This window comes from Streptopelia decaocto (genome assembly GCF_964273445.1).
Source record: "Streptopelia decaocto genome assembly, chromosome: 7".
Taxonomy (NCBI): Eukaryota; Metazoa; Chordata; class Aves; order Columbiformes; family Columbidae; genus Streptopelia; species Streptopelia decaocto.
In genome coordinates, this window is record NC_138661.1 from 11,928,894 (window position 1) to 12,054,326 (window position 125,433).

General features: G+C 41.8%; 5 protein-coding genes and 1 pseudogene across 15 annotated transcripts; 4 read left to right on the forward strand and 2 right to left on the reverse strand.

The window, feature by feature from the left end:
- Positions 1-13,722: 13,722 nt before the first annotated feature.
- Positions 13,723-15,818, forward strand: ANKRD9 (ankyrin repeat domain 9). The gene is made up of 2 exons (XM_082057889.1): positions 13,723-13,836; positions 14,301-15,818. The coding sequence occupies exon 2, from the start codon at positions 14,370-14,372 to the stop codon at positions 15,246-15,248; it is 879 nt and encodes a 292-aa protein (XP_081914015.1). The 5' UTR covers positions 13,723-13,836; positions 14,301-14,369; the 3' UTR covers positions 15,249-15,818.
- Positions 15,819-31,913: 16,095 nt separating this feature from the next.
- On the reverse strand, positions 31,914-77,015 carry TECPR2 (tectonin beta-propeller repeat containing 2). Of its 7 annotated transcripts, XM_082057981.1 has the most exons (21): positions 76,883-77,001; positions 73,467-73,578; positions 72,079-72,363; positions 71,840-71,968; positions 71,351-71,482; positions 70,251-70,408; positions 68,824-69,136; positions 67,907-68,039; positions 66,174-66,644; positions 64,526-65,520; positions 62,904-63,087; positions 60,712-60,885; positions 58,320-58,500; positions 56,689-56,830; positions 55,114-55,354; positions 54,247-54,336; positions 53,175-53,408; positions 49,368-49,516; positions 35,985-36,126; positions 34,586-34,735; positions 31,916-34,322 (listed from the first exon to the last, which is right to left on the reverse strand). In XM_082057981.1, the coding sequence occupies exons 3-21, from the start codon at positions 72,310-72,312 to the stop codon at positions 34,165-34,167; spliced, it is 4,410 nt and encodes a 1,469-aa protein (XP_081914107.1). In that variant the 5' UTR covers positions 72,313-72,363; positions 73,467-73,578; positions 76,883-77,001; the 3' UTR covers positions 31,916-34,164. The 7 variants fall into 7 exon arrangements, with proteins under 7 accessions (XP_081914109.1, XP_081914107.1, XP_081914112.1 ...); XM_082057983.1 differs by lacking the exon at positions 73,467-73,578 and having other exon boundaries at positions 31,914-34,322; positions 55,114-55,321; positions 76,883-76,991; XM_082057986.1 differs by lacking the exon at positions 73,467-73,578 and having other exon boundaries at positions 76,883-77,015.
- On the forward strand, positions 76,933-83,942 carry CINP (cyclin dependent kinase 2 interacting protein). 2 transcript variants are annotated; one of them, XM_082057988.1, is made up of 5 exons: positions 76,933-77,053; positions 78,420-78,588; positions 79,944-80,070; positions 81,632-81,761; positions 83,617-83,942. In XM_082057988.1, exons 1-5 carry the CDS (start codon positions 77,047-77,049, stop codon positions 83,817-83,819), a joined length of 636 nt encoding a protein of 211 aa, XP_081914114.1. In that variant the 5' UTR covers positions 76,933-77,046; the 3' UTR covers positions 83,820-83,942. The 2 variants fall into 2 exon arrangements, with proteins under 2 accessions (XP_081914114.1, XP_081914115.1); XM_082057989.1 differs by lacking the exon at positions 76,933-77,053 and adding an exon at positions 77,657-77,809.
- Positions 83,943-86,851: 2,909 nt separating this feature from the next.
- Positions 86,852-100,263, reverse strand: ZNF839 (zinc finger protein 839). Of its 3 annotated transcripts, none has more exons than XM_082058258.1 (8): positions 98,944-100,262; positions 97,119-98,042; positions 94,768-95,019; positions 93,900-93,992; positions 93,401-93,553; positions 91,625-91,765; positions 90,487-90,625; positions 86,852-88,737 (listed from the first exon to the last, which is right to left on the reverse strand). In XM_082058258.1, the coding sequence occupies exons 1-8, from the start codon at positions 99,661-99,663 to the stop codon at positions 87,749-87,751; spliced, it is 3,411 nt and encodes a 1,136-aa protein (XP_081914384.1). In that variant the 5' UTR covers positions 99,664-100,262; the 3' UTR covers positions 86,852-87,748. The 3 variants fall into 3 exon arrangements, with proteins under 3 accessions (XP_081914384.1, XP_081914383.1, XP_081914385.1); XM_082058257.1 differs by having other exon boundaries at positions 97,119-98,045; positions 98,944-100,261; XM_082058259.1 differs by lacking the exon at positions 93,401-93,553 and having other exon boundaries at positions 97,119-98,045; positions 98,944-100,263.
- Positions 100,264-101,720: 1,457 nt separating this feature from the next.
- Positions 101,721-118,841, forward strand: LOC309442003 (MAPK/MAK/MRK overlapping kinase-like). The gene is made up of 9 exons (XM_082057400.1): positions 101,721-101,833; positions 106,336-106,450; positions 108,209-108,298; positions 109,907-109,977; positions 113,617-113,695; positions 114,133-114,181; positions 115,096-115,274; positions 117,967-118,068; positions 118,490-118,841. The coding sequence occupies exons 1-9, from the start codon at positions 101,827-101,829 to the stop codon at positions 118,698-118,700; spliced, it is 903 nt and encodes a 300-aa protein (XP_081913526.1). The 5' UTR covers positions 101,721-101,826; the 3' UTR covers positions 118,701-118,841.
- Positions 118,743-120,864, forward strand: LOC309442004 (MAPK/MAK/MRK overlapping kinase-like; annotated as a pseudogene). The gene is made up of 2 exons (XR_014186704.1): positions 118,743-119,027; positions 120,097-120,864. The product of XR_014186704.1 is annotated as an MAPK/MAK/MRK overlapping kinase-like (transcript).
- The last annotated feature ends 4,569 nt before the right edge of the window (positions 120,865-125,433 follow it).

Consider the following 125,433-nt stretch of genomic DNA (forward strand, 5'->3'; position numbering starts at 1 on the left):
CTTCTCCCAGCTTACTGAGGATAATGACCCATCCTCCCATATCAGAATGACTACTTCTTAACTTGGTAATAAAACTGAAATTATGAAAATTAAAGAATCAAGCAAATGATTTAGCATGGTGGGGAAAGAAGGCTCCAGGAACACTTTGGAGGGTGAAGAGCAGGGCTGGGCACCATAGGACGTGACGGGACAAGGACAGACTCCCAGCAGGAGTTGGGGCTGTGCTGCAAAGTTGAGCAGAAGCATCATTCCTCTTTGAAATGTGGCACCAGCTGGGTATGTACAAGCACCCTTTATCTGGAGAGCTTGGTGGCACAGAGCAGCCCTGGCAGATGTGGCAACAGGGGCACTAGCTCCCAGGAATACTTTTTTGAGGAATTGCTCGAAGAAGGGATGAGCTGTTCCGCAGGACAGGGCTGCCAGCTGGGATAACCATGGTGCTTGTCTTGTGCTGAGGATTCCAGCCATCCTCTTGCTTCCAGCTCATCCTGAGCTGAGAGAAGTTATTATACTCACTGCACCTCCCAGCTCAGAACTCACACATCCACTAGTCAGTGACACCTTACTCTTTTGGGGTTTTTTTTGGCCTTTATTTGCAGAGCTTCATATCTTGGTCATGGGCTCCATCTCCAGGAGTGGCTGCTTTGGGCAGGGCTGAGGGGAAGTGGGCACACAGCCTTGCAGTGCTCCCCCCACCTGAGCCCGTCCCCCCCAAAAAAGCTGGGGGAACAGCCCATTTCCAGGTCCCCCACACTTGCCAACAGCCGCTTTTTGTGAGCTGCACAGATGCAGTGGGAGAGAGAATGTTGGTCAAATTCTGACAGACTTTGTGCTAATTCACCAAACAGCATTTTAGACCATACATGGACCCTTCATCGAGTGGGAGAGACAGCAGCAAACACGATGTTTAATTATGGGAAAGAAAAAACAAAGTCTTTTACCCTGCATTTGGCATCCTCCCAACACACAGAGTTAATTGTTAGGAGGGTATATTAGGAGGCAATGAAGGAGAAGATTGAAAACCCTGATTACACCAACGTCCTGAAAATGCTGAATTTATTGAATTTCACATGAGAAAGCACAGTCTGTGCCATGCTGAGGGCTGTGCCAGCAGCCAGCTAAGAGCCCAGGGGGTCTGTATGTCCATGTTAGTGGGGGACAAAGTGTCCCAACTGATTCATGAGCCCCTGCCAATTGCTGGCCAAGCTCTGTCGCATCCCTAAAATGGAGCAGGTCAAGACACTGAAGTAGATGGCCCTGAAGCACGGGCAGACCTCAGTGTAGGTGATGCACAAGGCCAGCACATTGTTCAGGAGCTCCATTTTCTTTGGAAAAGGATCTAACCAGGTAAAGCTGGAAAAGATGTTTCAGCTGTGACCTCTGTGTAATATATTCGGCGACAGTTGCCTAAATTTGGCAAGAACCTGCAGCAACATTAAGCCCAAACCACTTGGGGAAATGCTGGCACAGATGCCCACGAGAACATGAGAGCTGCAGCGCTGGAGGAGGGGGCACCACAAGGTCAGAGAATCTACAGAAATCTTCCCTAAAAAACCCTCGTCACCTCCACTAGCTTCATACTTGTGCTGTGGTGTAGCTTTAGCATCCTCAGCACATTTCCCCACGAACTTGCCCAGTTTTCCCTTGAAAACCACCTAAACTTTCAGCCCCTTTTTTTTTCTCAGGTCAGGTCATAGGTGAGGGGCAAATCTGCAGCTTAGGCTGACCTGTGGATTTAGTCGTTATACCACAGTCCTTGGCCTAACACCTCTCCCAGTCAGGTGCCAGGAAGAAGAAAAGTGCCAATAATTGCCAATTCCTTCATAAGGTTAACAACCCCACCTGTGCTTGCTGAAGTTGGTAGGATTGACTCTGGATTTTTGAGGAGCACGCTGCTTTTTTATGCCTTTAAACAAATAATAATAATACAATCTACACTGAGAAATGAAATCCAGGTCGTGTTATACCTGCAGTAGCTTTAGATGTACTGCAGGGGGTAACCTTCGGCTGCTGATACACTTGCTGCTGCAGCAAGGCAAGTGGAACCAACCAGCCGTGGTGGAAAATCCACCATGAGCCCTGGGGATTTATACCGTGGTCCCAATTTAATTACAGCAAGCTTCTGCTTTTCCTAGTTTTAAATAGTTTAGGAAAATGAACCCTAAAAATAAAAAAAATAAAAAAATAAAAAAAAAAAAATAAAAAAAAAAAAGACAGAATCTGACATTTGGGTAGCTACAATTATTATTTTTATTTTCTCAGATCACATGATTTTTGTGCCTGACCGATGTCACTGGAGATACCCAATAGAACACCTGAACCTGCCTCACAGAGCAAGGCCATCACTGCAGAGGGAGAGCTCCAACAGAAAATCTTGTTTTTCTAGCTTCTAATGAAATACAGTGAACCAGAGGGAACCTAACAGGCCCATGTAACAGAGATGGGCTCTTCACACCAGTGCTCAAGGAGGGATCCCAGTTCAGAGACTGCTTGGCTCATGCTGAGCTTTGAAGAAACCCCAGCAGCCCTAATGGGGGTTAAGCTAATTCTCGAGCCAGAGGTGACACGACTCCACTTCTCACTGTTTCTATAATACTTGGCCCTCTTTGTGGGATTTTTTTTTTTTCTGGTGAAGTTGTTTTCCCCTTTAAGCCCTGCAAACATTTTCTTCCGAGGAGCTCTTCAAGGAAGGGGCTGGCTGATCATTTGCAAGAGTGCTGTTCCCCGGGGCTGTTTCCAGTGCTGCTCGGCAGGGCTCCAGGAGACCTGGCAGTAACTCACCCCCAAGCCCTGCATGCCCCCCGTCACATCGGATTTTCAAGAAACATGTCAGCGTGGAACCGCGTGCCAGGCACTTGATGCCCTGCTCGGGTAGGCTGGAGGAATGTCTGAGCCCACACCTACGGGCAGGTCACACAAGTGGAAATGAGGGTTACGAAAAAGTCAAAGCCAGAGAGCAGTGAAACACAGGCAGACAGGTTCCTCCTTTTCCAAGGACTGATTTGAAATGTTTGCCTTTGGTCTGCAGCAACAACCATTCTTCAGATCCCTGTTGTCCTACCAATGCAAGGGTCCTCTGAGAAACCCAGGGAGACCTCTGGATGTAAGGGAAGAAGGAAAGGCCTCAAGCCAGCATGGGCTTACCAGCAGAAAAGCAATGAGACAAACCCAGGTCTCACTGCAAAAGAAAAGGGGAAAATATATATTTTTTTAATTAAAAAAATCTCAGAAATAGCCATCTCAACTGTAACACTTTAAAAATGAAAGTCAAAACAAAGATTTAAAGACCGTCCTGCACAAGAAGCACATTTTCTTGTACAACAAGTAGAGGGTAGTTTCAGTTCAGCAGCAGCTGAGCTGCTGCACAATGAAACTCACTGATGAATGAGCTACTTTAAAAGCAACCTAGCTTTGTCCTCTTGGTGGCTCAGCCTCTCCAGTGTCTCCAAAACGTTGGTTTGTACATGGGAAATTACTAACAGACCTTGCAGAAACAAAGGCAGTTGAGGCTCCAGCTTTGGGAAGTCACTGGGGCAGGGGAAGCCCCATGAGAGCCGGGGCTGGAAGGCGGCCGAGCAGCATGGATGCAGCTCCATCCTCACCACTGCAGGTGACCTGAGGAGCTCAGCTCCTGGCATCTGGTTCAGGCCACCAGAGCCCTGAGAGCAGGCTTGAATGTTGTATCCTGCTGCTCTGAACTCACCTCACTGCTTCCCCCACCACCATCCTTACACTCCTCCAAAAAATAACCCAGCCCTCAGACACCTGGTCTTTGAGAGTACAAACCAAGCACCAGAGAACCAGTCTCCCCCAGATGACAAAAAGCTGGAAGCAGCAGTACCAAGAGGTTTGTCTTGCCTTTAAATCTCCACAGGCTGTCAACTCTGAAACTTACTGATGGTGCTAAAACAGCAGCCATGGTTGGCTTGCTGGCAGGTACCACTGCAGCGGGCCTGTGCCGCCATCCCATGCTGCTTCCACAGAGCCCCAGCCCCTCGGATTGACCATCCTGCTCATCCCAAACACGTGCCGTGGCACAGCCACTGCTGCACGCCAGAGACTGGAAACCTGGAAGTCACCTCTGATGTAGGACAAAGTACAGCCCACAAAGCACAACCTTATCATATTCACCAGGAACAGCCTGGACGCTGGGAACAACAGACCAGAACCTTCAGGGAGCCCACAGATGCCAGCAGAAACTTAAGCTCCTTTTACTCTATACAAGCAAGCAAAGACCTTGAACTCTTATCAGGCACTTATTACCAGGACAAAAGAGAAAGGTGCTTGAACCCTGGCCAAAATGTTTCTCTTTCTGCTCCACAGAACACATGAATTGGAAGAGCAGCCTGTGCCCAGGAGTACTCATGCCTCAGGGACAGCAGCAAGATTTCCAGAATAAACAGATATGAAATCTTGTGTTTCCTGTAGTCTCAACTCAATTGAAAGGATAAGGGCTCTCAAATACTGACACCATTTAAAAAACAACAACAACAAAAACAACAGAAAAACCACACCACACAAAACACCACTGACCAAACAGCATTACCTCTCCTGAGCACAGGCATTACTGCAAGACCTACATCCCTCCATCACACTCTATTGATAGAATAGCCCAGACCCACTTTCCTCAGTAGTTTAAGCTGCAACACCTGGCTGCAAACTGGGGCACAGGCACTTCTTATTGTGCCATCATTGGTTTGGGGGCAGAAGAGTGGGGTGAAAGACTGGTAGCAACACAACAGAGATGTGGTGGGGGTAAAATGAGTACTTTGTCTGTCTCCTGCAACACTTCTTGACATGAGCTATAAAGCTCTGGAAAGTTTCATTATTCATACACGTTTCCAGCCCCTGGAGCTGTAACTCACCATGCATAGACCTTTCCTGCTGCTTGTGTCACCTGCCCTTCCTACTGGATTCAGTAAAAATTCCCATTTTATTGAACTGAAATTCTCACCCACTTTGTCAGGCACTTCAGGAGATGCTGCTGTACCCAGCCCCGGGTGAGCTGCCAAACAGCAGCACCCCCAAGAGCCCATCAAACAAGCCCTGTCTGTGATGAGCCGTGCTGGGGTGTGCGGGGTACGCGGACAGGCTGCATGGCAGGCACAGACACCACCCCTGCCCAGCCTCTGTGCCACACCGTGCTCCACAGCCCCAACAGCAACGGGCTTCGGGACACTGTCTGAGGGAGCCCAAGACTTTGTTCAAGTGCACTTCACACCTTTCTGCAATAAAAAAAAACAACCCTGCATGGTCCGAACATGCTCTTCAGACCCGAGCAGACCCGCTGCCGAGAGGAAAGGCAATGGTGAGCCAGTCCCAGCATCCAAGCAGGGCTACAGCGGAGATCCAGGGAGCAGAGCTGAGGGGGAGCAGAGCCGAGAGGGAGCAGAGCCGAGGGGGAGCAGCCCCTCAGGACCCCGCGCTCACCCTGTGCGGCTCAGGTGGTGGCAGGGAGCCAGCCGACCTTTCTGACGTGCTTAGCACCTGGGCTTGGGTGTTCATCAGCCTCACTATTTATACCAGACTCGCTATTTATACCTGGCTTGTTTTTGTCACACGTCTTGTCTTCCTGTTGTCTTACGTCATCTTCTCAGCCCTTTTTAATTTCTATTTTCTGAGCTGGAGGCATCACAAAATACTGGCAACACCTTGGAAACATCAGCGGTCTCATTTCCCTCAATTGCATGTGCAGGAGCAGAAGGAATTCCTGGTAAGGGGAGCTGCACCCTCAGCCACTTATTATGCCATTAAGACACACTAATGGACACATCTGATCTGGCAGTTACAATGATTTCAGTGGCAAAAGCAACACTTCCAAATGGAGAATTGCATAAAACAATGCTGGTGCCAAATCCTGCAGGTAAAATCTATTGCTGTGATGATTTTAGGTGCCTTTACACGCACAAAATGATCCCATTGCTTCTACATAGAGGATAGCTACTGAGCTACTGAGCTACTGAGCTACTGAGCTACTGAGTTAGAAAAAAGAAAAGGAAACTCAAAAACCCTACTGTGAACTTGCTACGGTCTAACCTCCTGATTGTATTTGGATTGGAAAATTTTATTAGAAAATAATTACAGAGAAACCAGAAATATTACAGAGGCCTCATCACCAGACCCAGGAGGATTTCTTGGCAGCAGAGCAACTTCAGGCAGTGCTGGAGGACTTCTGAGTATTTTTTTACAAAACGAAAGGGAAAGACAGATTCTTTCTAAACACCACTTTGCAGCAAAAAGGCTTTTGACTGACAACCCAACCTTTTTCAGGAAAAAAACCCCACAGGTTTCCTATCGGGATGTATGTGACATGAACATGTGGCTGTTGAGGCGGCAGTTGCCTTTGGAGTTCACCGCTGTAATGCAGCCGCTTCCCACCGATGGCAGCTGGTGACGGAGCTGCCTTCTTTCCTCATCCCTCTTTGGTATTTCAACAGACCCAGCGGCAGCCAAGAGCAGAGAGAATGAACAAACGGGAATAAAAATAAGTCCTCAAAACCTTATTTTTAATTTTTTAAATCTTTTTGCTTGGCTTTATATCTGTCACGTTTTACGATTCAAATGGCAGAGGATTTTATACCACAAAACCAATTCGGATACAGCCCTTGAGTAGGATTACACTAAATGTACTTGCTTCTAAAGACAAGTGAGGTGGCTGCTTTGCTTTTTCTTAGATAGGAGGAGTTCACCCTGCAATGAGTTACACGCTCAGAACAGATTCACTCTGAACAGTGGGGTCTGAACAGCTGCAGGCGCCACCAAAATTAAATACACTCTCATCACAGGTGAACTGAAATAGCTCAGGCCCAATGATCAAATCGGTAATTTCTGAGTCGCAGAGCCCTGCTCACATCCCAGCTATAAATGCCTTGGGGGAAAAAAAAAATGATGGTTAGGGTAACAGTCCCTGCAGCAACCAGAGCATCTCCACGGTGATGCTGCTGCAGCAGGAAGATTTCTCTCTGCCTTGCTCCAAAGAGGCTCCATCCCCCAAATCTCGTCTAGAGACAGGTATCTACACAGCCCTGACAAGTACAGCCTGCTCAGAAACCAGGAGCTTGTGAACTTACGGCTCATGCTATGTACCTGCGCATTCTGTGGCTTTATGCAGAGCCATTTCAGCATCGCAGGCAGTGGCCCCTGGAATTAGGGTGCTGCTGCAGTCCTGGGGCCCCGGAGCCCAGAGAACCACAAGTTTCATTCAAGCCCAATATAGCACATTATAAATAGAGGATCCTGCTTGTTTTGGAACCAGCAAATAGCGAGTGGCAGGTTCTGCTGCCACAAATAGCCCGGGGAGCTGGTAAGGTCAGGCACATGTTAGCTGGTTTGAGAAGTGCTGGGGTTAAAATGACACCACTTGAGAGCAAGGATGTGCCCCCCACCCTGGCCAGAAGCTGGGGTGGACAAGCCTGGGTGCCGATCATCAGCAGAGTCAGCCTCTGCCTTAGCAAAGCCTTTATCCTCCTTAGCTGCAGGAAAATGGAGCTTTCATCCGATGCCTTCCTCAAGTCTGTTAAGTCAGCAGACTTTAATAATCACATATACTCTTTCAAAGACAAACAGATGCTCTGGTAACGATTATAGGCATGTTCATGACACACAGTGCAAAAAGCAGACACCTCATTGGTTCATTACCTATAGCTCCATTCTTAGGGAGCAACAAATTCACGCTGAAATGAATCAGGCACCTGTTCAAATCAATTCCCAATGGAGAAGGCATCTCATTCTCTAACTGTACAATACCACATCATTTTTCTAAGCTTTGAATATTACTGTTTTGTTTTTTTTCAGGTGCAGAGAGAGAAATGTACATGGTACAACTGCTCTTTCCAGAATTGGAGCACCAAATGCCAACTGAAATCCCAACTGGATATTGCATGACAACAGAGACAAGATGTGCTGTGCACATTTGGGGCAAGGGAGGCAAAGGTTTGACCACCCCGAGCCCTTGGGGTGTGCTCTGCCAAGGCCAGGTTGCTATATCATTATGATAAGGGTAATCCTGTTAGGCAAACACATCAAACAAATAGTCGTTCCTGATTGCCGACCTTGTCTAGGCAAATCTAACCCAGGGTTAAAAATGTGCTGACTGCACAGTCCTGTGGCACAGCACACTAGGGCTGAGCGGGGGATACACAGGGGTCTCCTGTGCCCCAGGACCCTGGTGCAGCCCTCTCCGAGGCTCAGGCTAGTGCCTAAAAGCATTTAAAAATTGCAACAGAGTAAGTTCCCTCTCTTTCCCCTTCACTTCTTGTGCAGAAGAGGACAGATGACTCTTATGTCAGGCTGTTTTGCTTCTATAATTATGTCCTGCCTTAGGCTCACAATGTTCAGCTCAGATGCAATCCAGTCTGGTCGTATTAATACATCTGGGATAATATTTTTAACAACCAACATCAAGCTGAAGGCCAAAATCATCCGCAGGCGCCAGGAGCTCTCTGACCCCTCTCATCCGCTTGCTTATGCAACAGAAAGGATCCCCAAAAGGTACCTTTTCCCTTTTCGTCTTTTAAGGGACAAGTACACTTTTCAGCTTCCCCCTGTAACATACTGGATCAAATCTAATTTCTGCTGCAGCTCTGGGAGTTTCCCTAGGTTTCCAAAAGGATGAATGTGGCTCATTTATTAGAGGTGCCAAAATCAAGGTTTGATGAAAGGTGGCCTGCAAACTGAGCCAAAATAAAGAGGACGCTGCTGATAGCCTGTGACTATCCTTGAGGGCTTGTGAGATAGCAACAGCTGAAGGACCTTATCACCTTTCTGTCTACCTCACTTCTGCCAGAACACTTTGTCAAGGAACCAGAATAAAAACTAAGTTTTAAAGACTGGGTTATCCCACCAGTGGACACTGACAACCTCAACAAATTCACGACTCCAGCTGAGTCATTTATTCAGCCTCCCATCAGCTGGGACTGATGTTTGACAGTGGTCAACCTTCATGCTACGTACTTCCTCAAGAGCCAGCAGAGAGATGTCCTTTCTAAAACAAAGTGTTTCAGAGCTTCATTTGGTCTCCCAAGAGACATTTGGGATGCAGATTTTTGGAAAGGTGTCATATTCGCTCAGCAGCAGCCAGGAAACAAGAGAAACAAGAGAAGGCTTGTTCGCTTTGCTGTTTCCAAAGCAGATTTTCTTTCATGCTGTGGGTCAGGATGGAGCTGACCCTATAACGCAGCAGAGAAAGCAAACCAGCCAGGGTTATGGGTAGGTCAGGCTGAGTGTGAAGTGATGACACACACAAAGTCAGGCAAGCAGGGAGTGCCTATAACACAGAAGAAGACTGAGGATGAAGAAGAGGTGGGTGCTGAGCCAGACAGTGTGGGTGCAAGCGGTGAGAACAGCTTCAAGGCCACAACTCCTTCCCTGGACAGAGCGATGTTGTCTGATGGTTTCAGCAAGGGAGCCAGGAGCAATGCCCCAGCCCAGATCACCACTGATTCACTGCAGCATCATCAGCGGTCTTGTTTCTCGAGTGGAAATATTTTCCCACTTCCCAGGAAAACTTGTGTGTCTCTTTTCCAAAGGGATTTGAGGTTCTGAAATGAAAGGACATGGTGATTTGTAACAGCCACTTGCGAGTATACCCCCATAAAAAACAGGCACACAAAAGGCATGTCCACGATGGACATGATAGACTCAGAGGTGGGTATAGGAGGAAGATACTTTTCTCTCCACATCTGATATACAACACGCATCCATAGTGAGTTGTCCTCATCACCATGCAGGGAGGACATGTGCCCTCCTCCTTCTTGGGGAGGGACAGGACAGTCCCCAGGCAGCTTTCCTCGGCTGCCCTCCCATCCCTGCTCCTGCTGCAGCCAAGGGCCCTGCTGCCTCCGTCCAGGCTGAGTGCTCTGGAGACGACAGAAACAAAGGGTGAGCTCCTCAGGCAGGGAACCAGCAGCAGCAGAGAAAATGAAACAGAAAGGTTTCTGGCGAAAATGTTTATCTAAGGCTTCCATGAGGTGTCAGCAACAGCTATTATTCATCACAGCTGAACAGAGGTACCTGGAACTGCCATCCGCCCCTTCACCTAGCCTGTTCTTACGAAAGAAGAAAGTGTCCCATCTAGAGACTACCAGCAGCTCTGCCTTCTTCTCTCCACAGGCCAGCACCCTATGACAAGCCTGTGTCCCCTGTCTAACACAGCAGAGCAGAGGGGTCCCCATGCAAGGCCAGGACCCTAAGGACCAAATTGATACACTTGTGTATTATCTCTGACCTAAAGAGCTCACCAGCTAAACCAGGATGTTTGAAATGGTGTTAGTGCACCCACCCTGCAGACAGGATGCTGGGGGCACAGTGAGACTAAACTGGAGGTCAATGACATACCTTCGGTGGGAGAGGGTCACACAGTGTGTATATTCTATCCCAGTGCCTCTGCTGCAAACCCCTAACTCTCCTCACTCACTACTTTCTCTCTAAATATGTTTAATTTTAGCTAAACGGGACATTAGGCGTTTCTATCTGACTTGTTTATGAAGACCCCAGAGTCAGAGGCTTGAAGCAAAGCAGCAGCTCTGCTGCTCCAGCCCACCATGGGTCTGGGGCTGTTGTCCGAACTCTGCTGACCTTTGGTCCCAAGCCTGCTTTTGAGAGAGGAGACTGGTAAATATTCAGAGTCAAACCCGTGCACAAAATCCTCACAAGGACTGGGGTGAACCCCATTTCTTTCAGCTCTTTTCATAAATGAGTGATGCACTATTTGCTCATCTTTTATCTCACAGTCAAAACCAGCGCTAAACATTAACTGTGTTCAGTTTGCTCACTGATACTGCCTATTTTCATATTGCTTTTAATTACACCCACAATCATGGCTATTAAGTCAATAGGATCCTGCCCTCAATTTAATGTAAAGATCAGGAAACAATTGACATCTGCTATAAGAAACAGCAGAGCTTTTCCTTTCGTCTCGTTATATGGCTGGGTTTCAGTAGTGTTAAGTGGCTTTTAGTTGGTCACTGGGTGGAGAAACCAAAGGATCAACATCCCGGAGGAGGGGGAAGAAAAAAATAGCTCTGAGAGGACACGTCACATTACTTAGATATGATCGCACTGATGGAGTAATCTTCACCATGTGCCAAGGAACCTGTGATAAGCCTTCTCATAGTCAGATCAGTAATAAGATCACTTACTTAACTCAAAGTGATTAAAACCAGGCTGGACTGCAAACAAACAAGTCATGTCTGTGGGTCTGTGCATAAAATATATACCATCACAAAAATAAAACTTTTTTGAGATATTGTGTTTTGTCACTATTGCTGGACATGCTATAAGCAATTCTGGGGGCAAATGCAGTGCAGCCCGCAAACATACTGCCTTTCTACAGGCAGGCTCCTGCTTTGTATGTGACAAATACCTTTTGCAAACAGGGGCCCGCTTCAGGGTTACTCATCTATTGGTTGTGAGGCCACAAGGACTCAGCACGCTGGTTTTAAGCCAGTGCTGGGGCTCGAAGCATACGCTGGTTGTAGCTGGTCCCCCCACCTCCATAGGAGAGCTTGGCCTGAGAAAAACAGTCCTGCTTCCACACCAAAGATATTAATTTTCTACACAAAAGCCAATTTGGCTTTGCAACTATGCTAATCCCCTGCCTTCAGGCCCAAACACCACTTGGCTTACCCTCACCCAGGCATGTGTGGAAGATGAGTAGAAAGGGCTGGGCAACCTGGCTTGTCACCACGCTGGACATCCAACTCCATGACGGTGTCCCGGTGACGACAAGGAAAGGATTGGGGATTCACGGTCGGGCAGGGCTGTCTCCTGGAGAGGCAGCAGGCAGAGGCGCGGTGGGTACCGCTGCCAGCAGTGGCGGGCGGCGAGGCACAGGCAGGTGGGGCCGCGCCGAACACAAAGGAAGGGTTACAGAATTATCTATTTTAAAACCATTTCTTTTGATCCTGCACTTTGGTACAAATTATCCCGTGCCTGCAGTAATAGGATGCAACTGAAAGACGAGTGCTCCAGCAATAGCAGGGAGAGGCGGAAGTGGCTGCCTTTAATGAGTTTTCATCTGGAATCGGACACGAGCGATGAAAGAGGATTTTCTGTGCTGTGGCTGACATCTGAGACGCCAAGAGCTGCGGTGGATCCGCGGGGATCCTCAGATGATGAATCGCTCTGACAAACACTGGATGTAATTCTCTCCCACAAAGCAGTTCAGCGCATGTTAGCCTGATTTCTCTTCCCTGGGACATGGTCACCGAGAGTTTCTGAGTGTGACAGTGCTGTTCAGTGTCCTGACCGGCTCACCCCCCCACCTGCATCTCCTCACATGGACCCCTGGGTTCTGGTGTGAGCGTCGCATGGTAGGGAAGAAGTCACAGAGCAAACAGAGCACAGTTTAAGCATTATTTCCCTAGCTGAATGGCAGCTCAGAAGAGGCGCAACAAAGCCAGCAGTTGTTCCTCGCTAGCTTTGTTCTCATCAGGGTCAAGGGAGCACTACCAGGGTGCTGTGAGCCCCTTCCCTACTGCTCCCAGCAGCTTCCTAGCGGGCTGCAAGGAAGCGGGATGTTTCAGCAGACACGTGACGGTCCCCCCTGGTGTACAAGCACACAGGTTGTGCTGGGACACATGGAAAGCGTCACTTATTCCAGGAGCAATCCGCAGTAGCTGCACTCCTGATGCTGGCTGGGAAGGCTGGAGATCCCTGAGGACAGAGAAACCAGAGCCATCGGCCATGAACATGACAGTGACCGGCATCGCTCCCCTGCAGTCTGATCACACCCTCCTGATCGAGAGGGTGATGGCTGCAAGCAAGGGAGGCCAAACGTGGTGCAAAAGAGAGAAAAGCTCTGAACTCACTTGGAGGGGGTAACGACGAAGCTGATCCCATGATTTGCTGTCCCTAAGGAGGCCTTATGAGTGAGATCACAGTAACAACAGCACTTGCATTCACCGTGCGTTACTAGCACATGGCTGTTACCTGTGCACAGGGTAAAGTCCCTGGTGCAGGCCTACCAGCTCATCCCCCGCCACGACTATCTCCTTGCTCTTGCATAGCCAAAATCTGACAGGCAACTGTCAGCTGGAAGAGCTGCAAATGTCACTGTCCGGGAGAGAAGCAAGAGCCAGGAGCTGTGCAGCCAGCACGTGTGCGCACACATGCAGGAGCCCACAGCCGCTGCCAGAGCCCCCGCGGGGAGGGGGCCCTGCCCGCCCGGGACCCGTGTGCCTGGGGCACTGAGGGTCTGCAGCCTCCTGCGCCCAGGAACCCGAGTGTCCCAAAGCCCCAGTCACCATCCCCAGGACCACACTGACTCAGGACCCTATGTCCCTGGGACCCTGTGCTCTCTGCACCCCATGCCCCCAGGACCCCATGTGCCCCTGACCCCCTGTGCCCTAGACCCCATACCCCCAGGACCCATCCCCCTCTGTCGCCAATATCCCTAGACCCCATACCCCCAGGACCCATCCCCCTGTGTGGCCAATATCCCCTGGATCCCATGCACCCGGGACCCCACACTCCCGGGACCCCAGACCCCCAGGACCCCACACCCGGTACCCACGGGCTCCCTGCCCCGGGCCCCCGCCAGGCCCCGCCCGCCCCGCCGGGACCCGGAGCCGGCAGCCAAGTTTCTTGGAACTTTGCCTCCCGTGACGCACACGATGGTGCAGGGCCCCGTCCTCTCGGCGCAGCCAATGGGCGCCCGGGGGAGCCGGGGCGGCGGCCAATCGGCGGCGGCTGGACAGTTCCCCGGTCCTGACCGACCTTCACCGCCCGGGCCGGGGGGTGGGGATAAAAGGGCCCGGCGGCGGCGCGCGCTCCCGCTCCCGCCTCCACTGCGGCTGCGGCGGCTACGGGCAGCGGCACCGCGGGGACGGCGGAGAGGTGAGCGCCGGGCGGCCGGCGGGGCGGGAGCGAGCCGGGAGCGGGGCAGGTCCCGCGCACCGGGAGGGGCGGGTTGCCGTGCAGCGGAGGGGAGGGGTTACCAGGCACCGGGTTCCCCTGCACCGGGACACGGACGTCCTGTGCACTGAGTGGAGGCCGTTCCCCTGTACCAGGTTCTCTTGTACCGGCGATATGGGCGTCCTGTTCACCGAGGGGAGGCGGGTCCCGTGCACCGAGTTCCCGTGCACTGGGGGGAAGGGGTTCCCGTGCACCGCGGGGAGGCGGTTCCCGTGCACCGCGGGGAGGGAGCTGCAGCGCACCGGGCTATGGGTGTCCCCTGCACCGGGGCTGTTGTCTGGCGCAGCGGGGCCGTCGCGGCTCGCTCACTCTCCCCGCACCGGCGGCGGGTGCAGCCCGGGGGAGCCCCGGCCGCACGGCACTGACCGCCCTTCCCACTCCCGCAGGTCCGGACCCCATGCGGCCTTTGCGCGCCGGGGTGGGAGGCAGCCCCCGGAGGAGCCCGCCCGCCCGCCATGCCCTGGAGCGTCCGCTGGGTCGGCGGCCGCGGCGCCCAGTCCCAAAAGCACTGCAAGAAATCCTCCTTCGCCTTCTACCAGGCGGTGAGGGACCTGCTGCCCGTCTGGTTCCTGGAGGACATGCGGACCATGGAGGTCTTCCACTGGGAGGACGGGGGCAAGGTGAGCGTGTACTCGCCCTCGGAGGCCCTGCTCTACGCGCTGGTGCACGACCACCAGCCCTACGCCCGGCACCTGCTCACTAAGTTCCCCCAGAGCGCCCTGGCTGTGCCCAGCCAAAGCTTCAGCTGCTGCCAGTCCTCAGCCCCACACCTGGCCATGGCCGTCCGCTACAACCGGGTCCGCATCCTCTTCCGAATCCTCAAGGCCATCCAAGCCTTCCCGCCCAGTGACAGAGCTGGCCACCTGGACCGCCGGGGCTGTAGCCGCGTGGAGGGTGGCAAGACAGCCTTGCACGTGGCCTGCGAGCTGGTGCGACCCGAGTGCTTGCTCCTGCTGCTCGGGCACGGCGCATCGCCCTGCTTGCAGGACAGTGCGGGGAACACCCCCTTAGACACCTTGCTGCAGCAGATCGCCCACACGCCGGCAGCAAACATGCGTGCCAAGCTCCTCTGCCTCGACTGCCTCTTCTTCTTCGTGCCTCAGGACCTCCAGTTCACAATGAAACAGCAACTGTTGGACAACCGGCAGCGGTGGCAGGACCTCCTGGGGGAGAACAGGCTCCAGTGCCTGCTGGGCTTAGCTCCCCCATCGCTGTTTGTCGGAGCCATGCGTGTCTTGATCAGGACCATTTCACCTGAGCATTTCCCAGAGGCTTTGGACAATTTGCCTCTGCCTCATTTTCTAAAGCCTTTGGACTTGAAACTGGAGAGCTAGAGGGGTGGCATGAGAGCCTCCTGCTCACCTGACAGAAATAGACTTGTGCTAAAAATGTATCTGTATATGAAGCTGCTAATGCAGCAGCCAAGTATCTGTTTTAATTAGGACTGTATTTTTTAAAAGAATTGTATCTGGCACTTTACAATATATTTTATTTAAAGATCCTTGCAGTGAGGTGAGGTCTGCACTGCATTTTATAAAGTCATGTACGAATGAGGGTACGTAGGAGAATATATTTGTAAATACATCTAAATAAAACAGTGGCAGATGTGATCAAAATACAAATCAAGTGACTGAAAACTCTGAAGTGGCATGTGCCTTGAAACAGTGTGGATGGGGAGGGAGAGTCTCTCTTCGTTAGGATTTCCCTGTTACATAAGCCTCACGGTGCTGGAACAGGATGACTCCTTTTTTACAGCTCTCCTAATACATCTTGGCAGGGATGCGGGTTTTTTTTAAAGGCACAGATGAAAACTTCCTCATCTTATACACAAGACCAAAGAGAAGCCAGATACAATTAAAACTTCCCTAAATAAGGCTGGCAGGGAGGCACAGCTGAATAAAATACATTTTTAAAATGTACATAAATAACAGTTGGTTTGTTTGCAAAGTTCTCTCTGTTCCTCTGGGAGAGTCAAGGTGTCAGGCAGGAGCAGAAGGATGCACATCCCCCTGGCCAGAGATGATCCTGCCCAGGCAGCAGGCAGGGATGGACCCGGCCGCCCCCCCGATGGGAGGAGGGTGGCACAGAGCATGACCAGCCTCCTTGTGCCTGCCCTCTGCTCTGCCCAGGGGGATTGATGGAGGTGTGGCAATGGCCCAGGACCCTAGAGCAGCTTTTGTTGCTTGATGCTGGCTGCTCCACTGCCAATTCCCAGCTGAATGTGATGGCTCAGGTTCAGTTGAGAGAGCTGTGCCAGTCTTGGTGTCCAATCTTGGTACCAGAGGAGTAGCTTACATCATAGAATCACAGAATGTCCTGAGTTGGAAGGGACCCACAAGGATCATTGAGTCCAACTCCTGTCCCTGCATATGACAACCCCACAGTTCACACCGTGTGTCTGAGGGCATTGTCCAGTGTCTCCTTGAACACTGTCGGGCTTGGGGCTGTGACACCTCCCTGGGGAGCCTGTTCCAGTGCTCCACCACCCTCTGGGTGAAAAACCTTTTCCTCAAGTCCAAATTAAACCTCCCCTGGCACATCTTCCTGCCATTCCCTCGGGTTCTGTCGTTGGTCAGAGAAGAGATGAGTGCCTACCCTTCCTCCTCCCCTTGTGATGAAGCTGTAGACCACAATGAGGTCTCCCCTCAGTCTCCTCCAGGCTGAACAGCCAGACTTCCCCCAGATATCCCTTCGGAGATGTTCCAAGGTACACAAAACATCTTCACGTCCGCCCCAGCTCAAAAAGCCCTTCGGGGGCAGTGTCCTGCTTTCAACACTTGTGTTTAGACACTTCAAAGTCCTGAGCAAAGGGTACAGCTTCAGCAATTTGCTCTGCAACCTTTACTCTACAGCATTCTGAGCGGTCACGCTGCCAATTTCCCTGTAAAACCGGCACTGCCCCTGTCTGCTCCGCAGGGCGAGAGCTGCACCAGCTCAGCCAGCATCGCCACCGCAGAAACGGCCACAGCGCTGTAGCTTTGCCTCTGTTGTTACACACTGTCAGTGAACCTGTAGGGTTTGGTTTCAGTGCTCAACTGCATAGCCAGGGAGCTATTTGCTACTTGATCTATTTCAGCACTGTTGTTCTCTTTGGGGTCACCAAGGAACCGATGTGTTCAGAGAGAGGCGGCCACATTCAAGGCACACATTTCTTTATTCATGAATTAATTTTGGTTAGGAAAAAAACCCCCACAGAATGCAGCACTATAAGCTGTTCATGCTTCAGCAGAACAGAGTGGTATTTCATCTAAAATAATCTCCGTACTGCATGCACAATAGAAGATAAGCCATACTTCTGAAATTCAAGATGCAACAGAAAGAAGATTGCTATTCTTAGACTGATGGCACCAAGAATGTTTCCTAGAAGATGAAATGTTCCTTTTTCCTCAAGAAACCAAGCTGATACGTGCTTAAAATAATTACCATGGGAAATTCAGATCCCTTGCTAGAAAGCATAGAACAACTAACTGTTCTCTTCAGCTACCTTGTTGATAATAAATTACAGAAATCCAAAGAACTAATCCCTCACTTAGATGCTTAATTAGAAAAAGAATTAAAAATCTGTGTTGCTACATTCTAAGAGTACATTTTCCCCATTGATTCTGTAATAATGGTGTGGAACCATCTTCCAAAACAGACAACAAGTAAAGCAGTCAGGTCCAACTTGCACATGGAAAAGTGTCTTGAGGTGAAGGAAGAGGCAGAGCTGGTGGTGGGAGGAAAGTTTGCTCAGCCTTGCTGACAGAGACATAATGATATTCAGCAGTGGAGAGCTGGTCAGTTGAACTGAGTGCTGGAAGATGCTCCAGCTCCCAAGCTGTGAGGCTAATTACGCATTGGAACAACATGACAGGCTGGGCAGGACATCCTACACTTTACAATGAGCCTGTTAACAAAACAAGAATTCAAGGCCAGAGCTGCCCCTGTGATTCTTCCCTTCTTCTCTGGTAATTCACTGTAGCAAACAGAAAGGGTCCCCTCAATGTGTTGTGATGGGTCCAAATTCAGGTAACTGCTGTGCCTCTCTTGGTACCCTGGGACAGAAATCAAGCCTATTGCTGAGCACATGCTGGGATCACCCTGCTGAAGGTCACTGACAAACCTCACTACGTGTGGCTTGTTGATGTGTCTGGGATGCTTCATCTGGAGAGGCTGAGAAGAACTGCGGGCAAACTACACAGATCACTCACCCAACTGGGTCCAGGCTTGTTTTTCAAACAGTGTCACAGCTTGGAAAAACACTGGGGCTTCTCGGCTTTGGAAACAGAAGTCCTTTGTTTATAGACCAAGCAATCGTGGCATCAGCTCTCCTCAGACTGATGTGCCAGCATGTCTCTCTGTCCTCTGCCACCTTTGGAGCACAGTGGAGCACAAGCTCCACAGCATTCTCCGTCTCTTGGCGAAGGCTGCCAGCAAAAATGCCAGTTAGTGCCAGTTGAAACACCATTGCCAAGCTTAATAAAGCAAACATGGACAGTCATCATGTCTCTGCAGAAGAGGACTGCGAGTGCTAGCCAGGGAGCCGGCCACAAAGGTGTGGGAAAGAAGATTCACCAAGTCCTGACCCCATGAGGGCACAGGGGTAAGGATATATACTTAAAAGCTTCTGTCTTACCTGCACACAGGTTAATCTAGACACACAAGGCAAATTACTCATCTGTAGGAAATACTTTCAAAAGCACGTAAGGCAGCATTCCTGAAAAGCTTAGTTACAGCCAGCTTTTCTAAAAAACTACTTCCTATCATGAAACAGTGATGAAATAAATGTTTCCCATGTGTATCTCAAGCACTTTCAAAACAAAGTATTCATATACTACCCACCTTTTAGTACAAAGTGCGTTTATTTGCAGGTAAAAAAGGCCTGAAACACTTTCATTTGGAAAGCAAGGGGAGAGATGAAGTACTGGGTTACTTGTATTTTTGACTCTCTGCAAATGACTCCTCACTGCAGCTCCCTTAAATGTTTCAGGAATTACAAAGTTCAGCCTGTCTAGAGTCTGCTGAACAAGCTGAAGTTTATTGTAAATTTGAGTAACTCATTTAAAAGATGCATTTGGGATCTTTAAGGCTTACTTTACCCACAATATTAAGTAGTTCAAGAATTTAAATTGATGTGAACACAAAATTAAGTGGTTTAAATAGTCTAAAAAATCCTTTACTGTAACATTTGCCTCAGTCCTGCTCTCTGACTTAGTGTCCTGGCATAAAAGCTGCATCCTTGTTCTTACCCTGGTCACAGCCTGGTCTGAGCATCGCCAGAGGTGAGCATCTTAAATTTAGCAGAAGATGCAGGTATTAATTACACTTGAAAAATCACTCCCTTCGCAAAGATGTATAGATATGGAATATCAAGCCTAACATCAGTTTAACACTCGGCATCACACAAAGAACGTTTGCTGCAAACAGGTAAAGGTTTCATACAGCTTCAGCGGGAAAGGAAAAGGGCTGTTAACGAACAGGCTCCTCTGTGCCAACAAGTCTTGCAAACTGAACCAAACAGGGAAGCATTAAGTAAAGGCGAAAAAGAAGCAGGAAACTGCCAAGAGCAAGACCTGCTGGGAGAGGAGGCCTTGGCTACAGGTATGGCTGCAATTATAGACTGGATTGAAAACCAAGTTGAAAATATCAAGGACAAAGATCCAGCACAGAGGCATGGAAAGACAGAGATTAGAAATGGGCCAGGGTGCCAGGTTTGTTTCCTAATCTTTATTTGCCCTGTGTCTGGTGTTCAAATCATTTGGGTTTCTGACTTGCAATATAACAAATCTATTGAATCAGCACATCATTGTGCATTGCATCACCTCATCTTCAGATCAATGCTCCCAACTGGACAAACAAAGCACCCATGCCATGCACTTAATATTAAAACAGTACTGTAAATCTGTGCAAACCAACTTTTATAACACCTGTGTTAATGACAGGTGATCACTGGTTGCTGTCAGCAGCTGTCTGAGGTGAGTTCACCATTAATCCCCAGCCTGGCTTCAGTGGTCTCTCCTTCACCTACAATGTGTGAAAAAGAAACTCTGCCTATTACTTGCTCAGACCACATCAAACTGTCCTCTGTTATCACACACAAGAATCACATCTATGGTGTCGCAAGGCTGCTGCTTGCACTGATTTACTCCTCCTCACATGTGTAGCACAAGAATGGAAGGTGCAGAACTCTCTTGCAAAACATAACTCATCAGTCATAGCAGAAAACAGAAACACAGTTTGCAAAAACATCAGAGTGCCCTCACTGCTGCTAAAAGAAATGGATCCAAGTGCAGCTGGGATAAAAAGGTTCTCCCTACTTGCTCTGATGACCTCTGAAAGGAACGGTATCTCTTCGCTCAGTGTTTTAGTTGATAAATGGAAAGACTACGTGAATCAACCAAGCAAATCTTTAGATGCCTCAAAAGATGAGAAACACTTCACATTTAGGAATTTCTGCTAAAGTCAGAAGAGTCTAGTCATCTGGTCTAAATTGTGTATGACACAGGTCAGCAATTCACATGTTGGGCCTATCACAGCTGACTGATTTGCAGCATGTGCTTTAAGTCCAGCCTTATTTTATAGTTTTTTGAACACTGGAGCATCCAAGGCTCTCTGACGAACTTTTAGCCGAGCCAAGCAAAGGTCCCATCAGATCAGCTCAGTCTCTCACCTATCCTTAAACCACAAAACATCCCCGGTCGCCAGCCCTGCCTCCTTCTTCTGTAGGAAAAATTAATCACTTGCTAATGCAAACACGAGAATTGACCGGAATGGGTCAGAGTCAGCAAGAAGAGAAGCAGAGACCCACTTCAGAGAAGCAGGCAAGGCAGAAAGGGGCTTTGATCTGTCCCATGCTTAGACTTCAGCTCTGCAAGCAAGCTTTCAGTAAGAGGCTGAGCCAGTAAGACAGGGCCCTGGGTGAGCTCCAGTCACACCAGGCCTTGTAAGGTTAAATTCCCTGTACTGTGAGTCTAATGGGAAATACAGGGCAAATCAACTCTTCTCCTTCAGGAAATCATATTAGGCCCCAAAGTTCAATTCCCAAATTCAGGCCTAATGCATCCCACTTTTTGAGCCATGGCAAGACGCCTGTATGCCTGGGATATGAGGCTCACGGTCTCCCCTTCCCTGCCCTCCCCACCTATGGCAAACAGGAGGCTCCATGGATCTCAACAGGGAGGCGACCGAGGCGCCAGGGCCAGCCAAGCCCTTCCCTTAGGCTCCTCTGTGGAAAGCAATGGAAGGAGGCCAAGGGAAGAGAGAGGCTTCCAGGCAGAAAGCCCTTGGCTGCATGCCTCAGCCAGGACAGGGAGCAGCTTCCAGCTCCCAGGAGGACAGACAGCATCGTCCCTGCCCTCATCCTCCCGCCCGCACTCCCCGCTGCCTGGCTCCTCAATTCCTGCCCCCTTCGCTGCCTGCGCTTCAGCTCCTCTCCCACAGCCTCATGGTTTTTGGGGGCAAATGCCTGTCCTTCCACCTGCCGGCCACACACCCGTGATCAGGCAGCGTCCGCAGACCCTGACTCTGTTGAGAAGACTGGGAAGTCCCATCTTCTCCCTCAGCTAACAAAGCTCCCCTGCCCAAAATTGTCCCTCTGCTCCTTTGTTCCAGCCCTGGTGGTAATAACCATTTGGATGCAAGGGTGGTTTTTTGGCATCATGCTCTTAATATTTAGGCTTCATTTTACAATCATTAGGGTTCTTTTTAATGGTGCAAGTAAATTATAGTAAACACATTATCCTACATCACATTCATATTTTTAATGTGGTGTCATTTCCCTGACAATGTTCAAGGCAGCATTTTACAGCAAAGTCTAAAAGGATAAGTAATTTCTAACTCACAGTAAGAGAGAGAATGAAGTCCCTTGAGGAGCTGAGTTTTTGAACATCCTTTCCTCCAAAACCATCTGCTAGTGCTCTCCCGCTCTCTCCCACTCCTGCAATAAGGAAAGCTATTGATGGTTAGTGACTCAAAGCGACAAGACAGAAGGATGCAGACTCTCAAACTGACTTCAGTCCTTTGCTAGTGACATGTACAGACAGGGCAATGGTCACCACCAGGCTGGACTGAAGTCCTCAACTAGTACTGGAGGTGAACTGAGTGACTGCTTGTCCACCACTTCTGTGAGGAGAGGGACATGCTGCGTCTTTCACTGCTGGGACATGGGACCTTAAGGGCCACAGAGCTGAGGAAAACTACTGAGAGCACTGTAGGGTCACGGCCATCTGACGAAGAGCCATCACAGAGCTCTCGGCACTAACAAGGGGAAACACGTGCCAGCAGTAAGAGCGTGGCACTCCCTCAGGTTTGCCTCCTCCTTCAGATGTCCAAGGTCTGACTCAGCTTTGCTGCCACCTCATCTTCCCTGCCAGGAGCAGCGCAAGGGCTGTGGTTAGACCGAGAACGCCCTGGCAGAAAAACACCCTCTGAGACAGCCCTGAGGTGAGAGCTGCCGAGAGGCAGACCAGGTGAGTCACTCACTGAGTCACTCACTCACTGGGCAGAATATTCTGCAAGATAAAACCAGGCTGTTTCCTTCAAAGAAATGCCAGCTGCACAACCAAGGCATTGTATGTATCACCCAAGTCGCCTTCACTATTCAGTGGTGGTGGAGCTCTGTACAATGTGCTGGCCAGAGATGCCCAGTTCACATTCAGGAACATCATCCCAACCTTCTTGATAGATCAGTGACCTATCACCCCATGAGCCAGGCCATGGTACCAAACTCTACGTGAAAGACTCAAGGTGTATCTCCTAATAACCCTTTCCCCAGCCAGTCTGATCTCTCAGGAGACTATGGCTTCTCCTGAGGGTCATCACCCTGGACTGGGTGTGCAGTAGGAGACACTCTATCCTCCATTCCTTCTCTGAGGAATAAAGCCCTTACCCTCAGCACAGCCTGTCCTGAGACTCCTGTCTGCCACTGGCCCCTTCCAGCACTGCCTACACCACTGTTCTTCAGGTGCAGAGGGAGCACCACCAGCATGGTGATGGGCAAAGAGCACAGCCCCCATCCGAGCTACCCTTCACTGCTGAAGAGACTTGGTAAGTCCTGGCTCCCCAGTGAGATCAGACCCCTGGGGAAGCACAGAGTAGGAGGGACCTGGGGAGGACAGCACAGCCAGGCAGACAGTGGGGCCAAGCACCAGAACATTTGTATTGTGAAAGCTGTGAGAATTTGAGGTCCTAATTCTTTGATACCACATGGTATCAGCTATGCTTACATACGTGCTTAGACATGTCTGTGGTACTGACGCACTGCCCACATGATGAACAGCAAATCACATCTTCTTCCCTTACCAGTTTAGAGTGACACAGAGCAGTTGCAATTCCAGCTTTCTGAGCTGGAGCTTTTTCTCAAGTGGTATCAGCAAATATTCTTATCACCAGAGGTCTCTGGCTCAGTATTGCCCTGCAGTGGCCACAGCAGTGGCCTTTAACTCCAAGTCGCACAGGCACTCACTCAACACAAGCCAGCTAGCAGCAGACCTTGTCTTACAAAGGTCCACACTGCACCTGCAAACAGCATTTGTGCTTGTACAAGCCAGGGCAAATCAGGGAAATGTTCCTCTCTGCTGCACAGCTAAGCTCACCAGGGCCAAAACCAGAACCTGCTCAAACCGCAGGACTGATGTGTTCCCATCCTCTTTCCACTTTTGCTGAAATGATGGCAGGGAAAAAAAGAGGGGGGACCAAATTGCCTCGCTGCCCCTGATAGTGAGGGAGTAGTTTTCCAGGCTAGAGCCAGGCAGAAGAGGGCAGGAGTAACACAGAGCTTGGCTCTGCCCACCACCAACTCAGAAGGAAAAGCTCTGCTTAGCAAATGCTTTGCCTTTTTGAGGGTGCTAAGCAGCACTGAGCACTCACTTTGGGAGGTGACAATTCCCAGCTGGTAGTCTGGATTTGCATCTATTCACCTTTTTGGCATATGCAGTTCATGCATGGAGAAGTGGCACTGTACTGTACCAAGCCACGAATACCGAGCTGGGAGGGTATTCGGAAGTCTTTTGTTCCAGAATCAAAAGAAGCCTTTCCTGCCTCCTGCTTGTGATTTGATGCTTTAGAAACTGGTTGCTCAGATACCAAACAAATCTTGTGTAGACTCCCTGCTAAAACAAAAGCACAGAAATTTATGCAAGCAAATCCCTGCTCTGGACTGGGACCTTATCAGGCCCTATTCACTAATTAGGCTACACTGAAGCTTTACGCAGATCTAAACCTGACACTGATGCAGCTGACTCTGTAGGAGACACCCTTCCTAATGGGACACATACCCAAACATGCTATTTTAATGGAATGTTGACCACAAGTGGCCTTGATGATCCAGGCATTAAATACAGTGTGGCAGAAAGATATGTGTCCTACCCCTCTCTATGGGTTGGTGTCTGTGAAGAAAAAAGCCAATTTGGCTACGCGAGCCGATGGCTTTCAGCTCAGTTGGCAAAAGGGCTGCGTGCACTGTGAGGGCAAGTCTTGAGCTCAGAGCCTACAGAGAACCTCTATTCATTGTGGTATCAAAACATGAAACTCTAGCACAATGATCATGGTATTATTGCCCACCTTTCTAGTTCCCCCACCTCTGCAATGGGAAAACTTAACTCTTCATTGGTTTGTTGCTCACTTTTCTATTACTGTAAGGTGTACTTGCTCTGACCATCATGGTACTCTCAAGCCCACACCCTCACTGTAAAACTCCAAGCTTGATACCCAGCTGAACTTGTGGTTAGCGAGGGTCATCCCACCCTGCTCACCACTCAGGTTTAATCCTTTCCTAGCAACATTTGGAAACTACTCCTGAGCACAGCAAGTCTGTCAGCAGCAAACCTTCATCTCCTTCTTATTGCCTGCCCTCCTTCCTCATCTGCCTACAGGTGCAGACAAGCCAGCTGCTCATCATCTCTTTGGAAAGTGCTGTTACTACAAGAAAACATGGAGAAATGCATGACATGGCTGGTGTTGTTGAAAAACTGAAAGGTTAAAAAAAGGGTTAGTCCACACAGATCAGACCTGTTGAAGACAAAGGCTGACACTAAATGTGAACATCCACTTGTAAAGAGAGAACTTCTGAGAAGAAAGATTATTGAAACCAGCACCTAGAGTTTGACAAAAATGGATTTACTACACAAGTCTAACAATTTTTTTTAATAAATCTGCCATATGGTTGTAATGTCAAATCATCAGTGGTCAAATGAATCCCTCTCATCTTACCCGCCTGATGTACTGATTCTGAAAACCAAACCAAGCAAGCCCCTCTTATGTTACATCTGTTACAGGTGATGTTACATGTATTAGTAGCCAGCTGGTTGCTTTTGTGCTTCCTCTACAATAAAGAGCTCTGTTCTCACATGGGCCACCAATAGGCCCCGAATGTTCTCACAATAAACCAAAATAGCTGTAGGACTGATTTGCAGAAATGCTGAGTGTTCACAGCACCAAATGACATTAATTGAAGATGCACGTGTTCTGCACCTTCAAAAGCCCTGACCTTCTGCTAATGCCGTTCAGATCTACCATAGAGAACACAAAAGGAGGTAAGAGTACTCGAAGTGAGAACAAGGTGATACCACCTACATAAAAGAATCATGCAAAGCAACAAAACATTAAATGGTTCTGATAGATGTTCTCATCCTTTATGTCATTACAGGGATCGTTCCCTTTGTCTAGTCTTAAATGCTTCATAGAAGCATTTATGCCACCACCTCCTGACAACTGCACAACCTGATTCCCATCCTGTGGAAATGCTTCCTCCTATTAAGCCTGATTCTCCTTTCCTCATTCTTCTTTCATAGGTCAGAATTATTCTCTTCAGCATTCCCTGAAACCATCATGTTACCTCTGCTCACCCTACCAACCATGGATTAAAGCAGGTATTCTTTAAAGACTCTTCGGCTTTTATTCCTGCCCCTCTCCCCAAGTCATTATCTCTGCTCAGTTCATTATTAATACTGGTTTTCTCAGAACTTATTTTCTGAAATTCAGGCGCTTCCAGCTGTTTGTAGTAACCTAGATGTGAACACATCAATACCAGAGCTGTACTACGCAAAACGAAAGAGCTTCACACCAAACCAGGACAAAACCTACAAGTATTACAGAAAACCTGCTCCGCAGGTCCCCCTGTGACTTGAGTACATTTCAAAAACATACACTCCTGTTTCCCAACCAATGGCACAGAGTGGCTTCCAACGACACTCCTTACTTATCTGGACCACAGCAGAAACACTGGGATAAAGAAACAAAACAAAAAAACCGGTTCCTTCCCTAATTGTCATCCACGTAAAAACTTTATGAGTCACTGCTAAGGAAGAAAGACACTCAGTATGTGGCTATCACTTCATACAAAGTAGATGCATTTATTTTGCAAAATCACTTGCCTGGGATGGCTTCCAAAAACATCCTTTACTTGGCTGAACAGAAGCAGAGTTGCCTCTGGAGATGTCATATGGCAAAGCCTTAGATCCTACTAACAGTATTCCTGAAACCATATCCAGATCCATTGTAGTGAAAGCTCTGACATGGATTTATATAGGAGTAAATATGAAAGACAAGCGTTCCATATTCCCTACTTGCCTGGCTGTATTTTCACAAAATAATTTTTAAAAAATAATAATTTATTTATTTTTCTAGTCACTGTGGTGTTGTTATAACTGTTACCGGTATTTCTTCGGCTTAACATGACAACTGAATTCAGATATTGTAAATCCACCATCAGGAAGACAGCTAAATATAAGCCAAGAGATTAATGATTCCGATGCTAATAAACATAAATAAACTCATTTTCAATAGTTGTCAGATTATTCTTTTTGGGAAAGCAAGAATATGTACACATCACTGCAGCAGCATTTCTGGAACAGTGATTCTCAAGCCATGGTCCATCATACACTGACAAGCGAACCACGTATGGTTTACAGAAATGTAGAACTTCTGCAGTGCTTTTTATAAGAAGTTTGATGGAAAAACTGCAGGAACATCTGCAAGGAAGTTTCAGTGGTGACCCAGGCCAACCCACTCAAGAATTTGGGGAACAACTATTTTAAATTTACCCACTCCACACAAGTTGGTACTTGTAAAACTAACAGAGATCAACAATGAAAGATGAGAATCTTGAATGCAGAAACCAAATAGGATAATGATATGCAAATGATCTGAGAACACAGAGACAGGTCTAATTGTTTGGTCTGTTAGACACTGGATTTCAAAAATACCCAGCTCAAGCTGAAAGTCACTGTGACCCATTTCTATCCTCAAAAAACTGCAGGTGGCACATATAACAAGAGCTGTGATGCTCCACACAACACTAGCTTTTTAAATGAAAAACTGCATGAAATTTGATGAAATTCAGCATGAAGAGAACATGAAGGAAGTTTCAATTGTCACGATTAATCAAGTATGTAATTTATGTCTGTGTTACGCTGACATATTCCACCTTGGCTGGCTTTAGGAACTGTGAGCAGAGAACCCTAGACCTAAAGCAAGAATCTTTAGAGAGAAACCTAAGAAATCCACAAAAGATTATTATTATCCACCATGGAAGCTGGCAAAACTCACACATGTAGACCATGAGCCTGCCTGTGCTGCCCAGAACAAATGTGCTATGGGAGACACTGAAGTCCAGCCCTTAGCAGGTCAGTCCCGCAGAGCCAATATTCTTCTCCAGGACCCTGAGCCTGACACTAACACAGATGCCAGCCTGCTCCTAAAACTGGCTTTGAGAAATCACTGGACGTATGATTGCGAAACTTAGGGATTGAATGAAGCATGGCCTTTTAAGTGAAAGCTGAGCCCACCTTGCTCAGTAGCTTTGAAACTCATCTGGCAACACATGCCATCTCTTGCCCATTAAAAAACAAAAAAAAGACCCACACACAACCAACCATCTGTCACCTTCCGTCTTGAAAGTGATCTACTAAAATCAGGTTTTAGAAGTTGCCATATTGCAAACAGTGAGCAATGGTGAAAAACATGCTACAAAGGACTACGGACAAGGTCAAAGGTAATGCAAAAACCTGCTGGCTTTAATAACATACCAAAGCTTCAGTAGAAGGAGCTGCTTCGCTACCTCCCTGGACCTCAACTGCTGTCCTACAGCAATGAGAAGTGGTAAGATGGGGAAGAAGGAAAGAAGGAGGTAAAACACTGGCCTGGGTTGCCCAGGGAGGCAGTTGATGCCCCATCTCGGGAAACATTCAAGGCCAGACTGGATGGGGCTCTGGGCAACCTGATCTGGTTGGAGATGTCCTTGCTCATTGCAGGGGGGTGGACTAGATGACCTTTGAAGGTCCCTTCCAACCCAAACTATTCTATGATTAGATCTATGATTCTATGATAAGGTGACATACAAAACCCTCAGAGTTGTCTCTACACAGTCCTGTGTTTTCCTACCAGGAACGCTCCATACGGGCACCATGTAAGTACATAGCTGTGTAAGGAAGGGCAGGAGAGGAACCCTCCACTAAGGAGCAGTACGCAAGGAAGTCAGCAGGCCTTAAAAGCAACACGATTCAGCTCTCCACTGTATCTGTTCGTAGTACAAACACTTATTTCAGATTGTGTTGTTTTAAATATACAGCCCATGCTGACAGTATCTTAAGTAACCAGCTAATTAAACCTGAAGCCCAATAGATCTCCTATACAAATGCTATGGAATCAGTGTTGGTATTCAACAAGGTCAGCATTATTATTACAGTAATTATGAAGTGAATTAACAGTGCTAAACCTCTTATTTCAAAGTGTTACACTGATCATTTATGATGTTCTCCTTAATTTAAAAGGGCTGACTTCCACCACAGCACCGCAGAATGAAGTGCAGATCCACTTGGCGTGTTTGTTATTCCCAATTCGGAGCGCTGGGTGCGGCTCTCGGAGGGAACAGACTCGAGCCCATCTGCTGAGGCAGGGAACGGATTTAGTGAGACCAGCGTGGGAGCTGAGCAAGTAAAATCTCAGTCATCCTAGCAATTACCCTACTTACTCTGCACTTCCCACGATCAGCTGTCTGTTCCCTGTAACAACCGCGGATTGTGGGGTTTCTTGCTGGCAGTTGCATTTTTCCCCCTGCAGCTCAAGCAAATTCATTCTTTGCTGTACACCCCCCGCCCCGCGGCGGGCACGTGTGCCAGCCCGGCTGCTGGGGGCTCCCCTGGAACTTTCCTCACTGCCTTTTATATTTTGCTGGAAGAGGTCTAATTAGCTTGATCTTTCACCTGACCCAGGGGAGCTTTGCTAAATTCATCCAGCCCATGATTTGGCAAAATCCAGCTGTATAACAACTTCAGCAACTGTCTACTGAGTGTTCTTATTTCATGCTTTAACAGACGTAACATCTACACCACTTCTCCACTTTATGTACAAGGCACCTAAGCACACTCCTAACAGAGAGCTCCAGGCAAAGCTGACTACACCGATGAGGCTACAGGTCCACCGAATACAAATAGAGAGCGCAGCCGACTTGTGCAGATTCACGATGGTTTAGTACAGGACACCAGCACAATTCTGTACATGTCTTTAGTTGTATTTTCTCTGGATATGACACTCAAAACACAAGGGTTGTAAATGCAAGTCTTCTTTATCTGCTGTGAGTCTCAGCTGAGGTTATGAGAAAGGTGTATTAAAAAGGAATAATAAGTCACTGGTTTCTTCTACATTGGACAGAAACAGTGAATAATGTTTGAAAGATCAACTCACAATGACAGCTCCACTCAGTGCTATGCACTTGGGCACTATTCAGTGCCTCTATTAGAGAATCACAGGCTATAAAAATCAGTATATTTTAGTCATTCCTGAGGGCCAAGACAGAAAGGACATTTTTCAGTTTTGAGGTTTTAGCATTTTTTTGGTATTTTATTATCATTGTATTAGCTTCTAGAAAACAGAAATCAAAGTGTTTATATATGTATATATAAAAGGTCCACATTCCATCAGAACAAAGTTTATCAAACACAGCTTTACTTTTTCTACAGCGTTTCTTTTCCCTCACTATCATCAAGCAGGATTTGAACTTTATAGCAAATATAACAACTTTGATAGACCTATTCAAAGAGATTTTGAGTTAGATAAACTCCAAGACCAAAGGACTCAGCATGGTAATTCCACCTAGATTCCAGTATCATACCAGCCACACGACTATCTACATTTCCTGCACTGAACCCCAAACCTCACCTCCTATCCTGATTTCAAGTGACAAGAAATCCAGCTATTTATGTAATAAACCTAGAGAGCATCATTCAGCAGTTATTCTAAGGAGATCATTTCATTTATCCAGATATTTTAATCTCTATCAGTGGAGCTCTGGCTGTAATAATTCGCAAAAGATAATGACTGCAATTCAACTTTCACTTTCCAGCAATTAAAAACTAGTCCTCTATGTTACAAGTTCTGTTCTGCTGATGTAAGAGTGGTTATTTTTAACTACAATAACCCAGTATCAAACAAATCAGGGTGATCGACTTTGGCAAGGGATAAATCACCTTTCTTTGCTGGCTCCTTGGCACCATAACACAATTTCCAACGTGCAACTTTCACTTTCAGAAAGACTATAAGAGGAATACAGTCTGCATCTCACGTTTCACAGCTAGAAATCTCAATCCAGATCTTCTCTCTCTACTCCTGATGGTAGGGAATGGGATGTGGACAGGGCTGGTTAAAATAAAAAACGAAGACCAGAGATTTTTCTCCGCAGGAATGAGGAGATTCCCACATCTTCATATGTGATTTATGCTTTTCTAATTGCTAATTAACAAGGCAAAGCCATAGGCATAAGGGCACTTGAACTTCAAGCCTCTACACTCAGCATTTACTGAAAAGTTGCCTCAAGGTTGTTCCCTGAAATCTATCCAGAGCTCTAGCGGAAACAACTACCAACAGCTCCCTCATTAAAAGGAGTTTTAAGAGAGAAGCACAAAGATAAGCCAGAATGCCATGCTAGTCTGAAATAGCCCACGAGTGCTGCCAAGACACTTGACAGGCCTCACCTATTGAGAAGTAGAGAAATTACGAGGTTCAGACCTTCTGATGTTCATGTGTGCACGGGGAAGAGGAGGAGATTCTTGTCTATCACATCAAAGACACTCTGTACAGGTACAAAGAGTTTGGAATAAATGTGACTGTTTGCACCTCTATAAAGCTATGCTTAGACAATGACAGAAGTCCATAATTAAGTGTTCCTCGTTATAATTTTCTTAGCAGTTACAGTGTTTCCTAACAACACTTCTACTATCTTACTTCAGCAACTAATCTATTTTCTTTGACAACTGTTAGTGAAAGATTTTCTTTGTACCACTTAACATGATCCTATTCCTTTTTATTGCTGCAAGACAATGAAAAACAAGAGTTACTTATGTATCTAAGACGGCTGTTCCAACTCATCAGTCTCCTGAAGTTCCTTAAGCTGTGACACAGGGGTTTCTCTGCGGAACAGCACCCGGCGGGGGCTGGAAGGAGACTCCCAGACTCCCAGTTCCCTGCGGGGGTATGGCAGAAACAGCCAAACCCGTCTGTCAAGCTAAAAGCTATGATAACTAGCCAAGGATGCTGTCCCCTGAATCTGAGCAGGTTTCCTATGGCTGGAAGTGGGTTTAAGAGTCAGAAGCACCATTAATCATTGCTATGTATTCCTGTGTGAAGTTACCCAGGGCGTAAATCAGTTTTCCCCTCTGGAAAATGACACCAAGGTGCTCTCCCGAAGCCCCAGCTCCAGTTAAAGGCCAGAAACACGGAAACTCTTCCCGTGAGCTCCGGTATTTTAAAATGCAAAGAAGGGTGCAGTTACAGCATGGGGTACAATCACTTGTTTTCTGCTTGAACATTTTCTAGCTGTGACCGCACATGTACATTCTTCACTGAAAGCGAAGACATTTATCACGCAAGTGCAATCTTTGCTTAGCATGCAAAGCAAGAAACATGTTTACTTCTATTACAGCAAGACTGACTCAATACAGAGGCAATAAGCTTAATATTCAAATATGAGAAGTGTTTAGTTGTCTTTGCTTGGAAGATGACCATTTTGCTGCTTTGACACATCTGTCACCATTTTTAAAAATACATGAAATAGACTTTACAACATGCAGGTCCTTACACTGTCATTACCATATTGTCTGGCGTAACAGTAGGGGAGGGGTTTCATAAGCACGTCTGTCTTGCACATCAAGGCAATTTCCAGACACAGAGAACTCTCTCGTGAATCATACAACAGATGAGTCTTACCACAGCAATTTATTTCTTGAAAATCTAGTTTATTGCACTTGTCTCAAAGCACAAACAAAACCAAAAACCTAAATACAGAAATAAAAGTAAAAAACCCATCCTAATTTCATGAAAACTACCCTAAAAAGTAGTCTGATAAGAGCTCTTGACACCAATTTAGTATTAACGACCATAGCAAGGTACAGTATTATACAGTAAACAAACAATTAGCAAGCTCAAGCCATTACTAAGATGACTTTGAAAAATGTAAGACAAAGGAGTCACTATTAAATAATGCCATTGTACTTGAGCGTCTGGTGCTTGGCAGGACACAGAGAAGTAACTCATGTCCCTTCTCCAAAGTGACTGACTCAGGAGCTGCCACAAGATACTTTAAAGCTGAATTTCAGCTTCTTTGGGGTCCTCAAGATACCAAGCTATGCTTGCATAAAACACACTGGGTTACTTCACAAGCTCATTCTGTTACAATCCACTGCCAGACAGGCTAAAAAAATCCCCTGGGGTAATCTCCATATACAGATGAGATCACAATGAAGCAAACATATCATCTGTAAAAGGGAAACAAATCTGTCCTCCCTGTAAGACTGAAAGATCAGACTGAGAACCGACAGCCAGTATCACAAGCGCTACGAAAAAAAGTGACATAACTTGGTTCTCTCCCCATGGATTCACATTCTCACCTTGCACCATGTTTGTTCCAAGTTTAGTGCAGTACACGCATGAATTATTCTGAAAGAGAACAGAGGTTAAAAAAGAAAACACATCCTCTTCCATATGTATTAAATTCTCAGAACAGAAACATCCCCACTTTTCAAACTCTTGGCCTTTTCTGAAGCTGGCTCTTTTACAGTATTGGTTAGTAGCTGCTTAAAACAATCTGATGATTTATAAGCCTAGAACAAACACAAAATAACTCCTCCGCCTCCATGGTGAACTCAAGTCTACAGTTATATTGCTTAAAAAGATGAGGTATCTTTAAAGAAGATTTAAAGAAAAATAAACTGCAATGATTAACTTAGCTTACTTCTCAGTTCATCACATACCTCTGCTGCAACATCTGCTAAGTATAAGACACTTCAAAATGTAGCTAACATAGCTAAAATCAGAATATTGTTAAGTATTTTCTCACAATATCACAACTTTTAGTGGGATATATAGGTAATTCTATCAATTACCATTTTTTTGTTTTAATACATCTAAGTTTGGTGCTCAAAACAATTTGAGTCCAAACATTAAAGCACTGGCTGGAGGCACAAATACAGCACAACAGGAATTATGAAAGCTGCCTTGTACATTCCTGCTTTGTACTAAAAACCCAACATGCAACTTCCTCCTCTTCCGAAGTGGGAACTACCACCCAAATCTGTCAGCTTCCTGATGGCTGTGTGACATGGGCAAAATTCCCCGATATAAGGTGTAATCCAAACTTCTCCCTTGTGAATGAAGCCAAATTATGAACCTAAATTTCTCAAAAATGAAGGTTAGTAGAGCCTTGCAGATATTTATATGGAAATGGATCAAACTAAGTTCATTTCAACACCAATGCTGTGTAATCATGATTTTATGAGATCTAAGAAATACTTTGCCATATTTTCTTCCATGCTGCAAGGGAAAACAATTCTAAATATACGTACAATAGTCAGCATTCCCATCAGTTTGGAGTTCCAAGTACAAGAAGAAATTGAGAAATGTTTAATGTTTCTGCTGTAGAGAAATATTTAATGCGACAGAAATCCTTCTCAAAATAAGTACACGTGTATTAGTGTGCATGCTGTTGTGAAATAGTCACTTTCATTGCTAGTAAGATTAACTTAAGAGTTATATTTCCAAAGGAGCTTCTACAGTAGTACGGTATAACAACTGGAGTATGCCACACCTAAAGAGTCTCCCAAGAGATAATGAAACAAACATCAGAACTCACAGCTGGGGGCTATTTAACAGCTCAGTTTTTCAATACAAAAGTGCCAGTGTCACAGGTCCAGTATAAGTGGCTTTTAGATCCAACATTCTGTACATACATTACAGAAATTCTGTCCTTCTGTTTTTTTCACTGCTTCCCAAGCTTGAGAGACTTCATATCACTTCCCATTCATCTTCAAAATCATCAGGGTGAAGCAGAACAGAAGTGTCATTATTTTTTTGCAAACTATGGGAATGGCTAAAGGTCTTAGTGAGGCGCTGGAGAAGGGATCCTGAAGTACTGATCGCCCACAGTTCATCTAGAGGGGTCACTGCAAAGCATAAATTAACCATCTTTTAATTAAGGTAGCAGGTTCTGGTTATAAACATTAAATAAATAATATTTGGATCTATTTTCCTAATTACACGCAGAGAAGGTTTTTACTAAGGCAATAAAAGCACCCTTGGTGAAACTCTCACAGTCAAAGCACTTAGAGTATGCAGCTCCCCCTGCATGAGGGCAGCTCAAGCACCACCAGGCAGACATCCAAGAAGGCATCACAACGTTTTGGACCCTCGTGTAGAACCAACTTGCCTGTTAAACGCAAGACATTCCCAGGAATCTTCTTCCAGTAGTCTCCTGCTGGATTCTTGTCAGTAATGCCATAGCGACGAGCTACATCTCCATTTGGGCAGCGTGCCCAAACCGTTCTTGTACTTATAGCCAGCTGACAAGCTTGCAAACCTAAAGGTAGTCGGACATGAAGAGAGAATAACCACAGGCTTTCTTATGTACTAAATACACTGGCAGAAAAGTTTATTAAGATGGCAAGATTATAACAGTTTTTATATATACATTAATACTAGAGAAGAGCTCTCGATTATAAAAGGCACAAAGAAATACCTATTTTGCCAGGAGGCTTTCTAAGAAAGGACTGGCAAGAAGACAATTTAGGACTACATACTTCCTTACACTGACTTTGAGTTGAACAGTGTAGATACTGTTCACGTCCGAGCGCCTGGCCACGTGTGAGCCGAACACAGAAAGTAGGCCACTCGCAGCACATGAAGCACTGCTGAACAAAAAAGCTTTTTAATTGCAGCTGTTGTATTCACTGCATCTCCTGACCATAAGGGTATCACACTGTGGATACGTTTTTATTATGTGGCCACAGCCACAAGCAACAACCAATCAGAGTATCTTCCAGACATGTTTTTGGAACCTCTGCTGTATTTTACTACCACAAGGGGAATAATCCAACAGTTATGACTTTAGTTTGTCTAAAAATGGTTAACGTTAGAGATGCTGTAAACCTTTTGTTTCTCCCTCTTCACAAGAAAGCAACTACTCCACAACCAAGGGCCATGCGTTCATGCAGTGAAAAATCTTTAAAAAGCAGACAGCATTAATACACAGCTATTTAAAAATAAACAGCTAAAATTCAGTTCTATTCACAGGCAAGGCAAAAATGAAATTAACTAATCTAGAATGCACCTAGCACACAGGATGAACAGAAATACGTGCAGAATAGCACTAGGTTTTTGTTAGCCACATCTAGATAGGAACTCCACGTTGTATCATATTTAAATACAAGACTTCCCACAGCACAGTGGTCTCCTGTTGCTTAGGAATACTGCTTTAGTTCTAACTGAAATGGAACAGTACAATTTGCTAATTCAGTGGCAGCAGCCTGAAATAACACACAATGGAAATTCATTAAAAAAAATATCAAATTTCTCTTCAGTTAACCACTCCGTGTTTTTAAGCAAAACCAAGGTCATCTTTAAAAGACAACCCTTATCAAATACTTTATTATGTTCCTATAAATAAGCACACTTGATTGCTATGGAAAATTGGATTTAAGCATTGCTATGCAATTTAGAAAGCAACGCAGGGGAAAAAAAAAAAAAACAACACGCCACACAAAACCAAAAAACCACGCAACACTGAGAAAATGGCAGAAAGAACCAGGAGTTAATGCATTGATTTTTACCTGGTACGTGTTCCCAGTCAGTGCCCACAGGCATTTCATCTGTAATTCCAACTCGTACGTGGACATTCCATTTGCTGTCAATTGCCCACAACATCTGATCATTTGGACTTGAATGAATGCTGACCAAGTTGATTCCTACTGGCTATAAAAATTAAGCAGTTTTTAACATTTGTAGTGCTGCACCTTTGTACTATTGTATCACTTGTTCTTCACAAAAGTACAAAAGAGAAGTAAAATACTTAGCAGATATTAAAAACAGGAAGAAATTTAATTGACATTTTATTTGCAAATGTATAAAATTACCCATTTTCCAAAAAGCCAATCCCTTCCTAAATGGAAAAAAAAACATGAATGAAAGTTGATCAAAGTTACTGATAAAGGTACTCATGTTTAATGTCAGCATCCAAGTCTAATATTATTAGTATTTGCTTTACCACTGTTATTCCAATCAGGTACAGTTTCAATTGCAAGTTGAAGAGGGAACTCCTCCACTGAAATGCACAAGGTGCAATACTTTCCTCTTGCCTTCCCTGAAGTTTTCCTAATATAACTAAATCTGCGCTTTATTTTTAAACATATACAAGCAGTGTGTTTTCACGGTTTGGGTGTCACCCCTTTGCCATGAAATGGTGATCTGCCTTCTCCCTGTGCTCCGTTCTACAGGAACACGACGGTGGAACTCGGGACAGATGTCCCTGTGGTACTGGAGCAGCCACACTGCAGGAGAGCATCTCCAGCACCGGCTGTGGGCAAACGCACGGCAAACACACTTCCCAGTCCAGATCAGTCCTTACTCTGTCTGCTTCTGTGGAGATCTGCCTTAAGTACTGTTCAAAATCTGTGTTACGGACCACAGCATTTTACGGGCATTATAAAGATAGTGATTTTGTAGCAAAATGCATCAGTCGACAGGTTTAGTGAAAGCAAACATCCTGCAAAGCGTGTACTTTAAATAAAGCACAGATAAGAACAACAATTTTTTTTTCCTCCACATCAGCCTTATAAGGTCACTGTAGAAGACAGTAAATGTCCTGGGCACAGACTGAAGCAAAGGACGTTCCAACTGAATACGAGGAAAACCTTCTGTATTTGAAGGTGCCAGAGCACTGGACCAGGCTGCCCAGAGAGGCTGCGGAGTCTCCTCTGGAGACATTCAAAACCCACCTGGACACCTTCCTGTGCAATCTGCTCTGGTGAACCTGCTTTAGCAGCTGGGTTGGACAACATGATCTCCAGAGGACCCTTCCAACCCCAACCACTCTGTGATTCTGTGAAATATGTCATCGACTCACAAAGCAGCACTGCACTTCTTGCTTTAGCCTCATAGGCATGAGCTGAATTTCTAGAGTGATAAATACAAGAGCAAGCAGCTCTTTACATGTATAAGACCAGGAATACAGAAGCATAACTTGCATGTGTATATAAGCACACAACCCAGCCCCACATGGGCCTTCTGTGTACATAACAGCTACCTGCTTTGTTTTCACTTTTAAAATTCCGGTTCAAACAACCATCTGACCTGCTATAACCAAGTTCAACTTGCATCACCAAATCAGCCCTGTCTATTCAGGCTGCAAGGCCTTTGACAGACTATCTTCTCATGCTTGTGCTCTCAGTAGGTACTTGCCCTCTGTTGGAAGCCTGAGGCTGGTAGAGGCCTGACGACGTGTTTATCTCTGGTCACGGTAAATTCACAGTGGCTGCAGTTTGAACACTTAGAGTAAGACACTGTGTTGACTACATAGAATATAGAACTGTCTATTTTCTAATTGGTATTCTGCCATACTGCAAGTAAACCTAGCTATTGTATAGCAAAACAAAATAAAGAAACCAAAAAACAACCAACAAAAAAAAATCCCAAAAAAAATCAACAAAAAAAATATCCAAAACCAATCAACAAAAACCCCCCGATCCACAACAAAAATAAACCACCCCAAAACCTCACACAACTCTCCTCTCTGGTCTTGCTGCCTCTTCAGTGTATTTATCCTCACTCCTGGTCCTGTTCCTGTTTCTCCTCTCCTTTTTTCTTTGCTTCTTTCTATGGCTACTTTGGCTCTGGCTCCTTCCGACTCCACGCCACTGTCAGGGGGTGTTCCCGGCTACTGTGCTGCTTCCAGCTTCATCTCATCCCTCTCCATGCCTCTGCTCTTGTAGTCCCATGTTTTCAAGTAAGGGAGCTGTGCATTTAATAGCTTGTGCAGATTGAATTACTGCACATAATCAAGTAACGAGAGATCTTTGCCTTTTATTTCCTTCTCCCCGCAGTGTTCTTCTACCACAGTCACCTCTTCCTGAGATTTAGGACTTTCTGCCACTCTTCCCCCATCTCCTCCACACCACAAACTGCCAGCGTGTCTGTCTGTGCTCCACCTCTGCAATACACTGCACGTTCCAGCTGCAGCCCTTCACAAACTCCGAGCAGCTTCGCCTGACCCTTGTTACTGAAATGCTGGGGTTTGTGCACCTTGCTCTCCACTCCTCCGTGTCAGGTTCCTCTCTTCCTCTGTCATTAGTCTAGAAAATAATTCCCTGAGAAAGAACTGGAGTATTTCCATCCAGAAAGACTTACTGAGTGCTCACACCTAGTACTTAAGGCTCTGCATTGCTACAGATTTACAGGTAGTGGAAGCTAAGAAAAGCAGACAAAATACCCCAGAGCAGTAGAATGGAAGGAGTTGCATGATGCTCAGCTAGGTTGCTTCGGATACCACTGCGGCTTCAAATATAATCACAGCAAATACCTGTACCCTGTTCTGCAGCACCAACATATCTAAGAAACAAATGGAAATTATCAAGTTCAAAGTAACATCTCTACAAGTCTGGCCAAGAATTCTTCTCATTCTCCATTTTTCTAGGCGAGCTCCTGTTTCCTCCTCAAGTTTTCCTACCCACCTGGGTATGTCACTTCCAGCTTCTCTTCCTTTTTCAGGCTACTTAGCTCTTCCTGATAACCTCGCATCAATAAAACAATCCTTCTACTCACTCTCGTTGTAAAGGATCCAGGCGACACGCTGATGGCAGCATCCAGTGCTCTCACCAGAGTGCCCTCCCCTGCAGCTTTCTGCTGTGAACAGACACCGAAGGGCACAGCTGGCAGGACAGCTCCTGATACCACCATGTACAGCAGCTTTCGGCACAAACCAGCAACAAGACAGCAACACTGGGAAACAAGTACATGTGTATGGTTTTGTTTGGTTGGTTTTTTACCCAGAAAGCAGCCATCTACAACAAAAGGTATTCTCAGTAGAACGGCTAAAATTAATTTAAAACTTACTTGACATAATGTACCATTTTTTGGAACAATCGTGTTGACAACATCTCAGATGTCCCTCATTTTCACTAAGTTTTAATTACCATTAGCATGCTTTAAGTATTTTATAATCTATAAAACAAGACACAGATCTCTACAGCTGCAGTTAAAGACTAAATAGAGTTCTCTCACAGCAGTAAAGAGAGACATCTGTGCAAATGTATAAATCTGCTGATAACATTTTAGAGACTGCTAACCACGAAAATTAATAAATTATTTCAGCGTAGTCTTTTCTCAGCTGGTTTAACTTCCAATAGCATTTATGAGATTTATATACTTTGATACTTACAAAAGTATACTTCATATACTTTTGTGAAATATATTTGTAATTTACTGAAGAGTTTGGAATTTTAAAGACTCTCTCACCAGCCTCTCAGCCACCCTGCTCAGATGCTGACGCACCAAAATCTGTTTATAGGTTTACTCACGATACTCACCACCATGAGACATTGACTTGTTAGGGAATATTACTGGATTTGGTGTTATTTGATTTTTAAAAAGGTGGAACATTGTTTTCCTCTTACTTGTGGTGCCAAAAATGTTTAAACTCATAAAAAAAATTCTCAGATTGACTGATCGAATGCAGATCCTCCCACCCTCTGGTCTTGTACCTCAGCTACAAAATCCTCAGTTGCTCTCTTTTTTAATGCTGAGGATTTCCCATTGCAACCATGGACTGCAACACATGCCAGGTATGTGCCTTTCAACATTTAAAACTGCAAACTAAGACCTGTGACTATCTTGCTACAAATGAAAACAATGAAAACCAGTTTGCTAGCACCCACGTGTCTGATGAGAAAACAATGCTGATACAATGAAGTACACCTGAAGGAAGCAGTTCAACAAATTGTTAAATTATATCAAGAAACAGTGCCAAGGCTAAACATATTTAAGTTACACATTTGTCCATTAGCTTTATAATTTTGTGCAAAGTCATTTCTTTCCACAATCCACAGAGAAATAAGCTGCTGTGTAAGAACTTCATTTAAACAATAGTATCAAACAAAATCCAAACTAAAAACTAACACAGCTCCCCCCCTGACCTACTAGTCAAAAATGTTGTCTTACTGCAACTGCCACAGCTGAACCCAAAACACAGTGGTTCAACTTCTTTGTAGAGGAGGAAAGGACAAACGCACACATAAGAGGTGGCAGAACATTTTCCATGTCACTTTTCAGGATCACAGAGCCCATGTACCAGCAGACCTCCGCTATCTCTGTTACACGCTGTAAATATCCAGGATGAGGAAGACTAAACATCAGTTTCTCAGTCTGTCCAAGCCCAAGCTTTTTTATAACAGCTTGGTGGCTACAAGCAGCACAAATGTTCTCTTCACCTTCAAAAGCCAAATCAGAGACACCTTCAGCCGGTCCAGGCCAGGCTGTAAGAAGGTCAGATCAGATACTTCCCACAGTGTCGAGTGTTACCTGTATATCAGACTAATCGGACTATTTTCACAGATAACAGATATCCAGATCCTATTATCCAGAATAAGAAAAACTGCAACTTAGGGGGACCTGCCCCTAATATAGGCCTAACTATTTGCATATTATTTCCTGAGCTCCATTTGAATGAATGCTGTAAAGCACTTTCAGCATTAGATATACCAAGAAAGCACAAGCAACGTAAGAGCAGCACTGACCTGAATGTTTTGCATTCAGACATTGAGGAGAACAGCTTGCTACATTAAAAGCCCCTTTTTTCTCTGCAGAAAAGTTCAAGGCAGTATACAAGAGCAGGAAAGATTACAAATCTATGTTTAGTCTTCCTGGAACCCATGTGTTCTTCAGTAATGCTGCCATTGAATTGTCAGAACAAGATCATTATTTACGGACTGAAAAACTGGAGCACTATTTTCCTCAGAAGCCTTAGAATAACAGCATAACCCTTTCCCCCACTTTCTGCCTTTGGTGAATAAACAGACGAAGGCCTTAGTTAGATAACTTCAGCCTATGGCAGCTCAATCAGAACAAAAGGCAAAGCCAAGCAGTCAGTTCCTTGACCTCTCCTTTGTTGACTCTAAATTCCTTATCCCAAGGTTTCTTCTCACAGAAACACTGGAAAGACTACAGCACATTGCATCAAATCCTAGAAAAAGTTATACCAAACCCACGCGACTATTCTCCATGATAAAGCTCAACAGAACCATAAAACACTTTCAGAATATTTAGCACAACGGTTCCTTAGGAGCAATTAATAACTAAAAATGTAATGCAATCGCTTTAAAGACCATACAAACTACAGATCGACTCAGGTTTGCCCAGCCATCTCATCTTCTGCTCACACTGTCTTATATCTAAGATTATAAACTGCAGTGCAGGAGATAATCTGTCTGTATTACCACTACAGGTAGCTTTAATAACATACTGAAAAATTGAAGTATTAGTAAAAGAATGACTAAGTTTTTACAGAACTGTATGTCAAGTAAAAACTACGTGCAACCATTTCCCATGAAACAGAACCTAACTTAGCATGAGGTAGTAAAAACCTTGTGTATAAGCAAGGCTCTGAGTAACCAAGGCATTTTTTGTTTTTGTTTTTTAAAGACACACCTTTAACGCGCATCCATAAAACACCCTCCTCTCATGCAGGCTATGCCAGTAAAGCCACCTCTCTAGTTTTCGAAACTTAAACACCTTACCAAGGAAAGTAAAGCATTTTTTTAAGGTAGGAACACCCATGCCTCTTCAGCTTCAGCCTCAGCTCTGCTTTGCTCTGACAATTTTAAACGATTATTAAACTGCTGTTTTTTCTGCCGTTTTGTTTTTTATTGTCTGTCCATGTTATTTAACCTGTTTGTGATGAAAATGCCACATACCATTGATACCAACAGGAATTCCCTTTTCATTACCGCACTGCTTTATGAACAAATGTATATATAACCTTTATTTGTTACAATTCGTTTATTTAACCAGAGCGGGGGAAAAATACCCCAAACATCTGTAAAAGAAAACTCCACAAACTCCGGAGGGGGTAAAAAGATAATAACTTAAAGAAAAAAAAAAAATCAATAAATGTTGACCAGTTCTGAAAAGTAATAGTCTGTCAGAATGCAAAACATCCTGTAAGCCACAAGAACACAGACAACACACTCAGGATAGAACAATTAGTAGTAGTACTTGTACAGTGCTAAAGCTCTTGACTAAGTACTGTCCCAGGTAAAGTGTGGCCCCCAAATACAAGGCTGTGCAATGCAGCACTCCAGGGGTCTGGGATCCGAAATGAGGTCACTGCCTCTCAGATGGATGATCCATTTACTGGACTACATAGCCCAACCTCCTCGGCCTTGCTCACTTCTTAGCTGGGTTCAGTTAAATTTGGTCTTGCTACAGACCAGACTATTTGGCAGTTCTGTAGGAAGGGCCATCCCAGCAGGAGAGACACCACAGCCCAGCTCCCTGGGAAGGCAACTCATCACTCAGCTGGTCTGCAAAGACAGGTCATCAGCACCTTGTCTGCTTACATCGTCATGATGAAATGGGGAGACAGTAACACACCATGGGGAGGGGCCTCCAGGCTCCTAATTCAAGGTCCAAGGGTCTGATGGGCCCACCAGTTACGTCTCCTTACTCAGGGCAGACTTGTTGGCTCACTGAGGTTCTCTTCACTGACCACACACCGAGCTCAGCGCCCGCCTTTGCTGTCCCAACGTGCTTCACAAAAGCTAAGCCCCCAATTACAATTACCATTACGCTTTTGTTTTTAAATAGAATAGTTCTAAAAACCTCTCAAAACTCAACAATGGTAACTGTAGTTACTGAACATTAAATACATTTCTTAACCCCTCTGAAAAATAATCAACTATATAATTCTGTGTTAGCTAACCAAAATATGGGCACATAGGAACAGTGCAAATGTGAAGATGTTTCATATTACTGACCAAACAGAAGTATGAAAATGGAATGTTCTTCTTTGCAGAATTTTTGTTTTCAGTGTAAACCAGTCTTGTGAAAAAGCAAATATGCCACCTTGAGATCATATTGCAAAAGGATATGGAAGGACCGTCTACTCAGTTTTCTGGGTGTATCTCATTTGGTGCACTTTTTATGATCTAAAGCTTCTGGTGCTGATAGTAATTGCTATCTAATGTGACAGGCTACACGCACGCTTTTCTGAACATAGCGATAGCAAGGCCTTAAAACAAATATCAGAAGGCTAAACCACCAAAGCAGAAAAATACAGTGAAATATGGTGACAGCAGTTTTCTTAACAAGCAACAATAGGGAAGATAATAAGTACTGAACTGAGGAATGGAATTGGCATGAGGCAACTTCAGCAAAAAAGCTGGAATTGCATTTTTTCAGTATCTAAAGCAGCTTTAATGTAACTTACAATTTCTTAAGAAAGGCATGCCTGTGAAGAATTGTACATATTTGAACTTAAACATTAAGGCACTCTAAATCAGCTAAACAAAATAACACAGCTGCAGGAGCTTTGATCTCCTGTGCTCATTTGCAACCCACCTTGATACAGCTGTTCTGATTACTGCCAAAGAGTTTTTCTCTGCATCATCTTGAGAAGTGCCATCCTTCAGGAAAATCCTCTCCCCATTAATGTCTTCAGGAGGCCTCACATGAGTAAAGATACATGGAACAATAGACTACCTAGTCTGGTCTACAGATAACCAGAGGTTAAATGAGTGTATTACCCCTCCAACCTAAGCAGAATTGGTCTAATAGAATATATGGTTCCTCTGCATCTCACCTTGGCGCTCCAAAGTAGAACTCATAGCAACTCGGAGATATCTGTGCAACAGCCAGGTAACTAATGCAAGCTAGTCTGTGCTAGTGAAAACCAGACTTCAAATGAACACTCATGGGAATTATGCACTAGAAAGAACAGTTTTTCATGCAAGGACTTTCAAAAGTAGCAGGGATGATTCTGAAGTTACGAAGCTTTTTCAACCAAAATATCCCTCCCCGTTCACATATCCAGTTCTTGAACATCATTTCAAACAAACCCTTCTAACATTTCAGCTTTGATTTTGCTCGCCTACCAAAAAAGATGTAATGGCAAAATCTGACCTTGCAGAGTGCTCAGTGCTTGCTCTGCAAGCACCGCTTAACACAAAACTGGCCTTAATAATAATAGAAACCTCACTGCAAAATGCAAAGATGAGGCAGATGGCAGGGGATGAAAGTCTCCAGATTTGCATTAAGTGTTCTGTACAGTAAGCAGAACTTTAAATAAAGAGAGGAAAGGAAACAAAGATCATGATAACCATTTCTAACAAGTCACCACTCATCCGTAAAACAGATTAAGAGAAAGGAAGGTATTGAAATTAAATCTAACATGTATTGATTTTGCAGAATCACACAAAAATTTCCTAAATTTCAAATTATATTTTTAACTACCACTTGCTTTGTAGTATCAACCATTTTTGAATGACAGTGAAAGTGCGAACAGCCTTAATTTGTGTGTGTGAGAGAGAAAAAAAAATAGCTCCTCCTAGAATTCTGACTTTCTTCTCTTACCTATGATATCGAACTTAAAATATAAAGAGACAATTATTACGTTGTTTATGGGAAGTGTAGTTCTCCTGGTTTTGTTAAAAAACAAGTTTCTCTTTTAGTGAATTTGCCTGTCAGCTAAAGCTTTCACATTAGCTGCATTTTCCTGGAGAACCAGATACATGTTTTGGTAAACATAGCAATGGAATGAGAAGTTATTGATAAGCATAGATGGACATCTCGGGAGAGGGACAACGAGAAACAGGTGACCAAGACTGACCAACTGTGTATAACATCCCATTCACATGAATATTTCATATAAAAGTGGGAGATCATGAGGATCTTGTCCCTTTTGTTTTTTTCCCTTTTGCTTATGGCCGACATTGGGAGAGGACCTTGTGAGTCGTCCCTGCGAACTGAGGCCTAGTGACAGACTGAATCCAGCTCCGGTTGGCTGCAGAGTCAAATCCAGGACTTTGGGTGCCGGCTCTGCAGTTGCTGGGACTTTCAAGATTGGTTTTGTATATTTTGTGTTATTTTCTCTATTCTTACTAGTAGCATTAGTAAAACATTTTAAATTTTTCCAACTCTCTTCTCTCTGTCCTTCTTTTCCTCCCAACCACCTGTCCTGAGTGAGAAGGGGGGAGAGGGAGGTGCTGAAGGGGGAAGGCAGGAGGGAGAGGAGGTTAACAATACATCTGCCAGGGTTTTATTGTCACCCCACAATCAAAACCCTCGACAGTAGTAAATCAAAAGTTTCTCTCACCTGAAATGCACATACTGCAAGAGACCATTTTATGGCCAACTAAGTGTAAGTTAAGTGGTTCTCTTCTGCTGAGACTCTTGGAACTACAAAGGATCAACAAAAGCTCTATACAGGAGCCAAACAGAAAACATCTCCTGAAATATACCCATCTGACTCCACAGTTCGGACAAGCTATGTGGATATTTAAATAAACCTCTCAGTCTAATAAAATTGCTTTTTTCCATCCTATTCTCTATGAAATTTGGTTACAAAAGAGCAAAGAGTAACAATTAAGCAAATGGCAATTAATAAAATGTTTAATGTGTTTTTAGAATAAGACTGATTGCTTATAAGCAATAGATGATTTGTCACTCATTACAAATACTTGTTCTGATCTTTGTTTGCTTTAATCCTCTTAAATAAAGTTCTGCTTATCTGATAGATCCCTTAAGCTAAACCTGAGAAGGTGGTTGTTAAGGCCAGTTTTAATGTTAAGTCGTACTTGTAGGAGGTGAGCATTTCTCAAGATCAGATTTTGTCTCTGCATCTTCTTCAGAAGGTGTCAAAAATCAAAGCTGAAATGTTCAAAGAATTCTTTTCAAACAAGCATTCGACTTCTGGTGACCTTTTAAAGCAATCTGATGATTTTTAACTTTTGACCAACGTCTAATCCATAATTATCCCAATTATTAGTCTTACTGATTATATAAATTTTCTATTTCATTTTTAATTATTATTTCTGTAGGCTAGAAATCTGCAAAGCATTATATCTTCATAAATATACATGCACACACATAGAAACATACTCTATAATATCTACATAAATAACATCTATAATTCCTGTTTATTTTTTAAAAAGTAAACTTAATGTATATTGAGGCATGCTACTGCAGGTACCAGTTTTATCCTGTGTATTAACAGTAGAACGAAAAATACTCTTTATGTCCTGGACTAAAATAATTTCCATCAAAGAATTTTGATCAGCTTTGTCAACGTCGTTAAAGCTGCTTCACTACATAATTATTTTGACTTCTAAGGTTGCAGAACAAAATGGATGAAGCACAGAAAACATCTACATATGAACTACTACTGCTCAAGATATTGTAATGATGTTATCAACCACTTCTCAAGTATTGGGTAAAATAAAGAAGAGGGAGGGCAGAGAATGTAAAATGTTATTTTTCATCTCAAGAGATGCTGCAGTAGGGAGTTACAAAGGGAAGAATAACAAATGAGAATGGTTTTAATCTAGGTTAAAAAACCACACAACATCACACAAAAAAGACTGAACTTAAATTATATTCACTGATTTTAACATGAGTAAAATCTCATCAAAACTGCTGTCTCTGAATACCTCAGTGAAGCTGTGCAAAGACGGATGCTGTGCAACCGCAGCACTCCTTTAATGAAAAGTGACACCATAAAAGCAGAGTCTGGAGCTGCTCACGAACTGCTCATGAGTCATGAGATCTGGGATATGGCAAGTCATATTGGCTCTGACATTTACTAGGGAATGAAATATCCATAGTTGGTTTTAAATTACGTTATTTGAGAATGCTGCTGTACTTAAAACAAGTGAAAGGCAATTTTGATTTCCTTCTTCCAAAAGAAAAGGACAGAATCGTTCACAAATACTCCTTACAATATTTCTGTTGTTCTGAGAATAAAGTGAGGCAGCATGAACTGTGTCAAAGTCAGTTAAGGGACAGTTAACAGTAAGGTACTGCTAATAAGCAAATACTGTTTACTGAATAGTCCACTTTTCAGACATAATCTGTTACGATTGTTATCTGAACACTAAGCTAGCATTTGGAAATAATTTTAAAGTTCACAGGTTTTCTTACTTTGCATTAAGCCTCTGTAAAAGCACAAATGGCTGCTCCTTCAGTATTTAAGGACTTGTTTCAACCTGCTGGAATTGTCTCAAAACAAGCACATAACCCACAAGTTTTCATCATCTCTGCAAGGAATGTTTGAATTTTTGCCCTTTCATGTTGACTCAATAAATTTGCAATGTCAGGTGTTGGCAAGATAACAGGAAAGAGAATGACACTGCTCTGGGGATCAGAAGGTTATCATTTTGGAAGGCAACATCATCCAGCTTCCTCGATAAGCTAATAGGAAATAGTTTGTTTTTCAACCTTGTCCACTTAAAGACATTCTATATAAGGATGTCACTGCTAAATAATAAGCCATGGCAAATCCCAATTTCTTGCAAACACCTTTGTATTGAGTACTTTAACCTGCTTAAATGGAGGAGTACAGAATATGCTTAGTATAGACAATATAGTATCTGTGTAGAGAAACAGCTTTTTGGTCTATTTTCCTGGATAGAGGAATCTTTGGTAAGAAGATACTACACAAGTTTAGGTCCTTGCCTCTTGGCAAACTCAGTTTAAGCATCACTGATACCCTCAGTCTCTTTCTGCTTCTCTACTCTCTGTCAGCAGGAAAGGAAAAAAGTCTCTTACAGATCCCATCAGAAACACCCACCTGCAGCACATAAAGAATGAGCAGTGTAATCTAGCCCTTGTTGCAAGCGATGTTGGTATTTATTTACCACTCTGTTCTGCTCTTCTGCAAAACAAGGTGCCATTTCTCCATGTCTGACCACATTCCCAGCATAGAGTGACAAGTCTAACCAGAGCTGTGCTAACTGATGGGATGCAAATTTACAGTTTCATTTCCCTCTTTCCCTGCCCTTCTTTGCTGTTACACCCTGAGATTCACAGAAGGAACTGGTAATTGGCCGGTGAGAGATAAGCAGAACTAAAAGTGAATGATGTAAGAGACAAATAAACTTGCAACTGCACTGCCAGAGATTTACTTTTATTTCTTAATATGTACCACACATTTCAAAACCTTCAAGAGAAATTCTGTTACATTACATAATGTAAATGAAGTATGCAAACACATCCAGTGCTACTGTGCTGGATCAGCAGACAGTTCAAGTGATTTCATGCCAAGGAGCAAACAATGAAATCAGCAGTCAGAGGTCAGGTCTATTACAGCAGCCCCAACCCACCACACAGATATTACTCCTGTTTCATTAACTTGCAAAGTATTAGAGCAGCAACGAAAGCAAGCACTGAAGTTTAAGGACTAGAAAAAAAAAAAAAAGAAGAAACCAGATACTGGACAAACAATTTTGTCCATTCTCTATATTCAGAAAAGATGCTCCCAGGGTACTTTAGGAGGCTTCTTTCCACTCCAGTCCTCCCAGCTGGCACGTAGACAGGATATAAAGTTTTCTCCCTTGTTCTCAGTATGGGCAGAGCTGCAATTCTACTGCATGCTTACTAACCACTGGGTGATAAGGGACATCCCTAAATCCAGCCAGAGCACCCTGGCAAGCATTCCAGACTGAGGAGGGTGAGGATAAAGGAGGAGGGAGGCAGAGCAGCACTGAGCCTTCCCACAGCCCATGCTCTGTGCTCTTTGCCAGCCCAACCCCTTGGCTGGCGTACAGCAGGTGTCTGGTGGACGGTTCAAGGCTGCATTTTCTACTATGTGCCCATAAAGTTGCTGTGTTACAACAAGAGTAAACTTTCATTAAGAACAGAAAACAAAACCTTCCACTTTCAAAAAAAAAAAAAAAAAAAGGTATTTGGAACTATTAGACGAATTTGGTATGACTTATGGTGATACAGCAGCATACTCAGAGTCCATTATACAGATGCTGAGGTTTTTTTCCCCCCCTTTTTTTGGGGAGTGCGATGGGGTGAAAGAGAAATCCTGTAGAATTTAAACATGTAGGACAAAGTTTTAGCTACACATTTAAAATCTGGCCCTATTGCTTCCCATGAATGTTAAAATTATTCTTTTTCAAATACATAGAGATAAACTACACAAAGAACTGCAATCAACATTTTACCTGTATAGGTGGCTCAATCATTATCCACGCAGGAAGCATCAGACTTGGGTTAAGAGGTTGAGTTCCTACACGGAAATAAATGCCACCACTGGTGTCACAGGCCCAAACATGCTGATTTCCACAGGACAAGCTGACCAGCTTTACAGAACCTAATAACACAGAGACTATTAGCAACCTGGCTTTTTCCTTTCAAATTCAGCTAATAATGAGAACTCTTATTTAGACCTGATTGTATTACACTAGCTTTAAACACAGTCACATAAAAATTATTAAAAGTTAATACAACTTATAAGAAAAAAAAAATCACTGGATACAATTAATAAAACTACCAGGTAGTATATGTGAGGTATTTCTCTTTTAAATCTAAAAATAAAAGGTTTAGTCATAGGATACCGCAATTTCTAAAGCACACTAAAAATATGTTATTAAAATAACTGAATTCAAGTAGGGAAACATTCTGTGACAAATGTTATCAGTGCCTAGACAAACTTTCACATGACCTCATGTGACCTTTTCTCTCCAGCTGGCTGTGCCTGCAGACTTTTAAAGGTGTTGATCTGCTAATACATGCAGCAAGGAACATTCCTAATGCTAAATACGAGAGCATACAGATTATGCATTTCATTGTTAACGTACCAGTGTCCCATCTTTAAAGGGCCTGATTTTCAAATGGATTTATATTCAACTGTGTACATATTTCTTACACCTATCTCAAAAGTGCAGCAGTATTTTAACCCTATGTAAGTCAGCACACCGAAAACAAAGCTGCCAAATAAGTATGTTTTGCAGTTTTGGGGGTTTTTCTGCATACCAAATCACACCCATCAACCTTGTTATTAAGTTTGCAAAGACAGTAGAGAAACATACCAGATATTTCAGACTAAAAATCTGCTAGTTAACTGCCAACTCGAACTCTTTGACATTCATTTTAAAATAGCCATGTGAGGTAATATATGTAACATTTGATTGTGTGGGGTTTTTTTTTTTCCCTTCACAATCTTGGGACAACACAATGTTAAGTAATGGAAAACATGTTGTACAGAAAGAGAGACCCAGTCAGTACAGATACACCACAGAAGGAACGCTCTGGTCAGACTCCAAACTAAAGACTATAAATAGGCCTAGCTGGCTGATTGAACATGCCAGGGCTGCTTGGGATACCCCATTCTGGGTAACAGTTCTTTCTTCAGTGATGTGAAATCTGGCAACAAAGGCTTGTAAAGTGCATCATATACAGCATTCCTTAAAGAGATGGGTGCAAATTTATCCCACAGAATGCAAATTGAAAGCACGTATTTCTGCAGCAGGCAATATTCCCTGTCATTAAGGCTTGCTAGGATAAAGAAAAGGGAACAACACAACTAACACAGCTTTATTTTTTAGTTATCTGTAATAGTAAGCAGATCTTCTCTTTAACCAAAATTATGTAATTTTCTGAATCATATTAATTAGAATTAATTCATCTCACCCCAAAACTTCCTTTAATCATGCAGCTTGATATCAAAAACAAATGAAAAAACCACACACAAAAACCTCGAAGGCTCAGAATAAGAACATGTAGAACAACTTTCTTTTGTAGGCAGGGACTTGACATTCAGCTACAAAGTCAAAATCTTACTTAAAACCTCATTATTTCTTCTAACAAAGTATGACTTGAAGTGGGGGTTTTGTCACATGATGTCTCAGCTGTTGAAATGTTCTGATCCAAACAAGCATCCAAGCACTCAAACACGGAATCACATATCACCTACTCGGCATAGCTGATATTATTTACGTCTACAGTACAAACTGATATTCGAAAATGCAGCCCTTAAGCAAACATTCTGGGGTTTCTCCCTCCTCCCACCGACCTTTTTTATCTCAAGAGAACATCATGCTAACCACATTCACCTACTCCTCAGAAAAAGTAGCATGATTCAGAACCATTGTTTATAGTTAAAACCTAAAGGTCATTCTACCGTGTTTAGAAACCTTGATACTGATAGTGGAACCCTATCAGTATAGTTTACTAGATACTACTCCCAGTACATAGTGTAAAAGCATGAGGAAGATACTACCAACATAATATTTCAACATTAATGCTGGCAACCCCATCACTTTCATACTGAACTCTGAATTGCATTTTACAGAAACTTGTTCCCCAACGCCTCTCAAATTAGAGTCCTAATGTTTCAGGAGGAAACTTAAACATACACTTGAACAATAACAATAGTTCCCCAATTTCTTCAGCACCATTAGACCAAATAAAGGCTTTTGTAATCACGGATAAGCATGATTTTGTCAGCAGTGCTCTACCATACACATTGAGTCGGAGGAAAAATGCCTAAAACATTTTCACACTTTAGTATTAACCCACAGTGACAAGTAAAGCGGAGCGTTTAAAGTATTTCCTGACCCCAGATTTCTGCAATACAACCAGAACGCCACAAAGCCAACAGGAAAAGCTGAGTGTAAAGGCTGAACTTCTGAACTGCTGAAGTTCACAAACCAGATATTACTCAGCTAACACCAAGTACGCTGATTTCCTCTATGAATGCTTTGAGATTTGCAGACAATAGCAAGAAGTTATTTATTATTTCAGTTAAACAATTATTATCTAAACTGCTGGAAAGCAACAGTATCATGAGAAAAGTTTCTAACTCTACTAAACAACATGAGAAGAGTGTGGACAAACATACCCCGTAGGTCAGTGAAGGTTAAAGAAATGAAGCGGTGCTTAAGCTATGGTATGATAGTGATTTGGAAGTAATCCATCAGGTCTTGAAAACCTGGTGTATAACTGGCAAACAAATTAATTTTAAAAAGTTTTCTATGAATTACTACAAGTCATGTCCTGAAATTGTATCTGAGGGTTCAAGTCTGCCAGCTGTGTCTGCCTTTTATTAACCCTGAAACTAAAATTGTTTGTTCCCAGAGCAGTCGTGAACATTGCCATTAAAAATGGAAAAACTGCAGAACAGTTGAATTATTTTTAACATGGTGCAAGAATGGTGCATAGTCTCAGTTTCTTTTAGCTCCTCTCAGAACAGGAACACAAGCCAGGAGGAAGATAAGAATGTTCTACCAGTCAGACTGTCAAAGAAATAAATCTAATTGGAATACGACTGATGAAGCTGACACATGGTCTGATTACTCCAGAACCAAACTGGGAGGACATTTTAATGACCAAACCATGGTCAACAACCTTGGTCTTACGCCTAACCAAATAAAAAGAGCCGTTAAGCAGCAGCACGTTCTTAACATTATGCTGAATCATTAGATCGGTGTAAACCTGCACATAAGAGAGTGTTTGTTATCAAATGCATTGCTCATGAATGACGTAACTCTCAGTGCACAATTCTTCCTTGACAGGATCCTAATGAAGTTTTGACCATTCTGTTAAGAACATGTTTAACTGCAAAATTCACGGCCTTGTGTATGGAAGTGCCAGGACCACACAATTATGGTTACAATACTGTAGAGGAACTAGACTAGTTAAAGCTACTGGCACACCTGCACAGCACCGGGTCAGGCTGAGGCGCCTCCGACTGACAAACTGTAAGAAGCACATACACATACAAATACAAATTATCTTGCAAACAGCAAACATGGTGTCTCCAGCAAAAGGCTGAATCAAACATTATTTGAAAGCTGTAGTTGTTCCTGATGTTTTACAGTCTTCTGCTGTGAAGCCTATTATTGTAAGGTACTATTTAAACCAGTAAATGTAATATTCCATACCAGTAAACCAAAAGATACTTCTGAGGGAAAACACTGACTGTCTGCTAAGAAAGCTAAGAGATAGTCAACTCAATAAAAATATCATACCTAGTTGAGAGAGATCCAGTTTTGTCCAATGCATCCCTGTTGGACAGCTGGATGAGAGTGTTCTGATAAATATCTGCCCGAGACTATCCAAACCCCAAATAGCATCCTGGCAGGCAGAGTAATGCACCATTTCAGCCTCCAGTGGCAGCTGCACCGTAGAAGGACGAAACTGAGGATTCTGATCACTGACACAAAACAGATCCTTGTTGCTTTGGCACAGCCAAAGAAAGCTTCCTATGGAAAGGACATTTCTGTTACTGAAATCATTCCTAACCCACTCTGAGAAAGCTTACACATCTGCTTCTTCTGAAAAAACATCAGTACATTTGAAGGCAAAACTAAAGCTTCTTGGCTATGTTCACGGGATAAGATTTTGAAGCACAAATACGCATCCCAAGCCCTAATTTAGGCACTTAAATACTCTCTTTCTGAAATCAAGCAAGTAGTAAGTGATCTTATTTGAAGAAACATCTCATTTAGAGAAACTGGTAGAGAGAAGATATATGTAACAGTAAACTATCACTTCCCTTTATTCTTTTGCTCTTCTTTATCCTTGATAATTACCTTTGAAAAACAGCATTCCTTTTCAGCTCTAAAACACATATTTTTGCCAATAAAGCTAGTATACTTAGACAGATAATGCAATTGTTAACTATTGTAACTAGCAGTTGAATTCCTTAGCGTGGTCGCACTTTTACTGATAATGTGTAATTTTGCTGCAATAACTGTACTGACAGGAGATGTACTTGGTTAGTACAGGCATTCCAGTAAAGCATACTTCAAGATTTCATATTACAAATACTGGCAAGTCATGCTGTGGCAATTTAGGAAGTTACTGCTCCTAAAGAACTACCCATTTTTTCCGTTGGATGCCACTCCACACCAAAGGTGGCAGAATGATCTCCAGTAGTTTTACAGATATATTTCCACCTTACTTGAAATATTTTAGATCCCTTCATACAGAAAAGGCTCCCAAAATATGAAGTAATTCAGGATATTTAATTACTTATATCATCGATTCCACTTTATTTAAAATTCAGATATTATAGGCCAGCACTGTTGGTTCACTAACCTTCTTTAGACGGAGCTGTGGAAGCCAACACAAAAATCCATTTTGTGGCAGAAGCAGTACCACGAGGCACAATATTATTCCAGTAAGTGCCTTGCAAGAAAGAACGGAGTAGTATTAGCACGCACCTTAATTTTGTATTAAAAACTGTTATTATGTAAAATGTGATTATTTTAAAGAAATTCTATTGCAATCAATTATTAAATATCATCTAGACAAATTTTTCTATGTAAATATCTCAATAAACTATTGGGGTGGTAGAGAAAGCCTTTCCTTACGCATACAATAAACACACATACACACACAGAACGCTGGGAGTGCAGAAAAGGAGATGGTAGAAGATCAATGGTCTTCAAAAGACCAATTTGGTGACAAGGTTAAACAGACAATGTTCTAGGTCTATTCTTAGTATTTCCCTGATCAAAGAAATGTACTAAATCAAAACTGTATTTTGAAAAATACAGCAAGACAAATAAATAAAAAATTCTTCTGTTATCACTGTAAAACCATAACATTACTGTTTTGCATAGTCACACTGATCGTGAACCAGATTCCACCGTGCTAGATACAACAGGTACAACACCTTAAGATCAGCTTCTCACCCCAGAGAAGGGACAAGTGTATGTGTAACAAGTGCACAGTTCACTTGCAGACAAGGAATTTTCCATGAAAAATATTTCCCTTGGAACAGGGAAGTATTTAAGACCAAAAGCTAAGGAATCATTTCATTTAATTTTTAAACATGGAATTGTTTGTTAAAGCTGCCCTGACTCACCACAGATAATTTTTGTGGAGACAGAACTGTTGTTAGTTACTTTCTCCTATTTATTTTTCTTAACTTAAAAGTATTAGATATAAAAGCAAACCAACCTATTAAGTTTCCCTTTGCCACATGGAATTCATTTTTGCCTGAAGAGATCCAGACTCCGCTGCCATTAACTCCGAGGAGGCTGGGTTGACACTGAAGCTGCTGTGACCAAAATGCCATTCGAAGTTTATCAGCTACCTTTTCCACAGGTGCCTGTGCTGCTGTTGCCACTGTATGAGTTGCCTGGATTATTGTCTGGAACAGGCTGCACTGGTCAAACATGACATAATCAGTGATGCTTACCTGGGGGGGAAAAAAGACAGTTTTTGATAATTAGTTAAGCTTTTGGGTGAACTGCAAAATCTTTCAGTAGCAGCTTTTTTTTTTTTTTTTTTCAATGCATGCTTTATATACAGGAAACCTACCGAGATTCTAGAAACCTTTAAAACATACAAAGGGAAAAACAAAACCAGTAGGCTTTGTATAAGATCCTTGATAATAAACCAGATCAAATATTAAATATCAGCCTACAACTCCCTCCAGCCCAACAATCCCCTCTGAATTCTCCATTTTAAGAAAGCCCTTGGTTTGAGGATGACTCTTCTCTCCCTCTAAAAACACCCTGAACTCTGAAAACAAAGAGGCGAATTTTCAGTTTCCCAAAGGAGAGAAACTTGTATAGTGTAGCAATTTAAATCACATTGTAGAAACTTGTATATACTACTCCTTTACAAGAACCTCATGAGCATTTTAATTCATAAGGCAGGAGGAGGTCTAAATAATTGCCCAAGTCCTGTCATGGACAACTGGCTTGGCAACACCCTGGGATACTCCTACAAAGGAAGGAAATGCTTAAGAGCACAAAAAGAAAAGCAGTTTGCCAAAAACCTCAAAGCCAAGCTATTCATGATGCCCATAAGCAAGAAGAGATAACACATGAAGATAAACTGGAAGTCTTTTAACGTGTAGACAAGTTTTCTGGGTAACTGGTTTTGTGCCCCCTTCTCCCCCACACTTATCTCTGGGGAAAATCAGCTGGGAAAAACAAAGAGTAAGGAATTCTACATCAATACCAGGGAGTACTAGTAGTAACTTAGGTTTTACCCACATGATCTGCGAATGAAGCAAGCAGCCCCATATGGTTCGATGAAACCTCAAATGAATGGAAAAACATGCAATAAAAGCATTTTTGCAAGGTTACTTACTATTTATTTCCCACAGCTAAGGAAAAGGATGGGTACTGGAAGACAGGAGAGACTGCATTCAGCAGCCAGGCTGGAACGCTCTGCCTGCACAGCGTGTCCTATTGCCACCATTAAGACACCAAGCGCCACGTGTGATCTCATCACATGTGATGTGACCTGGCAGAGCATTTCTTGTGTTCTTCAAAACTAACTGCTGTGATGCTGCTCTGGATGACCATGGGATGGTGTTTTGGTTTTTTTTCCCCTTTTTTATAGCAGACATGAAAAGGGATTTCAGCCACAGCCATGCTGTGGTTTTAATCTATTGCATGAAGAGTGCTATAACATATCAAACAATTGATTTATTTTATCATAGAACCTCACGGGAAAACAATGCAAATAACAAACCCCAGGCAAAAGACTGAACTAAAAGCAAAATTTTAAAATGCCTACTTGCCACCAATGGTTATCATCTCCTTGTGGTTTCTTTGAAACTATACCAGTTCTGAACCACAGATTTCCATGGATATCCAAAGCCCATAACGTCTGCTGATCTCCAAGGGTTATGCACACGGGTTCCAAAGCTTGCATTTCACTGGAAACGCAAACAAGTACAAAAATTAAAAACCTTAATTCAAATTTATGCTTACAGTATCTTAAGGAAGCTGTTACGATGCTAACAGCAATTCAAAATGATCGAACTCAGCATGGCCAAGCTCAAACACACATTTGATTTCAAATTTTCACATGTATTCAGTAAACCAGATTTTATTAGTTTGCGGAAGTAAAAACGATTCAGCAACAAAAAATAAGTCACTCACAGATCATTCAAGATTTGAAACTTGGGTTCATAACAACAAAACTAAACAAAAACTAATTTGTTCAGTAAATAAGAAATAAACAGCTGTGTTCTTTATATTTTGAACAAAGCAACTTCATAAATGTATCTCCTCCAACTTCCCTGACCTATCCTGAGAACACCACTAGCAGTTCAGGGACCATAAACAGAAAACTCAACATAACTATGTATATATAACAAAGACAACTGTTAAGGTTAGGACTATGTGTTTCCTGTATAAGTGAACAATTTTCAAGCTTTGAAAGTCAATAGGATCAGGTGCTATTTCTTTCAGAGAACCTCTCTCAACAATTTAAGAACAAATAGGGATTTGCTTTCTGCAACTATAATGCAAAGCCCAAGAACATTAAGTGTACCTTAGGTGTAGGTCAAGCAGATATTTAAATTAAATAAAATAAATCAATACATATTTTAATTAATTAATTAAATAAACTAATTAAAGTACATGCAAATTTCATATTTGAACAAGACACTGAATATTTCCTTAGACTTTTCAAGAGCCAAATACCAGGTTGGGAGGTAACACAAGTTACAGCTTCACAATAGGGTAGTCAGTAGAAGATTAAAATCATATGATGACAAGAACTGGAATTTCTTCCTACGCTTGCTTCAGGCTGATGTCACAAGAGAGAAAACATTCTAGATTCTCAAAGCCAGCAGTAAACACTCAGTGCTTTTAACTTTATCACAAACTAATTATTGTGAGTGTAGGATCAACTACAAAGCTAAATACCAATTACTCAGAATATTTATACAAATCTGGGACTGGGAAGTGGAAAAGTGTTATCGAGATGTGTGGATGACCAAGAAAATGCTGAGATTTAATCTCAGGAAAAATTCACTCAAATATCTGGAGAGCTCATTAAAGCCATTAATCACACACACTCAATAAAGAGTGTTTGATCAAAAAAGTCATATTGACAGACATTACAAGAAACTTTTTGAAATTGTTCTCAATTTTTTAAACTTGCTTTAACTGTATTACCACTTCTGTTTACAGCAATTTCTTTCATTACATAGCAGTCATCAGACAGAAAAGCACCAGTTACTCTGAATATGTGTGGTCAAAGACTAAAGGACATATATGTATGTATACACATGCACATATATCTAGGTATGCACGTGAGTTCAGGTAACACTTTTTCAAACACCAAGGAGTTCCAGCACTGAAAACAATTATTTGTGCCATTCTGGTTATAAGGCCGTCCCACCGCAGTGTCGTTACCTGACAATATCACTCTTCCATTGCTCCCCTTCAGGACAAAAGCTGCGGACTCCCTCCCGGTATAACAGGACCCGCTGCTCACTCAGTGCCCACACAACATTATTTCTGGATGTAACCTGCGACAGTGGATAAGGGCAGTCAACCTTTACTGCTCGGGCACAAGGACGATCCACACTGAGGCCTACAAATCAAAAAAGGAGGATTGCTTTACAAACTTTGGGTTTGTTTGGTTTTTTTTCAACTAAAAGAGACAAAGCTACCCAATAGAAGAAAATGAAGAGGGGAATACCCTTGACCTGCTAATGCTTTTCATTCAACCAACATTTCCTTGTTTGACTGTTTTTTTTCTATAAACTATTACTCATTTCCTCTAATATAGCTGAATTTATATTTTGAGAAATAAAGCACTGTATAACCTTCAACATCCCACAGAGCACACAAGTTCCATCCTGTCATTTCTGTTCCTTTTCTCCCCCTAGTGTCAATACCAGGAATCTCAATTTATAAAACCTGTACTGGACTTGGCAGAAGCATCAAAGAAAAAGGCAGCAACGGAAGAACCTTTGCCCAAAACGTGCCAAGGAGAGAGGCAACCTTATCCGAATAGCATCTGCAGAGCAATTACAAAAGAACATGCCGCAGTGTGCAGTACTGAAAGGAGAAGAGAGGTTCCGGTAGATTTACAAGTAGTTAGCACACATTTATACACATAATCTCGAGGACCATGTCTTCTTCAGAGTTATACTGAAGCTTGATCTACACGGCTGCAAGTGAAACACCTCAAGAGACACAGCTTTTGCTTAATCTTCTCACGCTGCCAAAGCAACTATGAACAGACTCATCTGTATGGTATTATAAAATAACAAGAATGCTCATTTCCAAACCTCTGAGAACACACTGCTGTTTTACAAGTTAGACAGGGCAGGGGAGGGAATGAAAAGATCTCACAGAAAAAACTATCACTACTTCCCTCACCTTAACAAGATGGATATACTTAGAACTCATTTTTGGCATCGAAGACAAATTTGGAAGCCTAAGAAGAGCAGAACATAAGCTGACATAACCAAACCAATGTCTCACAGGGAAGAAAAACATTGGTTCAAACTTCCACAGAGCCCTGTATGATTGACATCCGAAGTTCACTCTTTATCACCAGTATCCCGTACACATGTGACCTTGGGCGGGCCCTTTGATTTCTCCGTAACTCCTACACCTAATTAAAATAATCTAAGAGCAGAGTATCTTTGAAACAATGCTGTGTATTTATACAGTTTTCTTAATCATGAAGAATTCTATATTGGGCTACAGCAATTAAATCTGCAAGAGAAATTAGGAGAGTACCAGAACTAAATGGAAGAGAAGAATTTTGATAGCCACTCTGAAATGCTATCCTGGTTCAGTGTCTGCTTCCCCGTTACCCAGTCCTCCTCTCACTTCTCCAGTAACTCTTTCATCATGTTATTTGTAATTTTTCCTTACTGACTCATCTCTCTGTGCAAAGCCCACATGTTCAAGAGTCCTTGACACTCTTCTCCCTTAACTCTCAAACTTGGAGCTCCATCCTTCATCGTAGCTCCTTGTATTTCGCCTGAATATTCTCCATCTAACACCATCCAAATGCGTCCCCTTCTATCCACTGAAGGGGACAAAACTAAGGCCATGACTTCAAAGTTCCCACCACACTGTTCCTTTTTCTGATTCTTGCCTCATCCACACCAGTGAGAAGGCAGCTGTAAAGATTGTTGCTCCACAGCCCGTTCAATTCCTCCACTGGCTTTGTTTTCTCTGTCACATAAAATACATACCACTTGCTTGTACTTCCAAAGCACCATGTGATTTTCTGTCTCAGAATATCTTCCTTTCATTATCAAGTGGTAACTCTTACCTCCAACAGATCTGTGCTTTGCAAAACACACAGCTTCCACTTTCCCCTACTCTGTCCCACATACCTCAATTTCTTCTGAATAGCCCACACACTATCTCATCGTCTTTCAAAGTCCTTCTTAAAACTTTGTTAAAATCCTTAAAGCAAGAAAAGAAAACCCACTTAAGGCTCAGTTTTTTCAGTGCATCATCCCATTTTCAAGGCAAAGATATTATTTCAATATTTTCAATCCTTTTCCATTTATCTGCATCCATTCCATATCATAAATTCTCTATACTGTATGTACTCTACTTGGCAGAAAAAAATAAGTAGCTGTGAACCGGCTTTTCCAGTCTCCTAATTACACAGAATCTCACAACTGTTTCCAACCATTTCTCAAGATAAAAAAGCTTCCCTATGTCCTGGCTGTGGATAGAAGTTGAAAACAAATTGTGATCATTCCATGGACTTGAAATACAATAATCTTAGCCCACAAAAATTCAAAGTGCCTGCAATTAAATCAGGTACCTGTTTGCAGATACAGATCTCCATTTGTTCTGATAATCCAGGCAGTGTCATCACTTAAAGATACAAATACAGCCTGCGGTAAAGCCTCATACCAGTGGCGTTTTCCTTTTATAGTTACTTTTCCACAAGCAAATGCTTTGTTAGTCTTCTGTTCAATCTTCCAGAGAAGAGCCCCTGTATGAGGAGTAAAGAGAGAACATAGTATCACTTAGCAATTACTGTAAGAGAGACAGCTGATTTGTCCTACCTACACCTAAACTAATGTGACGGGAAAGGCAAAACACTAGCATTAAACAAACATACAAGATTTAAAAACACCTTTTTTTTTTTTTTTTTTTTTTTAAACCAAAACCAGAATAATGGCCAACTTCTCTAGGAATTGCTGAAATCCATTAGTATATGTGAGACTTTTACAAGTTCAAATGCTAGTCACTTCTCCTTACTTACACACTGAAAAATACCAAACAAAACTTCCTTGTCAGAGCCACATAAGCTTACTATTAGGAGGCTGAAATTCATAGCTTGCTTCTGTAGTAGTTGGTACATCCTCAGTACATAAAGGGGTTAAAGGTAGTACTTTCACCTTTCACAAGTACTAATAGTAAATCACAGCTTTTGAGGACCAGAGAGCAGTGACAAACACCCGAAGGTCTGTGCTTTCCCACACCGCAGTGGGCAGTGCCATTGCCTGCCCCTTTCGTAGCACATCAAGAGCAGACAAAGCTCAGAAACGTAACTGCGCAAATCCATCTGGAGAACATTCTTCCTCATGTGAATCAACATGGATAGCTCAGAAAAATAAAACCAAATGGAATTCCAAACTCAACTGCTGATGAGCAACCACGCTGGTTCCTACCAGAGCAGTACACTGTCACATTAACTTCCTTTGAATAATTCCACAAAGTAGCATTTCTTTCCATTTTGATGTTTGCGCTTAACACGCTCTTGTGTTAATATATCCACAGGAAACTGTGGATGCTAGAAATTTGTATGGATTCAACGCAAAACAGTGCGAGTTCCTGGAACTGAGGGATAAGAAACACAGAGAAAAAACCTTTTGCCCAGGAAATCTCAGAGTCACCAACAGCAGCCATCTGATGCTACCAAGGGCAAACCCCATACTTGCCAGCCCATTCCTTTTATTTTTCTGCAGGCATCTGCATTTGACCACTGTTAAGGACAAGACACTGAGCTGGATGAATCTGTGATCTCACCTAGTACAGCTACTCTTAAATTCTTTTGTCCATAACAAAGCTCAGCTACAGATCAAATAGAACACCTTTCCTCTTAAAACAGAGAGCAAATCTTCCCCTACAGAAACAAAGGGAGATTGCCATGTGCTTTTAGAGATGACAGGGGAAGAAAAGTAGTGGCAAGGCAGCAGACTAAGTAAATAAAATGTCTGAGAAACTTGTATTTTAACACCAGCCCTGGAACAATCTGGAAGGCCAAAAGTGATGCAAGTTTGTAACCAAAATCTATTTCTTTTTAATCCAACACAATCGTCACTCCCAACCATTCAGAACAAACTCATATGCAAATACACCAAAAATTAAAAGTTTTTTTCTTTAGTACTTGGGAAAAAAAAAAAAAGAAAGAAAGAAAAAAAAAATCAACAAACAAACCCATACACAAAACCAATTCTATATTTACAATAAAAAGAAAATTAAATTTGGGAATCATAAGCAGTTCTGTAACAAAAACAACGGTTTTGTATAGACAAGGATCTCTTCATTCATCTCTGCCTACCACTGAACTATTACTTCTAAAGTTCACTTTAATCAGGCACCACGTGTTGAAAACTTCCCAAAATGCAATATGAACCTGTTAGAAACACAACCACTTAAACCAGAACATGGTGTGCAGAGGTAGTGAAGATGCAGTCACATCACACAATATGACCCTTGGACAAAAAAAACCCAACCACAACCAAACCCACCACCAAAAGAACCCCACTACTTTTACGTGAAACGAGTCCCAAACAACCAAGTTTCTGGAAGTACTGTATTTAAAAAAAAACCTGCCTACATGGAAATTTCATACGCACTGAGCTGTATTTGTGATCTCAGAAAAACAAGGTTTTTCCTAATTAAATAATAGCTATTATTAACAATATAAGAAAGCAAATAAAACACACAAGTCTATACGAGTTTCACATTGACAAGGTTATAGTGAAGCAGATGCCGACCAACCTGAGGGGGAAACCGCCACCTGCTGTACCCCATCTTCAAACTTCTGCCAGCGCAGCCCTGCGGCGGGCAGGGCGCTGCAGTACAGGCTGCCCCTGTAGTCCAGGCACCAAATGTACTTTTCTGAGACAACCAGGCTCAGGATGCCATAACCAGGGCCAGAGTATCCCATCCAGCTCTCTGCAAACTAAAAACTGTAGAGTCAGAGCACTGCCAGGTGTCTTCCAACTGCATGAGAAAATGGCTATATAAGCATGGCAACTCCCATATTTTCACTCAAAAAAAACCCAAAACTTAAGGTTAAGTACCTTGGTCAATGCATAAATTTGCCTTGTGTAAACTACAACCAGATCTGTCAGTGTTCTCTAAGATATGTACTGCAAAGTAAGACTGCTAGAACAAACATTTCAGAAAAAAAAAAAAACCAAACCCAAACCTCCAAACTGTTTTCTCACCTCCAAAAAGTGGAAAATCTTCTCTTATTAACTAAAGAACACAAAGTAAACGGCAAATGCAAAAAGGAATACATAAAAATGTAGACTCTGTAGTCCAGGAAATTATTTTTTTACTATGAAGTGATGAGCAAAGCAACAAGAAAGACAGCTAAATATCCACCTCCGATACTGTCTGCATGGTGAAGGAGCCATCTATTGCAGAAAATTGGTTTACAGGCTACTATCTTAAATTTTCATAGCTTGCATGAGGTAAACCCAAGCACTGCATACATGACCTATAATACAAGCAGCTGTGGAGCTTTTCTAAACATTTCAGAGTGTAAGAATATCATTACTTGAAGCTAAAAGTCTTCTGCACTTTGGCCTGCAGGTGTTACTATAATAGATAGGACACCATCAACTTATAACTTAACCTTTATTAACAAATATTTGGTCAATCTCAATACAAGGCTGTTATAGATTTAACAAGAAACAAAACCCCCAACCTAGAAGAACTGTATTTCCTCCTCAAAGACTTCTGCTAAAACTACTTTACAATTAATTTTAGTATTTACAGTTAATTTTAGTATTTATTTTCTATTGTCTATATGAGAATTACTATTTCTGGAAACATTCATCCACACAATAACAATGAAGGAAATAGGGATAACAGAAAAAGGAAAAATGTTAACATTTTTTATAGTACTAACTGCTATCTAGGGCACAAAGATTAATCTTTATTCTGAGTATTTACAGGTAAAATGATCCTTAACCAGGGGCCAGCCATGTGAGATCATCAGCACTAATTCCTCCTGAAGTCAAGAAAGTTGGGAACAGCATCAAGCAGAATTTGGGCTACTGGAGACCCAAACATTTGAGCATGACTTGGGTTTACTGTTCACTCTTCAATGGATAGGTTTACGACAGCATTTTTGTTGAGCTGGGAATAATACAGCCAGTGCAGCTTCTTCACTTTGTAAGGACAGACCAACTGTTCTGAAGACACATGCATCACATTTAATGAAAGTTACAATACATATTGCTCTTTGGCTTTAAGAAAAAAAGTAAGTAATTAAAAAAAAAGTAAGTAAGAAAAAAATGCTTTCCTAAAGAAGTAAAGGATAGTAATTACATTAATGTTTCTTCTGAAATGCTGCAGCTATGTATTTTAACTAAATTGAAAACACATACCTGGTCAGATTTCAACAGCACCGTTTCATCTAGGCTTATCTTGGCCACATCCTGGGAACCAGGCCCAGCAGCAACTTCAGGCATGCTGGTCTCCGAGGACGAATACGGCAATCCATGTCCATAAATATCCTCTTCATCACTTGAGGCAGATTTCTCAATCTTACTTTCATGAGGGTCTGCTACTCCTTCAGTAGTGCTAGTACTACATTTAGCTTTGATTGCACCTGCAAAATTCCATCCAGAAATGGAAGTGTCATCTGAATAAACATCACTGGAAATGTCAAAATGGAGCACAGAAGGGTCCGACAGAGCACTGTGTATTAGAGAGATCTGCTGTTGTTCTTCCTCACCAGTTTCATCACTTTCCTTTGATGCCAGGGATGTCTGAACACCAAGCGTAGTGTCACATTCTAAACACATTTGGTCTCTAAGGTCTGACTCTTCAAAAGATTTTTCAGTATCCTGAAGCTTCATTTTACCTACATTTTCATCTATTTTACACAACGTAGGAAAATCCTGTTCCTCCTCTTGGCTTGGCTTTCCAAGACAGCATTTATTGCTGGCAGAAACCACACTACTATTACATTCACCATCAACACTGCCGGTCAAGTCTCCTGTGAGGATTAGAGGAGAGACAGATGTCAACGTATCTATAATAGTTGAAGTACCCATGCCGCTGTCACTGTTTGGAAGTTTCTGTAAATCAACCACATCTCCATTTTCTTCATTAATTAGTACAGTCGCAGACTCAGGAGACTGTAGAACACTGAAAGTTTCCGAACCATTATCTTCTTGCAAGATGGTATGGGACTCCACACTGAACATGCTTTCCTGATCTGGAGATCCCGTACTCAAATGATCAATGCTGCCACTCATTAGACTGGAAGTCATGGAAAAGGAGTCTGCATTCAACGAATGGGGACTATCGCCAGAAAGCTGGCGCTCATAAATTGGTGTACCTTCCAGAGAGCTGTGGTTCTTCCTGGTCCCACTTTCTGTTCTCATAAAACAAACAAACAAAAAGGGCAGGGGTGAGGGGAATAATATTAAATAGAATCTATTACATTTCAATGCAAAGTAAAAAACGAAAATATTTTATTACTGGGGGAAGAAGAGAGTTAAATTTAAATTTTGACATACTGACTTTTCTCAACTTCAACACTGAATGATACATACAAAGCCAATAAAAGTCTTAATATGAAAACATTTTAAGGCTGTAATACCAATATAGAAAACAATTAGAAAGCAACCACTCATACTATTTTAACAAACTAAAAAGCATGGCTAAGAAAGACAAAGTCAAATAGTTTAAAGAGGATGAATAATTTTACATAATTCCAACATAAAACTGGAAGCAGAGTCCATTGTATGTCACCATTAACCCACACATTAGAACCTAAGCATGTTTACATAAAGCAAAACAAAAGTTAAAAAAATAAAAAACAGATATAAAACGATTTAATCAATTGATCATTTTAAAGACAGGCTTTCATCTGACACATAAATGGCCCACCACAACCACTCAAATATTTCAAGAGCATGGCAATATAATATAAACAGAGCATGTCAAACACGCTCTGTCTGTGACACATCAAAAGCAACGTGTTCTAATAATGAGCAGTGGCATGGAAAGTTCTGCCAGACTTACCTTGTTTCTTCTTTTTTTTCTTTTTCACTTTAATTGGCTTTACAATGAGTTCTTGATCAAAATCTTCAGAGCTGATTGTGCTGAACCGTTGTGAAGAAAGTTGACTTTCTCTCTGAGCTTCTGAAAGGTGGTCTGCACATATCATAAAGCTAGAGCCACTGTCCACAGAATTTACTGAACTGCTCCTGCTTCTTGATTCACTTACTACAGAGCAGCCCCTTCTTCTTGTTTCATTGCTCAAGTCTCCCACTCTATCAAAACTTTTCTCTGATAGCGTTGGAGTTTCCAGATTATCTTTCACTAAAGAATTAGAGTCATTTTTATCACCAATAACTGAAGGGGAAGTAACCAATTTTTTATCTGTTTCCACTGAAGGGCTAGATGATACAGATGCAACTACTGATAATGGGGTCAGCAATTTGGGACTCGTATCTCTTAAAGGATTCGGCAATTTTGAATTCACATCTGAACCTGACCAAAAGAAAAATAAAAGTATAAATACTAGTGTGTCAAGTGAGCAGGAGGACAGTTCTTGAAGAGTACTGAAAGAAAAGAAGCGGTATGCAATGGAAAAATACTCTAAGTCTGCAATATTTCAAATGCATATATGCACACACACAATGTAAACTTCATGTAAGTAAACCTATATTAAATCATTTTAGTAAAATCAGTCTCCCAAAGCCTATATCAAACTTCTATCAGCAAAATTCTGAATTTGTGTATGAAGAGTGGTACAGGTCTTTAGCTTGGAACACCCAACAGTATCACATACTGAAATGCCACCCTGTGTCTTCAGGTTCTCCATTCAAACATTCAGTATCTTGAAAAGAATCAAGGAAAATTTACCAGATAAACGACTGTGCTAACTAGAAGAAAATATACTTCAAGAAGGCTCCTTCCAAACTATACTTAGAAGTTAAAATAGTAAGCACTCCCTAAAAGTTTGTGAGCAAAGAACTGCTTAAACGACTGAAGTTATGGCTAATAAGGAAGTTAAGTTCTCTAGCATTCAGTGAGATTTCACAGCATATTTACTAGCATTTTGCTAATACAAGATGGAATATTTAAAATGCGTTAGTAGTCATTCTGTGAATGTAATATGCTGGATAATGGTGTTTACAATCTTTATGATTGAGAAATCATAGATTGAGAAACATAGATTCTGAATTCAGGTGGCAAATAATAAAATAAACTCTCTAATTATTTTTGGAATTTTAGTGACTATTCTTCAGATGTTTTGCAAGTTTCCTCTTTTTCATTGCGGGGAAGCCTGAGATTTCCTCTGGAATGTGGGTGGTGACAGGTGGCGCAGAATCAACTTATTCAAGTATCTCCAACCCAGACAATTGAGATTGATAAGTAAAGAGATAACCATGATCAGGATCCAGATTGCTTCAGCATCACGGTTTAGAATAAGGTCCCAAATGCACAGATGCCTGGCTAGGATAGTGCCGTTCCACTCTCAAAAAAAGGGAACCATAATTAATTTCTTTATGGTCCCATTCTTATTGCAGCCAAAAATTTGCTCAGATGAGCAGATAAATCAGATTTCTAAATACAATCTGCAGAAACAGATGAGCAACTCTAAAAAACGTGGTAGGCTTTGCAATGATCTGAAGGTTTTTATGTGAGGTTTTGGTTTGTTTTATAGAGGTCTTTTTTAATATTAAAAAAGATACAATAGGCACCATGTTCCATGAGGCACATCCTAAAGTTTGCTGATCTATACAAACCTATTGATGACAGTCCTTCGGGTCTACTTGAAATTCTTATTATGTCTCTATCCCCCTTTAAGAGAAAAATCTCATTGTTGGTACAGGACACAGACACGATGTCACCATATCCTTCCAAGCCACCAATCAAAGCCTATAAAAGAGTCAACATAGAAAGAAATTATTGGTATCAGATTAACATGCTGTTTGGAGAAGACAGTGTTCTTAACAAAAGTATTTGCTGAAATTCAATCAACATAGGTACTTACAGAATAAAGATTTTATCTTATAAAAAAAAGAAAACAGAACAAAAGAAGCAGGACAGCACTCTTTAATCATGATGTAGCTCATTTTATACTAATTTTAATTCCACAGGTCTATCCATTTTCTCTGTCCAAACGGGCAGCAACCAGCTACTTAAACAATATAAAATTTGGTGGCAGAGAAGAGCCACAGGACAAATTTAAAGATGCTAGCTTGTATTCGCTTTCATATGCACTTTTAAAAAAACAAAATAGTCTACATCTCTCTGTATACCAATAAAAAATACTTGTTTGTTTTTTTTGCAGACATCAACAGTAGTAGAAGGGAAAGAATAAATAGTTCCAGGCACAACTTATATGCCTAAACCCTATTTTTACATTAATTACTAGATTTTAGATTTATATTTGCTTTGCTAAATATCAAAATTGGCTATGATGCTAACACCTGGACTGAAAGCTTTAAATGTATTTAATTTTCATATATAATATAGCAAGTTTGTCTCTGAGTATATCATTGCAGCAACAACTTGAAGAGGGAGAGAACAAAGTCTTCCTTCTTAGGTTTAAATATGGATTTAAATCATAAACATGTAACAGATAATCCAAAGAGTCTCGTGGTACAGGATGAATGAAAATGAGTAAGAAACAAAACATACACCCAAAAGATTTATTTACCTGGTTCACAGTGTCTAGTAAGTAGATGCTGTACTCATTCCAGGTCAGCACCCATCCTTCCCGGAAAAAGCACGAAACAAGCCCAAGGTGTTTCTCTGGGGAGCTGTAACTTCCTCTGTCAGGTGGTTCCAAACGAGGATATAGTTCAAAAGCTTTTATTCCTCCAGCAAATACATCTTTCAATATGAAAGTGGCCTGAACAGTCCCGTGAACATCAGACTTCCAGAGACGAAGCCCAGGTCTTGCAGCAAATAGTGTCAGGTCACTCTGTTTACATAGGCCAGGTATAAAACATGCTCCAAATTTGCCAGTGCTGAAACACAAACGAAGAATTTATTTAGAAGGCTATATACTCAACTTATAAACTTTTTTAAAAACTAATGGCACAAATTTACAACTGCAAGTTATCAAATGTTTTGTTCTTTGATTAAAGTATTCAGTCAAATGTCTGAAGTACAAATTTGGTTACAGTAAGACAAGAACAGTGCTTCCAAACAGCCAGTTTTCCCTCAGCTTTAGATGTCAGACACTAAGTCTGTCAGGCACGTTAAATGACTCCTCCTAAAAAGCTTCGTAGGCTTAACAGTCTCTTTGCTCATCTCAGAAAGATCCCAACTATGCAGCCATCCTTCTCCCAGAATTAAGAAAAAAAAAAAAAAAAGCAAAACACTACAAATGCTCAGAAACTGACAACCTGTAGTTGCAAGAAGGAAGGAACTACCTGAACTGTTAAAATTTTCTTCTCTCACACATAAAAATACTATCACACAAAAACACCCTTTGTACATAACATGGTCCTGGGTATTGCTCTTAGTATTCATATCCCTGAAACAAACACTAAAACGCTTCTTTCAAGAGTCCATTTCCTGCACTTCCAGATATAGCCAGTCATGCTGTTCTACGAGTGGGTGCCCTCCTTCATATCCAAAAGGGATTACACAATGGAAGATGCCAGGTCATACAAGAAGCTCCTAGCTTTCATATTAACTTTCAGTGCTTGCTATACCTTTCCCTTTGAATTCACTTCAGCATATAAGAAAAACTGGGATGCTGACTTGCTTTTTGCATTAGACATTACATCACCCATTGGATGGGCCTGACAACAATGCTTGCTCACACCAAGTCACAGTAAACCAAGAGGGACTGCAGAGGAAGTTTGCCCAGTGATTTCAGTTTAAATGAGAAAAAATCTTAACTATTTTTGCATAATAGTGCCCTGAAAATATGACTAATATATCTGCAACTATGCACTTTCTAAGTAGGTAGAATTGTCATTTCCTGTTTGAGCACACACCTACTGTAACTAACTTTTTGTGAGCGGACTGCTGTGGTGTATCAGTTTCAGTGCTTAGATCACTCTTTCTGTAATCCACTCTGAAAAGCTAGTATTAACAGATGGGCCTGTATCAAGATTTTATGAGGGTTACTTTTTTCTGGGCTGTGTTCCAACTTGCTTGACAGATTTCTCTTCTGTGTAAAAAAGTATAGTCCGTTGTAAAGTAGAGACGAGGAGCACTTTCTGGTTGTAATCCAGCTGGACAATCGATGATGGCTCTTCCAACACAAGGCTGGAGTTGCAAATACCCTATTAAAGATACAGGCAATTAACAAGAGTTAACCTTTCCAAAAATATAAAGTAACAACTAACATTTCAAATAAATTAATATGCCTGAAAAAAATAACAAACAAAAGCTTTTGAACTACTGCTGCACAAAGTATACTTGATGAATGTGGTGTTTCTTTATGCAGACAAGAAGGGAGTTAGATTGCTTGTACCACAGTGGCACACAATGCCATTTGATTTCTCTCTGAATATTAACCAGCATATTTCACTCAAAGTCAACAGAAGCCCCACAAACCACTTTCTTCCTTTTTCTCCACTGCCAGGTCACATAATGCCAAGACAACTGTTGCACTCAGAGACATTAAACTTTGTCAAATCAAATGAGGGACAGTCATGGGTAAATCGGGAGGCCATTGTTTAAACTTTTCTCCCATATATAAATTTAAGTTAGCATTTATTTTGTTCATGTCTCAGCTCTGTTTTAGTTAACAAACCATCTGAAAAATTCCATTTACAGGCAACATGCCAGAGTCACCCAGTAGAGGCCAAGTGTTATTTTCCTTCTGTACTCTATATTAAGATGCTGAACAATTCTGGAAAAAGTACTTAATCAATACAGTGAATCAGCGTCGTCGCACCATTCAAGGAGAAATTACTGGCTGAGATCTGAATGGAGACGTAGACAGTTATTTCAGATGGAAACATGGTAACACAGGAAGGATCACTACTCACCTTTTTAAAAAAATTATAAGTAAAAAAAAAAAAAAAAAGGCAGTGGTGAAGGTTATCTAATGGTTGTCTTGCTGGGTATGTGCACACCTGGCCAAGTGTACACATACCAACAAAACAGTCCAACTAAATACCTGATACTAAGCAATTCACTAACTGCTAAATATTTAAACACACAAGCATGCTTTCAGAAAACCGTAAATGAGAATTAAGGTTTCTGTAATAAATGATCACCTGGTCTAGGTCTAGGGCAGAGTACACAATCTTCCCTTTGTCATCTCCAGAGAACAATTTCATTCCATTGGGACTCCAAGCTAAAGCTGTGATGCTACTTTTGTGGATACCAGCAACGTCAAATCTCCGAAGCTGTGAAACGATACCAAAGTGTTACAAGAAGGGGAAGAGAAAAATAGAGACACAAAGCCTATTCAGTGACTGACTGATAAAGTGGAGTCAAAAAACCCACCACCAAATAGCTCAGCCATTTTTTACAAAGGATGAATTTATCAAAAGCATTTTTGATTAAATGTATCTTTTTAATGAAAATCTTGATTTAAGATCATTGCTTTTATATGCTTAACATATGAAGCCTAAAACATATTCACAGATACTTCATCAGGCAAAATTCTCAGTTTTTTCACTATTATGAAGAATCATGGTAACATTCTACTAGGATTCGCCATACTAAACCTCAAAGTTGTCTCGCCAAATGCAAAGATTTACCTGTTTGTTTCTTCCAGGTAATGAAGACACAAGCTGAAAAACTGCAACCCGACCTGAGGCTGTACCAACAGCAACCAGATCATCGAAACAGCTCAACAGCTTTACAAAAGTAATAGATTCGCACTTCCCCTGTTGAAACAAACCATACACAAATTTGCAAAGTTAATGAGCGACAAACGGCACCTCAATTCTGAGCAGCTCAACTTCATTAGAAGAGATGAGTAAAAGTTAGTATTTACCTCAAAATTGTATTTTTTCATTTGGTTTAGATGTCTGCAGTAGAGATAAAGCATTCCAATGCTGCTCCCCACAGCAATGTAGTCTCCATTGGTATCGAGTGCTGTGAGGTAAACCACAATTGAGCGAAAGCCTTTTTGGACCTTTGTAGGAATGGCATTGAGAAGATAATACAAAGGACAAAACTCCTTAAATATAACCGGTGAAGCCACAGATGCCATAGCAAGCATTGGCATCAGCAACTTTAAGGTGGAAATAAACACATCTACTTGGCCACATAAGGAAATCTGAAAGACAGAAGCAAAAGACAAGCCATTAATTTCTTTGAAAAGAGTAAATGGTTACAAGAAAGCCATCATTTAGCAATTAAGGATGCAGAAATTCTCAGGTTTTGTTTTGTATAAAGAAAAAGCAAGTTAAACTCTTCTAGTGAATGCAAGTTATTCTTAGAAGAGCCTTTTTCTTAAGACTAAGCTTATTAGGTTCAAACAATATCTAAGGATGTATGATAACGACTAAATATGGTGTAACCACTTTTTCTTGCAGCTGTGAGCTCGTCAAAGTTGAGTTCAAATGCAGTATTTCTCATCTAGCTAGTGAAAGAATCACAAGAGCTCAGATGCCGAACAGTCCATGCAGTATATTTCATCATCTATCTGCAAAATCCACCTTCAGCCCTCCCAGTGCTGAGAGCACAGAATATTCACTGTGTTAGACAGGGCTTTAAGATCAAAGTGTCAAACTAGTATTTATGCTTGACTCCTTAGCGCCCCACATCCCAAGCAAAACATGGTTGAGAAACAACTTAGTTATAACTACATCTGCTATATAATCAAATAACAACCAAAAAATGATAATACTGTGGGGAGAAAGGGGCAATACAAAAAGTAAAGAAATCCTATTTTGACAGACATGGGAAAATATCCATGTAGCAACTGAATTTAGAAAGATAAGAAGCAAACAGAGAAGAGTACCATATGCCCATGTTTCCCTTTGCAGTTAAGCAAATAACTTCGTGCTTTGTAAAACTGTAAATATACTTAGGGGATAATTTTGGTACTTTTCCAAGAATAATGGAAACAAACACTCTGTTTGCCTTCTTCAAGAAGACAAATCTAGTCAGATCTCACCATAGTAAAAATGCACCGGGATCTTCAGAAAAAGCTCCTATGACCATGACGTACGTAAAAATATTTTTAAAATTTAATTAAACGCAGTAATTTTTCTCATTGTGGGATGACAGCCCTGGCAACAACATTTTTCAGCAGTAGTTATGCTCCTCATGGATGATCTCAGAACACAGAAAAGGAAAGAAACCTTCACTTCTTGAATCTTATTTTGCCATGAGCAAGTCTGATTAACAGAATAGTTTAGAATCTGCCAAAAATACCTGCAGTTTTCCAAGACACGGATTTTGGTTTCTGAAAAGAAGAAAACTTTCTATGGTTCTTTAAGCCTGTAACATTGAAGATTTTCTTAAGCACCAGCAGAGTTATCACTTCCTTAGAGAAATAAGAAACAGAAATATGCCAACTGAAGTAAGAAACACTGCTAAATGTTCACAATTATTCTTTAAAATATTCCTACTGCAATTTGTGTGATATGTCCTATTGTGCCTAGCTTTTATTTCTATAAGGATGGAAAACGGCATTTGTTTGGCAGCTTCACACACTGCTTAGAGTGTATACCAACTAAATTAGAAAAAAAAAAGTAACTGCTCTAGTTTAATATCTCCATTACTGTGAAAAGCTCTGATGTCCCAATTCTCTAACTATTTCAGTTATTGTGCAAGACGATTCAGCACACTGGCTTTGGGCCCTGCAACAGTCGCTGTCAACACACAATTCCACTAAATCCAATGGGATTACTTGCATGGCATTACCCATTCAAGTCCATGTTAGACAAGACCACAGGAATAAAGATTGGTTACTGGACCCATATTTTACTTGTGCTACAAAACCTGTCAGTAAATAAGCTAGCAGCAGTTATTACATGTGCTTAATTATGATAAATGTTACTGCTTGCTAGAACTTACGATATTAATTCCACCCTCCTCCAGTGTTTACTACCTGACACCCATTCCATAAAATATCACAAGGATTAGCTGATTAATGTACCCACACTAATTTTGAATGAAGTTTTCCTTTCAGAGTTGTGTTCACAGATAACCTCAGTGCATCACCACTCTTTTACAATACTTTCACACACCATCTATTTCCTATCCTGTATTTTAGGCATCATGCTCTTCCCTTCAACATTTACTACTTTCTATCTACAGTCAACTACATATATGGAGAACCCGCTGCTAAAGTCTCTTATTCGCTGTTCTAAACATGCTGTTTCACCAGTTTAGTGATTTTACTAGCTGCTGGTCTTTTTTTCCCTTTCTTTTTTCTAATAAAATTCAGTTTTTGTCCTGAGTCTCACACGTACAAATCTTCCTCTGTCTAATCTCAACTTCTGCCACTCTCCAGCTACTGCCTCATGAATGTAACATATTTAGGTTTTTAAGTTGCCTTTGTCACTCCTACAATTCACATCTGTCATCATCCCATGCTGCTCTCATAGCTGGAACCAGATCACATTCCCCAGTTGCCAAAGGAAGTCCTTAAATTTCATTCTCTCTCTTAGTTTCCATCACTTATCCTTCCAGCTCAACTGTTAAAAACGTAATAATTCATTACAAACTATGGAATTATGGAAATTTCTATTATCCAGAAAAAGACTAGCACTCTTTCCTCTACAGCCACCCTATCTGCAACCTGATGCATGTTTTTTAAGTTTATACTTCATTTATAAAGAGGGTAAAAAAAATTAGGAGTTTGACAGGGTTTTTTTCCACCCCTCAGAAAACACTGGGAGGAATTATTTCTTGTCACATACTAAGTTAAATTTTAAAAACCCACTGTCAGGTTACAATCAAAAAATGTATTAATAAGCTATAATTTCTTGCCATCATACACAAATGACTTTCATCTTGAGTAGTCTACAGACTAACAAAACACTTGCACAGCTTGTGTGAAAACGTAACTGAAAGCTCAAATCATAACTTTACTAAAAATACTGCTAATTAAGCAATTTTATCTGCATGAAACAAATATATACAAGTATACAGGACTGGAGAATTGCTATGTGGCCTGTATTCTCAAAAACTCTGCACAAACACCACAATTCTCTGCTTTATAGCCTAAAGTCTTCAACATCCCCCTAATCACAGTTGTGTATCACATGTAGTCTCTTTACTAACAGTTTTAGGATTATATGTTCTCTGGTTTTCCTACTTCATTAATGAAAGGCAAACAGTGGATATAATCTGTTTTCTCAGATTGGGAATTGGACGCACACATTCACTGTGTCAGCCACAGTCACTCTAAAGTACTTTAAAAGCTGTAGAGGGCAAATCAGCTTCTGCTAAGCAGCTGTTCTGCAGCAGAGATAAAGTAGAAAAAAATACCATCTATTCCACATCAAAAACAACGACCAGACAAAGGAGTCCTTCCATCTCAACTCGCAAAGTTCACAACAAGCTTTTAAATATTACATTCAAGGCCATGTTTTGAAAAACAAACTCTTTAAAAATTTTTCACTGGTCTCAGAAACAGGAATAAGGCTCAACACTGCCTAACAGAGGCAACTAAAGCCAGAGTTAATCCCATGGCTAAACAGATAGGCAGCGGTTAAAGGTTCAGTGCCAGGGTATGCCACAGACCGACCGCAGGAGGCTAAAGCCATCACAGCATTTCTCTGCGCCCATGCCCTGCCTGTAGAAGAGTAACAACAACTTTGGGGTTTCTTTTGTTTTTATTCTTCGGCATAAAAACTAAAATTTAAGCTCTTCGGAATATGGACAAACTCATATATGTGACTACAGCTAAACACAACAGTCTCTGTTCTCAGCTAGATCTTGCCAACTAAAAAGAAAAGCGGTTTTATTTTCTAATACTTCTCACATTTGTAGCTCAAGGAGCAGGCTACCCAGCTGCCACATTCCCAGAGCTCTTCCCAGCTGCCAGGCAGAGGGGACAACACAAACTCCCACCCACCCCGGTGAGCTCTGCTTCTGCGTACCCCGTCTGTGGGCAGAGGACCGGCCAGCGCGCAGGCTGCAATTACCCAATTAACACGCCTTGTTGCTCCACACAGCTCTTGAGATGTTGCATTTTTGCCTCGAAAGAGTTTCTTTTGAAAGAAAACTAGAATAACAACCAACCAACCCACCCTCGGTGGCAGGGCCAGAAAGGACAGAAGGTGCACCTGGGGTCACCGCGCACGCAGGTGCATCCGGGGGGGCAGCAGAAACCTGCCCTTCTGATGCTCTTGGGACACCCGGTTTCTCTAGGAAATCTCCCTTAAATGTACTTCTACATCCTAGCAGATGTTTCACGCCATTCCTTCTGCTTTCCAGCACTTGAGGGGCTGCAGCTCCTGGCGGGGGAGGCAGCACACAGCCGCGGGCCACGGACGAACAGCTGGCAACGCCGCCTCGCCCGCCGGCTTTACCTCAGCTTAGGCGGGATTTATCGCCCAGAGCCGCGCCGGGGCGGGGGCGGCGAAGCCCCTCCAGTCGCTCTGCGGGCGCCTCGCCCCCTCCGAGGCCACAGCGCTCCCTCCCGCCAGGCGAACCTCCGGGACACGGGCGGCACAGCCGGCCCGCTCCCTCCGCCGCGCCGGGCTCGCCCGCTCCTGCCGGCCGCAACAGGCGGCAGCGGCAGGCCTGGCTTGCGGCGGCCGGGGAAGGGAAGCGACAGCCGGGGCAACCCCTCAGGCGGCTCGCAGCCGGCTCCGCGGAGACGCGGCTCCACTCACCTCCTCGGGAGCGCGGGGCAGCCGGAGCCGCCGGCGGGAGGTTGAGGGAGAGAGCGCCGCGTCGCTCAGGCCCCGAGGCAGCGGCGGCGGCCCCGGCTGCCTGCGCCGCTCGGCGGGGCCGGGCCTGGGCGGGGCCGGACGTGAGCGCACTTCCGCGGGGCGCCATGGCCGGTGAGCGAGCGAGCGAGTGAGCGGGGGCGGTGCGGGCTGCGGGGCCGGCTGCTCCCCGGGTGGGAGCGGGGCGCAGGGGGGCCTGGGCTGGGGGCAGCAGAGGCCTTGGCGCGTCCTAAATAAATACAGCACCACTGTCTGTTCTGCCCGGACGTGCCGCCGGCGTGTTTCGCTCACGCGTGGGTGTCGGTGGGGAAGGTGCCCCGGGAGGAGCGAGTAATCCCGTGTCTCGCCATGCGTGTGGGCTTCGCGTTCGTGACCACGTTTGAAGCGTCTCTGTGAATAAAAAGAGCGGCGGGTGCCGTTCCTCGGCCCGAAGCCGGGCCGGAGCTGTGCGGGCCTGGGCGGGAGCGGCTGCTGGCAGCCGCCCTGAGGAGGAGCTGGGTGTGAGCAGAGCCGTCTGTAGCGAGTTCCCGTTGCTGTGTGCTCCTCTAATGACACATCGTGAAATTACGGTCGGTGGTAAAGCACCCGCCGCCTTGAGGAGAGGCCGGGTTCCTCGCAAACGCCTCAAGACATCAATTCGTGGTGTGAGCACCACACGCATGCAGTAGCCATGGCCGTGATTCCTTACCATCATGTGCTGCATTAGCATTTCACTATCATACATTGGCAGAAAGAGTGTTGTAATAGATTGGCCAGTACTGGGAACACAGTGTCCAGAAGAGGCTACGAAGTTGGTGAAGGGTTTGGAGGGGAACCCGTAATGAGGAGCAGCTAAAGTCACTTGGTTTGTTCAGCCTGGAGGAGACTGAGGTGAGACCTCATGGCAGCTACAGCTTCCTCACAAGGGGAGGAGGAGGTGGGCAGGTGCCAAGCTCTTCTCTTTAGTGACCAAGGGAATGGCAGGAAGATGTGCCAGGGGAAGTTCAGGTTGAACGTTAGGAAAAGGTTCTTCACCCAGAGGGTGCTGGAGCGCTGGAACAGGCTCCCCAGGGAGGTGTCACAGCCCCAAGCCTGACAGTGTTCAAGAAGAGACTGAACAACATCCTCAGACACACGGTGTGAACTGTGGGGTTGTCATATGCAGGGACAGGAGCTGGACTCGATGATCCTTGTGGGTCCCTTCCAACTCAGGACACTCTGTGATTCTATGAAAACCACCGCTGTCCAGGTTACAATATCGCATCTCAGAACATGCTTGCATTTTTTTTTTAATAACACGATTTTCTTGTAAATTGTAACAAATCTGATAGGCATGAAATCCTATTCCTCATCTGAAGACAGTTAATGTAAATTCCATTTTACTTTGATCAATATTCAGCAATAAAGCAAGGTATTCATTCATGCAAACAGCTGCTGGACAGCGCACCGATTTGTTTCTGTATGCTTTAAATGGCTTGAATTTCTTTATTTTCTCATACAGCAAAAAGTCCTGCTGATGGTACTCCAAAAAGACCTGTTTTATCTGTCAGTGCAAGAAAAATTAAAGATAATGCAGCAGACTGGCATAATTTAATGATGAAATGGGAGAGACTGAATGATAATGGATTTACTACAGCAAATAAAATAGTCAACATGAAGATCAGTGAGCAGTAAGTATGCTAATAGCGCATATGAGTAAAGACAGCATAAAGATTGCCTTTATTGAGAAATTAATCTGTTTTCCTCACTAGAAAGTTCTTTTTGGAGGTGAGGGAAAGAACGAGTCGGAGTGGATAAGCTAGCTCTTAGATCAAACTCAGCAGTTGTGCTTTGTGGTTGCATAAACGTTTTACATTCACATAATAGATGTCTCAAAGCTTAAAATAATCTCATAAAGTAATGATATTTGCAAGAAGCGGATGTCTATTATACATAGTCAAGCATAACAGATATTTAAGATTCTTCTGTAATGTAAAAAGTTAGAATCTAATCCTATAGTTCTCAGCTCGTGTGACTTTGCTGACTCTCTTGCATATTTACACTGAGGCCAGTATTACCAAATTTCACTCACATCAAAAGCTCAGCAGATTTTAACAAAGAATCAGTGATGTATATAGACCAAAAAGTTAGAACAGTGATGATTTATAAAGCAAAACAAAACAAACCCCACCACACTTTGGTAGAGCTGGTATCTTCATGCTGTAAAGAAAATTCTGTAATTATCAAGGTTTTGAAAAGAAACTTCTCCAGAGTCCTGACAGCTGAACAGGGTTTGTCTGACAGGGTTCTGACAGGTACAAGCTCAGGAATATTTTGCTCTAATAGTGTCAGATGTTGGTTTCACTTTCTAGCAGTCCATGTCTATGTTTACAGCTTCTGTGGGAAAGTCAGCAAGACAGGATAGGTGTCTGCACATTGGCTGCTCTGGGTTCACAGTGAAATGTCTTAGCTTAAATTGTGCACGAAGGTGAGCTTGTGCTGAGGCACCAGATTGTTAGCTGGAGCAGCTGGAGGCTGGGCACACCTTGTCATAGAATCATTTTGAGTGGAAGAGACCCTCAAAATCATTGAGTCCAACCGTTAATGTAACACTGTCACTAAACCCTGTCCCTAAGAAGCTCATCTGCCTGTCTTTTAAACACATCCAGGGATGGTGACTCTACCACTTCCTTGGGCAGCCTGTTCCAGTGCCTGACAACCCTTTCTGTGAAGGGAAATGACCATTTTGAGAGAATAACTTATAACACAGGGGCAAGGTAAAATGGGGAGAGGTGTTATGTTAATAGCTGCACTGTTTTTTTCAAGCACGTGCTCTAAGGTAGAGTAATTCTTTGTTCCTCTGAAGATTGTGGTACCAGCCCCAATTGCTCACACAGCTGGCTATGTCTCCTAGTGGTTTTAGGTAGGAATTCTTACAAACAGCTTGTGAGAGATTTCAAAGGATCAGATCATATGGATTTTAAACCTGCTCAGCTGAAGTAAACCTATATACAGTTGTTTATCCTGCCTTATGTTTCTGTTTTAGATTTCAAGGCAATAAACTGGAGATAGCATGTGATAACAGTGCCACAGAGTCTGAAAAGCCAACTCCAAAATACAATGAGGAACTGGACAACTGCTGCACAGAGTTACTTGAGACCTTAAAGCATATGGTAATGTTCATTTTTTCAGTCTTAGTCAATATGAATCAGTTCCAAGTGTGTCCAAGTATGACATAAGGAAATGTCCTCAAGTGATTGTGGTAAACAGAAGTTTGGGATTTTTATTCATTGTTCTTTGGCTTCCAGTGTGCACCATTATTTTGCTTGATTGGTAAATTTCAAAGTTAGGTTTACATCTGCCGTCTTATAATTCTACTCCTGCCATTATAAAATGATCTTCTGAAAATGAAAACGCGTCATACCAAAATGCATTCTAAAACTGCATCTGTTTTCTGTTTTCTCATCCTGAATATTCTATTTAGAAAAAAAAACAAACAAACAAAACACAAACAAACAAACAATAAAGCATGAAGTAGTGCTTTACCTGCCATCATATCTTTGCAGTTATCTTTGATCAGACAGAATGGAGTTATATTTTGAATCTGCCTGCCTGCATTTTCTGTGCATAATGCCTTCTCTGGAGAGTGGAGTATGATAATTATCTGTAACCCACCTTTTCTTCTGGATACATTGCTAGGAATTAATGTCACCTGTCAGTCTGACAGAAAACTTTTTTTTTCGCCTGATACTGCAATTTAAAATTCATATTAAAAATAAGTTTTACGGCCATCTGCCAAAGTGGAGGCCCATTAAAAAGATGATAGATCTATTTTTTTATATAGACAGGGTACCAGTCCAGTATTTAGAATAAACAGGAAAGCAGCTGGATTTTCCTCAAATGTTGTTCTGTGGGAAAAAGTAACAGTATTTTTTTTTCCTTGAGGTAGTTTTGTATTCACACTACCAAGTGTGTTGATGGAAGTTTTTATTACTCCTGCGTAACAGAAGTCTAAGCAGCCAGTGTTAGATTGGATACTAAACATAGCTTCTACAGATGTATTTTATGTTTTATTCCTTATGAGTCTGTACCACCTTACGAGTTTATAGAAATATCTGTAGCTTAGCTTCTTGAATTAAAGATACTGCCTGCAAACTCCATTGTGTTGTAAATATTAGTCTCCATCAGTAATACAGAAAGTCAGGTCAACATGAAGGAAGTGGATGGAATGACCTGTTTTTCGAAGCAAGCTGCTAAATCAGCCCAGATATATTGTCAGTCACAGCCTGAGCTGCTTTTCTCACCTGCCGCTGATATTTTGAAATCAAATTTAAGTCATCTTGACATGGTAATGTAAGAAAGCATGTGTTTACAGGGCTTGTGTCACCTTGTTTGTAGACAGCCTGATGTTTTTCTCCACTACTAAATTGCTATAATGAAAATACAGAGAGAGGTGAAAAAATGAGAGCGCACTTTAATATATCTCTACATGGGGGAAACAAAAGAATCATGCAAAATCAGAGTCAGTAAGTCATATCTGCAGTGTTCAAAATTTTAGGGTATGTCATATTAAATTCATATATAAATTCCAGCTTTAATTCCTGCCTGGAGTTAAAAAAGTGAGTAATACTAAGCTGAAATAGTCTCGAGAAATAGTGTGTTCTAAGAAAATGTTCAAGATTATAGTAGCCTAATGTCCTGTGTTCATTAACATTACATGTTCATCATTTCCAGACAAAAATACAAATGAAAATGGAAAAGCTTACTTCAACTACTAAAGGAATCTGTGACTTGGAAGCATACCACCGTGGAGCTGGGAACTGCACAATGCCCTTCTTTCATACATGGCCCACACCGTACTTCTGTAAGTAAAATATTGATTATCTTAGCTAATTGCGCTGTATGGTTGATGGCATCTAATTTAGGACTGAAAAATAAACCCTTTTATCTGGATGTGTTAGAGAGGGAGAGTGTGTATCTGTCTCCCTTATGATTAACTAATCAATAAACACATGAAAGTACCACTTGGCTTTAGGTTGCTGCTGCTGACTGCTTGTATGAATTGCCAAGCGTTGTCTGACATGCAAAAATTACAGCATAAAACCAAGCTTGTCAGCAGCTTACAGTGTCCACGCTGGAACAGCCACAGCCTTTGTAGAGACATGTTTGCAACTGGTGGTGTTAAGCCATAGGCTTAACAGGCTTGCCTTGTTACTTGGCACTGAAATGAAATGAAATCTTTGAATGCAAAGAACACGCTATGCCTCAGTTAGTTCTCTGGCAGCAAAAGAAAAATACAATTATCTCAATGTCAGTCAAGTAAAGAAATGTTCAGTTATTGTCTACTGCGAGTATCAATCCCTTTAGCATTCACTTGATGGAAAAAGGTGCTGCCTCACAGCTCATAGCGCCACAGTTTTAAAACGGAATTCAAGAGAAGGCTGATTGCATGCAAATCAACTGCCACCTTCGTGAAGCAAAAGTCATACTTTGGCGAAGCACTGCTTCTTACTTCGCTACCACAAAGTTAGGAGGAATCTTTTGTATTAGTTTCTGCAAGCTTAAAAGGGTAAGAATGATGAAGACAACTGCTGTCAAAACACTCGTTGTGACTGAATCCTTTAACGATCTCAACTCCATGAAAGACTACATCCTTCTGAAGGTAGGGATAGTTCAGGCGAGGTTAGACACACAAGATCAGTCTCTCTTTAAAAATAATTTATGTGGCTATATTTTTATAAAGTCAGATAAGTAAAGATTATTACATAAATGTATTTTAACCCCCCTACCAGTATTACTAACAAAACTAGTAACAATATTATATTTTACATTATACCCTTCAGTTTTGGCCTGTTGTTTTACTGTTATTTTTCACTGTTTCATAAATCATATAATGTATCTAGAATGTCCTGATTTGGAAGGGACCCACAAGGATCGAGTCCAACTCCTGTCTCTGCATATGACAACCCCACAGTTCACACCATGTGTCTGAGGGTATTGTCCAGTCTCTTCTTGCACACTGTCAGGCTTGGGGCTGTGACACCTCCCTGGGGAGCCTGTTCCAGTGCTGCAGCACCTTCTGGGTGAAGAACCATTTCCTCATGTCCAACCTAAACCTCCTCTGGCACATCTTCCTGCCATTCCCTTGGGTTCTGTCGTTCGTCACTAAAGAGAAGAGTTTGGCACCTGCCCCTCCTTCTCCCCTTGTGAGGAAGCTGTAGAACATGATGAGGTCTCCTGTCGGTCTTCTCCAGGGTGTTGGTGTCACTTAATGGAGATCATGCATTGCTAAAGTGCTTGGCAACATGTGAGGACATCCTTTAGATTAGGCAAAATCAACAGTGACTCCGAAATGTGAAACTTGTATTTCAAGATAGCATTGCCAAATTTGAAAATAAAATTTCAGTGTTTTGAAAGAATATCTATAATTGCTTGTTTTACAGTGAGTTCTGAGAATCAATACCACTGCTTATTCTAGAATTCATGTCAAAATCACAAGCGTATAAAATATATCCAAAATCTGAGGAAATTGTTTAACTTTTTATATTCTAGTGTACAAACATTATGAATGCTGTAAAACCAAAGATGTCTAGATATGGGTAACAGCTTATGTAAACATAGGATTTTTTTTGATGATCAACATATTACAAGTATAATTTAACTTTTAGAGAATTGTTGAAATGTTCTGGTCAATGTGCTTGACTTTTAATTCATTTCAGACGAGGTTTCTCTGAAGCTTTCTGAAATGTACAAGAAGGAACTACAACTCAAGCAAACAATTGTACAAGAAATTGCACATTCTGCTGACCAAGATCTGCTGATGGTCTATTTATCATCATGGTTGTACCAGCCTTACATTGAGAACAGCAGCCAACTACTGCTTGAAGCCATGCTGCTGGAAACAGGACACAGACAGTGCTAGAATTTCAGATGTTACATGGCTGGCTTCTTGTGATGCTTACATGAAACTGAAATGGCAAATTGCAAGGCTTACCAAGTAAGTTGAATTTTTGGAAAGTTTATTAAAAATATTTTTCTCTGTTTGTATTTATTTTGTCTCAGCTGATATGCCTTTTTCTTCATGGGACGATCTGGTTTTGGTTGCTTTATTCATTTTAAGTGCAATAGAGAGGCTACAGATATAGAGGCCAAGTCCCCTATAATCAGAGAGAGGTAAGCACTGCTTGGTGGTCTGAGGGGATCCAATGCATATAGACACCTGCAGCAAATAATTCAACTATTTTCCGAGTCCTGACGTTCTAAAATACCTACATTATCCCTTTCACTGTAAAAGTTCAGCACTTCTTCATCATTCATGGGGTTTTTTTGCGTGACTTAACAGAGCTAGTGCTTTTGTACTTGCTTTGTCAATGGGGAAAAAGAAAGGAAAGCACAAAATGAAGCATCCCAAAGGATCCACGTGGTTTGGTATGCAGTTCTGAGGCGGTGTCGCAGGCACTAAGGTGAATTCTGGTTTGCTTTTGGTTATAGTGTGGTTAGGTACATGACCCTTGAAGAGGGGTCCAAGCCTCAACCAGCACACTGGGCAGGTTTAGTACAACTCACCATTCCACAGACATTACAGGAAAAGGTCTTGTCTCTTTTAATATATTGTAATTTTTTCTTTTAGAGATGTTTCATGAAAGCATCTGTTGAATAAAAACAAGACCTACTTCAGTCATGGCCTTACCCTGTATTGTTTGCTTGCTGTCATAGGGCTCAGTGAGTTTTTCCTTGGGTTGCTGTTTCTGATGTGAGATGGTTTGGGTTTAAAGGCATGCCCCCTCTCTATTTTTGGTTAGCAGTTCACATAACAAGAATCTGTGGCTCAAATTCTTGGCTTTCTTGGAAAAGAGAGTATGGAGTGTGCTGAGGAGAAACAGTTCATGCAAAAGCTGAAGTGGAATTCGATACCCTTACTTGCTTTCAGGCCTAAAGTCATAATAATCCCTGTAGCATACTGTTATGTCAGACCTGAGTAGTATGGAGAAGCTGCTACACTTACCCACCTTTTAATAATTGCTAGTTGCTATTGCAAATTAGCACTTTTCAGAAAAGTGTATTACAATGTGGGAACTACACAGCTCTGTCATCAAATTTTTAGTTAAATGCCTAAAGCATAGTGAATTTAGGCCTTCTGCTTACTTCATTATAATTAATCTAAATTCCTCCCACTGACTGATTGTCCATATGACCTGCTCCTATATAAACTGTTGATTTAGATCTCCTATTTCACACAATTATGCAGTGTTCCTGAGTGCCATTGACTCATTGTGCCCTGACAGATGTTTACCCTTGGTTCTCCTTGAAAAAACTATTTGAACTAAAAGACAGTAACACAAAATGCACGCTGCTATGAAATGGCTGTAGTTTGCCACTAGAAAAATCTAGTTAGAACAGTGAGAGATTCTGGAACATATTGCTGATAGTAAAAGTAGGGTCACTTAACTAGTTCTAAATTGAAACCCCATGAGCTTGGTAAAGGAAATACACAGGTTTCCTGCAGTAACAGAACAGAGAAGAATTGGAAGAGTTTTCTCAGCATGTTACTCTGTTCAACAGGTTTTTTTTTTTTGACACCTTAACAGTGTTCTATTCTTACCCCAAATTTCTAGTGTCTGAAAGGAAAGCCTGCTGTAGCTCACGGAGAATACAATCCATTATGAGTAGCTTTGTGGAGTTTTATTATTTTCCTTTGCAAGCATTCCACCTAGTTAACAGCCACCTTCATTTATCTGAGTAGGGCCAGACCCTTGTCACTATGGAAACACCTTCATACTTGAAAAATATTTTCCAAGGAGAAGAGGTTTGTTCACTTACAGAATTGTTCTTTTAAGATGAGAGTGGGTGTATTGTATTTCCCAGCATGTGCAAATCAATAGGGAAGGCAGAATTGAGGCAAATTTTCATTGTCTGCCCAGGTGGAAATTGTGGTTTGTTCTCATTTCTTAAGAGGAAATAAGCTTTTCAGGAAGGAGTCTTCATATTCACAGACCCCCTTGCTTGTTGACCGCTACCAGACACAGCAAGATCACTGCAAAATCACTGCAGAGATGTTTTGTCATTATAGCTTTAAGTAGTTCATTGTTACTCTTGAAGCCCTCAGATGTAGTTATTAGACAGTCAGTATAAAAGAGCGTAATAAAGAATTGCTCACTGCAATCATAGACTTTGAAAGGCCAGCAGAACCTTGCTTTGTGTGGTAGCTTTATTTACAAGGTAGGCCTGTATCCTCTGACAGTTACCACCGCCTGAAAAATAAAAAAGGAGAAAAAAAACCCCAAAGCAATAACTACACCATAAACCCAACAACCAAACAGGAGCTCACTAACATATGACGACATCTTTCACATCCACACATAAATTCAGTGGTTTGGTTAACCAAGTTAATCTCCTATTTTAGGCAACCAAGAAAAAACAGCCAAACAAAAAAAACCCAAATGACAACAAAAAACTTGCAAACCCAACCATATTAAAGGGACATAGTAAAGCAGAATGTTTCCATCTCTAAGTTGTCCTCTCTTATTTAGGTTCAGTTTTACTGTTAGGTTTTTCCTCAGTAACAAGACCATGAAAAATCAACATTCAGTGCTCATACTTGTTCTCCTGCATATTACAGGTCCTTTTAGCCGATTTCTCCAGTTTTCATGGTAGCCTCATGTATTTAGCAATGAGACAACACAGACATTTAAAAGGTATGTCACCAGTTTTCAGTAATGTCTATGACATCACAAGAACAAAATAAAGATACTTGTCATTTAAGGCTGGTTTTTTTAACCTGCTAAGCTTCTTGGAAGGACAGTGCCTTGGACAAGAAGCTGCTAGGAGGCCTCCACAAAAATATCATCATCCAAGCAACATACTGAAAGTATGACAAAAATATAAAAAGCAGTAGATAAAGTAGATAAGTAATTTGGTAAGATTTCTATCTGCATAGAGAAACAGGGATTATAGTCAAGGATGTCTTTTTATTATGATTAAATAGTACAGGTCATTGTAGAGTTACTAGGAAGGTCAAAGCTCAGAACTGATAAAGGATGCACCATCTGAAAGAAAAAAAGTATAATAGAAGTATAACAAAAATAGACCATCAGAGACTGAAGGAAAAAAAAGGATTTGGTATCACTAAAGAAAATCAGATCACTACTTATGCACCTTCCAATTTCTGTCCAAGTTAACAGCAATTTTTAAAGGTGCAGCTGAACATGAAACAAGCACACTTAAATACATTTCCAACAGTTCAGTACAAATCAGGTCCTGTTTGAGGCTATTTTTGTCTCTTAACTCAGCGGATGCTTACTTAAGTAAGGATCAGCTAAACTGTCACTTTGTGGGTTATATTTAAAACTGCTCATTTTTCCTTCCAGATTTACACACTAAGTCTAGATGCTAATGAATATTCAAGCTACCTTTAAGAAAGTGGAAAAACAAAGTGTTTTGTTATCTCAGTGGCACAGAAAACACACATTTTCAATATAGTCTTTATTTTACCCATATACAGCTTGCCAGTACACAGCACATCACTGCTGAACAGCAGTACAACTTACTGCATTTTTAGATGGCTAAAGAGAAAAGGAATTATGTAACAAAAGGGAATAGTGCAACAGTTTTAGGGTTGACAGATTTCCACTTTCCACCCACCCCCAACATATAAAGCAAATAGAACAATGTTAATTCTATAATTTTTGGTTGCAACGTTGCTAGATATATATAAACATAAGTTATAAAAAGTACAGGGCATAAAAACAGTTTACAAATAAGTTAAATTTCCATTATTTCAGTATTCACATTAGAAAAATATACATTTTATAGTCAGTCTTTTCCAGAAGAAAGCATATACAGTTTTCTAATTTATGGCTCCAATTCACTTTGCGAGAGCAAAATGTCTTCACTTTGGCCATCTGCTTCCATTGCCAATAGTGCTTCCACAGTTTCCAAAGGGATCCCCTCAGGTGTGCGAATGTGCATCGTAGTACCATTGGAATCGGTTACAATCACAATACCTTCTGCCTGAGACAAAACAGCAGTATCTGGATGAGACAGGATAAGCCCATCTGAAGTCTGAATAAAAATCTGTTCATGTCCCTGAGACAAAAAATCATGGCTCTCATCAGTAATCTCAAAGGCTACAGTTTCATCTACAGTAACAGTATTCTCCAGCTCATGTTGTTCACATGTCCCACATGAAAATCCAGTCATGTTTTTGAAAGTGTTTTCATGGTTCACATGAGCAGACAGGGAGGCTTCCTGGGCAGCGCTCTGGTGCGACTCAGTCTGGGCGCTGTGTGTGTAGGTTATTGGCACATTTGTTGAAAAAACTTTTTCAAGTTCCTGCATCTCATCAGCCACATCAGCATTATGAGGTTGTTCAGAATGTCCTTTAATTGCAAAACTCTGGTTTTCTTCTTGCAATTTCTGATATTTTTGCTTGTCACCATCTCCTTTGCTTGTTGGTACGTTAGCGCTCAGACTGCCCATTGCCTTCTCCGACACAGAGCTGCAGAGCTCAGGAGCTGACAGCCCACTTGCTGTGTTCTCACTCACAAAGTGCGCTTGAACTAATTCAGGTGAGCCGTCCACTTCAGCAGGCAATACAACTTCAGAATGTAGCGGAGGTGCCTCACCTGCCATATCTGGTCCCTGTATGTTCACAGGCTGGGAATACTCAATCCTCATTTTCACAGTCTGGGAGAAGGTACCTGAATTTTCAGCATTGATTCTAACTCCTGAATCGGCAAGTGAGTTACGTTCTTCCACTGTCAGCAATGTATTTCCAGTTGAGCAGCAAGTGATATGACTATCTTCTGAAAGCAGGATTTCTCCATTTAATGGATTAAAACCTGAAAATGTGAAAGAAATATCTTTTTGTTGGGCAATCTGATATTGCACATCCAAAAATTATCTTTCAGCAATAATTTTGGAGGAAAAGCTAGACTGCTTCCCTGCTTGCTTTCCCCAGATTAGCAAACCTGAAGCAGCTTAGAACAGTTTCACAGCACTTCCCCTGAGAAGGCCAGTATAAAAATGCTTAAGGAATTTTTGGATAGCAAAATATTGAATATTTCCATACCACAGGAGCTTACGTTAGAAGCATTTTTTTGTTAATCCTGAAAACAACCTGGGCTGAAAGTCAATTTGCTCCCATTTGGCGTACAACCGATAACATTAAAAGATAAAGAATATGTGAGGCACAAAGTTGTCAGCTGCTCATCCCCATTACCATTTGTAAATCGACAGAAGCATTTAAACTTGATACAATTTCTGTTGATAATCAAGTACATCCTGGACTCAGACATGTCATCAAGTTACTACATTTCTAATTAGCTGTGCTAACAGTCCCAGGAGCACTTTCATCCTGTGACAGAAAAAGTAAAAAACACTAGGAATGTAGTATGCTTTACTGGTTATTTGATCTGGCCTGAGAGCCAGGTCACAAACCCAGGAGGCAGCTGAACAATAGCTACTATGTTGTGATAGCATGAGGTGCCAGTTTTTATTATTGAAGATCAAAAGGAACAAGTAGGTTGCTCTTGTTGTGAAAGATACCACTGTACAACAAAGGCAGCCTAACCCTGCAGAAAGGACCATTTTTAAATTTTTGTACTGTAGACTAGCAAAGGCCTTACTAGCAGGTGGATGTGAAACAAAATGTTAAAAACTCATAGCGCAGAAGAAAACCATAATACAACAAGGATTAAGCGTGGTCATGCAGAGAGCCTTTCAGAGAAAGAAAAACCAACTAAGGGGGGAAAACAAAACCACCACTGTTGACACAAAGACGTGCAAAGGGCAAAAGCAAAGCGGCTTACAAGCAACACCAAAAGAGGTATTTGCAAAGCAAGAGATGGTACTGATACACACACCTTACTAGAGATGGGTAAGGGCTGGAATCTTTCACAACAGTGATCACAACACCTCTGAATTACTGCAACACTTTTGCATAACAGACCAGTGGAGTTTAGAGATGACACGTGGGGACCCATCTCACTTTCTAGTCCACTGTTCCCCTGCCAGTCTGACGGGCAGGGGGAATAAAGACAAGGGATAAAAAGAAAGGCAACCACCCAAAGGCTGTGGTGCAAAATGGTGCCTCAATTCCAATCCTTAGGTCCAGCATCTCCTCTGGGATACAGGGCAGCCTGTGCCAGCTCGCCCCCTCCCCCAGGACACACAAAGCTCTGATGATTCTGTTGTTGTGACCTGCTGGGGCAAAGAGGAAGGACACACTGTTTCCCTTGCCTCTGCTCTCCCACAGCTCACGCTAAGGTCATGCACCACCTCCGCTCTAAGGGCCAAGAAGCAGTCAGGAAGCACACAGTACAAGATAGCACTATGCTCCTAGCACTGCCAAAGTATAAATAACTGGATTATCATGCATTTAGAGTTGAGCTACTGCCATGGCTGCATCATCCATAACTTTTTTTCCCCCCACATGAGGTCTTTTCAATTAAACAACTGTTTTTAAAGGACCTGGGAAGCAAGTTACGAAGTGGAACCTTAAGACAAAAATCACAGTAGCTTGAAGAACAAAGAGACTTGTTCAGCTCCTCCACAAACAGAACATGACTGGAAAAATCTGAAGAGGTTACCATCTTTTTCAAACAGTGTACACAAATTCCCACTCTTTTCTTTCACTTCATCTTGGCTGGCATAAGCATTATTCACATTCTCCATTACGTCTTCTAACTTGGTCCTTTTGGCTGATGGCAACAGTTCCTCCCCTGAGCTCTGTTGATACAAGAGATAATTAACTGGCTGCCACCGTAACAGCTGACAATACTGGAAAAGATGACAAACTAACTGTGGGCACTTCATGGTAATGAACTGATGCTCTCCTTGAAAACAGGATTTCGAAAACAGGTCTACGTAAAAGGATTTAAACACAGACCTCACACTTTGTCGAAATGCCACTTTTGCTATTTGATTGAAACAATCTGCCCTTGCTTCAACACCAAAGCTGCTTCTTGAGCCTTTCTGAGTAGTTGTACAGCATGAAACCTACTATAAGCTCACTCTCCAACTTCAGTAAAGGGCTGTGAACAGCCTGCCCAGCATTGTTTGGTCAATGAAGAAATACTGATCAGCTCTTTAAATTCAACCACAGGCAGAAAGTGGAAAAGCACTAGTCTTATTTATCCACCACCAGAAACAACTCCGGATTAAATAAGATGTAGAACACTTAAGGGGATAGACCACAGAGATGTGACTTTTAAGAAGAGGAAACACTGTTCCTTGCTACAGCTCTAAACAGACTAAATCGGGTCAACTGGCTTGTTAGAAAGAAATAAATTATTTTCATGCACCTCTGCCAACCACCAGTTAGCAGAGCAACCACTTCTCCAGCATCTGAGCCTGCTCTAGGCTAATCCCATTTACTCTAACACAAGTTAGTAGAATCTGAGGATCCTTCTCACTGTGTGGCCTCCATTTACTAGCACCTCAACAAAATTCTTCCATCCTTATATCATGAGATTACCTGTAAGCCTTTGAGATTCCATCCTGAACGGTACCAAGTGTCTTCCCAAAGTACATCTTAGCATGCTAGTTCACACGCTCTGCTATAATACCACGGTAGAGAGCACTTTAAGTATTTCCAAACACCATGATAGCCTTACTTTAATACGAGTCAGATAATACTAGTTAGGTTTTGTAAGGAATAATTAGCTGGCTTAACAAGTTTTAATTTGTCTTAGTTTGATTTTCAATTTTCACAAAGGTTTTCCATACCTCAGCTAACCGTTTTTGTCCCAGTATCTCCACAGGCACTTGCTCACTAACCACTTTAATTATACATTGTGAACAAGAGTCTACGCCTCCCGTCTTTTGTTCTCCAGTGAGTATTTCTGTAATTCCTAGTGATTCAGCAACCTTTAAAAACAGTTATAGGAAAAAAGTCAAAGTTAGCCTTTCCAGTCTGAATACACACATGCTGAAATACTGATTCGTTTCCTTAAAACTGAACTAGAACTACATGGGGTCTAGTCTAACAACAATCGTCATAGCTCAATAAAGTATTTAGATATCGATGTTTTCTAGTAGCCTCCATATTAATAGAACACAACCTTTATTTGAAGGTGAATATTAACAGGCAAACTAAAAAAAATTAAGAGTACAATGGTTATATATAGAACCCACAGACAGTTACTAAGAGCAGAATTTAATAAAGAACACTGTTGAGGCTCTCCATTATTTAAAAAAACATTTCAGTCTTCCTCTTTAAGAGCATCTCTTAGTAGTTATGGATTCATCCTGCCCCCATTCCATTCCTGTGCTTCATCCTTATGTAGGTGTGCTACTATACAGCTTCTCCAGTTTGCTGGTTTGGGGTTTTGGTTTGGTTGTTGTTGTTTGGGTTTTTTGTTGGTTTTTGGTTTTTAAGAGCACGCTTTTGTATTAAGAAGGCACACTAACACTGAAGAGAACCAAGAAAGAGATTCCATTTTAGGACTGCCAGTATCAACAGCATCTCTTTACTTGATGCACCTTCATTTCACCAAAAAGGAAATGTTAATTACAAAATGGCCAGATGAGCACACTGTAATTCTAGTAAGTTTTTTAGTATGTACACTGAACATCATGATTTATTCTGAAAAATAAATATTAACCACTGCTAACAGCCCATACAGGACTTCATTTGTTAAACCAGGGTTATTATAAGAAGCAAAATCTGATCTCCACCATCCCTACTCTGAGTTTTGTTCCCTTCTTATAGCAGTTAACAAGTTCAGTGCTCAGGTACCTTCATGAGCACATTGTTTGGAAATTCAGGTGGAGGTAGTATATAGAATAGTGTTTTCTCTACTGAGAGAAGGGAAAACCAGAAGTGTTAAGTACATGTACAAATGTTATACTTTTGTTCTAAGCAAGGGGAACATAAATTGATAAGGATCCATAAGGACAAACAGATCCACATTAAAAACAAATACCAACAACCAGAAAACCAAACCTACATTGTCTTTCTAGATGCAGCTGCATAAGCAAAAAAATGAAGAGTCACTGAAATAAGTTTGCAGTTTTATTAATGTATTCACTGCCTTTCATGTTCATTAGTATGACTGCATAGATGTATTCAGTTTGTCCTCATTTTGCAATGAAACCACCTATCTCTTTAAATCAAGGCCACTCATTTTAAATATAACCCACTCCATCCTAATCCAACATCAAGATGTATTTTTATTAGCAGTTAATGCTGAATAAACCTTGCAGAAACATGCAGCTTCATACTACCCTAAATATACAAGACAGATATCAGTGCTGCTAGAATTTTATTTTAAATATATTTCTAGTTGTATCTACTGCCACAAACTAGAACTGCAGTTTTATTGTTGACTTTTCAGTTAGTTATTAGCCTTTTTACAATAATGTCTATTTTGCTCATCAAAAAACATACTTTAAATAACATTACCAGGATGACAAAGCTTATCAAATAAAAATGCAAAGCACCTAAAATAAATATAACAAAGAAAAAAAGAAATCACTGTTCCAAATAGAGTGCTTTATTACCTTAGCATCTTTTATTTCAACAGGCTGCTGGCAACTCAGCAAATCAGAATTACTGAGGTGATCATAAGCCATTTTCTTTACCATATTATGCAAGTCTTCAAATTCCCTATACACATCTGGGAAGTAAGCTTTGGCTGGATACCCTTTTTCAACCTAGAAATAAGAGGGGAAAAAAAGGGTTTGTTTCCCCCTCCCTATATTTAAAAAAAAAAAATGAAATTTGTCAGTTTGTTTTGTTCAACATTTTAAAACGGAAATATTGAAGTCAAAAGATATGGAATATTCAAAAATGCCACTGACCTAGGCAGCAAAAAGCCAGGCTTTCAATCAAGAGACCTACCAGAGTTTTGCATGTGTTAAGATTGGAGTGATGCATAGAACACATACATTTTGCACAACTCTAACTTAGGAAATTCACATACATCTCTAAAGGCATCTTTTTATGTATGCTAGTGGAAGTCTCCCTAAAATAATTTAACTTTTTTACATAAAAACTTACCTTCATCAACAGGAATTCATATACTGTAACAAGCTTTGCGAGACGTGGGAGAGCCAGCTCCATTAAGTCTTCATTATCACATTGTTGTATCAGCTGTCAAAAGCCAGAAAGAGTTTATTAGAGCAAAGTAGCCTACAGAGGTTATGCATCCCACATTCAGACCATAAAATATCACTATGTTTTTTGAAAAATGCACTGTATGTTGAAGTAGCTTTGAGAATAGATGCAAATTAACACCAACTGAGGAGATAAATTAGAAAACCTCAGAACAATTACTACCCCTATACAGACAGAACTCAGTCCCACAAACGTTGCCAATTCATACAAAGAAGAGCAACATCAACAGCCATAAAGGATCTTCCACAACACATAGGAAACAAACAGAATATTGTGTTAGTTGCATGGATTTTTATCCCAATTCTATCCTCCTCCAAGAGCTTGTGGGTTTGGTTTTTTTATTTTGGTTGTGTTGGGTTTTTTTTTCCTTTTTGATGTCTCCCAACCTCAGTTAGGTTTATTTCTTTTTACAGTGTTGGAGGAGATACACAATAGCAGTTAGTAACTTTGCTTCTCCAGAAGGACAGCGAGAGGGTATCTACATGTCCAAAGACCCTCTCCAGACTGAACTCCCACATTCTCTTTGTCCAGTGTTCTGCTAGAAGTATTTTTCCTTAAAAGACAACTTAAAAGCTTTCTTCTTAGAAGATGTCTTGGGCTTTCGTCTTGTCAGTACACAAGGATATCATAAAAAAAAAAATCATTAAAAAAAAAAAATCAATCTTTCTGAAAATGATTCCGTGAACATAAATGATTAAAAAAAAAGGCAGGGGGAAGATACTTGTGAAGTAATTGCAGAAGAGAACCATACCTCTTTTAACCTAGCTTTTCTTCTGAATACATTGTGCTCTGCTGACACACTACTAAGTGACTTTGAAGGGGACTGACCAGGTCTGCTAAGCCTTCCAGAACACTTGGATCTTCCACCCATCCTTGGTCGACCACGTCTCTTTGGTCGTCTGGGTCTTCCAGGTCCTTTTGGTGTTTTGGGTCCCCGGTGTCCTGAACTGGTCTCATTTTGTTGTTCTGCCAACATATGTCTGCTTTCTGCAGACTTACAAATCTTAATTAAAAGAAAAAGTATTTATTCACCATTTTAAACAGTGTTTTGAAGAAGACAATTTTATGATTAAGTTCTTCATCTATGTAAACAATAAATAGCATATTAAACAAACAGAAAGCTGGATACAAGCATAGGTGCGAAGAAAATTGTGGAATAAATCCAACACATTAGTAAGACCTCTACTTCTGCAACACATATATGCCATAATTTGCAAAGTCAGAATTTTTGATCCACAAAATGTCATACAAAATACAAAGCTTAAGGGAATATAATTAAAGAGCTGGTTTATGTCAGTTAAATATATGTAATATTTTTGAAATAAAATATGTCCTCTTCAAATAAAGAAGTTGTAGAAATAACGACCCGTAAAACACACCCAAAGAAAAAACTGGGTTTCATTGTAACTGTCAAAGCACAGAGACTTTATATGGAAGACAAAAATTCTGAACAGCCATGAACACTGACAAGCCTGGTAACTAAAAATGAAAATATAATATATTGCCCAGTTTCCACATTTCAAAATCCTTAGTCTTCCCTAAGAACACAGCTGAGAAGTACAATTTCTATTGTTACCATTGTGATTTCAGTGCAAATTTTTTTTACTGATCAAAGCAGTGATTTCTTACTGAACACGTCTTCCCTTCCAAGCTAGAATTTCTAATAATGTCCCAGTATTTTTTAAGAGAGGCATTTACAATAGTCCTGAGCTAGATAAGGCTTTTTTTCATAATCAGTACATTTCCACCCCAATCCAAATATTCGGTAGTCCTCCACTATCCAAATGATTAGGAGAGCTCTAAAAAGGGCAAATTTACGTCAGTTCTATCTGGAGATTAAATTACTAAATTAGTTCCAAATATGACATCAGACTAGGTTGATCTTGGGGATCTTGACGGCCCTCCTGTCTATGTCAATGTATCAGCTTTAGTAATCCTGCTATTCTTCCTAGAAAGTATTCACCTGGCCAAAACCCAGAACAAATCAATGACTTGAAGTGCAAATTTGTAGAATTCTTATTTGCTAGTTAAAAGTAGCAGGTGCAATAGCAATCTAGCAGTCAGTAGTGGTATTACATGAGACTGACTGGATTTTTTCTAAATTCCCATCATCCTGAGTAAAATAAGGGCTGCACAGGGAAGTAACACTACCCAATAATAGAGAGAGCAGACTTCAGCATTCTGCAATTCTGTTTCCATAGATGACAGAAGAGTGTAGAAGTAGGGGAGGTTTGTTTGCTGCACTGGCATCTTAAGCTGTAAATTTTCACATTTCTGAGAACAACTTCACATTTATAAATAACACTAATAAATGTGACATTGCTGCATCTAAATGAGTATTTTTTCCTAGACAGCAGTTGTATCAGCTCTTGCTGCAAGATGTTAGAGCCATTTCAACATTAAAAGAGGAACTTTACTTGGAAGTGAACAGCCAAAAACATCACAGAAAAAAATGTGCAGCTACAGTAGCTTCCAACCCAGAGACTCAAGTTTCACCAACGTGTTTGGTTTGCAGGCGTAGCTAAGCCACACTTTCAAAAACCTGCTCTGGGAAAAGCTCTGTTGGATTCCAAACAAGCGTCATCACAGAAAAATCTCTATTTCCGTAACAGAAATTGACAGAGCGGATGATGTCTTGCTGTCTAACATGCTAAAGGCTGGAACTGAACCACACAGTAGTCTTACCCGAATGCAGAGAAGAAAGCCATTTACACAGACAAGGGTTTTTCAAGCCAAAAACTGTATGTCAGAAAACCAGTAGGAAATGAACACTCAGCAAACTTTTTTGTTTTATGTGCCTCTGCAAGAACACTATTCCTGCAACGCTGCAAGAGACAATAACTTGATTTTTAAAGCACTTAAATGGGAAATTTGTTCAATTTAGTATACTGGTGGATGTATCTGAGCAGTACAAAACTTCGACATTTTACTAATGACATGTCCTACTGAACTGACATGCATTTAAATCCCTGCCTTTAGTCTTGTCAAAAATACTTATTCTGCTGTCAACAGGGACTCAGATGAATCAGTCCAGTATATGGCTACAAAAGTGCCATTTTACTTTCTACAGAACTGGCAGCTTTTCCAAATAACACACTTTACCTGTTCTCCAGCCTTCGAATCAACAGTTCCTTCCAGATTGGTAGCTAGTGCATTTTCATTATTTAAAGTGACAGCAGTTGAATCCAAATGTGCTGGACTCATCATTCCCTCTCTTATTCCACAGGCATTGTCCACAAATATACTTCCATTAGGCTTATTTAAAGGTATTTTTTGAGGTGAAGACTCCAGCTGTCCATGGCCTGGGTTAAGTTTATAATGCCTTGCTAATCCTCCTTTTCCTATATAGGATTTTTCACAAGTCTGACATTTAAACATTTTGGGTTTCAGATTATAATTTGAAGAACTGAATAATGCATCCTTTCCCTTCACCTTTCCTTCTTCATCATCTTCTATACTCAGCTCAGAATAGTCATCAGAATCGGACTGATGACCATCAGCCAAATCCTCCATTTTAATGAATTTATAATCTTTAGCTTTGTATTTTGGGGGTCGTGAAATCCGTCCAGAACGAGTTTTCACTTTCAAGGATTTTTTTAACTTGTCATCCTTTTGGTTTTTTTCAAGGCATGGTATCAGAGTATTTGCTGAACTGGCTGCAACCATGGTGATATTTGGAGACCTCGTAGCCGATACTGTGGCACGCGTAGCTTTCTGTCCATTTATCATCTTAGATGTGGGAATCTTGTTCACAGACACTGATCCCTGAGATGGTAAAGGTCTCTGCATAAGCAACTGAACTGGAGACTCAGAACTCTGCAGGAATAGCTGCTGCTGCTCAGTTCCTGTAACAGGCTGTATCCTAATTATCTGGGGATTAATAATGCCAAGTCCTGATATACTAGAATTTCTACCAACCGACTGACTCAGCATTATAGTTTTGGACTGGATTGGTGCCAATGAAAGCACTGGCCTTTCGGTTTCCTTCATCTGTCCTGGCTGAACTTGGACACAAATGGCTTCCAGCTGCTTTTGTGGAAAAAAAAGGAAGAGTTGAGATTACACAAATACAGTATCTATAAAGACAATACTTATCAAGATGATACACACATGTCTTTAAAGCAAAGCACAGAGAAACCAATGCCCATCATTAGTTTTCCATTTTAATGCATCAAAGCACCGATTTAACACCAAAGCACAGATTCCCTTCCTTCAAGCTCTGGGCTTTCCTGCATATTCCCTGATGTGACTGCTGTTCAACTAAAGCATGTAAAGTTCGCTCTCGTGCCATGTCAGAGCTTTGCATCCTGCAAGCAGAGCTGTTCTGCAATAGCAGAGTCAATGCCATCACAGGGGTGCAGTCATAACCTTCAGCAACTCCAACGCAGGAGAACTTACAGCCTGCTAAATGATACGGGCCAAATACCCGATCCAGGACTTACCACTGTAAGTGCTCAGTTGAAAAAAAGCTTCGTGATCACGATTAAGGAGAGCTATGCATTACTGTTCATCTCCCTCCTCATCCAAATTTCTGCCTCAGCTTGAACTGATTACTTGACAACACCTGCACCCCAAAACGTGGGCAGAAAGCCCCAGTACTGTCACCTTCTGTAAGAGCGGAATGCAGTGTCTACCTGTGCATCGCCACTTAACCACTATGAAACAGCTTTTCTAATCCGTTTTAGCTGCACGTGTAGTCGGGCCAAAATACTGACCACAGCAGCTGGTTATCTACGTTCAAACGCAGATTTTTCTAAACCACGTTGAAAGTTGTGTCTCTCAGCTGCGAGGCTCGAGTCTACACCCAAGGGCAGGTGTGGCCGAGGAGAAAGGAGGAAAAAAAAAACCTAGCGCCCTCCGAGACGTGCCCTGGGCGGTGGATTTCATCACCGCAGCGTCCCCCGCGCCCAGCCCCCGCCCCGGTTACCTTCTGCGGGAGGAGCCGGGCGGCCGCCAAGGACTTGCCCTGCTGCAGGGCGACCTGCTGGGCCACGCTCTGCAACTGCTGGGCGGCGTTGTGCATGATGCTGGCCAGCGGCGGGGCGGCCCCGCAGGCCTGCGGCGGCAGCGGGCCGGCGTCCCGGGGCGGCGGGCACCCTCCGCGGCGGCAGGGCGGCGGCCCCGGGCAGGGCTCCGGCGGGGCGGCTGTCGGCGGCTTCTGCTGCTCCTGGGCCTTGCTCACTTGCTCGATGACCCGCTGGAGCTCCGCGGGGGCCAGCGGCGTGGCGGCGTGCCGAGGCGGCGGGGGCGGCGGCTCCGCCGTGCCCGGCCCCGGGCTCCCGGCGGCGGCCAGCAGCTGCTCCAGCAGCCGCCGCTGCTCCTCGGCGCTCAGCCCCGCGCCCTCCACCAGGCTCCCGTCCGCCTGCACGTAGAGGACGGTGCCGGCCGCCGCCGCGCCGCCTTCCAGGGCGGCCAAGCTCTGCGCCAACTCCTCCGTCACCGCCAGCAGCTCCGGGACCTCCGCGGGGGGCGGCGGGCACACGGGCTCCACCGCGCCCCCGCCCTCCTCCTCCGCCGGCCGGGCAGCCCTGCCCGCCGCCACGCTGAGGGCAGCCCCGCAGGCGGCGGCCGCCCCCCCGGGGGGCTCGTCTTCAGCGAGAGGAGGGGGCGGCGGCGCCTCCGTGCCCCCCTCCTCAGGAGCCGCCATCTTGGCAGGCGTCAGCGGGCGGGAGCCGCATCGGCCCCCCCGGGGAGGTCTCGGAGGCGCGGGGCGAAGCGAGGGGCACCGGCGGTACGCGGGCCAATGGCGCCCCCGGCAGCAGCCCGCCGCGCCCCCGGGGCGGGGCCGCCCGGCACCGACGGCGGCCTGGCGGGGGCAAAAGCCTTCGGAGGTGCGTGGGCGCGAGTGGGACCCACGAGTGGTATAAGCCGGCTGCAGGGAATTAACGCGGGTTCGCGTTCCATCTCGTAAGGCGAAGCATGTACTCGTCACTCACTCTTACTTGGCGGGGTTCCACGCGCCCGTGGGCAGTAAGCCCAACAAGGAGGCTGTGCCACGCGCGAAGTGAAGCCCTCACGCAAGAAAACGCGCCTGCAGGGGTGACCCGAGGACGCCGCGGGCGGGCTGGCGTGGCAGCCGCCCTCGCAGATAGAGGAACGCGCGCTCTGCCGGAGCCGGCCCGGGCTCCACCAGCCGCGGGAGCACGGCCGGTGCCGCAGCGCGCCAGGGGAGCTCCGCGCTGCGCGCCCCGCGGCCCCATCCTCGCGCTGGGTAACACCGCGTGTGCCAGCAGAAGCGGGGCGGTGGGAAGGCGGCCGCTGGGACGAACAGGAGAGAGAAAAAGAAATGGCTGTGGCCCGTACGGGGATCGAACCCGCGACCTTGGCGTTATTAGCACCACGCTCTAACCAACTGAGCTAACCGGCCAGCTGACGGCATTGAGTTTCTCCGCAGACCAATTAATGTCACTACGCAAAACCGCCACTATTCTACCAGAAGCGAAGGGACGAAAAAAGCGACAGCCGGAGCAAGTGACTTCCTCAGCTCCCGGGAGCGCCGGAGCTGGGCCCGCACAGGCGGGAACACACGCTTAACTGATCAGCTCAACCAGAAAGCACTAATCGCATACAAGAGATACAGCGCCCGGGAGGCAGCAACGACCACAGGCCATGTTCACGGGGGGGCTTCATTTCACCTCCTAATACGCTATTACTTCCCCAGGCCTTCTAGGATATCATTCGAGTTTCATTTAAGTAAATAAAATAATTTGGGGCATTTATGTTAAAATATTTACTCATTTGGCTGTTTAATGCACCACCAGGATCTCGGTTCTCATGGACAAATTATTCTCCTTTCCCTAATATTTTACTTTTTACGAGTTATGCAGCATTTAAAAGACAAGGTTTCTTCACAGCTTTGAACCCTACATTAAAATACATTATGTCCGCTTATCAAGAGGCAAACACCATGAAGAGGGTGGGCGGGGACACCTCTCCAAAATGCCGGGCTTGGTGCAGTGAGAATCCGAATAGAGACCGGGGCCGCCGCCCAGACCCTCGTCTCTCCATTTACTCCTCGTGCAAACTGGGAACTGGGGGAATGCACCACCTCACCCGCCAGAAATAAAGCCCGCCTGCTACCTGCAGTGGCACACGGGAGCCACTGGGGATCAGGCCATCACCGCAGATAAACCTCAGCTTTCTGGGGCGCTGCAGATACCGCGACACCAGCCAGGGCCACCGATCCCCCTGGTGGTTTTATGGAGCACTCGTCGGCTCAGGCCGAGGCCCGCACACCTTAACCCCTCACCGAGGCAGGGCCCAAGGCCACCGCCTCGGGAAAGACCGGCCCGCGGAGGGAGCGGGCAAGAACCGCTCCACAAAAACCAAGACACGCATGGAGGTACAAACACATCAGGCCGCCAGCCGCTCCATGACGTAAAGGGCCCTCAGCCTCGCCGGCTGCCAGACACGCCCCTACTCGCCGGCCCCGCCGCGGCGCCGCTTCCACACCGGAGCACACGCTCTGCGCCCACCACACCGCACCAGCCCTCCCCCAACTGCGCAAATTCAGTGAGGAGAGGCGGGCCAAGTAAAGCAGCTGCCCCTGCGTGCTGCCCACTGCGCATGCGTCAAGTCCTTCCCGCCGGACGGGAGGCCGCACTGCGCCTGTGTGTCCCGCGTGCCGCGGGAGGGGCCGCGCCGCCGCGGGGGCGGGGCCGGAGCCGGAGCCGGAGCCGGAGCCTGCGCGGTTGCCAGGGTGATGGGAACACAACATGGCGGCCTGAGGGCCGGGCCGGGAGGCTCTTGGCGGTCGGGAGGGGACCCGGCCTCTCTCTCGCTCACCCCGAGACCTGAAAGCGAGCGCAGGATGAACAGTAAGGGGGCACGGGGGAAAGCTGTGGGCCCTGCTTGGTGTGCAGGCCGCGGGCAGAGGGCCTTTCTTCAGGCGCCTGTGAGGGGGCCGGCGGCCCTGGCTGGAGGGGAGCGGGGTCCTGGGCCGGGAGCACCTGGGCTGAGGTGGCTGTAGGTGCTTTTGTGGTCCCTGGAAACTGCTGTCACTGCTGCCAGCTCCTAGATGTGCCTGCCGAGCCCACCCATGCCAGCGTTCGTCTCTGCATGCCGGGCAGTTCTCCAGGGAGTGCTCAGAAATCCTCCTCCCAGTCCTGTGAAGCAGTAGCCTGGCTCTCCTCTGATCTCGCTGAAGGCTTTCTCAGAAATTGCCAAGCTTCCTCATTCTTTATTCTGCAAACCTTTCCTTCCGTCACTTAGCATCCTTCTTCAAATCACCCCACGTCACATCCAACAGGTTTGGTGTGCTTCTGAATGCAATAATTAGGTATCATGGCCTTGTGACTGTGGCTGAAGCTGAACTTCTTGCTTTCTTCATTTTATTTTGGTTCTCTCCACATACATCAATATCATATTTAAATGTCATGGCTTTTTCATCCTCAGCTTCTTGGCAACTTTGCAACAAAATATCTGCTTTAGGTATTTATAGTATCCTGGTTTGACTATGGTAGTGGTATATTCTCTGTTGTTTTGCACTTGATTCTTTAATTCTAAATGATGATTGATTTTATGAGCTCTCCAGTTACAGTAATATGGGTGTAGTCTTTGAATTCCATCACTTGCTCATGATTTAGTTGACATTGTTCTTAATTTCCTGCATCCTGTAGTCTCTTGCACATTAGACTGTTCTATTGAATGATTACCCCTCTGCCATTTCGATGGCCACGTTTTGGTGTTAGACTAGTTTGGATTGCTGCAACTTATTCTTACAAATAACTTCTGCCTTATCTTTTGTACTTATTTTGTTGATTTGTATGGAATTTCATTCAGTTTTCCTAAACTTTATCTGCCTTTCTGCTGACCACTCTAAGCCTGAATATCTGTGTGTGTTTAAACAGAGAGGAGGGAAGGAAGAGGTTGGGTAATATCGAGCTTGTTATAGATGCCATGAAAGCATTGCTAACTCATTATTAGGTCTTCTTTATTCTTTCATGTTATATGCAAGCGTAATTAAAACATTGTTTATTTAATTTAATCCTCAAAGCTTTCAGTCTTAAAATCCTGATTAAAAATATTAAGATTTCTGTCATTTTTCATCTTTCATTACCAGAAATCCAGGCAAACCAACTGGTAACTAGTTTAGTTTTGTAGCTGTAGTAAGTTTCATAGTTTAAAATTGACACCCTCAGACCTGACTGTTGTCTTTCAGAGTGTGTTTCAAGTCCCTTGTTTTGGTGGGGGTTTTGCCACTTTTGAAAGATCAGTTATATGGCGCTGAAGTGGATTTTTAAGAATCTCCAGACATCTTGGCTTGTGGATGCAAATTTTATTCCTTCTTATTCTATATAAACTTTTATGCTATTATTCTTACAATGTCTGAGTTCCCTTCAGCTTCTCATTAAATGATAACTAACTCATCACATGATCATTCTCATTTTCTCCCTAGGACAAAAGGTCTTTCATCTTCAGCGATCTGTTTTGTTGAGAGTTTACACGTTGATTTTATGCATCAGAGACATTTCAAATAATGCAGTTTTCCTTCCTAATTCTACATTTTATTTGATCAATTGAAATTATTCAGGTCTTTGCTGTGATTCTTTTCACTGCATGGCTCTCTCTCAAGTGCCAGGTTAAAGCCTCAGTTGTTTGTTATGTGTGAGTTTTTAATTTTGTATGTGTAGCATTCTATTGTAAAAACTTACAAGAACAAACCTAACATGCTTACGTGAAAGAACCCCACAACTTTAGTGCTGTAATTGTGTTTTAAAGTGTGTAAAGATTTAACTCTTCTTACACTATTAGAACTCTTCAGTTTAAAATAAAAAAATATCAAATTATTTTGAGCCCTCCACTGTCATCTGGACTTCTCTTGTAGGAGAAAAAAATATATATAATAAAACATAGACAAACCCAAATTATATAAGTATATGCTATTTTGTCTTTCTATATCTAAAAATATTTTCAATAAATATGTACAGTAATGTTTTCCCTGTGTTTCTCTGCTTAAGTGCTTTGGTTGATTAACACCTCTTATTTTCAGATCATATGATTTTATTTTTTTTTTAACACTAGAGAATCAATTACTTGCATGTAAGAAAAGAAAAATATGGGATTGTCATTTATCCAAATCAAAGAGCAGGTCAATAAATAGCTATTTTTGTGTGTGTCTGCCTTGGATATTTTTTGCCATAGGGTCTGGCTCTGACATTATATGCACATATAACATAGCCAGTGTGTATCTGACTGATTAAAGAATATCAGTTGCTACCAAAAAAATCTCTTGTCAATTTTTCTTTGGAATTCTGTTAGAATGGGATTTAAGTATTCTGAATTTACAATCTCCATGTTATATTTAGCTAGGAAATTGAAATTTTAAGGTGGGGGTGGAGAGCAGTGTGTGAAGTGTGATTTTTGCTGATAAAGCACGTTGCTCAGTCATGTTGCTTAGTGGGTGCTGAAGGCAAGGGATCGCCTTGCTTAAAGCACCGATTGAGCCGTTGTCAAATAACAGCCACATTAATTGAACAGTCTTATGGTCTATTCCCTATTTTGGAGTCTCTGTTAGGGATTGCCTGCTTTACCCGTAATTATTTTCAAATTCTGATTGTACTTATAAAATAGTACTATTTGTACACTGTCTGTATAGAATGCATTAGGCAGTGTCATTGATTTTAAGTTACTCTGCTTTTTCCTATTTTCAAATTTAGATGGCCCAATTATTTATTTTATGATTCAGCATGATGGCTAACGATCAGAAAATCTAAACAGCAGGTGATAAAAATGAGAACAACTGACAATTCTCAGAGCATTGCCACTGCTATATTGGAGAAAGAGGGATTTGCAAGGGGAAGGTCTCTGCTGATCAAAATATAAGCATTTGTATCACGAGGAAAGGAGTAGTTTTTTAAACAGGAGTAAGTGTGAAAGTTGAGGAGGAGAAAAGAGATGAAGACAACACAAATTGATTGCTAGTTGGAAGACAGCGTTCAAATGTTCTTATCTAAGTAGTTTTCCCCTCCGCAAAATTTCTTGGCAGGCTTTCTCCACTCTAGAGGCTGTATTTATACTTGTAAATTAAACATATCTGGAAATCTTCTTGGACACAAAGAGCGACTGGCATGAAATGGCCCATGTCTATGCTAGTAAATTCTCTTATCTTCCAAAACAAGGCAGTAGGACACAAACTGCTTGAGGAATGACCTTAGAAGGAGCCATCACACCAGGCTGGGAGGGTGCCTGGGAGAGCGGTGGTTGTCACACACCAAATCCAGGCCAGGGACTGTTGTCACAGTAACTAATACAGACAACTACACTTCACTGAATTTACTGCTATCGACAGAGCTTAAGGCTCCTACAGTTATTCTGACTCCCATAAGGGGCTGAATATGATAAAAGGGTTTTCCTGCTTTGCCTCTCTCAAAATGTCTGGGTTCAGATCTTTCTTAAATAATAAGACTATGTGAAAAGCAACAGCAGCATAAAGCTAACCAGAACTGGCCTTTGCTCGGATGAAATTACTGCAAGAATTATCAAGGATGGAATCTGTAGGTGCTAAAAATAAAGGGAAACAGGAGGACAAAGTGGGTGAAGGGAACCAGGGAGTGGGATTGGTAATGAGCAGTTAATCACAAAGCTGAAGGAGAATAAAGGAGGAAAGAAATGTCAGTTTTGAAGGAAATTAGGAAAAGACTCAGAAATTAACAGAAATAAAGCTTGCTTCATAACTCTTGTGTTATCTGCTTCATCTCTTAACATTCTGCAGAATTTACTAGAATTGACTGATTATCACATCCTTTTGTTTGGTGCACTTCATTATTAAAATGAAGCATTACTTTTGGCCTAGTGCAAAACTTATATCTGAACTTAAAATCAGCAACTGTTTTGCTTAAAAAAAAATCCCCAAAATATTTTAAAAATAAATAAAAAATCACTACCAAAACTACCAAAACCCCAATGCTGGAACAATGAAAAGACATGCTTGCTTTTCAAGATAATTTTATGTGTTCAGTACAAGGGATTTTTTTTGTGAAAGAAGCAAAGAATAAGTTCAGGTCTGAGCTGCTAATGTGCTGCAGCAGAAAAAAGGCATGAAGTGCAGAGGCACCATGCAAGGAGGTGGTAGTTTGTCTAAGACTGAATTACTGTATTTTACTTTCAGGAATATAGATTTCTGTATTATGGGCAGCAAAACTTCATTTACTATTCTTCATTATATTTTCTCTCAAATAAACTTACGTGTTGACAAAAAAAAAAAACTTTTAAATACAATTTTTCCTTTAGAATTTAACAAATCAAGTATGGATTAATATACAGTCTTCATAACCATTTTTGTTTTAAACATACTGAAACGGTATATTTTTGTTTTTAGACTACAAACCAGTGGGTAAGATAGGAGAGGGAACATTTTCTGATGTTCTGAAGATACTGAGTCTTAGGGATGGAAAGTACTATGCATGTAAACACATGAAGCAACATTTTGAAAGGTATGCATAATTAATCATAGAAAATCTTGTTCAAATTAAGTGGGGAAATGTGAAATTAAGACACGAAGTTTTTTGAATACACATGTATTAAAAAGGTTTGCATGTAGTACAGAAATGAAACTCTGCTGTTGATTATGAAGGGCCTTCCCCTTTCGCATTGGAGTTATTTCCTTGTGTACTCTAATTACTGTACTAAATGCTGCCTGGCCACTGGGTTGAGGGTGAAATGAGAAGAATGAGGACTAAAGAGCTGATTTCTGCGTTTCCAAATGCATTGAATATACTTGTGCTGTTTTTCTTTTTGCTGTAAATAATAAGACGATGTGGAAAAGTGTCAGTACAACCCCTGGACAATGTTTTCTTCAGTCTTACTTAAAATACTGTCTTAATGCAAGTTAAAAACACTGCATTTATCCTTAGTCCACATATCGCATTAGTTCTACTTCATGTTTGCATTTATATGTAATTACATCCATCATCAAGATGCTGTTTGGCACAGAACAGGTACTTTTTACCAGTTATGAAAATAGAGGAGATGGCTGTGGAAGTAGACGTAGACTTGACATTGTCCTCCAAATATATAAGTGCCAAACAATGCTTTTTGGGTCACTGACTTTGTATTCTCAGTCAAATATGTTAATTTCCCAGTGAAATCACTGAGAGTGCCACATTTGTTCATACAAAGTAAAATGGGACATTTTGCTCTTTACATAAGATTTCACAATGTAGCTCAGCTTCAAAGGCTGTAAGTTAAAAAAAGGAGAACTCAAATACCTTCAAGTAATGTTGCTTCTGATTCTCTGTTGTGTTGCTAGAGAGCTGTTGGTCCATCACCCACAACTGACCAAATTGTCCAATTTATTATCAAAAAAGTATTTAAACTAACAGCTTAACTATATAAAGGGCAGATAGTATAAAATTCAGTGGTAGGGCATAACAGGCAGACTCCTTTTGTCATGTAGCATGTTTAAAACATCTTTTTTAGGCCTTTAACCCTTTGATAAATTGACTGACAAATTCTTTTGATGAAATTAACTCTTTTAGCAACAGATAACAGTGTTTTAAACAGAACCTGCCCATACAAGGTATTTCTCCTAGTTTCAAATTGGAAAATATTCTTTTGATGTGTAGCTTTAGGTCTGACTGTGAAAAGGCATGTGAGTCCTGTTCTGATCCATTAGTGTGCAAAGCTCTTTGTTTCCTGCTTCTTCCCCAGTGTCTGTAGCATATAGTTTTGTTCTTTATTAAATCTAGGAAGCCAACATAATAATTAAACAATAATTGAATACTGTCTGTTTTTCATGTAAGAGGTTACCATCAAAACTTAATTTTAAATGTTGAATTTGGCAAGGCTAGATTGTCACTTTCATCATGCTGAGCAGGAGCTGGAATGTGTGCCGTGCGGAATAAACCATGTCATACATCCTATTGCCCAGCACAGAATCCCTCCCAGATAGCTCCTTGGCGTGGTAACTGATGTCTGGAACACAATAAATAACTACTTAGCTTGTTTGGGTAAGTCCAGCTACTCCAGACTGCAAGAAGGAATAAAGCCGTTCTGCTGATTACTGGTTTGCACTGTAAAGAACCAAAGCAGTTGAACAATTTATCAGATCCTGCATTTGAAAATTCAATTACAGACTAAAGTGGAGTACAGTGGAGTACAGTGGACAATCTCGTGGCAGGGAAGAAAGATAATTATAATCCAGTCTTTGATTGCAAGTCGGTGATCCTCTTTTCTTTTTAATTCAACTTTAGTTTGGAACAAGTTAATAATCTGAGAGAAATACAAGCACTAAGGAGGCTGAGTCCACATCCTAATATCCTTACGTTACATGAAGTTGTTTTGTAAGTATGGTGCATTAGTTTCTTTTTTCCTTATGCCTTTATTTGCACAGTACCCAGTAACTTTTTGGATTAGAGACAACCTATAGGCACTTAACCAGCTTTTTATTCCATCAGAAAGAAAAAAAAAAAACAAAATGTCATATTCTGAAGTCTTCTTGTCTTTTTGGTTAAGAAAATGTGATGAAGCTCACACTTTCTGTGGCTCTTTTGCAGCAGACCAAAAATATTTAAACATCAGTATTAAAATTACAGACTTCAAACTTCAAACCACAAACTTCATATTGTGCTATGTCGTAGTTGATGGTGATTTCAACCTGTGTCCCTTATCCAGTCAGTGCTTTAACTGCACAATGTCGTGCCTGCAGGAGACAGTATTTAGGTTGGGCCCACACAGAGCTTATCTGCTGCAATAGGCTCTGGTACTTCAAGGATCTTGCTTTGACTTGTCAGTTTGAACTAGGGATCTGAGCAAACTATTTGGCAGTATCATTTTGTCAGAAACTTTACAGACACCCCTTTGCAAATAATAGAAGTTTAGATCTCTGAATAAGGGAGAAGCTGAGCTACAAATTTAGAAAGAGGTAAGTCAGTGATGAAGTTGGGTTCCTTAACCTCATTAGACACATAAGTGTCTTCTGGGGACATGTTCTGTCTCACAAAGAGATCAGGTTTTGTGACAGCATTTACTCCATTAGTGAGCGTGACACTGTGAGTGTTTAGTTGCACAGTGAGCCTATCCCTGTGCAACAGCAGACATATACTTCATTATTCAAATATTTGGCACGAAACTTGTTGGCTGGTCTAAAGTATTTTTTCCTGCTCTTCAGGCTCGTATTCCTCTGCTCAGGGCTCTGGTACTATATTGTTATTGACAGGCCCATTTTCTACAAATAGACAGAAAGCCCATAATCATGGCAGCAGCTTGGCTTTCTGGAATTCTCAGCTTCAGCTGCCATTGTTAACGAAGTGTCATCCAGATGGCCAGGCAGCTCGCAAGCTATGTCAGTCTGTCTGCAAACCCAGCTGCAGATTGTACCCTCAACCTTTTGCTGTCTGGGTTAATGGAACATTGCAGAGGGGATGTACTTTAATGCAATTACCTTGTAAGAAAAAACTGAAGACCCAAAGACATTTGCCTCTGCAGGGCAGTGAAATGGAAAATAAAGTGTCAGATGTATTGTCATATCATGATGATACTTAAAGCTGCTGTTGTCAGCAAAACACAGATTCCAGGCAGATACTCATTTCCATGCAATAGTGCACTGTTGGTGACCCGACTAGAAAGTATTTTCATTTATGGAGTAATAGCTTTCCTATCTTTTATTGTGAGACTGTCTCAGTTAATTTACTGGAAATTTCTTGATACTGAACAGTGTGATATACCCAGAAAACATGCATTCAAGTACCTTCACAGAGTACATCAGTTAACTTCTGCACTAAACTAGAACTATGGTACATCAGACCCTGAGCTGAAAAACTTCTGTGAGAAAGTATCAATTAAAAATGAAAATGTCCATTTGGTTAAACTAAGTCCTTTTTTCTATGTTGTGTACAAATAAACATGTAAATGTTATTTCTAGCTTAAAGTCTCCCTGTTTGTTTCTTCAGTGATAAAAAAGCTGGCTCCCTTTCACTCATATGTGAACTTATGGACATGAATATTTATCAGCTGATAAAAGGTATGTAGAATATGGTTAAGAAACACTCCTTGTGTAGATCACAAAGTGGAATTAATTATTTTTCACGTGGTTGTTCACTGTTACATATTTCAAAGTTCATAGGGAAATTCTGTGCTGTACCGCTTTACTCTTGTTTTTCTCCCCAGTGCAATAAACCCACATGTTTGAGGTGTGGATGCACACAGGAAGTTTCTAATGAGTCAGGTCAATGACCATTTATTGCTGTAGTCAAACTTTACATGGAAACAGCCAAACAACCTCGACTGCAAAATGCAAAATATTTGCTTTATGTAACAAAAAAATAGAAATTAAATAGGTTTTTTATGTCACAACTGTATGATATAACAATAAAATTATTTCCATTTGTTTCAAAAACTACTGAATCAATCAATATTGACTTTCAAGTTTTATATCTAGTAAAAATGCCCTTTACCAAGTTTTCTCTATAAAATAATATTGTTCCCTGAAAGTCCCTGGATTTAGAAATTCTGGAGCTGTTTGTTGAAGCAGTTGTGAGACTGCAAAACTTAAGGAAGAGTTCCTATAAAAAGTTTATAACAAAAGCTGATTTAAAACCAGGGTCATATAGACACCAAAGGAGTTTGATATAGTAAATGAAGGGGCACTGACTTACAATTCAATATGAAAAGAGGACTTTTTAACTGAATAATTAAAATTTTGTAATGTCCTAACAGTTGGGAGGTTCATATAAGTAACTCAGCATGCAACTGTCATTCAGTGTAACAGAATAAAGACTTGCTCCCAAACATTATGTTAGTGACACTGAGTATTCAGATCTCTAACAGGAGGAGTAACCATGTTCCTGACCTAAATAAAAATTTGAGATTAAAATAACAATTGTTTGTTGATCACTGAAGCACCTGTGAATGTTTGCTGTTTTAATAAGGCCAGGATAAATCCATGAAGTTGTGAAGTCAAAGTAATTAACAGAATATCAGAATATGGATAGAAAGTTAGCCTTGTGCATTAAAAACAATCTTGTACCTTCTCTTTCTAGGAAAGATACTGTATTTCAGTTATGAAAAAACAGAATGTTTAGGTTTGTTATTAAACTGTTGTGGTTTTTTTTTTACTTCAGAGTATTTGCTTTCAGTTGGTGACATTTCTCAGTGTTTCATTCTTTCTATGTGAAAAAGCCTGCTATATTAAGCATTATATACAGAAGGAAATTAGTCTAATAATTTCAGTATGTTCTGCTATTTTTTTTTTTTAATTTTAAAACAGTATTATCAAATTCAGGTTTTCTATTAGAAGGTTGTTTTCCTGCTGCTTATTTTAAAAAACCTCCTTTTTTATGTCAGGGTGAATCAGTTCAAAATGAAATCTGTTCAGTTGTCCTCTGAAATGCTGCAGTTGAGGTTATCTAAACATTAATCTGGGTCTACATGAACTTCTAGAAATTGCCGGTTCTTCTCTGTGGTCCGATGTTGTGTCTGGACTGTGTTTCCCATGATACAGTGTCTTTTTTTCACCTTGTACAAGGTGGTGCCAAATCATAGAATGAAACAGCAAAACGAACAACAGATTCCTATGGAGAGTCTAATTTTTTTAAAAGTAATTTGATATTTTCAAGCACTGAAGCATTTAATTTGTGTCAAGTGTTTTGCATTTTAGAATCTATGCGCTTTTTTTGAAATTTATTTCGGGGTTTCAAGGTAGATGTGTCAACACAACAATTTTCCTATGAGGCAGAAGTAGTTTTTCATTTGTTTTCTCCCTCACTCTACTTGTGGCTTATCGCAAAGACAAGAAATATAACGTATGGCAGTCACTTCAGACAATAAATATCTGGCTAAAATTCCAAGTACATAAGTAAATTGGAAAATTAATCTTAATTCTGAGCCAGAACACTTATCGACTGAGGAAATCTAGGTAACAGTGGCAGGTAGAAGGAGCTCCTTTTGAATTTTCAGCATTGTGGTTTGAAGGACTGCATTAGTAATTTGTAGAACAATTAAATTGTGTTCATTAGCAACGCTCTGTCAGAAAACAGTTTTCAGAGTGTACTCAAGTAGTTGCATTTCAGATCATTTGTAATATTTTGTATATTTTGCCAGTGTTTAGTAATGCAAATGCTTGTCATTTCCTGACTACTCTGAATCTTGCAAAAATGAGTTTAATATGAGTGCAGAACAATTTAAAAAGGCTTTAAGTTGGAAAAATTTAGAGGCAAGCATGGTTTGCGTGAAATCTTGTAATGAAGAGAAACTTGAAGCAGTGATTGACTGAGAACAAATTTCTAGTTTAACAAGGTGTATGGAGACACTTCTCTAAGTAGGAGGACAGTTCACTGTAACGCTACTAATGTGCAAAGTTGATCCTTTCGGCTTTTTTTGTTAATAAACTTACCGATTCATGTTATTTCAATCAAGACAAGGCTATTTGTCTTTATACAAAGCCATAATTCCCTTGCTATTAATACATAGTGCTATCATAAGTCATTTAATAACTGAAAACCAGTCTTGCCTTTTGCTTACTCAAGAACAGTTTGGTCACCTAAAGAGATGAAAAAAATAAGGCTCAGAGAGAGGTGAGGGAGATGCCTCAAGCAAAAATGGCTGTAGCCTCGAGTGCTGCCACCTGATGATTCGCTTCATCATTACTTTCGAATAAGATTCTGTAATGATAAAACTGGAAGTAGAAGAGCACGTGCTCCAGATTTTACGGGATCGCGACTTCTTTTTTGAAGGCCTGTTTTGTTTTAAATACTAACGATAATCTGAGTTGGTTTGAGCAGCTGCATTTTCTAAAATAATTTCTACTATAAATGACAAAAATGCTGATGTTGAAAGCACCATTTCTCTCTACTGGGGTAGTAACACTACAATTCCCAATGTGAACGGGTTATCTAATGCTGCTCATTGGATCCTGTGGCGGAGCGGAGCAGCCCTGCGCTGCCTGCCAGGACTCGCAGCCTCAATGAGTTACTGTCCCCATCATCTCCCTCCTCCTCCCCAGCCAATTACTCATCCTGCTGTCATCGGGCAGATCAGTACCTGCTTTGTTTTTAAAAAATGCGATCATTTCTGCCTCTGTTGATGACATTGCAGCGTTACATAAAGGCATTACAGCAAGACTGAAAGGCCTTTGGAGCCTATCAAAGAAAAAAGCTGAATGGCTCTGAAAAATAAATTTTATAACTGTCATTATTGCACAACAGCAATAGCAAGCTGAACTACAGAGGTTAACCTTTAATCTGCAAGTCAAATGTGAATCACAGTCATTTAAGCATTGCAGTAATTTGAGGCGATTGATACGAATCTTGAACCTTAAGGACAGTTGCTTTGTTTAGAAAGGAAATCAGGTGTTTATAAGTGCAATATTGTAGTTCTGTTAGAACTTGGGGAAACGCACTGCAAGAAAAACATGCAGTAAAAGCTAAGGCAGATTACAGAATATCAAATTGACAGTTGTTAGCTGAGCTATTCTGGTGCACAGTGAAATCTAAATTATGTCTGAAGTTGAGTGGAAAATGGATTACAAAGCTACCTATAAATGACAGAAATAGTATAATTGAAAAGCATAATATCAATGCATTATTGGAAGCTGAAGAGTAATATTTTTTTGCATTCTGTTGTTTGCTAAAAAGGTCTTGTACAACTTGAAATTTAATTCTAGGAAGGAAAAAGCCATTATCTGAAAAAAAAATTAAGAACTACATGTACCAGTTATGCAAATCTCTTGATTACATACATAGGTAAGAGCCCTGGTTCAGCAACAGCTTTACGGTAAACGTCCCATACATTGATTTCAGGGTCATATGGTAGAGACATGCAGTTGTCTGGGCCAGCAAGGAGAAAAAAGGCCATTGCCCCTGCAACTGTGCCTGCAGCACAGCCCGGCAAGGAGCTGGGGGACCGGGAGGGGGTGGCCCCGTGATCCTTCAGTGACCCTGGGGACAGCAAAAGCCGCACGCGTGGCCTCCCCTGCCTGGGCTTGCCCTTTCCCCAGCCCCAGACCTGCTGCTGTTATCTTACCATGGTGGCAAAATTCACTTTGTTTTTTTACTATGCGGTTGATAAGTTTGAAGAAAGTGTTAATTTCTCAAAGTATTTTTGTATAAATAATTGTAAGCATTGGTAATGTTGCTCCTTTTACTGAACTCTTCTCCCTGGTGTGCTTCTATTGGTACAGAAATGGGATATTTCACAGAGATGTGAAACCAGAAAACATATTAATAAAGGTAATTAATTTTATGTGAAAATATTTAACTGAAAGTGAAGTATATCAGTTTTGTTCTCTTTACTCTGAGAAGGTAATGTTTCTTCATGAATAAAAGTACAGTTTTTAAAAAAATATATAGATAGTTCCATGTAATACCATATTCCTCATCTAGATGAATGAACAACCCAGTTTGATATTGGCTAAAACCTGAAATGAATCAGGTGCATTACGACCTGCATGTCTTCACTCTGGTTGGAAAACCTGTTCTTTATCCTGTATTAATATGTATTTTCCTTTCTGTGTTAACATAGAAACAAGTGACAGGGTTCAGTTCTGCCACTCAGTCTTTCTATATTCAAGTCCTATATTTAGTGGTAGTTATTAGTACAAAAGAGAGCAGAAGGTATTAGCTTTCTGAAGATTTCTTCATAGAAATCTGTTCTTCTGACAGTTTCAGAATGGTATTTTGCTAATGTCTGAAAAGCAACATTTTCAAATTTCAGTTTATGAAATTTTATTTTCTGGACAAAAATTTTTAAGTTTTACAAGTGTCCAGGAGAAGCTGTTACAGAGAGAAGCCAAAGTCACCTATTATATGATTGCTGAACTCAAGAACTCTTAAGAAAATATCTTAATCCCGATGTCCTATTCAGAAGTCTTCCATTCAGTAATAGTCCATATAGTTTTGAATTAACTCTTATCTTTTCATGATGTACAGAAGAGTATTTGCACATATTTTGAGACACAGAGATCTTCAAGCCTGGAGTTACTTGCTATTTAAATGTACTTTTACTGCTTTAATACTACCCCTGGGATTTCTGAAAGTTTAAAGTAATCTGTGATTTATTTTATGATGACTATCACACGTTTAAGGAAAACCTTTGCTTGGATATTTCAGTGTTTCTAATTTGTCAAAATACTTTCTTTTTGCAGCGCAATACCCTGAAGTTGGGAGATTTTGGATCTTGTAGGAGTATCTATTCTAAGCAGCCACATACAGAATATGTCTCTACACGCTGGTACCGAGCACCTGAATGCTTACTTACAAACGGCTACTATAATTACAAAATTGATATATGGAGTGCTGGCTGTGTTTTCTATGAAATCACAAGGTACGGTGTTCAGTGGTGGGTCTTACTTATTATTAATCAAGAAAATCAAAGGTAAATAACTCAATTAAGGAGCACATGGTATGGGTAATATGCTCTTTGTTTCCATGGTGTTGTGGAAGCTGCTTCTGTGATCAGTCTGCGGGTTCATGCACAGCAACCCTGCTCGGCTGGCGCTCCCTTCACCCCGTGGCAGGTTAGTAATAAAGCGGCGGGGTGTTCAAAAGAAGATAGTACCAACAAATATTATTTACAAGTAAAATAACAATTTTAAACAGTTGTTCATTGTGGGGTTTTTTTTTTCCATTGGCTTAATATTTGAGTTTGGTAAAAATGTGTTTTCTGTGCTTTATCTCTGAATAGAATATGGCTTGTGTCCTCTCTTGAGCATCGCTAACTATCCTCATATCCTGTTAATGCACTTGATGGTAAAATTTCTCCCTCTTTTTTTGAATTACTATTCTGCAAAAATAAAGGAAATTAGAGAAGACACTCTCTCTGATTTACTGCTTTGAAGGGAAGAACTACCTGAAGGGAAGTTATAGCCAGGTGGGGATTGGTCTCTTCTCCCAGGCAGTCAGCAATAGGACAAGGGGGCATGGGCTTAAACTCTGCCAGGGGAAATTTAGGCTGGATATTAGAAAGAAATTCTTTACAGAGAGAGTGGTCAGGCATTGGAATGGCTGCCCAGGGAGGTGGTGGACTCGCCGTCCCTGGAGGTTTTTAAACTGAGATTGGACATGGCACTTAGTGCCATGATCTAGTAAACGGACTGGAGTTGGACCAAGGGTTGGACTCGATGATCTCTGAGGTCTTTTCCAACCCAGTCGATTCTGCGATTCTGTGATTCTGTGATTTATAACACAGTGTGTTTAAGAGCCTTGTGCTGGGACCTTATGTTCTAGAATATCTTGAAGTTGGATTCTGGTGAAGGAAGAGTCCAGGAAAACCCCGATTGAAGTCCTTTAAGCTTTTGAGTTATGATGTAACTGTAACTCAAAAAATGTGTAATTAGTCTTTAAGAAAAAAAGGAAAAATAACCACCATGAGTATTCCTCCAATATCTTTGTGCCCTAGCAACAGCAGCAGTTCTTCTTTATTCTCCTCCCACACGGCTGTCTCCGATATGCAACCAGGAGTGATAACATTTGCTTTGCTTCTTTCCTCCTCCTCCACATGGCGAGTGCAGCTGCTGCCATCACCATCACATTAAATGACAACCCTTATGCTTTGCCTGCTAACTCAGAGAAACAGTTCTACTTCGGTCAGAAAACTGTTAATAGAAAAATCCCAAATGTGGCAGTTCTTTTCCAAAGTGAATTGGGACCAAAAGCTTTAAAAATGCCATGTTTTTCTATTTCAGTTTGAATCAAGTGGGCTTTGAAGTTTGGCAAGAAGATTACACGCTGCAAAGTGAAGTTTTCTTAGGGCAAAAAACCTTAAAGAAACTTCCTCGTAATTTTTAGCTTAATGTAACAAATCCCATTCTTTGCAACCACTGCACATTTTCAGAGACCTGAGAGTTGTGTTCAGAGAGAAATTAGGGGTGTTTATTGGAAATTACCAAACTGAAAAAGATGCAGCCTTGCCAAGCTAAAGGAAGCTATGGACAGGTTTATTTCTTTTTACGTGCATCTTGCAGTTTTTGCTGTTGAAGATTTGTGCAAGCCTTCATGCTTTACACCATGCTGTGTAAGAATTTTGATCCTTTTACTCAGCGATGCTTATCTTGGTCTCCTTCTGCCTGTTCCTTACAAATGGTGGCTCCTGGATTACAGTTTTTTGTGGACAGCACAGTTGTTCTTCCCTAAGCTACAGCTTTACACTTAGAGGCAGCACATTTTGTAGCTCACACAAAAGCTGCTCCAACTGCTTGTCGTGCTATGGCTGCACAACATGAATCAGATCTCGCAAAGATTTCTGAAGACATTCAGAGAAGTGTGCAGCCAGCTGTTTGACTGAATTTGCAAACAGTTAAAGAAGTTTCCTCCTCCTACGAAGAGGGCTGAATGTGTTGCTTTCACGAATCACATGATGCTACTTAAATTAGAAGATGAAGGAAACCCTTTGCTAACATGGAAAAAGGCAACTTGTGCAAGAAGCAAATAGTACTGGACCTAAGTTGTTAAAAGTCAAGCTTGCTCTACTGATCACAATGTTCCAAGGACTCTATGCAAGCTTTTTTATGAACTGAGGGTGATGCTCAGGAACGCAGTTCAAATTGCTGTCTTTCCAGTATTGCTGCTTGCAGAGAGCCCGTGTGTTAGGAATGGAATGTTTCTTATATATTTCTGTGTACATACACAACAAGAGGGATTGCTTGACTCTGCTGTCTTAAAATGAGGAAAACATGTCGTCTTCTGAGATCTGCCACTTCTCTAACCACAATCCCATATTCTTGGCCTTTCACCGGGAGGGATGTTCTCTTCACATATTTACCCCAAACCCGTGAGGAAAGGGCAACTACAGATCTTTGTTTAATACCCCAAAATGCCCTTTCAATCCAAATATGTGGTTGTATTGATCTGCTACTCACGTTATCCTTCAGTTGACTGGTATTAAACTGTCTGCAAATGAATAATCCTGAAATTTATCTTCCTCTTAAATGAAAACGTTTTAACCAAAGTGGCAGCTATGCCACTTCAACTAGTTTAACTGTGTGTTAACAGTGCTAATGCCATCTCTTAACTTGCAGTTTTCAGCCTCTCTTTCCTGGATCTAATGAGCTGGACCAAATTTCAAAAATCCATGACATTATAGGCACTCCTGCTAATGAAACTCTGCACAAGTTCAAGCAGTAAGTATGCACTCCCGTAGCTCTAATGTCACTGTTTAACTGCCCACAATATAACCGTTCAACTGCATGCAATTTCTGCTTGGGGAACCTCCACAAAACTCTAATTCTTTTGTGACAGCTGCTGACCAAAGAGCGGTGTCTTCTATCTATCCCTCCCCAGAGATAGTCACACATTTGTGAGCCCTGACCGCAGAGCAGAGGAAGCCTGAATCAATCTTATTTGGCCTTTTATTTCTGTAGTATCCTTAAGGCCAATGACATAACTTGTTAGGAAATAAACTTTTTTTTTTTTCCCAGCCAAGTCTTTCTTACTTGGCCTTAATAAATGATCACCTCAATCAGATTAGAATACGTTTTTTTTCAGTAAATTGTAATTTTCTCTGAATATGCATTAAAAACTGTTTGTTCTTGCTTAACACAGGTCAAGATTTGTGACTTTTGATTTCCCCTTTAAAGAAGGGAAAGGAATACCTCCTCTGATGCGGAATTTATCTCCCAAAGGCTACTCTCTCCTGTATGCAATGATAACATATGATCCTGACGAGAGAATTGCTGCTCATCAAGCATTACAGCACCCTTACTTTCAAGACATATGGCAAGTGACTTCAAATCACTTCAATCTTGAAGACTAAAATTAAAAAGTGGGCTAAAATTAGGAAGTGGGGGGAGTGCGGTGTGCTTATTACTTGAAATGGACTGAAATGATGTTTGCTTACAGTGCCAGTATTTAGCTTGCATGAAAATGAATGTTATTCAGTCAACATTATTCTTTGCATTGAGTCCAAACTTCACCTAAAGCACAACTGATGGTTTTATTATCTTTTTTCTTCCCACCCGAACTTTCTAGGGCAGCTGGTACACAAGATTTGGCCAAGCACAAAAAATTAAGATTATTAGGAAACACAGCAGGGCAAGTACCTCTGCATTGGTGGCAAATTTCAAAGGAAAGTCAAAGACAGGTAATATATAAGCGGAAGAATTGTCGGCCCTGTTAGAGAAGTGACGCTGAGCTTGTTAGCTAGAAACAAATGTTTTACTTAAGCTGATTACTTGGTTTTATTCAGTCTGCCTGAACACTGCTCTTTATTGGATCTGATGCAGTTCCACCCCCCAAAAGTCCTGAAAATTGTGAGTTAGAATTCAGAAGCTGTGATACCACATAATCCCTTCAGTAGACAGTTGCCATAGTTACTATTACTTAGAGCAGGGGTGTCAAGCTCATTTTCACCGGGGCCACATCAGCCCCTCGCGGTTGCCTTCAAAGGACTGAATGTAATTTTAGGACTGTATAAATGTAGTAGTTACATTTATGTGTAGGAGTAGTTACATTTATACAGACTTAGAGCGTCAGTTCCACATTTTTCTCTTCTTTTTTTCCCTTTGTTTAATATCATCATCCTCTTTTTGCTGTCTGCCTTTAAGTTTTATAGACTTATAGTTGCAGCAGAGACAGAAAGGGTGCTTTTGCCTTTTCAGGCCTTCGGTCTACGTTTTGAAAAAATAATTAAAAAAAACACTTTATTATCCTGTATTTAGATGATATCTGGGAAAATCCTAAACTTATATTTGACCCTGGAAATAACAAAAAATAAAATCTGATAAAAATTCTGGCAAACTAAAGCTTTTTTATATTCAAGCTATGAGAAAAATGTTCCACATATTCACTCTTATGGAGTGAGATGGAAGTTTGTACTACATGAAAAACTCTCAAATAAGTTTTTTTCACAAAAAAAAAAATCAAGTAGGAAAAAAATTTAACATTGCATTTAACATGGAAAGCATGAAGTCTCCTTCCACAGGAACAGTCATTTTCCACCAGTTTAGTTCTGGGGTTCATCAGTGTGGGCTTTGTAAGAAGTTCCTTCAGGAAAAATTGCAAGAAAGTAATTTTAAAAACAATTAGCTGAAGAAGTATTTGGCAGAGGTTTGGGTTGGTTTTTTTTTCTGATCATTTGGATTTTCTGTTTTAATTTTATTCCATAAGATGTTCTCAGAAAGAAACTGAAAATTGTTTCTTTATTTTAAAAGCGTTCTCTTAGGAAAGTCCAGGAAAACACAAAACAACGCGGACCTCATGGTGGAGAATTACCAAAATTAAATGCTTCTGGATTAGCCAAAGTCACTCCCCATTCTCCTCCTGTCTTGCACTCGGTTTTCCAGACGCCGAAGGAAAGTGGTGACACCCCCATATTACAGTCTGTTAGATTTATTGGATCAGACATCGAGGTACAGACTCTAACTTGCTCATGAAAGTGTAGCAGCAAAATGTGTTTTACCCAGCGCATTTCAAAGGCTTTTTGTTTCCTTAACAGTCTGAGAAACAGAAGGCACTTAAGTCTTCCCCGAAATATTTCCACTTACCTGCTATAGAACGAAGAGGAGGCGGCTACTGAGCACCCTGTAAAGTATTTGGAGAGTGAGGAAAATCAGGAGTGTGCAGTGAGAGTCGCAGTCACGCTGCCCTTGGTAGAGCTCCAACAAGAGCTGCTGTGCCTTATTTCCTGTTCCTCTGACAGTTTGTAGGAAGACCCACAAGGCTCTGAAGGCTGCTTCCCTCCCATTTCGGCATTCTGTTCCAAAGGGTATCAATCCTTAATTAAAGCATTGTCTGGTGGAGCTCAGAGAGCGCTCAGGATTGAACGTCTAAGTATTTTTTCCTTTTAGAACCTGGTGGAGGAGGAGGTTGGTTAAAAATAACATGAAAGGATTCTTTGAGCTTCACTATTAGGAATGGAATGTTATCTACAAAATGTAAGTTTTCATACTTTATAATAAATGACAGCTAAATTTTGTATATTTTTTAGATGTTAAAAATTTTTATTTTTCCATCAGTTCTGGAAAGTATTCACCTCCTGTATTCAATGACTTCAATCTCAAGTTTTATTGAGAATGTGCAATTATGCAGTCATATGAGATACTTGATTTTGATGCAGTTCCTGAATGTTTTTATATAACTATAATCTAGCTAAAAGCTAAAGCAACTTTTTATCCGACTCAAAAGCAAATAAAGCAAGTGACAGGACAAGAGGAAATGGCCTCAAGTTGTGCCAGGGGAGGTTCAGATTGGGTATTAGGAAAAAACTCTTCCCGGAAAGGGCTGTCAGGCACTGGAATGGGCTGCCCAGGGGGAGTCACCATCCCTGGGGGTGTTTAAAAGACATTTAGACGAGGTTCCTAGGGACACGGTTTAGTGCTACAGTTTGCTTATGGTTGGACTCGATGATCCTGAGGGTCTCTTCCAACCAAAACGATTCTATGAAAATTTAGTAATAGTTTTATTCAAACCATTGATCTTAATCAAGAATTTTTAGTGACTGATATTGCAGCAAGTTGCTTAGAGGGCATGTATCTTACCGTGTTTCAGAAATGTTGCACACACAGATCAGTAACAATTTAACATAATGTTACTGTATTCTAGTCCTATAAAAGGTAGGAATTAAAAGGCAGCATATTTATCTTACTTCGAAAGAATAGCTATTGTAGTTTGATACCAATGATTTTAAAACTCCCAAGATCTCCTAAAAAGTTGCAATAATAATTCTGCAATACTTAAATTTGGTGATGTGTTACAAAACAGTTCTGCTATTTAAAAAACAAATGAGTGTGCAAGTCGTACTTAGCTTGGGGTTTAAATAAATATCTTCTGCCTACCAAGTATGTGTGCAAGACACGTTTTGCAAATAACTTTTAAAATAGTTCCAAAAGTTACTCTGCTCATAAGTGGGAAGTGATCAACTCTTTTTCAAGTAACCAAACAGCTCTGGGATTGCTGCTGCTGTTCAAAATCTGCTGTGCAACCAACAAGTGAAAAGCAGGCAGGGAGGAGGCGGCAGCAACGGGCAGGTTGGTTCGGCACTACGAAAAAACACTGTGGGGAGCAGATCACGTTAAAGTCACTAAGCCAACCCCTAAGCAACAATTTGAGATTGAAGCTCGAAATTCAGGCAAACTAATTATTCTAATCTGTTAAGATGCAGCTCAAACAATGCAGTAAAATACATATTAAGATTTTATAAAAATACTAGCCCAATATGCTCTCAGCTCTCCTGAGATTTTATTAGGCTACGCATTTGTGAAAATAATTATTCTTCTCACTCAATTAGAGGTTATCCAATACATGGCTTTTTTATTGTGTTGTTGATTCATTGTTTTTTTGGTCATCTCAGCACTTGCAGGATTCTGTTGTGATGGCATTAAAGCCTATTCCTTGTTCTACCGTGCAGCTGCCAGATAACTCCAAGCACACCCAATTCCACACTGTAGCTTTCCATTGTGGGGAAGCTCATAAGACTCAAGTTCCTTATGAATCCTTTTGAGATCTACTGCTTAAAAGCACTTGTCTATACTATGTTTATTTCTTGTTTTGAAGAAGGTATTTTCACACTGTACTGAGAATCAACATGACATTTACTAGCAGATTTTTTTTTAAATGTGAAAATATTAGCATGCTAAATGTTTGTGGTACAAATTGTGGGAGTAATTTGTTAGTGTCAATTTAAATTTGACTATCCCAGTTGAATATCTTGCACCTGCATCACAGCCTACTGTACCTTTACTCATTTTATTCCATTTCTTCATAGCAAACTTTCAGAATCTCATTAACAGAAAAAACATCCCAGCCCTGGCAAGAACTCCTGTAAAATGAGGCTGTAGCACACGAACAAGGCTCTGCAGGGAACCCTGTATCGCTGCCAGTTGCCTGATGTGTGCCAGAGGAGTAGTTCTCTTACTAGGACTGAACAAATACATAAGCAGAGGTTTATTGGAGGAAGTATCCTATACCAGCAGAGTGAGAACATCATTGTAAAGGGAGAATTAAACAGCAGAACATAACGGTTCTGCTCTTCTTATTTTATTGGAACTTATACTAGAGGGATGTTGTCCTTGCCTCCAGTCCTAAGCAGAAAATGTGCTCCTGACAATGGTACCTGCAAGTGTGGGACACACACACATAAAGGCAGAGTGACTGGTTTTACTGCTCTGTTACACTTAATCATCTCCCCACTTCCTCATGCTTTCACATTAGCAGCTCATACTTATAGAACAGGTAGAGAACAATACGGTAATGCAGTATTTGTTTGAATACCTAGCATAGGTTTATATATATATATATATATATACACACACCTAGCATAGGTTTATATTTATAAAAGGTGTGATGCTGAGCTTTGGAAATGGAAATAAGGAGTGCAGCTCCACAGACAACACAGCGTAACCATACCCTTCAATTTCTTACCTTTGGAACTCAGAACAAAAGGTGCCATGAGCTTATTCTTCCAGAGAGGAAGATGGTGAGTTGCTTGGGGCTAACATAGTTGAGCATGGCATGCAGCAGTAAAAGTGCTAGTCTAAAAATAGGTAACTTACTTTATCTGAGGGATTTTGCTCTCTGCAGTTATTAATTTCTTACAAGATTAAAAAGAGAAAAAAAAGGTCAAATCCTGCTACCCACATTTGTCTGATCATGCAGACCCAGCACTCTCTTACCCAGCATTATACAGCAGGCTACAGCTCATATTATCAAGAGGACGTTCCTGATGGAGATGTGTTAACTGTCTTGGTAGCTTCCCATAAGCTTTTTCTGGAAACACCAAACCTCAGATGCTGAAGTTTAAATATTTCAACTAAAAAAAAAAATAAAATCCCTCAGATCGTGTACGTGCAAGATACTTGCCTGGTTTTGGAAGTGCTATTTGCAACCATTTGCTTCTGTAATTAATTTATCAGGTAGGTAATTATTCATACACCAGGAAAGCAGTTGTTCTTTTGAAAAAGGATTAAGTCAGAATTTTTGGTAAGTTTTAACTTGGGGAGAAAAGCCATCAGAGTAGTATCTTGGATGTCATCAGTAATTCTCTCTCGTGTACTGTGTATCTGGGGCTGTCAGGCTGTTATAATGAAAAAAGCAATTTCACATTCAGCAGATGATTTTTTGCTATGAAAATTGGAAATCTGAAGTGAAGGACCACATTGGAATGTTTGCTTCATTTATTTTATGCTTTCAAGTGGATCTTACACTGTTTGGCACAAACAGTGCTGCACGGGCCTTTGTTTCATTACAAGCTCTTTGCCGTTACACTCTGGAGGCAGCTCACACTTTGGCTCTTGGATCAGTAGGGAAACTTAACTTTTCCCACCTGCTTTATAGTTAAAATATACTCAACTTTAAACTACAAGTGTTCTTTCTACCCTCATTCATCCACCTAAATTCCATATTGAGATGATCTGTGTTCCACTCACTTTTATTTTTTTTTAACGTAGTAGGAAGAAATTATTTATTAAGAGCTGTATCTATACTAGAAAACTCCCAAGTTCTTTCCAGGTAAGTTATTAGTATCCCTTTTCTTCCTAAAATATTTTCTTTTCCTATGGAATAAAGGGTGGGATGGGCAGTTCAAGCTTCTCAGTGATTCCCTAATAGTAAAGAAGCAGATAAGAAAAAACCCCCACATACACTGCTTGTGTGCTGTTTAACTGTGACCTGTAGCAGGGACACACTCTGCACACAGATATGCAAGTAGCTGCTGTTATTAGCCCAGTGTTGGATCCTACGGTCCTTTCCATACTGGTTTTGTGTTTTTCCAGCTGAAGGAAGTGTATATATATTTTCTCAACTGTTTCATTTTGACTCGGACCATATGAAGCACTTTTTATACAAAAGAAGTCTACAGGGAGATAACTACACTAGTTTTCAGTGATGAGGTTTATCTGTATTTTAACAGTTAAACCTGCTATGTTAATAAAACTTCTGAACAATAATCCTGCTCAGTTGTATTTTCCCCATTCATCGTATTTTAGAACGTAAGCAGATAAGAATTGTAAAGTACAGCTCCCATCTTTAATGTAGACAAACTAAATGCCACCTTTTAAACTCACCTGGCAGTTTTCTACACGCCAGCTGCATTACTAAAAAAAGACCAAGTTGCAAGTAGCCACTGCGGTTGTTTCACCTGAATTTTTCACTTATTTCCTGAAAAAAGTAACTTCTCGTGTCTGAAAATGTCTATAATCCACTTGCAATGTAAGGAGTTGTACCCAGCCGTATCCTTGTGAGGCTGGAAGGGCAGCCCCGCGTGCCCGGGGTCCAGCGGCCGCGCGCTCGGGCGAGTTCCCCCGCCCGGGCCAGTGGCCTCTGTCCCCGCCACCCCCGTGATTCAGCCCAAGCCTCAGCCCCTGCTGCTGCACAGGGCCCAGGCCTGGGGGATGCTTCTGCCATTCTGGGGCTTGACACGAAGCTACAGCTTCTGGGGGTTCTTTAATCTTTAGGAGAACTGAAAACAATTCATGTGTTCTGTTGCTGAGTGCTGAAAAATACCGTGTGTTCGGACAAGCAGCGTGAAACTGTACACAGAGATAGATCTATCT

What these genes read in the sequence shown, in the direction of transcription:
- CINP (XM_082057988.1), top strand. An exon ending in AACATGAAGATCAGTGAGCA is followed by an intron (nt 78,589 to 79,943) that starts GTAAGTATGCTA and finishes TTTCTGTTTTAG; the next exon opens with ATTTCAAGGCAATAAACTGG. An exon ending in ATGGCCCACACCGTACTTCT is followed by an intron (nt 81,762 to 83,616) that starts GTAAGTAAAATA and finishes AATTCATTTCAG; the next exon opens with ACGAGGTTTCTCTGAAGCTT.
- ANKRD9 (XM_082057889.1), top strand. Translation starts at nt 14,370, where the DNA reads ATGCCCTGGAGCGTCCGCTGGGTCGGCGGCCGCGGCGCCCAGTCCCAA.
- TECPR2 (XM_082057986.1), bottom strand. Translation starts at nt 72,312, where the DNA reads ATGCCAATGCTTGCTATGGCATCTGTGGCTTCACCGGTTATATTTAAG. An exon ending in AGATCTGTATCTGCAAACAG is followed by an intron (nt 58,501 to 60,711) that starts GTACCTGATTTA and finishes TTTGATTTGTAG; the next exon opens with GCCTCAGTGTGGATCGTCCT. An exon ending in CACAGCTCCGTCTAAAGAAG is followed by an intron (nt 53,409 to 54,246) that starts GTTAGTGAACCA and finishes TCCTTTCCATAG; the next exon opens with GAAGCTTTCTTTGGCTGTGC.
- LOC309442003 (XM_082057400.1), top strand. An exon ending in TCTCTTGATTACATACATAG is followed by an intron (nt 113,696 to 114,132) that starts GTAAGAGCCCTG and finishes CTATTGGTACAG; the next exon opens with AAATGGGATATTTCACAGAG. An exon ending in ACTCTGCACAAGTTCAAGCA is followed by an intron (nt 118,069 to 118,489) that starts GTAAGTATGCAC and finishes TGCTTAACACAG; the next exon opens with GTCAAGATTTGTGACTTTTG.
- ZNF839 (XM_082058257.1), bottom strand. Translation starts at nt 99,663, where the DNA reads ATGGCGGCTCCTGAGGAGGGGGGCACGGAGGCGCCGCCGCCCCCTCCT. An exon ending in ATGAATTCCTGTTGATGAAG is followed by an intron (nt 93,554 to 93,899) that starts GTAAGTTTTTAT and finishes TCTTATTTCTAG; the next exon opens with GTTGAAAAAGGGTATCCAGC. An exon ending in GACAAAAACGGTTAGCTGAG is followed by an intron (nt 90,626 to 91,624) that starts GTATGGAAAACC and finishes TTGTATCAACAG; the next exon opens with AGCTCAGGGGAGGAACTGTT.